Source organism: Pimephales promelas, chromosome 20 (genome assembly GCF_988280905.1).
Source record: "Pimephales promelas chromosome 20, fPimPro1.hap1.1, whole genome shotgun sequence".
In the NCBI taxonomy this organism is placed as follows: domain Eukaryota; kingdom Metazoa; phylum Chordata; class Actinopteri; order Cypriniformes; family Leuciscidae; genus Pimephales; species Pimephales promelas.
Window position 1 is genome coordinate 16,342,976 of NC_142788.1, and position 144,179 is coordinate 16,487,154.

The window sequence follows — 144,179 nt, forward strand, 5'->3', positions numbered from 1 at the left end:
ACTGGAAATTACTATTATTAGATTAGAAATATAATTACAAATATATATTTTTTAAATCATGAAATCATGTATTATAAATATTATAAAAATAAAATAATTTATATAATATAAAATAATAACATAACAATAATTATATATTACATAAAAAAATAATAAATATACTATTTATAGTAAAAAAATTATTATCAAGAAATTAATAAAATATGTCTTACCTATTTTATTGTTTCTTTCCATGTATCCGTTCCTTTCTTGTGCCCCTTTAGGTGGATAGAGGAACACATAACACTGTGCATGCAGGTGTTCTGCCTCTCTGAGGAGAATTCACTCTTTTTTTCCCTTATTTTGTCTCTGAAATATCTCTTTTTACAGAAAAAAACATCCAGCATATTTTCGCTGAGAAACTAGTGGAAAGGAGACAAAATAAATAAATACAATTCACAAAGAATTCAGTATCTTCACAACTCTTCTCCTCTCAATGCCTCTTTTCGCAGAAGCCCGGCAGACCCCTGTCAAGAAACTGAGGGGAAAGAGGACAAAAAACAAAAAAAAAAAAAACGAAACGAGATTACATAAGAATTCAGTAGTACATCTTCAGAACTCCTTTCCCTCTGACAGGGAAAGGCAGAAGTGAGAGGGGAGGAGTGGAGGAATGGGAAGGCTGTCTCCATTCTCCTCTGCATCCCTCTGCTATATTCTCACAGCTCTCCTTGTAACACACACACATGCTGCACAGCCCCCACCTCTCTCCCCCATTCTTCTGCTCTGTCAAATAGACACACAAGCTTAGTTCATTACTATTCACCGGGTCTTCCTAAGACATGCAATGCTACCCTACTAAGAGAGGAAGAGAGCGAGAGGGGGAAAAAAAAACTGGCTTGTTGAATATATTCTGAAATGGATTGTCTAAAAGCTTCGTCCATTCTGAAACATCAAAAACGTCCTTCCACATCCCCTTGTCCAAAAAACTGTGACGCAATAAGCAGCAATGTAATATATTCCTTTGTCTGTCGTTTTTGTTGCTCATGATACAGTTATGTGCTGAATTTGCCTCGAATCTTATTTCAAAGTTCCTCTCCCACCATTTTAAAACGCCGTCTAATCCCATTCACCGAATCCCTTGTGTTACCCCCGATCTTTGTGTCTCTACCATTTTCCCTCTACTAGCGTTTGCTGGGGAGTGATCTGTCTCGCTTGGCTAGAGAGCTGGCAGCAGGGCTGAGGTGAGGAGAGAGAGAAAGTACACTGAGGTTAGCCATGTGAGTCCTCCAGCACACTCAACTTCACCAGCCGCTTCCCCTGAGGAGCCGCGTGCTTTGGGCTCTGCTCTCACTTTCATCAAGTTAAAGAACTTTTTTTTGCAAAAAGAAAAAGGTTTTTGATGGAATTTTAAAGATAGAGTGTAATGCATGGGGGACGCAACTTCATAGAGTGTCATTAGATGATGCTTCTGTCAGATTGCGGTTCCTGTGTATAGATGCATTTGTATTGGCAAATTCTTGGAGGCATTTCTTTGTTCGTGCGTGCCAAATTCCTGGCAAGGACGGCACTCTTTGCGAATTACCTTTCCTGCAGTTTTTCCTCCTTTCCCGCCCGCCCTGCCTTGTGTTGTTGACTGAAGAGTGAAATGAGAGAGAAAATCCCTTTACACATGATCTGGTCCGTTAGGCTTGGTTAGTGGCGGCTGTCTGCTGTATTTTTGTACTTGGTTGCTTGTCATTTTTGGTTTATGTTAAACTTTTTACAGTAAACTAATTGAAAAATCTCTGGACAGACTTGCTTGTTTGGGGTTGAATGGCTTTTTAAACTTGCATCTGTTTGTATGAGTGGCCTAAAAAGTCCAAACGTCTGAAGAAAATGGAAATTTACCAAACTTTATCTATGCAAAAAATTTGTTCTTGGAATTTTAATCAAAATATAATTACTGGATCTTCCAGTGAAACATCGAAACATCAGACCTCTGTGATGATGCTGGACTTCTCCAATCATTTAGTCCACTTAAACCCTTCCACTTTCGTACAATCAACTGCTAGCTCGCATTCAGATCTGCCTGACGCGAACCAAATACCCACCCTACATTTTATCCTTTTTCGATAATCTGAGCGGTCATAATACAGAAATGTCATTATTTAATCACTCTCTCATGTCAGTCATATTTCCCTCTATGGAACCAAAAAAATGAATTTTGTAAAATGTCATGACCACTCTTTTTAATACAATACAAGCAAATAAGACAAAAACAGCACCATAAAATCGTTCATTTGATTTATTTCAACTCGTATAAAATAATTGTGTAAGAAAAAGATGGAAATTTAAGTCATTATTCACTGAAAATCTTGGCAATATCGGATAAAGTCATTCTTTTCTACTCAAAAGACAAAAGAAAATCATATGAGTTTGAAACAAATGGGTAAGTCATGACATTTATCGCAATGACAGTCATCTTTGGTGGTAATTTAATAAAAACTGAGGATACTTGAGGATACTTACTACTTTTAAAATGCCCATAATATCCATTTAACGTCTAATTTAAAGTTCTAATAACTTAATAATCAACACAAGAAATATGCATTCCATCAGTTGTTTAAAGAGCTGTGAGTATAAACAGTGACAAAAGCTTTAAATGTTGAAGAGCACTGCTTTATATGTTGATGTTTTTTCCTGTTGAAACTGGAAGTCTATCTGCCCATATCAATGGGCTCATCCCATTTTTAAAGTCAATAGCCTTTACTTTTCATCACAGTCATGGCACAAGCTGCATCTACGATCACACACAGTAGTACATTTGATTTGAAACTATGTTTGCGAACATTAAATAAAGTCTTGACACCATTCACCCACCTTGAATTCTATACTATACTGTATATGAATTCGGATGTAGTACTTGTCTCACATACTGTTTTTTTTTTTTGCCTTATATATAGTAAGGAAGTTGGCATATTCGGACGCAGAGATTAACTATTATTTGTAGGATTATTAATTTAAGAATCTGTTTAAGATCTGCTGAGAACTACAAAACTAAGAACTACACTGTATTGTGCATAGCTATATTCGAAAGTGGTTGGGCTTGTCCCGCTGATTTTCGGATGCAGGTCTCTTCAGCCGGAACATGCTGGAGCTCCCCAATAAATCCATCAGCCTAGGGTACAAGCAAGAGAAGGCACACCTTGAACTGGAGCTAAAGGACTCACTTATAAGGAGTGTCCACATAGGCCGCAAATGGAAGGCGCAAGCTGAAGTAGAGCATGCTAGCTCCAGTCTCCAACATCGAGAGGTGATGGGGTTAGTCTAGACCAGTCGGGCTGGACTAGGCTAGGGAGTGCCTCAGCAACTCTGGTCTAAAGCCACCAAGAGCCAGCAGAAGACCATGGTGGTGGATGAAGTTACCAGGTTGGAGCAGGAGCACTTTCACGTAAAGGTAATATCCTAGAGCAGTCAAGGAGCCTGGACGCGAGCCTGGACCTAACTGTGAATAGGCGCATCACCTGGGCAGACACCTGGAGGACGCTACAATCCAGGCTCAGCTTCCTGTTAAGGGTAACCAGACACCGTCACATGCTCCCTAAACCTCACCCAGTGGTTTGGAGATAAGGTAGGCAGTCCCCTGTGTGGGAACAGCAAAGTAATTCTCCAGCATATCTTATTAGGGGGGAAAATGGCGCGAACCCAGGGACGCTTCAAGTGGCGCCTTGATCAAGTCCTGGCCAAGCTGGCGGAGGTCCTGGAGAGCTGTAGGGTCGCAGCAAATCGAACAACAGCAAATTTCCCGGCAGGGTTTGTCAAGTCTGGTAGCATGCTCCAACTTCCTGCTCAGAAGAGGAACACCTTACTCACACCCTGCAAAGAGTGGCAGATGTTGGCAGACCTCAGGAAGCAGTTGGTTTTTCCAAGAGAGATTACGACAACTGCCCTCTGGCCAGACATTATCATGAGGTCCACGGTGGAGAAAATGGTCCTCCTCATTTAACTTACCATTCTCTGGGAACAGGGCATGACAGCAGCCCATGAAAGAAAGCATCTCAAGTACTCAAGTAGCAGCGGAGTGCCAAGAGGCAGGCTGGAAAGCCAGGGTCTACTCAGTGGAGGTCGGGTGCCAGGCTATGTGGGCAGAACAGCAGTCCAACTGCTCCATGGCACAGGAGTGGCGGGGTCAAACTTGCGGAAAGCTATAAAGGAGCTGGGAGAGCTGGTTAAGAAAGTGAGCTACTGGCTGTGGCTCCAGAGGAAACACAACGGTTGGGGGCCAACATCCCAGTAAAGGCAGCTGCAGGGGGTGGCGGGGAGACTGCCAGTGAGGGGCTTCCTACTGAGAGTCAAACTATGCGTGAATGTTTACATAGTCTTAGTTCTCGTGACCAGGGGCTCGTTCTTCGTACGTTGCTTAAAACATCCGAGATCAAATGAGACATCTAAGATGATATCATCGTGCTAATCATGATCCGGCTAATTGGGTTCTTCGAACACACCTGTTGTTTATGATTAGTATCGCTGGATTGAGTTATCTGAGATAACTGCGCGTTCTCGCGTTGGTTTAAAAGGGGACATGTATCGATAGCAGAACCAGTGATCAGCAACGCTGCTATTGGCTGTTCAGCATGGCCAAAGAACACGCCCAGTTTTTCTCCCAAGCAGAGCAAGCGCTTTTAATGCAAGGTTATGCCGAATTTCAGTCTTTAATTAAAACGCCAGGGAACACCTCAAAGTGTGCAAAAGCCAGGAGAGAGTGCTGGCAAAACTAGAAGACAAATTAAATGCGTTTGTGGTGGCCATGTTAGATGTTTTAATAACTTATTATTATTTTATTTTTATTTTCATAATTTCATAATTACTTTGTTCATTGTAATGTCGAGTCACCACACTATAACAATGGACATGGTGAAAATGAAGTACAAAAATATTCTACTTAATGGTAATTTTAGGCCTTATAGGCCTACTAGTCTCTTTTAAAAAGGCACTGTTAAATAAATGATTGTCTGTTTATAAAAGCAAACAGGAAAAATGCTGAGAAAAAAAATAATAATGATGCTCCTGACCCTGGCAGAAGAGCTGACCCTTGGGTTGAATGTGAATTGGCCTGTTGTGAAGGGTTTTTAGACATTGAAATCTTCCCTTTAGTTGGCCAAAGCTCATGTCATTGTGTGCCCTTGTCCTAGAGCTGCATTGTAACTGGTCTGGGGTTTGGGTCAGGGAATGGGGTCATAAAACACCTGTCTCCATGCAGGATCCTGTTGTAATCACCTGTTTAATGGAAAAATGCAGTTCTCAGCATAAGTGTATGTAATACCGTGAGTTTGATATTTATAATTTTCCTTACCATGTTCAAATAATGTTCATAAATGTGAATCTCTTAAAATTCTTGAGTCATGCACAGATCCTGGCCATTTTGCTTTCACACTGATTTGTGATATAGAACATGGTCACACACCATCTAAAAGATTTTACTCAGTCAAATGCCTTTTAAAAAAGTGATATAATATTCCAAATCTGGAATATTAAAAATTGTAATAGTAATTTGGCTGCACTGTATAAGCCCCCTTTCTGCTCACAAAATCCCTTCATTGAGGCCTTGATGGGAACATGTGTGTAGTCTACAGTGTATGGCACCAATCACGTAAGTTAAGCCTGAGGGACTGTAAGTCATAATCGGCATGGTCATCATGATTGCATTATCTTCATTAAAAATTATAATATACCCTAAGTTGGCAAAAAAAAAACAACCTAAGAGCACTACTTTGTGAATGGCACGACAGAAAGCTTACCAAGTTCTCCGCATCTCCAATAGTGTAAAGGAAGCCACTCGCAAATAATTTTAGGGCAATGCAAACATTTTGTGCTGTTGTTTAAGCCCGACATCGAATCGAACATTAATGTGCATTTCCAACAAAATAATAATGTATTTAAACGACACCCTCACGACGATCGTTTCACGAGAAAACAAAAATAAATCTCAGAAATTAAGCTACACTATCGCGCTGCGCTGAAGGACTTCCCGTATCAGCCGCGATCTAATCCTGTTTACATGAAATAAGCCTGCTCGCGAGCAGGTTCAAGCTGACGGACCTGTTGCTATGACAGCAAGTCCAGGATGAGCGTCGAAGAACCAAACGATCCAAGATCATGGCAAGTACTGCTTGTAAACAGAACGTTTTGCGCCTCCGGCTATATCAGTACGTCATCTTATACGGTAGGGGGCGGTAAAACTCCTAAGCGGTGAGCAGCCGGTAACAAAAAGTAGTCGAAGAAGAACGGTCTCGTTTCAGTTCTTTGCGCATGCGCCCATAAGGAAGTAATGGAAAGTCGAATAAAGTCGTTATTTACGTTTTTTTTTTTCGCACAAAAAGTAGTCTCGTCGCTTGATAAAGTTATAGTTGAGCCACTGTAGGCACATGGAATATTTAAACCTTTTATTTTAATGACTTTCTGGGCCGTCAAGAGGCAGTCCCTCAGGCTGTCTATGGAAAAGTGATCCAGCCCTCAGATTCAATCAAAAATATCTTTATTTGTGTTCCGAAGATGAACGAAGGTCTTACGGGGTTGGTACAGCATGGGGGTGAGTAATTAATGACTTAATTTTCATTTTTGGGTGAACTAACCCTTTAAGTATTGGATGTGTAATGATTTGTGCAGTTATCAAGTGGGAGTTTCGTTTCTCTTCTCTCCTGCTCTCCCTATTCCTCAGCTGTCAGTCTGGTCAGGTCCAGTCTGTTTGTAGCTCTATTTTAAGCGAGGACACAGCCGGGGGGAGGGGAGGAGGAGCAGGAGCAGGGAAGGCTGAAGGCTCCAGGGGCGAGAGGGTGTCGTAATGAAAGACTTATCAGCAGGCCAGAACACCCGTCCAGACAGTCTATGAGATCAAGCAGCATGTAGATATTCATATCCGTCCATTGACACTCACCTCACATATCAAAACAGTCAGTAATTAACCAGGCCTGAAGCTATAATTATTCATTATCCAGCAGAGGTGCTTGTAATCTGGTCATGGCTTTATGATAGACTCGCTGCTCAAGGTTATTTGAAAATGATGATCATTAAAGTGACCCTGCTTGCATATAAAAAGTGTGCCGCATTATGGAAGTACATTTCTGAATGCTTTAGATCCGTTACAAATGGCTTGATAGATTATGAGCAAATCTGGTTTTGAGGGGAATTTGGCAGCCACAGTGAGGCTGTTTTTCATGTGGTCTTAAAAGGCAAGGCTAAAAACAAATTGTGGCTGTTTTGGACGGCCAAAAACAAGAGCTGTCTCATCAGAATTATAGCCATCTTATCTTCTCTCAGCCAGACGACTGTGTGTGAGGACTGTCCAAACCTCTCAGAAACCTTCATAGAATCTTCCTCTTAATCTGCATATTCAGATGGTATTCGGCATTGTGATCATCACACAGGCCTGCTCTTGTGGGCAGGGAAGCCTTTATTTTTTCCCCCCAGCATGCCTTTAAATATCAAATACAAACTGACATACTCTCACGCAATCTGTCTCTCTAAAGACAACTACATTCACACACTAAAACAATATGAGTTTACCAAAGTGAGACCTCAACTTCTGCTCTTCAATGACATCCAACTGCTAAATCAATGAGTATAAAGCATAATACAGTAAGTAATAGTGCATACAAAACCATGTTACAGCAATTAAATATTAAAGTGTAATGTAGCATTTTTTTATACTAAAGCACGTTAGTGCTTGTATATTAAGCATGATATTATGCTAATACTTTATGTAGCCTATGAAAGCATGATACAAATGCTAATAGCCAACACATTCTCATCCCAAGGCGTCATATGACGCTTTTGCCAAAGCTTAGACATCCGACGCACATGGCACCCTTTAGCGTCAATATAACACACAGAGTATGGGTAAGTTTAGGTCTGGGGTAGGGTTAGGGTTAGACCACTAGGAGGCGCCTTCTACCCCATATATATCTGCATCTCATATTGACAATAAAGGGTGCCATGTGCGTTGGATGTCTACACTTTGGCGCCTTGGGATGAGAACGGGCTGTAATAGCTTGTATTGTTTTGAGAAGTGAGAAACTTTGAGAAACTATTAGCATAATATAATGCTAATAGTTTGCATTCTAAAGCATGATACTGTCAGGTGTGATGGTGAAAGGAGTGAGGACTCAGGTGCAGAGATGATTGGTTCTTTAATGATAATAACAAAACAAAAATACAAACAAAACTACCCTGAGGGGAAAAACAAGACAGACTTGGAAAACAAAAGACTGGACTGGACTTGGCAACAGGACACAAGAGGTACATTCGACAGCAAAATAGCACAGGACTGCAAACACAGGAAGACTAAATAAGGAGACCAAACAAAGGAAGAAACAAGGGAGGATAGGTGGGGCAAATGAATTGGGTATGACAGGTGGGGCAAACAAATCAATAATCAGGTAACAAGATGGGAGGGGCTAAATCAACAGTAGAGCCACATGGCACAAGGAAAAATACACGACAAGCCATGTGCTCACACCAAACATGACTTGAACACAACCACATGGCCAGTAAAACCAATCACCAGCCATGTGCTCACCCAAAACGAGACATGAACATGCAGCAAATGAAAACACACATACTGTAGGCCACGTGTTCACACAAAACATGGCAACATGAAAGCACATAGCTAGTGTAAAACACAAGCTGTGTGCAACACAGCACAATACAAAACATGAAAGCACATGAAACAACGCACACAAGTCAGAAAACTAAAGCATTATGTTATGCGAATAGTAGCATGCAAACTGAAGCATGCATTACTAATAGTTTATACATAAGCATGATACTGTATGCATATTAAAGAGACAGAGCCTAACTGTATAATACAGTGACAGTGCTAATAGTTTGTATACTAAATCATGATACATGATGCATATACTGAGCCAAAACGGTGCATACTAAAACATGATAGAGCAATAATAGGACGCATACTAAAAGATGCATCAGAAAGAGTGCATTCTGTTCCAGGACTCATTCAATCTCAGTCAGATGCACAGAGCACTGTAGTCTATAGAGCTCTAATTATGACAGAACAGTCTGCCTGTAACCAACCTGCAAACAGCCCCATCTCATGCCTCTCATTTATCTTGTTTGGAGGAGGGGAATTGGGTTTCAGATAAAGCATAGGATATGCTCTTGCTCCTGCCTCAAGGCAGTGGGATAGATAGTCTACCTTGGTGTGACAAGGTGGAATAGATTGATTTGTTGTGGTTGAGGTCTTTGCAATGGATGTTGGAAAATCTCGTTTCGATTTTATTGCCTTTAAAACCTTGGGAAGGCTTTTTTTGTGGCTTGTATTGTACACTGGAGAGCATTTGGTGAAGATAACTTCTGTACAGTGCTACTTTTCACCAATAGGCATTAATTCTCGTTTTCCTGATTGTTTCTTCTTTCATTTTCTATTTAAATGACTCAAACCAACACTGTTGCCCATGAGATATTGTTTGATTTGCACCTCAGATTTGGATGTTTCACTCTTTACTTTGGTCTTTGGTTGGAGTAGAGCACAGATAATATCATGGTCGTGCCAACGTGCAGCGCAGTGAGCCCTTTGAGCAGTTTGTGTCAGCCCGTCCTTTGGGAAATCCCCAAGACTGGGATAATGTCAGGTCCATGCTTCTCCTGCTGTAACTGTGCAGCTTTAATTACAACCTGCAGAGTATTTCTCTCTGTGTGTGTGTGTGTGTGTGTGTGTGTGAAGACTTTTAAAGATTTACTGTGTGAGATAATTTAAAAATTCACTGTGGAAGCGTCAAAAAATTATTCTGTATACAGATTTCTAATTATCCCCAGTTTATGTGTGTGTACACAGTGCATTTGCTGGGAGTGAAAGTGTTGTTAAATGTCATGCAGGGGAGGAGGGTCATGCCAGCTGCACGACACTGACGCGCCACCCATACCAAATATCAGCAGACGACAAGAGTCTGTGTGTTTGTGTGTGTCCGCACGTGTATAAATAACAATATAATATAAATTTATTGAAATGTATATCATTATATATATATATATATATATATATATATATATATATATATATATATATATATATAATTATAAATAATAATGAAATAAAAATAAAAACATTTCAATATAATTTTTAAATGTAGTTATCCTAACTGTTCATTTTTTTAAATCTACATATATGTATTTAACATAAATGTAATGTTATGAAAATAAATATGAATATATATAAAACTGAATTAAACATTTACAATATATAATGTATATTTGTAATAATTAACATTGAAAATAGTATCAAATATAAATATTTGACTTATTCTGTTATAACTTTGATATAATATTATCATAACAATTAAAAATTAAAATTAATCTGAATTATTTGTATCTATCTGTCTGTCTGTCTACATGTCTGTCTGTCTAATACATAGCCTAAATCATTGGTATGATATTAAATATAAATAGCAGACAGTATAAATAAGTATATATAGTATATAATTTCACAAATAACAAAAGTGAAAAAAGGCTGCTGAAGGTTCGGTTACATAAAATCATTTCTGTTCCCTTTATTGTTTCACACAACTTCAGTGAGACATCATTATGACATCTAGTGGAGATTGTAAGAAATAACAATTATTTTTACCAATAATTATTTGTGATTCAGAACACCATTTAACTAAAATTAAGTTGACACACTTTTGTGTCACATAATAAGTCTCTCTCATCTCAATTTGCAAAATTTCAACATTCTGACCTTGTGCAGCCTAACATCACAATGCAACAATGGTTAACCAGTGCTCACCAGTGCTTTTGCATTTTCATAACAGATTCAGTTCATATGTGACCAAAAAAATATTAACCTGAATGTTGCAGTGTTGCTTTGACAAAATAAGTTAAACAAGTGTGTCAGTTACATCTTCTTTTGCTCAAGAGTTATCAAAGCCATAATCTGTTAATCTGTGGATAAATACTGAAAAGCTTTCAAACTATTTTCCACCACTAAATGTGTATGGATTAATTGCCCCTTTGTGTGTTTTAGTACAGCAGTTGATGCCAAAATTGCAAGGCAAACGCAGAATGAAATATCTGATTACAACAGGGCGATGCATTAATAATAATTATGGATTTGACAAATTGCAGCCTCTGTTAGACAATCATTTTGCAATCAATTTTATTTGGCCCCTGAATGCTTTAGGAGGCGTCAGATATCGTGCTGATGAGATGAATGAGGCCTCGTACTTTTACGCAACTGAGGCGGCTAAATACCGAAAGGCACCTCAGATCTCCATAATCACAAAGTACATCCTGCAATTCAGTGTTGAAAATTAACATGTCTTCATTCAGAATGTCAAACGTGTTTGAGGTCTTAGTCTACAATTACCTTCTAATAAGTCACGTTTTGGGTTAGGTTTACTTAAAAAAGGAAGTGAGAAAACACTTAAATGTGTTAATCAATGTCCATTATAAAAACACACACCTGCCATCAGCTTCCTGTCCTCTAAGATCTAAGACAGACATTTCGTGTGCTCCCCCAATCATGTCTCTCTCTGTTTGGTCACATAGCATTACATTCTATTGTTATCTAAATCAATCAGATTTGTTAAAGAAGAAATCCGCATATGTATGTGTGAACATGACTCGTGATGAACGTTTGAAAATAGTTGCATGGATCGGATGTTGACAGCCACTGAAATGTTTTTGTTGCAAGGAAAATGTGCAAACTCCCAAAATGGGTGCCCGAAAGGTTAGACAGCCCTTATGTGGCTTTTATGCTTAATATGCTCTTTTTCTCACTGTAAAAATCCCAATGTAAACTTTACAGGTTCCCACAATAGCTTTAGCTCTATTTTTTGCTCAAAACAAGTTCAAATCTCAGATCAGTTAGTTTCTTGTTCGCATCAGATTGAAATTTCTTATTAATTAAAGAGCCCCTATCATAGCATTTGAAATGTTCCTATTTTTGTTTTGGGTGTTCCCAAAAACAGTTTAACGTGCATGCAAGGATAAAAAAACACTTTATTTGTCTTATAATATCCATTTATTTTTACCTGATTTGCTCAACGACTCCCAAATGATTCGTTCGATGAACACCTCCTTTGAGTGACGCGAATTTGCGGCGATTGGTCAAATGACCCAGTCAGTTGTTATTGGTAAACCGTAGGCATAGACTGTCAGCAACGGAACGTCCATAACCAGGATTATAGTTTGTCAAGTGTTGAAAATTGTATATAGTGTTTGAACAAACATGTCAGAAAAAGTGCACTTTCCACAAGGTCCCTTACTCGCGTCTCCGTCAAGAGCAAGCTTTCCCAGCGAAACTCACATTGCGGCGGCTTTTGAGGGACCGTGCTTATTATATAGAGTGAAGTCATATTTGACTAAGTCGTTTAGGAGGTAATTGCCAATTTTCAGTGAATGTCTGGTGAATATCAAAAACAAAACTAACTTTACCCCGCTTAGAAGCAGCGCAGAGTGTACAAAACGCACACAACACAATATAACTATAGTGTGCATGCTACAGAAAACATAACAAACATTATTAATAAAGATTGTGATTCGGAGGAGGACGAACCTGATCCATATACACTGGATACTGAGCCCTCCTTCAGGAACAACCGGCTTGCGAATCTACATTTGAATTAATTTATGTTTTTGCATGATTCGTCATTAAAATGATGAGAACACAAGGTTCGGGCTATACTGTTGTGGTATCGTTGCAAATATGAACTCTAACCACTGATTCTTCACATGCTCGTCCCTGGACAATGAAAACAAGTGGCTGAACAGTCTTTGCAATGTAGAACACAGCGTCTTCTCGACATGATGTGATTCAGCTGAAGTATTTGAATATGTTCTAGTTTACACTTCCGTCTGCGCGCGCAGTTGTTGGGAGCGGCCAATGAGGTAATGTTTCGTATCTACGTCACGATGTAACAGTTAATGACTCGTTTCAAAAAGAATTCATTTCATAGACTCAGAATCGACTCTCACTTTTGAAAGACAACTTTATATACGGTGCACTTTCAGATATAAATCTTTGCAGGATGTTTTCATTCCCTTAGAGCTATAGTCCACACTACATGAACAGACATTTTCAAAAATCCATGATAGGCGCTCTTTAACAGTTCCCAAATTAGCGATTTTTATAGATTATCATAATAGAGTATGCTAATCAAAGACTTGAAGAGTAAACTCCACATCAGCAGCATTCATCAACTAACCATGATTCAGAAACATCCTGTTGTTTCCATGTTGTCACTTGTACTAGAGTCTCTCCATCATTGTACGACTCCGGTTTGAACATAATAGGCAGAACAGTTTCTGACATTTTAGTGCTTGTCTGCGTGAGGTAATCGGCAGTGTTGTAGTCGAGACCACCTCACACACACACACTCTGGGGACAGAAAGTTATTTCACATATTGTAAAAAGGAGCATTATAGCATTAGGTCCATATAACCTTGTGAGTCCTTGAATGTACTTGAAGGTGTCTGTAATATTTATACTATGTAAAATATGTACAGTAAATTGTACAGTCTTTAAAACTATACAAAAATAATTATAATATGGTTTAAAAATATATTTATATTATACATTTCTATTTTTAATGTGGTTAATCTGTTATATGACTATATTCGAGTTTAAAAATACAAAATGTTATTTTATATACATGAAACAAAATATGAAAAAAGATTCATATACATAATTAAACAGGACTAAATGTGTATCTATAACATAACCTTATATAAATTAACCATTAACATAAAGTAATATATCTTCTTATGTGCTTTGCAGAAGATAGAAGGCCAAAAAGTTTTGGGACGAGTATGATGAGGGTTTTTGAGGGTGAGTAAATGATGACAGAATTTTCATTATTCATTCATTCAGGCACATATTAAGGCCTTCACAGGACCTGTATGCAGAAGTTTTGACATTTCACAAAACGTCTTAGGATGAGTTCATAGGCCATTGTTTAACAAGTACTATATGAGTAACACTTTGTGAATGTACAAAGCTAATAATTGCCATTGTCTTTTCGGATAATTTTGTTGAATAAAATCGAATCAGTGACAGCCTTGTAGCATGCATTGATTCTAAATTGAAGAGCCATAATAAAGCATTTAAAGGAGTAGTTCACTTTAAAAAAAAAAAAAAAAAAATGCTGATAATTTACTCACCCCCATGTCATCCAAGATGTCCATGTCTGTCTTTCTTCAGTAGAAAAGAAATGATTTTTTTTTTATGAAAACATTCCAGGATAATTTACTCTACTGGTTATATGGAGAAAAATCCTGGAATGTTTTCATAAAAAAAATAATTAATTTCTTTTCGAAATAATTATGTGAACTACTCCTTTAAAACCAACCTTTAGAAATGCTCTTTTAGGAGTTCTTTGCTGGTGAATGTTTAGATGATGCTGATTAAATACGAGTGGTCCAGGCAGTTGAATGCTCGAATCTGATTGGTTGATGAGACAAGCACGGCTAATGTAGTTCCAGCTGGTCTTGACCGCATTACAGTTCCATATCACTTCGCCAAATGATTTTATTTCAAAGGATTTTTCCAGCCGACAACAGCAAAAAACAACAACAACAACAACAAAAAAGATCAATTTGGCACAAAATTACGTTTTATTGTGTAGGCTACGGACAGGAGATTCTTTTCCCCCCTCTCTCTTTCCCATTTAAACCCCACCCGTGGGGTAAAACGACACTGTTTGAGCAGATAAACGTACTGTCTCTCTCTGTAGCCTAATAACTGCATCATTGTCCGTTCAGTAGGCTACTCCGTTACTCTAAAATGATTTTTTTTTGGAATTTAGCAACGGAGAAATGAATTATATTCGTCCTACAAACAAGCTTTTTAAGCAAAAAATAAACTGACAAGTGTCTTAATGCATAATCTGAACAATATTCAGGTGTGGTAACCGTAGCCTAAGTGGAATAATTGATTCCAGCCTAATTTTTCAACTGACCGTCGTCAATCCAAGCCGTATCACATTCTTACCCACGACACTGTGAGGACCAAAATCATTTACAGTTTAACTGAAAATCATTGACCGTTTCGAGTAGCTCTGTTGAAAGGTGATTTTTAGACATTAACTTCAGAATCATCAGGTTCATGAAATGGGAGGAGTGAACGAATATAAATGTGGGGAATGATCTTCTACTCTGACATCTTTCTATAAGAAAAATAGATGGTTTGAATCCCACCGACAGGAACATCCACACACCAGTACAGCTGTCAGAGGAATAGATTGGTGATTTTCACGCTATGTTAATTGAGGAGCGTATATTAACACTTTTCCGTAGGAACTGTCAACATACACTGACATACTGGAGTGTGTTCTTTAGCTTTGGACTGAGCATCGCCTTCCTGGGGCCTACGATCATAGATCTGAAATGCCAGACAGGCTCCACGTTACAGGAGATCACCTGGGTGTTCTTCTCCCAGCAGATCTGCCTGCTCATCGGCAGCTCGGCTGGAGGACTTTTCACAAAAACGTGAGTAGAGAAGCGAGTGTGTCTCTGCTGGTAAATGTCCGACAGTAAATGGCTGTCAGATTCCGAGTCTATTTGCCTGGGGAGTTTATGCACTTTTTTTCTGGTAATTTTCTACCTTTTCAAAGTGCTTGCTCCTTCCCATGTGAATCTCAGATGTTGGTTAGCCTTTTAGAATTGCCATTTGTTGTTTGACACAGATGTATTGCAACTTGTATATTGTATACATTTTACAGATTTCAAAATATATTTATATGTTTTAAATATGGTTAATCTGTTAATATATGTTAAACAAAAAAGATTTGATATATAAAAAATATGAAACAAATGTCAACAAAAATCATGTTAAATATTGTATAGCTTTAAAGACAAATCTATTTATTTTATGGACGTACTTCAATATTTCAGATTAAAAACTGTGACGATAATTGTGATTATATATTAATATAGCTATGAAATAACAATACTTATTACTTAATAAAAATATAAAAACGAGTAAAAGATTATTTCAATAATCTAAGTAAAAAATATTATTTTATTCTAAAAAATGATAATGCCAAAATGTGTGGATGTCTTAATATATTTAAAACGTTATTTTGATGAAAAAAGCAGGGAGCCCATGCTTAAAGCTTCTCTTTTGTTCATAATGCTCATTACAATTACAAGTTTGTGAAAATGGCTGGCACATCCCGAACGCTTGTTATTTACATTTATTCATTTAGCTGACACTTCACTTACAATGCTATATATGTCAGAGGTCGCACACCTCTGGAGTAACTAGGGGTTAAGTGTCTTCCTCAGGGTCACATTGGTGTCTCACAGTGGATTCGAACCCGGGTCGCTCACACCAAAGGCATGTGTCACATCCACTGCGCCATCACCACCACCAGCAAATGCAGAGATGTACTCGATAGTTCATGTGGAGCAGCATTTACTGCAAAACGAGCCGCTTTGAGATAATAAATAATAAAATTGATATTAAAAAATAATAAAAGAGCACAGTGCCATGTGTCACTCTGAAACTTGTAGAGCTTTTTTTCCCAATTGATCGTGCAACTTACTGTCAGACACATGAAAGCACATAAAACATACAATTTAAGACTGCCCTTGAAGTTCTAAGAAACATCATGTTTTGGAACATCAATTTGTGAGGTCACTTGATAGCTATTACACATCTTAACCATTAGCATTTGTAATTGGAAGAATTAAAAATATATACATAAAGTGGGAAAATGTACAAATAATCAAGCAACCAAGCTGTTTTCCTTGTCTTCTCAGGTTGTTCGGTGCTCTCATCGCTCTGTTTTTCTCCTCCCTCATCATCTCTGTGGTTTTTGCTATCATCCCACTTTGCTATAATGTGCTGTTGCTGGCGGTTGCTATGGCAGTGTCAGGCCTGGCTATGGGCATCATCGACACTATAGCAAACTTCAGACTGGTGTCTATGTATAAGAAAGACTCTGCTATCTTTCTGCAGGTGAGTGAAGACATTTTATATACTGTATATATCACTCAGGGTCAGAGAGGTGTTGACCTACTCTATACATACATTTATGTACAGTAGTGTTTATTTCAAATAATCATATCCGTGTTTTATTTGAATCAGTTGTTGGTCAGATGGAAAAAAATGTAAGTCAATAGGAACTACATCGGCTTAAAATAACATTTGGTTTCTTATTTTTACTTTTGTATTTTTTGGGGGGTGGATCTGACCTGGACATTTTGTGAGATTCACTCTAGTATTCATTCTGTGCTGGCTGCTTTAGCTAAGTGTGGTTTGGATAGGGACATAAATAAATGAAGGATTTATTGATGTATAATCTGTTGTACTCTAAATTGTGTTTCCCATCAGTGTCTTCACTCTCTTTCCAGGCACTGCACTTCTTCATTGGGCTCGGCGCTCTGGTGAGCCCCCTGATTGCAGAGCCTTTCATATCAGAGCACTGCATGGGCAGTAATAGCACAGAAAATGCCACAGAGACACTTCGCCACTTCAGATCCAGCGACAGGTCACCTGCAATCCTTGACGAGCATTCCCTGCACTCTGAGCTAGTCGAGGAGAAGGCCAGTGTGTCATACGCCTTCTGGATCATGGCTGTCATAAATGTAAGCTGATGATCAGCAGCTCTGTGTGCAGGAGAGCCTGGATCTCTGTGACATCTCAGTCTTTTTCTCTCCTAGTTGCCTGTGCCGATTGCAGTTTTTGTGTTGATGTACAAAGAGAAGCTGCTTCGCTGTTGTACGAGCAGCCCTCCACGACTGCTGGACAAAGACGAGTTAGCCATGGAGACTAAAGCACCAGAAATCACAGAAATGCCTGAACCATACGACGCAGGTACAAGTGATCTTTGAACTACACTAACATTCAGAACTTTACGCACGGTAGTATTTTTTGTAAGAACTATTTTTTGCTCAAGGTTGCATTTATTTAATAAAAAAATAGTCAAATTTAAATTATTCCTGCGATCAAAGCTGAATTTTCAGCATCATTACTCCTGTCCTCAGTCACACAGTCCTTCAGAAATAATTCTGATATGCAGATTTGCATAAAACATTTTAAAACATTTTCTTCAAGATTGATTAATAGAAATTTCAAAAGAACGGCATTTATTTGAAATAGATTATAAATGATATAGATTATAAAATATATTTTAAAAATAATAATAGATAATAGATTATAAAATATATTTTTTGCTCAAGGTTGCATTTATTTAATAAAAATATAGTCAAATTTAATTTATTCCTGCGATCAAAGCTGAATTTCCTGCATCATTACTCCTGTCCTCAGTCACACAGTCCTTCAGAAATCATTCTGATATGCAGATTTGCATAAAACATTTTAAAACATTTTCTTCAAGATTAATTGATTAATAGAAATTTCAAAAGAATGGCATTTATTTGAAATAGATTATAAATGATATAGATTATAAAATAATAATAGATAATAGATTATAAAATATATTTTTTGCTCAAGGTTGCATTTATTTAAAAAAAAAATAGTCAAATTTAATTTATTCCTGCGATCAAAGCTGAATTTTCAGCATCATTACTCCTGTCCTCAGTCACACAGTCCTTAAGAAATCATTCTGAAATGCAGATTTGCATAAAACATTTTCTTCAAGATTAATTGATTAATAGAAATTTCAAAAGAACGGCATTTTTTAAAAATAGATTATAAATGTCTTTTTTTTAAATCAAGTTAATGCATTTTTGCTTAATAAAAGTAAAAAATTATTTTTGTTTTTCAATGTTTCACTTTTTTCTTCTTATTCTGGTGTCCTTAGATTTCCATCATTCAGGACATGGGAACATTTTCAGCTGCTGCATGAATGGTAACCTGCGTGGGTTACCGGTCACTTTTTTTGTTATCCATATCTTGGGTGGAATGGTGCTGTTTATGACAGAGGGCATTATGGTGAGAAAGCTCAATGAGGCTAATTATTTTATGAACATTTTTTTTTTGAACTGCAAGTTATTTCACACTTGACCCTTTAACCTCACCTTTAGGGGGTCTATGCCGGCTTTGTTTACACGTATGCTGTTTCATCTCCCATTTCACTGCACGCTAAAATGGCAGGATACCTGAACAGTATCTTCTGGGCGGCCGTCACAGCTGGACGACTGGTGTCTGTCCCGCTATCGTACCACTTCAGGCCGGTGCATCTGCTCATCGTGAACCTGGTAATCTATAATTAACATACATGGAGCTGATTTTCACCGTTTACATAATATATACCACCCAAACTACCTATAAATTGTTTCCTTCATGCTCCATTCAAGCTGTTGCTATCAGTTGTTAGAAATATTGAGTGTGTGATGAATCATAGATTGTGATTGTTAAATTTGGATCCTCTCTGCTCTGCTCTCTCTCTCGTTAAGGCTGGTGTGAATGTAACATTGCTGCTGTTACTGATCCTTTACACAAATAGAGTGTTTCTGTTTGTTGGGACGACCTTGCTCGGGCTTTTCATCAGCAGTGTTTTCCCCTGCATAGTGGCCTACACTGAGGACATCCTAAACTACCGTGGTAAACTGCACACAGCATACGTTTCATATCACAGCCACTTCAATTGTTCTCATGTTCTATATTCCATAATAATAATTATATAAATTCTAAGTAATTCTGATCATCTAAATATTAAATACTAATTATATGGGGACTTTAAGAATATTTTAAGATATCCCTAAAATAATAGACAAACAAGGCCACAAAAACAAAAAAAGTCATTTTTTCTCTTTTCTTCAGGATGTGCAACAACACTTTTAGTGACAACTTCCGGAATGGGTGAGATGACGTTGCAAGTGTTGGTTGGATCAGTAAGTTCTTTCACTCATGTTTTAAATCCTGGGAAGGATTTTCTAAAAAAGTAAATAACCCTGAACAAATTTCTTCCAGCTTATTCAGAAACAAGGCAGCTACAGTTTTTTGGTGTGTGGTATGGTCGTTGGATGCCTTGGTTTCATCTTCCTCTTTAGCGTGATCGTGTGCAACAGTATCCACAGAAATCTCACAGGTAAAAACAACGTACATTGTGATAAACAGTATTTATATCAGCAGTTACGCATGTAACTTAAAGGGATACTCCACTTTTTTTGGAGATAGGCTCATTTTACAACTCCCCCAGAGTTAAACAGTCGAGTTTTACCGTTTTCGAATCCATTCAGCCGATTTTTTTTTTATATTTAGAAGAATATCAGTAACCAGACAGTTTCTGGTCTCATTGACTTCCATAGTATATTTTTGTCCTACTATGGAAGTCAATGAGACCAGAAACTGTCTGGTTACTGATATTCTTCTAAATATCAGAAAATCGGCTGAATGGATTCGAAAATGGTAAAACTCAACTGTTTAACTCTGGGGGAGTTGTAAAATGAGCCTATTTCCAAAAAAAGTGGAGTAACCCTTATGTAAACTGAGCAACATTATATGACTCAATGTCTTCACCATCCAGGAGCATCTAAAAAAGCAGCACCCGCTCCACCTGCTTCAGAGAAAGTTGCTCCAGAACAGAAAGTTGCTGTTATACAGCCTGAATCAATTAAATGTGACTCTGGATGAAACCATTGACAGGTCGCAACCTGCTAGAAAAAATACTTGACAACTGTAAACAGTGAATGTGCTTTTATCATATTTCTGATATTTGTGTAAAAAACAACAGAAAACCCTACAGTGATGCAATATGTTTTTATGTACAAGTTTGGTATTATATATATATATATAGTTTATTTGTTTAGATTCTTGCAAATAATCTTGATTGAACAGAAAGAGAAGTGAGATGTGAGATGTATGATTACAGGAGGGGAACTAAGTCATTTATGGCTCATTAAAATGGATAAATATAAAGTTTTGAGCTTTACCTAAGACTGAAAATTATTAACACCAAATTAAATGAATAATTCACCAATCCAAGAATTCCAAGAACTTCCTTATTTCTTCAAAACTATTTTTATCTTGTTAAAAATGGTCTTAGGCTGGAAGGTCATGGCCAGAATATTGTACTGGTTATTCACTTTGGTGTTTATTTGAAAAATTCACGACTAACGCAAAAAGATATTTGCAGTAATATTGCAATAAATTATTGTTTACCGTGTCAAGAGACGAACACAAACTTTGTGTTCTGCCAAAATAAATGTGCAGAAGATGTCTTTATTTTGTTGTGTTATTTAGTTAAAATATTCTTTAAAATACCCTTTTATGTTAATGACATGAGGCAAGGGTGAGTAAATGATGACTGAATTAGCACTTTTGGGTGAAAAATCCTAAAATTGCTGCCATCATAAAGTTGCAATCAAGTTTTTCAAAATATCACTGGTGAAAAGGTCCGTTTAGCTAAAGTATTGGTTATAAAAGACAGCATGGAGTATCAATGTACTGTACCAACGTGAGAGATTAATCTTCAAACCATACAAACTCAGGTTTAATCTGAAGGGGGGCAAGTAAATTAGTATATGATGTCATTTCCATTACAGTCTATCAAACCAAGAAGATGCGCTGTAAAAGTGAAAAACAGGCCAACTACTGGATTTCTTTAAAGATACATTTTATTTTTCCTTGTAAAACAAATTTTTACAAAAATCAGAATAGCGTAATTAAAACAAACATTTATTTGGGATAAATTATGATATAGACTGAAAGGCTACAGGTTAGGATGGAGATACACGCGATAAAAATAGTCTTATGAAGCTGAGAAAGCTATGAATGGTGTGCACTGAATTCAGCTCGTTTTTACCATTCTAATGGCTCGACGGACTGCATTTAAAAAGGCATCTATAAGCATCAAAATATTCTTAAAAAATGCACACATGAAGCATCACAGAGGTCAATAATAAGGTTTTCACTAGCTCACTTCTGACATCACTCACCCCGAGCCCGAGACTCCGCCCACCGACGTACATGAAAGCATGCCAACCATGAAAGAGGTTCAATACAACCATAGAAAAATTCATCTTAGTTCAAATGCTCAGACGGGAATAAGCTGATTTACTAGACTGAATCAAGAAACAACTGCACGGAAAGTGGGAGAAAGTAGCGTACTAGAGCTATGTAACGTACAGTTGATGTAGCAAGGAAAATCACGTGACTGAACTGCAGCCACAACAATCCAGTGCAGTTCATGACGACAAGCGTATATGTTCATTATAAGCCTGTTTTCAACGGTCAATGCCGCTGGGATGAGATCGTGTACAGTAAAAGTCACAAAAATGTGTTTGTTTAGGAGTAAACGAGCAGTTACGTTTCTTCTTCAAATGCGTTTTTTTTTTTTTTTTAAATGAAGGTGCCCATAAAGTGAAGTACAGAGCCTACAGTATAATCTGTATTTTTTGGACACGTCATTTTCATCCTTTGTTATAACAAAACGGTTTCGGCAAATACGTTGCAAAGCTATAATTGAAACATTGATTAGTGATTACTATGAAAGACCGCATTTTGGGATAAGGCCAAACCGTACAGTTTTAGAATAGCTCTGATGATACTTTACAGATTTCGTTCGGAGATATGGTATTTACAAGCTGAGAGACATAACAAACATCCAAAACACTCTTTGAGTATCGTGGGAAATAAATTCTACTGCTCCTCATTAAGAAAAACAGATAACAGACACGTTCACCAGCAGGCGAAAGAGCTCAGTCTTCACCTGATGGAGCTTCCTCCTCAGAAACATCGTCTTTTTCCTCTTTCTCTTTCTCATTCTCTTTCTCCTCCTCCTCCTCTTCCTCCTTTTCTCCGTTGTCATTGTTTTCCTCCCCTTCTGCGCCACTTTCGTCATCCTGCGTCTTCTTCGGGGCGGGCGACTCTTTCCCGTCTTCCTTTTTTGCCTCGTCCTCTTCCTCCTCCTCCTTGTTGCTCTCGATATCTTCATCTTTGGCTTTAGGCGAGGCCTTTTTCACAACTCTCTTAACCTTCGTCTGACGTTTTCCTCTCCTCTTCTTGGGCCCTCGGGTCACTGGGAGAAGATAATTGACTTAATTACTGTAACTGTGACAGGTGAAGGTGTCTAGAGGTAGTTTGTAATTAATTATCAAGTGATTAGTGATTAATTACCAAGGTATTACAGTAGACGTTTTGTTTTTTTTGCAGACATAATCTGATAGTAGGATTATGGGTGGCTTTACCTGAAGCCCTTAGCTTGGGTTTAGGCGATTTCTTGTCTTTGCTTCTCCTGGTCACTTTTGAGATCTTCCGTTTGGGTCGGCCATAATCACTGTCGTCATCATCGTCCTCAACCATAAAGTCCTCATCGCTGCCTGAGTCCTCTATGAGCAGATGAGGGAAGTAAAAAACATCAGGTATCTCACGGTTAGCTAACGTGCCAATGGCAATTTTCTTGAAATAGTTTGACTCTGACATAATACTGTTTGTACCGCCAGTGTAAACGTCACTGTCATCTTCTTCCTCCTCTTCCCCTCCTTCCTCATCCTCACTTCCTCCGTCCCCAAGAAGAATCTCCCTCTGTTTGGACGCAGCTTTAGTGGCAGCCTGACGCACCTGCCGACCCTTCTTCTTCACAACTTTTACCTCATCGTCACTGTCATCTGTGTGTCAAAAGAGCAGGTACATGGTTAATTAACACAAGGTTTGTTAAAATGCATAAACACTAAATCACAACACGGGCATGAAAAAAAAATCGACTGCGTTTTTTCTTAAGTGAATAGGAGCAAGTTGATTAGCAGATGAGAGCAGATTCACATAGTAAAAAGGAACAAAAGAATACAATTCATTAATAGCAGAAAAGAACATGAAGAAGAACACAAAACTGAAAGACTATTATACACATGTTTATATGTTGTTTATATATTATATATTGTAGAAATTAAACTGGAATCCCAATTTGAGTTAGTGTGCACTGTGAGGCACTAAAAAAGCATTAAAGCACTGCGAAACATCTAACATCTTCCCAAACTACATTATCATAAATATAGTTTATTATTATGAAAATACCCGAGATGCCTTGAAGAACTCGAATACACCATATATTGCGGCAGTCGTGTGTTTATTTTCTTTGTGTTTAATAAGTAAGTGTTTCTAACTTCTTCTTTTTATTCAACTATAATAGCTTGATGCATTTGTCCACATTAGGGATTTCATGAAACATAAGTTATATTATTTCTGTAAGGCATATTTGGAGTTTCCTTCCAGCTTCCAGTATGAATTAGCACTCACACGCTCAGCAATGCTCAGTCCACCAGATTCTTTTTAGGCTTTTTCACATATAAACATTGATCAGTGAACATACTATGGAGCACTCAAATATGATGCCATGAGTAATTGACTAAACTCTTATACACTACCAGTAAAATGTTTGACCACACTTCACTGAAAATATATCCCATGATTTTGGATGTCAAAATATTTAATATATTACATTATGAATTGCCAACATATGCCATTGTTGTTATACATATTGTGCATTTATTTTTTTAAAAGGTAAAATGCCAAACATGCACAGAAAGTAGTTGTCAGACGTAACTGAATGACTATGTAATGAAGTGTTTATACTGGTAATACCTGCAGCCCTTTTCCGTTTAGCTGTTGCTTGTCTCCCCTTGCTGGCCTCTTTAGCATCAAAATCACTGTCACCACCATCATCATCCTCTTCCTCATCCTCCCCATAGTCATTGTCATTGTCATCATCACTTAAATCCTCTGGAATATTGGGATAGAAAAACATTTTGTCAGAATGTTTAATAACTGAATAAAAAAAGAATCAATATAAAATAATTCGAAATAAATTTAAATAGAAGCAAAAATAAGTTAAAAAAATTGACTTACTCTTGTGATCCTTGATTCGAGAATCATCACTACATAGGAAGAAATACAGCAATATATAAAATAATTCAGACAAAATACACAGCCTTCATGAATTTAAACAAATAGTGTAATGAATATGTATGGAGCTCATAAATAATTTTAGAAATGAAGGAAGCTAAAATAAACACATGAAAACTTGAGAGTGGTGTTTAAAGGGTTAGTTCACCCAAAAAAGAAAATTCTGTCATTAATTAAGGAGAGCTCTAAGATATCAAAAAATAAAAAATAAATAAAAAAATCTTCATTTGTGTTCCGAAGATTAACAAAAGTCTTACAGGTTTGGAACGACATAAAAGTGAGTAATTAATGACAGAGTTTTCATTTTGGGGTTAACCATCCCTTTAAACTCAAATATTACTTTTACAACCAGAAATGTATTAGTTTTGCTATCATTACGTTCTTAGTTACTACATATGTACTAAAAAATATAACGAATCAGAGAAACTTACCTGCGTTTTACAGATGTTTTCTCAGGTCGTTCCGATTCTTTTGCATATTCCTCATCTGTATCAAATCATTCAGGTTATTAGCTTATATATCAAATCATCAGGTTATAAAACAGCATGACTTCACAGCACACTGAATCTAATAAAGTAGTAATGCAGCACATTGACATTATCTAACCCTAGAGAAGATCTTTTTCCATTATTATTATTATTATTTATAATAACTTCCATTACTTTTCCAACCCTGGAAGAAAACACTTTCACTTTCCCCGCCTTATATTTCATGACTGTGGGAAAACCATGTTAAGTGGGACACAATAGTGAGGTGTGCAACAGGATATTTGCATTGGAGGAATTTACCTGCATCGTCAGACTCTTGGAATTGTGCATAGTCAACCACCCTTTTATTCCTGTGCACGAAGAACAGGAAAGGAAATATAAATGACCAATAATATAAATCCACAAGGACAAACATGTATGCAATATGTTTAAAAATCATGTATTACTAGTCACAACACAATGAAATAAAAATGTACTATTCTTATTTTGTTATTAATATTGCACTATTTATAGATTATAAATCATACAGCAAATTATATGCTATTATCCTCCCTCTTCTTTGATGACGAGGACGGAATCAACCTTTCACTCACATGACAACAAAACGATAGCGAACCACAACCATCCAATCAATTCCAGATGGACAAAAATCAAGTCCTGCTCTACTTTTATTCTTGTTTGAGAAGCAGTTTCACTCGTATTTGCATCACAATAGGGAAGAAAAGACAAAAGCAACTTCCGATTCATGCCGACTTTAAAACTTCGACCTATATTTGAAGAGTTCAGATGCAAAAGCCTTTAAGTGCCATTTGAAATTTTCTTCTAAAATGATCATTTTTATCAAGCTTGTATATTTAAGTTCAGTAATTTCACTTAAATGGCAATGAAGATAACCTATTAATTGTCATTTAAGTGGAATTACTGAACTTAAATATACAAGCTTGATAAAAATGGTCATTTTAGAAGAAAATTTCAAATGGCATTTAGAGGCTTTTGCATCTGAACTCTTCATTTATTAATATCTTATTGCACCATGTTAATGAATTTAGATGCTTTGATTCTTAAATTGCAAAAAAAGAAGATAAATAATATAAAATATAAAAATATATAACATTTATCAACTTAAAAAAAGACATGCAAAAAATTATCAATACAAAAAAAAAAAGAAACCTGACCTGAATGCAGCAGAACTTCTCTTTAGGCTAACAAAAACGAAATCATATAAATCTAAAAATAAATAAATGGTTGCAGATTTTCTGATTCATTCTCCATATGGCAACAGAGTTGTCACTGCTCTTATTTAAAGCAGTGAAGGGGCAGAGGAGCCAGGGGTGCCATGTTGGAGCAGGTTAATTGCCATGCCAACAGCAGCAGTGTGGGGAGGAGGGAGGGACTGTTTGTTCAGATAGGGGCATTGAACTACAGGCCCTGCAGGTCAGACAGTATTCACTGACCACAGGACCTCATCAGTCCATAAATGACACCGACGAGACCAACATTCACTGCCTGCTCCGAGAGGGTTGCATATTAAATAAAAGAACCCGGTTTACTGTTTGACAGATGATAAGCAACACGTTGCCACTGTTCACGTCACTTGGCTTGAGCTCGGGGGTTCATATCGGTTCATTTCAACGCTACGAAATCAACAAGGGCGCATTTAAATACATTTATCGCGAAACGCAAACACATTTGTTGACTTCCCACTTAGGAGCCTTAATTCCTGACTGAAACCAGATCCAAACCAAATGTGCATTAACTACAAACACAAGTTTGCAGGAGAAATGGTTCAAGTCGTGTGTGTGAGAAATAATGGCGCGCGTTCACGCTCAAACACGCTGCCGCTATAAACTAACATCAATGCTCGCGGGGCTAACTGAGGAAAATACGCTAAACTTCCTAAATACGTTACATAGTGTGTCACATTTACTATGAATTACGAAATAATCATAAAGCTATTTATTTGCTTTTTGTATGATAATGCCTAACGTTAGCTGCCTGGTTTTGAACACGAATTCCCCAGCAGTGAAAACTACTATCCCGCTTTTTTATTTAATGCTGGCCGCATGAGGTTAACATAGGCAACGTTACGTTTAGGGATGTAACGAACGACACTGTCATGTTTTTAATGAATTAATATTCGTAAAAATATAAAAAGACGAAAATCTACGTGTTTAGGTGTGATTTGTGCTGTTTAGGCGAGCTAGTATGTAAACACGCGCAGAAAATGCTGGTTAGCCAGTTAGCATTTAGCAACATGGAGAGACCCACACACCGATCACACATCATGTGCGAACCTGTGAAGCAACAGAGACTAATAAAACGCACTTACCTTGAAGGTCTCGCCATTCTGCAGACAGATTGAGAGACTTCTGTTTGTCCAAACTACAATTTTATTTGTAAACCCAGGTGCTGTCTTGCAGTGCAGGCTTTTTGCAGCTAAAATCCAGGTGTCTCTCCTGATGCTGGGAAGCGCTTTCTGTAGCACGGAGCTGTACGAAACTACCTAGATGCAATGCAAACTGCACTAAAAGACGCGCAAATGTGTGCGATCTAGAGCATCTGCTCGCACGCCGCGTTGGTCTGTGTGGGTAGAAAATGGAGAAATGTTGAAGTTGATCCACAGGCCGGATTGACCTGGTTAAGCCTGCTGTCGTATTGTAGCTAACTAATTAGCCACTGCCTGGCCTGCCAGCCAGGAATCTTTTATGAGTAGTAAAAGTGGGATGGGAGTCTGAAGAACGCAAGATGCCCGCAAACCAGGATTGGACGACCCCGCTAAGCAACAGTCCTTTACTACCCACTCTTGATACTTATCAGTTGATTAGATTATTTTATTTGAACTATTTCCAAATCTAGTTTAGTCAGATAATGTTATTAGCATGAAATAACGAAGCCATAATCAGTGTAATAAACTTAGGCCTACTAAAGTTTAAGGGCTGTTTCCAACATCACCAGAGTAAATTAATACATAATATATATACATTCATTCTGATTTATAAAGGGTTAACAAACAGATGGCTGAGAATTATTTTATGTTGCAATTGAAGACTAGGCTACAGGTGTGTAATGCTGTTTTATTTCAAGCAAATGGCTTTCTTCACATTAACCAGAGTTATTCAAATCACACAAAAGTTCATTTGTAGGGTTTTTTTTTTTCTTCCAGCTATTCATGTTTATTTGCACAGTGCTGGCAACGAGTTAAGTGCAATAAGTGCTTTCAGAGGGTTCAGGGTACAAAAAGTATATAGAAAGCCCTTTAGCCTACAGTATCATGGGCAATCTTAACCAAGACACTTTGAAACTGCGTGTCCTCATCGATAGATTCATAAATTGAACCAATGAAGGTTTATAGCAACTATTTCTGAAAATCTATCAATGGGTGTTCAGCGTTAAATTACATGGACATTTTGCAGAGATTTTATGATAAATGGTGTACATGCAAATGTATTTAAAATATACCTACATTTAATACAAAGTTTGTTAATTTGCTATAATTTCTAAACGTATGAATATCTTATATTGAAAAAAAATATTGAAAAACTGTCACTAGGTACCCTTTCAAATGGGACTAATATGTAGACTAGACTAAATAAGGTATAATAGTGAACTTCTTAGGTACCCTTTCAAATGGGACTAATATGTAGACTAGACTAAATAAGGTATAATAGTGAACTTCTTGAAAGGGTTCTGCAGTGATCAGTTAACTTTGATATTCTGTGTGGAACAATATCAATTTTAAAAGACGAGTATTAAAAAGGAGGATTGTCTGAAATAGGTATTATGATATTTTCTCAGATAAACAGATGTATGCATGAGAGACTGCGTCTTATTGTGTAAGAAATTATGTTATTTTGAGTTTCATGTTTCTGGGATCGCAGCCCTTTAAGATGAATAAAATCACTCCATCAGACAATTAAACTTACAATTAAAATCAAACATAACTTTTCATCTAACTTACAAAATAGAATATATTTATAAAACATTGTTACGTACACATTGTAAAAATGAATTATATAGTTTTAATTGTTTAATACAGCCTAGTTAGTTAGGTTAGTTAGTTCACCCAAAAATGAAAATTCTGCCATTAATTACTTCCCCACCAGGGGGCCCCAAGAGCACACGAAATGACAGCTTGATTTGTATTATTATTTTTTTTGTGATAAATTATTATGTGAATGAAAAATAATACAAAATAATAAAATAATACAAAGTAATACAAAAAATTGCATGTTAACAGCCAGCCGGATGAATTGCAACTGCAAGCACAGTCAGACTGAATGATTTGGATTATTGAAGTGGATAGAACAGAAGAGGCAGCAGCATTGCTGCAAAACTGTCAGAAATGTCAAAAAAGGCAAAAAAAAAAAAAAAAAACAGCAAGATAAAGGTATGTATATAAAATTTATGTAAACTCATCTTTGTGGGCTAGCATTAGCTGGCTAGTTAAGTAACATAGCCTAGGCTAGGTAGTATATGTCTTAGGAAAGTTCATGTTGGGATGTGCGGTATCACAATTTTTGCTCGTGGACGATTAAAATGTCTCCTCGATCTGCTTTTGAAGAAATAGTGTAGTATTGTGCTAACGTTACAAATTACAGCGAGCATTCTAATGATCCTTTGCAGTTATGCCTCAGTCCCAATATGCTACAACTCCTTGTACATTTACATCTCACGTTAACGATATGGTACGTTGCTCTATACTGTCAAATTCTCACAATGTACATAAACACAGTTCTATACCTAAAGTAAAAGTAATTAGTTGTGTGTCTGCATGATGGATGCAGGTCTTAAAGTGACAGCAGCTTAATAGTAAAAATGTTTGCCTGGTCACCCACAAATGAAAATGTTGTCATTATTTACTCAAATGTTGTTCCAAACCTGTATTCATTAATTTCTTGTGCTCAACACAAAAGAAGATATTTTGAGGATGTGGTTATTATTGTGTAACCAAACATTTTCTGGTTCCTATTGACTTCCATTGTAGGAAAAAAAAAAATATAGAAATATATTATAATATAATATAAATATAATAATTTAAAGGTAAATACGATTTAATTAAATAAAAAAGAAGAAATATAATCAAAATGAAATAAGCTTTCTGGACAAACAAAAAAAAAGTTTAGTTAAAACATAATTAAGTGGCTAAAAACCTAATTGTTTGTGTTTAAATATTGTAAAATGTTCTTTACATTTCTGTAATTTAAATGGTAATGAATGCACTAATGGTTTGTTGATGGTTATTAACACAACTAGACTGCTCAGCAGATGGAATGCACAAAATAGCGCGCTTATGACGTGATAGGTTTTCATGGCAACAGAATTCTTTGTTGGGTGTTTGTTGGCGATAGATGTGGTTTGTGGTTTTGTTGCGGTTGGCGAGTTTATACAGTTATTGGATTTATTTGTTTATTGATTTTCGGTTTTTGACTCTCTTTCGGACTTTGACTATCGGCTTTGGATTCCCTTCTGTTTTGACGCTTGTTTTCGGATTTGTTTGTTTTGGATTCCCGGTTTTGACCCTTTTCTGTTTTCGACTCACGGCTTCGGACTCGCGGATTGGTTTACAGCTCGTCGACTGTCGACGCCCACCATTTCATTGAAATGGGGGTGAACGGAGTTGTATCAGTGTGTGTAAGTATGCGATATGCACACAGCACACTATGCTAACAATTGGACAAAGGTTGACTTCCAGTAAAGAACTTGATAAATTTGTGTTAGAATCAGCTTTCTTATTTTTCAGTCTTGTTCTAAATGTCAAGTATTGAAATTAACAATAAATTGGTGTAAGTGAACCCACATGAAGAAATGCTATTATGCGTTGCATTATAGCCTACGCTATTATGTAAATGCAGGGCTCCAGACTGCGACCAAATGGTCGCATTTTGCGACCAAAAATTGAGAGTGTGCGACTGAATCCAGTCGCACATGTGCGACCAGTAAATTTAACACGTTAAACGCATGGTAAAGCGTGGAAGAGGCGCGTCAATGAATCTGTGACAAGAATAGCGCGCGTAAACGTTTGTGGGAAGGAGACGGAAACAAATATCACAAACTGATGTGCGTCTGAGCAATCAGCGATCTATTGACTCTTTAGTCGTTACCTAGCAACGAATGCAAACAAAATGAAAGTGGAACGAAAATACGCCACTCATGTATGATTAGGACCGTGGAGCTGCAGCAGCGATCCGAACCATTGACAAAATAAAGCCCCGAACTTGCCAGTCGCGGGCCGATCTCGCTCACGCAACACTGTTACTAGAGCCAGTGAAGAAATCCATTGAATTCGCCTCAGAATTAATAACATTAACACCACGAGATCCAGTGAACACTCCGATTCGGCGCAGAGTTCTGTTATAAACCATATCAAACAGCGCTGACGTGGAAACCAGGAGAAACACTTATAGAAGGCTTTCAGTCCACAAATCAGCCTAACAGAACCATGAATTTAGGCAAGTTAACTCTTATAATATGATAATGTGTAAGTAGCCTACTACACATCCTTTCCCAGCACTTCAATAATATCATATAAATGTTTTATTTTTTTGTATTTTTTATGTGATTACCATACCAACACATTTTTTGTTCATCCTTTAAAGATTGTCCTTAAACGAACAATTTTAAGATGTTGGAAAACTCTTATTTAAACACTTAAAATAATAATAATAATACCATTGTAAACAGTAGGATGTTTATTGGCTATTTTCACTCCATATACATATTTTCACTACTTTTATTAATTAATATTAAGACATTATAAATGATAAAAACTAAAGTTAATTTCATCTACACCCTAAATTAAGCTTAGTGATTTATTGTTAGCCCCAGTGCTACCAGATTTTTTTATTTTTATTTTTTTATAGAACTGTGAGTTCTCATTTGAGGTGATGCTGCCCTTAACTTTGGGTCTGGAGCCCTGTGAAGTTAAAATAAAACAGCATATCATAATGTTAAGTCTATTTATAATTAAAGAATTTGTCAGTATTACAGTTATTTTGTGGGAAATTTGAATAATTGCATTGCAAGCTTATTGAAGGTGTGCCCCTAATTTTTTTGCTTGCGCTCCTAAAATTTTCAGTCAGGGGCAACAGCGCTCCTAGTAAAAAAAGTTAGTCTGGAGCCCTGAAATGTGATATTTCCTGACTCTACATCCTTTAAGAAGCTGTCTAAAAAGTGTGCTTTTTAAAGTTATTTTCTCCTGCACTTTTCCCTGTCCAGTAGCCTACATTTCCTTGTAACTCCCTGTTTTTCTGAACTTGTGTTCAGGTGGAAACACAGAAGACTGTGTTTGGTGTGCCTCTGATCGGCCTGAGGAAGAGTGGACAGATGAGGCAGGGTCTTCCTCTAGTGCTCATGCACATAGTGGAGTTTGTGGAGAAGCATGGTGAGTGTTTTTGCCAGTGTTTCTCAGTGTCCATGTATGCTGAGATTGTGTGTTTTTGTTAAATGTGTGTTTGTGTTTAGGTCTCTGTGAGAGTGGCCTGTTCCGGGTTGGCGGGGAAGTGAAGCTCTGCCACGAATTGAGGAAAAGTTTTGACCAAGGAAGCTTTCCTGATCTTGACAGTGAGAATATTCCCACTACTGCCTCCTTGTTCAAACTTTTCCTCAGAGAGTTGCCTGGTGGACTTATTCCAGATTCACACAGGACACGACTGCTGAAGGTGTTCAAGGGTAGGTGGTGAGGAGTGAACATTTTGGGTACTTGCTCCACAAAAAGATTGACTCATCAAATCTGATTGAATCTTCTTCATTGTATCTTACAGATTCAAAAGAGGAAGAAATGGATCAGGCTTTGAGGATGATCCTGAACCATCTTCCAGAGGAACATTTTAACGTCCTCTCCTATCTTCTGCACTTCCTGTCCCGTGTGGCTGCTGAGAGTCATTTAAATCAGATGACATCCAAAAACGTATCAATAGTTTTTGGACCCACCATCTTTCAGTAAGCGTTTATGTGTGTGTGTTCAGCTGATATAGTCTGTACTCCAAAGCACATCATGTAACTCAGGACTGAGGTTTCTAGAATTACATGTACAAGTTTTCAGGATCTTATGAGACACAGAGACCAGTCTGATGGAGCTGTCAATCATAAAAGGAAGATGGGTGTTTGGTGTATAGTGATGTGACACGTTTGTTATCTGTGTGTGCAGCGTTCCTCTCGGCCCCACCGTGATTCAGGAACAGGGGCTGTGTAACGATTTGACGGAGCACCTCCTGAACAACCTGCAACATTTGCTGCCGAACATGTACCCTCATGCATCCACCGGCATCACAGCAGTGAGTTTATTCTGTGTTATAAGTTTATGTTTTAAATGATGGTGGCATCTGATTGGGTTTAGGAATTTAATCTCTCATTGTATAAATAATTCAATTAAATTATTAGTCATTGCTAGTGTTTAAGAGTGAAAATGATAATACAGAGGCTAATTCTTTAGTTTTGTATTTGTATGAGAGATTGAAAATGCTTAGACCTGTGTTTGTATATTAGAGGAGGCAGGGGACTGCATTGACGAAGAGTGTGTCAACCAGCTGTCATTCACAGAAATGAGGTACATATGCTGAACACACAGTCACACGCACATGCACACCTGAATTGTTGGCAAACGGTTGATGATCAAATGCATGCACAATCACATACACCCACAAACATGCACACGTACAGTAGGATTCTGGTCATTATGGGTTTATTTAGAACCATTTATTGTAGAGTGCTTGTCAGTCCATCTTCACGCTTGTTCTGTGTATTTTCCAGATCAAAGCTCCCTAAAACTGGACGGCTTGGGCGAGTGAGAAAAAGATTACGCAGTTTTGGGAGAAAGTTTTTCTCATGCTTTGGCAGATTTTTATCTTTTTATCTTTAAGATTGATCTGTTTGTTGCCCTGCATGTGCCTATATGAAGTTTAGAAATGAAGTTTTACTGTGTTAGATGTGAATAAGTTAAGATTAGATTAGATTTAGTCATACAGGTAATGAATGTGTAGAGTGGACAAACGTGACCTGTTTTCTTACTTTTTCATTACTTCACCACACAGTAACAAAATCAAGCCTGAAGATGCAGCAATGGAGACCTAGACTAGAAGAGAATGGGGCCGGTGACCCAAGATGACCCGGTGACTGCAAGATACTAGACTCGGAGAGGGTCAGTGGAAGACAAAGAGGCCAGTGAGGATCACCAGAAGACAATGGGGCTGGTGACCCTCAATGAAAGATACTGGGGCCGACACTGTAAGGCAGGGGTTTTCAACCTTTTAGGATGTTTTAGGACCCCCCCCAATTTCAATTTCTATTTCATTCGTGCCCCTCACCGTCCCAAAGTGCATGCAAACGAATCATTGCTATACAAGTTGTGAAGAGGTTCAATGTTTGGAAGGAAGAAAGGTGGCTGCGTGACTGGGACTCGCACGTTTTATTTACAAAAGTCAAATCAACAAACAAAAGTCACGCCAACAGCCCATTCACCGTAGCCTTGCTACATACAAAACAATCTCACAATAATTGTACTATAATTGTACTCTCCTGTATTATGTGCTGCATATAGCGTGCATAAAAATAGTTACTATATTGAAACAGTACATATTTAGCTTACCTAATGTGATGGCTGAGCCTGTTTCTGAGAGCACAACATACCAATCCTATCCATAAATTATCGTCCACGGTCAATAAGCGTGAGCGATACTTGCTTTTGATGTAAGTTAATATAGAAAATGTTGCTTCGCTGGGCCAAGTTGAGGCAAAAGGCAAAAGTATATCAATTGCAAGTCTCTCAAGTTCAGCGTACTCTGTCTCCACTGACAGCCAGAATTCCGGCAGTGTGTTCGAGTCAAATGTCTTCAAAGTTCGGTCACTTGAAAGGCCCAGAAGGGCATCCTGCTGATTTGATGACAGACTCACTGCACTTTCGATGAAGGGGTTACGAACCCAGTCGTACTGGTTACAATGCTGCTCAGGAAAATACTTATTGAAAGTGCAGACAGGGCTTGTAGATGGATAGTTTTTTCTTTTTTTGGATCATCCCAATTAAGCTATTTTTCCATGAGAAATTCATCCAAGGTTGGGAACATGTCTACATTTCCCCCATCAACCTCCATCGCTCCGATTTCCTCACAAACCCCACAATTTTATTAGACATTGTTAGTTGGCTTGAATTAGGCCCCTGAAGAGTTGAATTAAGGCTATTGAGTCTATCAAAAATGTCAGACAAGTATGCATCTGTGAGCCACTTTGAGTCAGTAAAGATATTTGCAAAGCAAGATGCACAATCGAGCAGAAAAAGTCTTAGTTCGTCACGCAATGCAAATATGCTCTGCAAAATTTTACCTCTGGACAATCACCGTACCTCCGTGTGCAAAAGTAACGATTCATATTCTGACCCCATTTCTTTGCATAATAGGCCAAACAGTCTTGTTTTTATGGGGCGAGTCTTGATGAAATTGATCATTTGTGTTGCTGTTTTAAGCACTGCGTTCAATTCGTCAGGAAGAGTTTTTGCTGCAAGGGCCTCCCTGTGGATCATACAGTGAGTGAAACGCACATGCGGAGCTACTTCACGAACCAAAGTAACGTTTTTTTTTTTTTTTTCCCTAATATGGCTCCCGCTCCGTCTGTACACACACCGACACATTTGTCCCAACAAAGACCAAGTTCATCCAATTTACCATTGAGTTTTTCAAAAATATCTCTTCCGGTGCATGTTTTTGCCATTGCTGAGCAAAATAACAGATCTTCAAGCAATTTTCTCTAATGACGGTAGCGAACAAATACAAGTAGTTGCGAGGAGGAGCTTGAGATGTTGGTCGAATCGTTTAATTGTAAAAAAAAAAAGAAATTCCGTCACGTATTCTCTCAATTTGTTGACATTTGATGTCAGTTGCCATTTCAGTAATATGGCGGCTCATAGTGTTGTCTGATTTGTTCAATGTCACTGGCAAACTTATCTCCGAACATATTTCTACAGATGGCCATTGCTGCTGGACGAATGAGGCTCTCAGCAATTGTATGAGGCTTTTTGTCCTTGGCAACTAAATATGCCACCTCATATGATGCTGTAAGCGCTTTGACTGCCTCAGTGGTTTGGCTGGTCATAGTTTGTTTTTGATTTTTTAATCCTGATTCTTTCCGGCAAAAAAAGTCGACCGGTTTATCTTTTAACGTTGGGTGTTCAGTTTGTAAGTGACGTATTAGTTTCACAGGTTTCAAACTGTCATTTGCAAGCACCTCAGAACATACAACACACTGTGAACGTGGTTCGTGATTAAGCGTGATGCACATGAATGGGATGGGGGGGGGGGGGGGGGGGCACAGGTTGAAAACCCCTGCTGTAAGGCACTGTGGCAGGTGACCCTCACTGCGAGACACTGAGGCTGGTAAACTTCACCCTCAGACACTAGGGCTGGTGTTGGTCACCGTAAAACATTGGGGCCAATGAAGGTCACCAGATGACACTGGGGTCGGTGAGGATCATCACACAGCACTGGGATATAGGTTCCTTAAAGACTTTAGGGACGGTGAGGGTCACCAGAAGACTCTGGGGTCGGTGAAGGTCACTGCACAGCACTGGAGCCAGTGAAGTTTACCGCAAGACACTAGGGCTGGTGAGGGTCACCTCAAGACATTGGGTCTGGTGTGGATCACTGCACAGCACTGGAGCCGGTAAAGGTTACCTCAAGACACTAAGGCTGGTGAGGGTCACCTCAAGACATTGGGTGTTGTGTGGGTCACTGCACAGCACTGGGGCCGGTAAAGGTTACCTGAAGACACTAAGGCTGGTGAGGGTCACTGGAAGGCACTGAATTTGGTGATGGACGACATGTGATTTATAAAGATACAGACAAGACAGATGGTGTTGTTGACTCTGAAGTGTTGACTCTGAAGCTGATTCAATTAAAACTTGTCATCTTCATTCAATTAGTAGTGACTCTTTTTTCTTTATTAGGTCTGTGCAGTCTTTTGTTTGTAGTTGATCATGCAAAAAAATATTTTCAAGATTTGTTATCACAACATAGTTTCTTTTGTCAAATCAACTTTATAATAATTTATTTAGTTGAGATAACTTATTATTTTGACTTTCTGATGATTAAATTAATCTCCTTCATTGTATTAACCCACTTTTTCCAGTTCAATCAACTTAAAATTTTAAAGCAACCCAGGTTAGTTACTTTTTTTAAGTTAAGCCAACAATATTTTTTACAGTGTAGGAATCACAACATTTTTTTCTTTTGTCAAATCAACTTAAATAATTTATTTAGTTCAGATAACATATAATTTTGAGTTTCTGATGATTAAATCATTCTTTCAAAATCATTCAATCAAAATCATTCAATCAAAATTTAGAAAAAGCCCAAATTCCAAGTTCACTAGTTCAGCTAAATAAATACATTTATTTACATCAAAATAAAACAAAACACCTAATTTTAAAATACTTTTGAACCCTTTTATTGGCTTTTTATTGAAAGTTTCATTTTTTTATTGGTGCTGTATCAATAAACATGAATGTAAATGATAAAATGGAAAAAAGTATATCTTCCAGGAAGATATATTATACGAGCTATTAAATAAAGATCCTTGTTACTAACACGAGTAATCGCCTTTAGAGTAGTAATAGAAAGGATCTGAATGTGAACAGATGGTCTCTTGATTAAGTTTGATACTGATGCGGGGAGCGTCTTCCTGAGGACTTTCATAAACCAGCACTGAACGAGTAGGCTACATGAATCGGGTGGACATTGTTTTCCTGAGGAAATGCAGGTAGGCATTTCAACTATTTTTTTCATTCGTTTACAAAATGATGGTCAAACATTTTAATTTGTATGTGTCCGTGAAAATTACGAGTAGCCTAAAGTTAACGCCGCGTGGCTCCATTTTGTAGGCTACGTCCGCGCATAGAATACTGTGATGAAAAAAGTTATCGATGTAGCTTACTTAGCTAATTGCACACACGTATCGATTTACATTATTATTAGTTTTAATCCCGTCTCCATATACTATCCATAACAGATAGAACAGAAATAGCAATATGACGCAATGAGATTCACAAATCAGCCAGTCATTATTCAAGTAATATAGTGTAGGCTGTTGCATTGTTTTTCAGTACTATGAATTCGTTTATAATGGTCTTTCTCGCTTATAACCTGGTTTGTTTTTTCTTTAACTTTCGATAAAAAATATCTTTAACCATTTTTTTTAATCTTTTTCAAATAAAAAATATGTCAGTTGCATATAATAAGCTCATAAGTGACAGATTTGCAGTTTATTGTGAAGTTGCTGAGCTTTAAAAATGTGAGAAAATCCTGAATATGAATGTTATCCTGACTAAATTTTTTTGTGTGTGTGTGGTTCTATTGCCACCAGCCTGGAGACCTAAAAAATCACCAGGGAGCAGTTTTCCATAGTCAGGTACTATGAGCACTTGTGTTGAAAGACACTTTGGCAGAGTTGCAGATCGGGAGATGGAAGATCAGATTAACCCAGGGACTTGACAGTAATACCAGCAACAGTAAATTATTTCCCTTACAATTTGTTTCTTTCTAAGCGTTGCTGAAGATGATGGTGATGCTTAACCTCAGTACATTAAATGAAGGATAGTCGTACTATCCTAAGATTTTGCTATTTGACTTTTGAGGCAGAGCAACGAAAATGGTTAATAAGTCGCACAAAGTGTCATAACATTTAAATTTCTTGTTATTTTACCTGTGATTTTGCTTTAAACTTTGGTCACATTATGTTGTTTTTAAATGTGCGATAGAAATGCATGCACAGAAATAAATATTTATTGAAAGAATGATCAAGACAAAATACACTCCTTTTTTATCATAGGAAAATGCAAGCATGTCCTGCAAAATGGAAATCTATGTGAAGCTTATCTACAGGAATACAGTAAGGCAGAAACCAAGGGCTCTTCTGCTTGTGTGTGTGTGGCTCCTGTGCTCACAGTCAGTGTCCAGCAGCAACCAAAGCTCTCGAGGCCAAACCGGTAAGCTAAGCCAACTAGTGCAACATCTCTTTTTTTGTCCCCCTTAGGTCTCATTACTCACACTGGACACACACTTATATAGCCCCACTGGGAGCACAATCAGACCACTGCTAATAACAGCTAAACACTATTTGCCACCTAGTTATAACTCATTCAGTCATGAACATAGTGAATCTAAAATGTCATGAGGTGGCTGGTATAGCTTTAAGTATATATTTGCATCCATAAAGTCAAATAATATGATCAAATATAATATAAATAATATAATGTTTGACATGCATATATGCATATCAAACTGTTATTTTATAGATTTATAATTTTATTTACATTAAAAAAAAGCTTTTGAGTTTTTATTGATTTTATATTGATTAACTGATTTTTAAAATGAATAATATATTGTGCTTGAATTTATTTTTATTTAAAGTTGCCTTCATTTAGTTTATTTATTAGCTTTTTATTTAGTTAGCTTTCATTTTTTATTTATTTCCAGTTAATAAGTTTAGTGCTTCAACTTAAATTTGTTTCGGTTTATTGCTAAGGCAACATTTTTTTTCAACCAAGATTTATGTTTGATTTCAGCTTTATTTCAATCAACATAAATGTTTTTAATAGTTTTAGTTTAAGTTAATGATATATACCGTGTGGCAAGATAAAAACACACACACACACACACACACACATTTTAATAATAATTTCAGTGCTGCTTTTAATAGTCACTGGATCAGAGCTCAGAGCAACTGTAGTGTTGTTTATGTCCACGTGAGGGCGCCAGGGCATTAGAAATAAAGTTATCTGTGCCTCTGTTTTCACAAAATTTGAAGCTGTGTGTACACTGTACGCACATATGACAAATATGTCTAACTGTCTTTCTATCAATTTATGGTCGGTCTGAAGTAAAGCCAGGTACCTGTGAAGTGGTGGCGGCTCATCGGTGCTGTAATAAGAATAAAATCGAGGAAAGGTCTCAGACGGTTAAGTGCTCCTGTCTCGCTGGACAGGTTGCTGGAACTACCCACACCCAACCTTCATGTGTAGATGGTATGTCTGTATCTCATTAACCTCAAATTACTGTAAGAAAAAATGAATCATGGCTAACTGCATCAGTGACAGCTCTCTATTATCATGTGTGATGCTGCATCTGCACCGATAGGTGTCAGTACAGCCCATTACTGTCGTATTGGTCAAAACAAACTAAAAATGACTTGGTATGACAGCATAAGACGCAGTGATAGTTTGCAAACTCCTGTTGCATTTAGTTTCAAGAACCGGTTGGACTTCAGGGCTGCTTTTGATTTAAAACTCCAGCAACATTGGCTTTCTCAAGCTGTCACTCTCCTTAGATTTAGGCTTTGAGCTGTGAATCTAATCCTGCTCTCCCAGTTTGTTGACTCTTCAATCAGCAGATGTTTTGGAGGGATTTACTGCCGCCCGCACCAAGTTTATTGCTGCAGGTATCTCTGTTTTAAGTTTTCTGCTGGAAAACTTTATTTGTTTATTTATTTATTTTAGGCATGCGCCAATATTGAAATTCTGCCTGATACAATAAACTAATAATTAATTTTCTAACCAGTAAATGGCTGATATTAATTGTCTATAGTGTTTTGTCTAAATAAATGAAATGTGTACACATCTGTTTAATTTTTTTCCCCTCAGCAGGGCAGTTTTGTCAGCATGGAGCATTAATCAGCCATATTTGTGTCTTTCTGTGTAGTTTCAGCATGCAGGTTTGTCTCTGTGTGGGTTTGAGTGGGTTTATGTGCATCTGAGAGGTGGGCAGTGAGCTTACGTGGGTGTGTTATCATCATGGTCATTTTTACGCCTCTGAGAAGATTTAACAGACCTCGATATTTCACAATTTGCTATCAATTCATTTCAGTTATTTGTGATTTTTATACATTCTTACTACACTGATCTCTGAAATACTTGATTCTGTCTGTTGTGGAAAACATTTTGATCATTGACCGCTGTCTCTGGCAAAAAAAAAATATATATATTGAATTTTATGTCTCTCTTATCACTCTGCAGTCTCTTGATTCTCACATAATGAAGTAATTTCAACTCAAAGTAGTCTTTTATGTCCTTGTTATATTTATTTACTTGGAAAGTAGGCATTTAATAAGCAGGATAATGAAGTCAGCTTGTAATTATCACAAAATAAACCCCTCCAGTACTTACACTGCTGTTCAGTAAGCTTTTTTTCTTCTTCTTTCTGCAGTAAATTGTTCAATTGTTCTGCATTCAATTAATCAAAGAATCCTGAGTTTCCACAAAAATAAGCAGCACAACTCTTTTCAATATTGATAATAATCAGAATGTTTTCTTGAGCATCAAATCATCATGTTAGGATGATTTCCGAAAGATCATAAGACATTTAAAGGAGCTGTATGCAAGAAACTTATTTCAATTAATCATAAATTAATCATGACATTAATCATGTTCATTTCAAATACTTATATCACTGACAAAAGTCGTCCGGCCAGGATATTGTCATTTAAAAAGTGAACTTGCAGCCCTTGACTGATGTTGTGTTTTGGTCTTATGCTCCACCCTCCACCGATCTACCAATCACGGAGTCAGTAGTGTTGCGGCATTCGGGTTGCCAGCTCTTCTCTAGTTACCACAGCTGCAGCTACTAATGTGTCAGAATCGGATAAAAAAAATTCTAAAGTTGCGAAACCCCAAAAAACTCGATATGAATCCGAAATACTTTTACAAAGTCCGAAATAAATAATTAACAGAAAAAAAACTCACCATGTAGGACTCGTCACTTGCCATTGGAAGCTTTTTGTAGCAGCCTACATTCCTGCTGGATCCTGCAGCATATCTGGCAACCTCGAGTCATGGGGGAAGGCGGGGATAACTAATTTGAAATTGATTGCAGTACCAGTTTTGGCCACAATCTTGCATACGGCTCCTTTAAGACTGAATCAATGGTGAAAAATCAGCTTTACCATCACAGCATGGTAATTTCACTCACTTTTTATTTTAATCCCCTCTCAGCATCAATCGTGCGGATGAAGTGGTGGTGTCAAATGGAGCCATGCTTAAATGGTGAAGAGTGTAAAGTATTGCCTGACCTCACCGGCTGGTCCTGCAGCTCCGGGAACAAAATCAAAACTACCAAGGTGAGTGTAAGGCCTGGTTTTTGGATAGAGTCCACTGTTATCTAGAAGTGTAGTCAGCAGTTTGACTACCACCACATACACGTCAGAGCTTCATCATCAGATCTTTTAGGTTGCTTATTTGGACTGTACATGCGTCAGTTTTTTAGTTATTCATTGGTAATTCTACCATGAAATATCTTCTAAAGTGCTTCTTGGCCCTTCTTGCCTTTTAGGTCACACGGTAAAGCAACACTTCTGTGGACATGTGATGACAACTCATAATTTCACAGGAATGTATTTTAAAATCAGATCTGCAAATGTCAACAGAAACACTCGAGCAGAAACATGCAAACTGTGAACTATGACTGTGAGAAAAGTTCAGATGATGCAAGACATTAAATTATCTTTTGAACTTAATCAAAGATTTATGAAAAAATTATATTTTACCCACAAAAATATTGATCAGTTATGTTTCTTGAGCAGCAAATCACCATATTAGAATGATTTCTGAAGGATCATGTGACACCGAAGACTGGAGTAATGATGCCGGAAATTCAGCTTCGCCATCACAGGAATAATTACATTTTGAAATATAGCTGTGAAAAGCAATTATCAGGGTTCAAGCACTTTGAGGCATTTAAGCACATGCGTAAAAAGATATTATGTTTTATTTACCAAGCATGTAACCACTTAAATCATAGAAGGAAAAGACCATTTACAACCAATACAGGCAATTTACCTTAGGAAATATATGGGTTTAAAGCTTTTTAACAGTTACAGTGTCACATATGGGACGATCTCTATAAAAGTCTTTTTTAGAATCACTAATTTCGTGAAGTTTTGAGTTTTCGGTTAGGATTTCTTGACTTTTGAGGATATTTTGCCACGCCCATTTTCCAAATGACCCTGTAGCCACTCAAAAGGTAAAATTATATTTTTTAAATAATTATAAACAATGGCTGAATCCAAATCCAGTCCAGTAATAGTGTTCACTTGAAGGAGTGAAAGAAAACGAGTGAGTGAATTCGGACACCCGTTGAACATACACTGGTTGTACACACGTTATTGCAGTGCAATGTGGGATTGAATGAGTGCACTCAATAACGTCCACTATGGTTTTGGACACCACTGCAAATGGCTGTCCCCTCAAGTAACACCCTATTTGAGGTTATTGGGGGTGATTTCAGATTCAGCCCTAGAATAGATGAGTGAAACACCACGTGATTACTGAGGCGTAAAACTCGTTTGCTCCATCTAGTGGCCGACTTCTTTCAAAATTCTTACAGACCTCGAGTCGAGGGGCCATGAGTCGAACATGCTCAATGAGTTTTATTCCGATCAGCCTCCATAATCCTGGTCTAATTAGTGCTAATTAGGGCCATGTTTTTTGAGATACACCAATGTCCTTATAGACAATTATGGCACCAAAGACACTGAATGCCAATTTTCCAGTCAATCGGACTAACGGTTGGGTGGTTCTAGACATTTTCATGTTTTTTTCATGTTTAGCGTGACCAAGTGACTACTCACTTGATTGGTGAAAATATCTACTTTCTTTTAGGAGGCATTTTTGTAAAAGTGGCATTAAATGTTTTGCTGAGAAATTGAAATTAAAACTTTTTTCAAAATTATTGACGATCAGAGTAGCGGCCCCGTCAGGCCTATCATGGCGAGCCTTGGTGATGTTGTAGACGGTGTAAGTACTACCACCAGCCTTCAAGGTTTAAAGTCCCTACAACTTACTGCTGATCCTTGGATATTTGAACAATTACAATTGGGTTTCAGCACTATGTGCATGAACCCCAAAATATATTAAAATAGAAAACAGTTATTTTAAAATGTGATGTTAGCCTAATGTATTTTACTGTGTTTTTGATCAAATAAATGCAGCCTGGGTGAGCAACTGAGCATAAGAGACTTCTTAAACGCTATTTCCCAATGTACTTTTTTTTTGTTATTCACAAAAAAAAGTAATACAGTAGATGTGGATGAGGGTGATAAATTGTTGACAAAATTATCATTTTTTTTGCTGTACTATCCCTTTAAGTGTTTATTGGTACATGTGTTTTTTTCTCTCTCCATCTTGATTAATCCATGTTCTCCGAGTTGTAACCAAGTTAACTCTGATGTTGTTTTTGCACAGCAAAACTTCTGAATATTAAGATAAAGCCCCTACCTGCGCACATGTACACAAACACACTGCTCGTCTCTTCATTTTCATCTGCTGACTTAACACACCACCTGCAAGTGGAGGCAAGTAAACATGCAAGTTTGGAGCAAAACAAGCCCTGTTTGATATGGAAATAGAACAGAGGAGTGTGAGAGTGTGTGTGTGTTTATCTGGATGTATGAGAAAGACAGATGGAGAACCAGACTAGGCTGGAGCCCATGTGCTCCTGAGTTGTAGGTTATATTATCATATTAAGCTTTTATTAAAATGTGGGGTTGTGGAAGTAGAGTGGTTCGCTTCTAATTATGACTGTAACAATGGTGAAATTATGTATTAGTTTCCTTACACAAACACATGTAGGGATTCACTGCAGGTTCCAGTCTGTTATTAATTCACACCAGGGTCACCTTGACTGTTCTGAATGATTTGTCATAAGGCTCATTAAGACTGATGACAATTCACTGAATTAATTTGGTGCTTCCCAATGTAAAACTCAAACTTTTTTCAAACTTTTTTAATGTTAATGAATAAATATTCATTATTGAGGTGCCTCTCTGTTGAAGAATGTTGGTATTTTTTCCCCTTTTTGCTCTGCAGTAACCATAAAATTATTCCTGACAGTTTAAGTGGCAAGAGGCAAGATGAATTTGAATGTATTTACGATAAACACATTTCAGGTTTAATGACACAGAACTCTCCTGGAAAGAGTAATTGTTGTGTGTGAAGATCCAGAAAACAGGGTATTACTTATGCATGCCGTGCCTGGCATCAGTCCCCTGGGGAGGGCCAGTGCGCTCCTGTAGTGCTTTAGACTAGAGGAACTGAGGACAGTGGATGTTAGTATACCTGCTTGAATTTAAATGATGTTGGCATCCATAATGAACTTAATGACGGGGGGCTTGAGTTTCACATTCTCACTCTTCTGTTTGCATTGCATTGTTGTTAAAAAGAGTGCTGGCGAATAACTCGATATGCCATTGTTCGCATACTTTAAAGGAAATGAGAAACCCATGCCAACACGGTATGCCAGCATCTTATTATATCCAGCAGTGAGCGGAGGAAGGCTCTGTGGGAAATAAAAAATTCAAATTATGAACTATTTTCGACCAGCAATCTACCATTACCAGGCTCAGGCGGATCCATCTTTTTAGAGGAGAAAATGACCAGGAATGGTTTTGGGGGCAGTCCTTTAGATACAGTATCTTATCCAAAATGTGTTTATTGGTCAGATAATTACCCAAACCCCCCTACATCTCACAGTGGGCCAGAGAATGTAAGGGGGCTTAATAAAGAAAAATTAAGGGGGCGCTTACATAACAACGACGTTTTCAACAAAAAACAAGAACAGCATGAGTTTTGACTGTTCATTTACACAACAACTGCGTTTTAAGGGCCTGAAAACGCTTTCAAAGGTTTCAAAGTGAAGGTTCTTGAAAACGTTAGCATCGTCTTTGAGTGATTCTGTGGAAACCGTGACATCTTGTGCATGCATATTTATCATTAGAATGTCTTCTTTCTGACCCTAGAAGAGGAGAATCATCAGGACTTGACTGGGGCTCAAATTCAGCCATTCCGGCCCAAACGTTTCCCCATTTATGTTTTGCTAAGTCCTTTAAATTGGAATGAACAAATAAATTAATGAATAAAGGACTGAATATACTGCAAATGTGTTTAACAATATTGCACGACTCTTAATTGTTGAATTAATATTTTAAAGTTTATTAGAACTGAACATACTACACAGAATTTTTTTTTTATAGCTTTTTCCTTAATTCATCCAGGCTATAAAGCTCTTAAATTCTCCTTTGTTGCCTAATGAGAAGTTACTGTTATTGCTTGAAATCCAGAATTTAACTGCAAGATCAAGACACAGGCAAAACAGAAAAGCTCCTCATTACCATGGTTTTAAGGTTGTAATATCACAACAACAACAATAATAATCATAATGCTAATAATAAACTATATTTGTAATGAAAAACATCTGTAAAACAATTTCTATAAAACTAGTATTTTTGCACTTCCGGTTCCATTGTCCTGAAGTCAGTGGGGTTTTTTAATATGTTTTTGTTTAAATGACTGAAATAAGGTCTGCGGTTAACAAAAGCTCAATACTTTCATGTTTTATTCTACGGCATAAATAATTGTGTCTTGAAAAAGGTGGTGGCTAAATGGGACTACAGAGACTGACTAACCAACGCATTCTCATTCTAGGGCGCTTAGCCTATTACAAATGCGTATACATCCAACGCACATGGCACCCTTTAGCGTCAGTATAACACGCTTATGTGTTATGTGTAGTTTAGGTGTGGGGTGGGGTTAGGGTTATACCACTAGGAGGCGCCTTCTGGCCCATATATATTTCCATCTCATATTGACGCTAAAGTGTGCCATGTGCGTTGGATGTATATGCATTGTCAAAAGTGTCATTATATGACGCCTTGGGATGAGAACGGGCTGGACTAACAGGTATAGGCAGTTCGCTTTTACAGCCTCGTTATGCTTTTGATTGTGCTCTTATGAACTGTTCTAACTCAAACTTTCTGGGAAAATGTTTTAGATAAAAACTGAAAGATTTGCTGGAAGCTGATGGTAATGTTGTTGAATTTGTGGGACCGTGGTGAAGTTCATTTATTTAGCTTTTTACTTCTTGCAAAACTTGTAAGAATCATATACTTTTGTTGATCACAGAGCTTGTTTTTTTTGCAATAATCCAAAATTCTTTGGAAAAATGGGGAAAATCCTGGGTTTCATCACTTGGCTTTTGATCTTTGTTTCCTATAGGTGCTTCACTGAAAAACAGCATGTAATATGCTGGGGCATGATGGGGTATTGGTGATCAACCAATTTGAAAAAATATAGGTGCTCCTGATGGCCAGTCAATCTACTCCACAGCCAATCACGGGCCTCCTCCTATAGCTAGGGCCCTGGTGCTTCAGCCCCATCTTGCCCTATTGTTAATGCGGGGCACATTAGTCGTTTTCGTGGATTTGTGTGAAAAGAGATCGTTTTGATAATGACTTTTTAGTACATTTTTGTCCTGTAAGCTAAACATACCATTAGATTCTATCACCGTTCATCCTTATTTAGTTCCTTCCAAACTTATTTGACTTTCTTTCTTCCATAAAACCGAAAAGAAGATGCTCTTAACTTAAGCTGCTCTTTTCCATCAATTGAAAGTGCTCTCAGACTCACCTGAGCAAATGATGGCATATTTTTGGGTGGACTATCCCTTTTAAATTATCCTTTTCATTGTGAAAAAGTAATGTTTAATGTCATTTCCATTGAAACTTGACGTAATTTTGTAGATTTAGAATATATGAACTTGAAATGTAATATCAAATGATACACTGCAGTTTAAATTATAATGAAGTTTGCATGTGCTTATGTATGTTAGTGAATACATCAAATAATTTCTTTTTTAAAGCACAAAAATATTATTCAAATAATGATTTCAAAATATTTTAAAGTAAAACGTTTCATTTGATGCAATTACAAAGTGCACTTTTTTAAAAATGTAAAAAAAAAAAGCAAACTATATATATAGCCTATACTTTTTAAGATTTGTAAACTATAAGTGGACATTCAGTACAATAAGTGCACTTCTTTTTCAAAAGTGTTTTTGGTTTAGAGACATGCTGTTCTTGGTTGAAAATTGTGCAATCAGTAAATGGCAGTGTTATCATAACTGTACAGGTACTTAGCATAAGTAGTGTAAGTGAGCAATGATGTGCACCATTTGTTTTGGGACTTGTCTCGCTGTGAATTAGAAAGATGTATGAACTTCCGTACCTCCAGGGATCACATCGATGCCCAGAAATGCATACTAGTATATTTTTGCTCGCACATTAATCTTGCATGGTATTGAGTAACACAGGCAAACCTGATTGGTGGATTGTTATCATCAAACTGTCTTTTGTATAATTGGGAAAACTTCACATCTGCTGCATTCAAGATGTTGTACAGTATACTTGACTAATCTGAGCCATGAAAAGGACTCGAGAACGCCTCGAAATGTACCACATTTATTAATAAATGAATGATGACCAAATAAAAACTACAACTACAGATCATGCATGAAATTTTAATTAAAATATACTTAATTAAGGAGACATAAAGGTGATTTTTGTTCTATCTGTGAAAGGCTTGGGGGTGTACTCATCATATTTTGCATGCTTTAACTAGTCTCATAAAAAACTACTCAGACTCTATATAATAAGCTGTCAAGGACGCCTTTGGATGACTTCCCTTTTTTGTCAGCTTGTCGTGATCAAGTGTTATGGTGTAGTTTAGAGATACCTGTCTTGTTTGTGTATCAGGGTGTGAGAGGAGGCTGTGAATTAAGTGACTCGAGAAGGTGAAAATGAAAGGTGAAAGCGAGTCTTGAGTCTATCACCACAGCCTGTACATTTTTGATTTTCAGGTGCACTGGTTTAAAAAGGAGTAATTATGTGGCTGGCTTTTGTGAGATTCGAATGGGTTGGTTTTGCTTTCTTGCAGGTTTTGTTCCTTAAACGTGTTTCAGATTTGGAAACAGTGCTTACCTCATGCTTTTCTTTGAATTATTCAGCACCGTTACAGCTAATAAGACTATGAGGTAGTGGTACTACTGGAGAGGTGTTAGTGCTTTATTGCATGCACATTGCCAAACAGCACACATGTTGACAGCTCCCTGACTCTGTGCTGGTCATTAATAATTGTGATTGAGAGCAGGGTTGTGTAAGAAGCTCTTGATGTCAGGTTAAATTAGAGTCAAAAAGAAGTGCTTCACCAAGCAAACAACAAGGGAGCTCATGTGACCAGTGCTCATGCTGAAGTTAAACGGAACAAGTGGGCAGCCATTGTTATTTTGTTGACTTTTTTTAATCTAAGATCGAAACTTAATTTTTATACATCCGTATTTCATTTGAATCTGTCTGAGAGCAGCGAGTTGTTTTCAAAGGAATCCAATTTGCAATATCATTCGCCGTCCTTTTAAAATGTTGTATAAATTACTTTTTGTAATGACATTGGGAGGTTTTCAGTGCAGACACAGAGCCTCACAGGAGCATTTTCCGACTTCCCAGACCTAGAATTGTCTCTCTGAGCAAATATCGGCGGAGTCAACGCCGTTTCAGTGATGAGGACATCGCTGCTTTTATCCTTCAAAGCTCCAGTGGCTTCATTGTATCAGAAACTGCTTTGAATCATTAATAGCCTCATTTACTGAACCTTAGAGAGCTTAACAAGCAACCATCAGCATGTGTGATATATTTTTACAACACTTTTGCTGAAGAATTAAATTTGAATTTGAAAACCTTTTACACTTCCGACCTCCAGTGTTATTTGGAAGGGCAAAAGAACATGATTGAAAACTTGGAAAATGTGTGTATTAGTGGACATGAAACACTGTATAAGTAGTGATATAAATCTGTATATTTTTTTATTTTTAGGTGTTTTCTCAGGGGCAGAAGTGTTGCAACATCCATATGAGGCCACAGTTGTAGATATTGCCTTTATACTGTAAAGCAAACAAGAAAAATGGTATTATTGTATTATTACAGTACAGTATTATTGAATGAATCAATTGAGTAAATGATTCAGTGACTCAGTATGTGAAAAGAGTATGTTCATAACACAGTAGGCAAAAACTACCCAGTTGACCTATTACTATTAATGTGCTATGATGCCTTGGGAGAGGAGGTCACATGACAACATGACGCGTAATACATCCGGATTACATTCGTGCAACGCATATTTATACTATATTGAACATACTGAAAAAGAAGTACCATGCTATGAGAGAATTTAATTTCAGACACAGCCACTCACTTGTTTCATTTCTCAATGAATCTGTGTTTTTGAATCAATTGATTAAGTAAAATGATTCAATCACTCACTCAAAGAGGCAGGAACTTGTTTAGTTTCTAATTTAATCTTCAACTGAATTTGTTGAAATAATTATCCAATCATTCACTCATAAAAACAGACACTTGTTTTGTCCCTGAATGAATCAGTTTTTTTTGAAAAATGTAATGAATCATTCAGTGACTCACCCATCTCTAGCAAAGATGTACACTGTGGAAAGAAACACTGTAAAAAAAAACCCCACCACTAATGCAGTGAGTGACAGTTTGTCCAGAGCGCACAAACACAAGCAGCTCGATACAAACACATGGCCACTTACACACTGCACAAATTTGGTTCTCAGTTAATCTTTAAGTGCTTCATCTGTTCAGTAGGCTACAAACACAGTTCAGTAATGTACGGGAGTGACAACTACATTCTCCAACTGAATTAGCTATGTATGCCACATCATTGTGTCCACCAGCCATCTTGGAACTGCTAGTGCAAAACAGCAGAGATTTGAATTCCATAAGAATGTGATAACTTTTCACAGATGAGAATGTGATTGTTTGTGTTTTTGTATTAACTCATTATTACAGGTTTTTTTATACCATGGTTTATAATTGATAACATTTTAATTTCATGTCAGCTGATGCCTTCATCTTGTTGTTTTGTGTTCGTTTAGCAAAATCATCTGCTGAAGTCTATTGCAGGTATATTCATATGAGTTCTATGATTACAGAGGGACATTGTTAATGACGTATTTAAATGCGCATCAGAGATGTAGCCTTCTATATGTGTGTGTGGTGCAAGAAAACCACAGGGCAAGTGGTGAGCGTTGACTGTTTCGTTTTGCTAGATCTTGCTAGAAAAAAAAACAGCAAACAAGATCAAGCCCATAGTAAACCCAGATAAATCCAAATGGTTAATATTGAAAACATGACCAAAATATTGCGACCTACCCACATCTGCCTACTTTATTAAACTAGATCACTTTATCGCCCTGTTTACACCTGGTATTAAGATGTGTTTTGATGGATCAGACCCAAGTTTGGTTTAAAGACGAAAAACACACCAAACACAATGTTTTCTCATTCCTGATTCCAAACCCATACATTTAGCCACCCATAGACTCATACACACGAAACGATACGTTAGTGGATTCAGCTCCCGTAATTAAATGCGCTTGTCACCCCTGAAACTTTGTGGACGTGACCACAGCACCAGCCAATCAAATTTTAGAACTAAAACTATTGTATAATGATATTTGTAGATTAGCTCATTTCCTTCCATTTATGTATCTTAATGGTAATACACTGCAAAAAAAATATTTTCATGATTTGTAATCACAACCTTTTTTCTTTTGTCAAATCAACTTTATGTAGTTCAGAATCAGATAACATAATATTTTGATTTTCTGGTGATTAAATCAATCTCCTTCATTGTATTAAATCATTTTTTCCATTTCAATGAACTTAACATTTTAAGGCAACCAGGTTACTTTTTTTTTTTAAGTTAAACCGACAATATTTTTTTATGATTCCTGTTTATATTGTAAATCTTTTCCACAACACAAAGGAACTTTTTTCATTTAGCAAAAAAACATTTGAAGACCGCTCAGACAAAAGCTCAGCCTGCAAGAGAAAATGCTGGTATTTGCTTATAAGATATCCGTGCAGCCTATTCATTTTTCCTCTCTGATACTCTGGAGTCAACTGTTTGAAATTCCACCAAAGCTCCACTGAAGGTGAGGGCTAAAGTTCATCCTCTGCTGTCCCATGTGGAGGACTGTAAATGTAGTGATCTGTATTCACTCAGCCTGTAGTTAGAGCCTCGTTTCTGAATGCCGACAGCAACACTGAGGCTCTTATGTTCCCAGCTCCCTGCTTAAAATGCTAGAGCTACATATTCAGAGTGAGTGCGTGCTCTGGCCCTCAGCTGCTCCGAGCGGAGAGGACTATTTCTGAATGTAAACGACAGGTAAATGTCCCAGCGGGTGTCAGAATTTTCAGTGTCCTTCAGTGCAGACTGCCTGCCTACACATTCAAAGACCCTTCAGTCCATTCAAATGACCAGAACCCTTAATATACAGAAGGGTCTTAGTAGGTCTTGTGCCATTTAATGAAGGTATATTTGAACAATGGGAAATGAATTTGCTTCAGAATATTTGAATGTCACGGTATTTTATGTGCATGCACCAGCATATTTCAATCAGGCTTCATTAACTTCAGTAATAAATCCACAGCTTTTATATATTGCTGTAGCCAAAGTGAAGGTCTATTAGTTTTTCATTAAACATGTACATTTTGAGAACACTTCAGTTAAGCCTTGATGACTCAATTTGTCAAAATATTACTGAAGCCCAAAAATAAAAAAATAGCACCTTTTACCAATCAATAGAACAATGAACAAGAACACGTAAACGGCTGTTCATTTGCTCCTTCTCACCCATTATTTTCACATTGAAACTATTGTTTATTGCAAATTAAATATAGTTGTAACATAATTATCACCATTTTTTGAATTAATTTTATTTACGAAAAAACATTTCTTTCATCTATATTTACAACCTCCCATAAAATCATGCTAAGGACTTATTTGGTTTTAGTATCACACCATAATTCGTTCAGAACTCTTAATCTGATATAATGTTCCAAGAAATGGAGGAACATCTCCGGCTGGATTGGATGGGATCAGTCATTCCATGTACACATGCTCCTCTGCATTTTATGCACAAAGTGTCTTTATTAAAGTTGCTTGAAGACGATCCCCTTCTGAATATCCACATGAACAGGAAGCCAGTTTTACTACATACAGTAGGAAAATTAACATGTTCTTCCGGAGACATAGGAACATCCAAGAATTTTACAGTTGAAGATAATTTCAGGCAAGGTGTAGCTGGTTTGAGTGCACTCCACACAAAGGGATACAAGTTTAATTATCCAGGACTCACTGAGAGGAAACAAATATTTGACAATTGTCAAACAAAACAATGAAAGAACCAGCAGTTCCACGCCCACAACGATTCTCTTAGAAAGTCTGGTGTCCGTGTTAGAGACAGATGGATTTATGAGAAAAGGGCTCCACGTCATGTCATTAGACGCCTGTTGGTTTCGAGTTGGGAAAACTTAATTCAGCTTGTCGTCTTGGATATTTCCCTGAAAAAGTAAAGTAAATGAAAGATCGATGAGTAATATGAAAACAATCTGAGAAAGAATTAATTTACCATATCCCACACCTTTGAAATCCATAATTTGTTTTCTATAGATAATTTTTAGGTCTTCACTGAATCACCACGTTGAACAGGCAAAAAGGAGGAATAAAATCAAAAACCTTTGTAAAGTTTCTCCGTTATGAGCTTTCCAGTGACTCTATATCTGCTACAAGGATGTGTATGGGTGGGTATTCTGAAAAGAAAAAGAAAATAAGGGGGAAAAAAATCATACGGAGGCTGTCCACATGTAACCCCTCACACCCGGGTCCTACTCGCCCCACTCCGAGCGGGCCTCAAACCCGGGTTTCCGGCATGAGAGTCGGACGCTCTAGCAAGGAGGCTAAAGACTGCAGCCTTTAGCGTCTGTCGCTAGAGCGTCTATTGAGATCGGGGAGTGAGGTTTACTCACACAGCAACTACTAGCTGGCCTCCGTTACACACACTTTTGCGTTTTTGTTTTAACATGGCGTTTTAAAATGAAAACGATGCTCATCCATACTGGTGTAACCGGTTCTACTCAACCGGGCGCTCAAACAAGGAGGCTAAAGACCATAGCCTCTAGTGTCAGTCACTGGAGCACCTCTTGAGATCAGGGGAGTGAGGTTTACTCGCACAGCTCTTACTGGCCTATACGACAGTTGCACTGGCATTTCCAGTGAGTTTCAGAAAAGACCTCCATCCACACTACACGACCAAAAACCCATGTCACATTACCATTAATGCGCACTGGGCATACACGTACAAGTGTAAACAGTTGCCGATTGCTCTAATATTAGCTTGCCTCTTGAGCATTTAGGCAGCAGCAGTATAATGAAATGCAGGGTTTAACTGCACAATGGCTGCTCAGAAGGACGACAAAGTCAGCAAAGCTTTCAGTCCCGTCTCCTTGTTATTGTTTGACATGGTTGTCAAAGCTGGTCTGTTACAGAGCCATACAGAAAAATAGATCTGGTCTGTTATTGTCGTGTTCCGGTAGCGTAATGGTCTTATGATAGGGACTTGACGAATCAGGAAAGGATATGCAATAATCCAGAAGACCCAGTCAGGGAGCGAATGTGGGCAACCACGCCTTCATTTTCAAAAGTCTCAGTTTTGCTCTGTGTACACTGAAAAGCAACCCCAGAGTTTTCAAACTAAAATGAGGTCATTTACAAAAGGTTTTCGAGGGTCGAAATCTTTGGAGTAGTGTGGACACCAGGCGTAGCAAAAGTTATTTTAAAATGTCTACATTAATCAGGATACATTTGAAAACAGTGTTTTCATTTGAATACGCTCCCTAGCATTTTCCCACACTATAGCATTAAATCACCTTACTGTGTATGGGTAAAAAGTACAAAAAGTTCACAAGATACACACAGAAATTAAGTTCTCATGTTCAAAGTGCTATTATTCTGCCACAATCTTTTTATTAGCAAAATATCACATCATTCAGTGTTGTGTCCAGGTGTCACTCAAAATTTGGTCTAAAACACAATTGTCATTATGTTTTGCCACCAGACTAGCCTGGAAATCCAGACCCAAATCTGACACGATAACACACGGTCCTTACATGAAAACAGTCTCGACAAGTCGAACCACGAACGCCGTTCATACAGTTCAGCTCACTTGGCACGCCGTTCGTGGTTCGACTTTTTTTTTTTTGCTCTGTGCCCTATATACTAGCTGTCACGGATCCAATCATCGATGATACCACCTCATCAATCTCAACTCAGCGCACCTGGCCCCGTTCATCATCGCCGGCATTCTAGCTCTTCCTGTACAAGCCCATTCACGAATCCTCTGGGGCTAAAGACTTTCCGGTGGCATTACGAGCCTTCAGGTATTGTGGAGTTTCTTTTCTTTGTTAAATAAAACATTGTCACTTCATGAAAATAAATCCCAGAGAACGGTGGACTAGGTACCAATGTGTTATTATAGCCAGCCCATTCTCACCCCCAAGGCGTCACTTAACTGGACATGCTTCAATATCTGACGCTTTAGGCGCCCTTTAGCGTCAGTTAGATGACGCCCTAGGATCGCGTGTACCCTACCCCCACCCCACACCTAAACCTAACCGCGTCTTCTAACTGACGCTTTCCTTTAGCGTCAGTTAGATGACGCCGTAGGATCGCGTCATGTAAGTGACGTTAAAGGGCGCCTAAAACGTCAAATATTGAAGCATGGTCAAAGGTGACGCCTTGGGGTGAGAATGCGTTGTTATACCAAAGGTTAATTTTACGCCGAGTTCTCCTTTAAAGGTCTGGCATTGAGTAATGAAAAATCACCCAACTCGAAAGGCAGCACCAAACATGCATTTGAAAATTTCACTGGACGCAATTGGATAACACTACAACCCATCACAACAATACGCCCATACGCTTAGCTACCAGCTGAGCTAACTGGTTGATTAGACTCTATCCGGTCGGCAAAACAGCAAAAACTTCCTTCTTGCAAAGGAACGATTTGAGCGCCATCATCTGTTCATCTTTTGTATAAAAAAGCCAATCTGGCTTGGATCTCGCGATGGTCACCGGTGATCGGTTCTGTGCAGATTTTGCTCATCTCAAACAAGCCTAATCATTACTCAATGCCAGAGTGACTTCAAATTGTGGTCTCGCAAGAAGTTTGGATTTCCAGGGTACCACTGGACAGCAAATTGGCTTTATGCACAGCTGCACTACTTCCTGAACTTCAGCCAGCTCCTTGTTTCCTGTCTGCCATTATTGGACAAATTGATTAATTCAGGTGTGCCTGACCTCAGTAGTCATGGGAACAATAATCAGACACACCTGAATTAATCAAGTTTTCTCAATAATGGCAGGAAACAAGGAGCTGGCTGAAGTTCAGGAAGTAGTGCAGCTGTGCATAAAGCCAATTGTGAGTAATTTTTTGTCATCTTTGAATGTGATATAAAGACTACAAATGGACATTTCTCTTTAGCAACACAAATATGGACAGACCATTTTTTTGTTGCTGGAATCTTATCGACATGTATGTTAGGACACAGTGTTATATTCCAAAAATTGTGTTCAATAGAACTTAAATAGAAATTACCATAGACCGTATAGTTATTAGCTACCTGAAGAAACCATTTGATTGTCTATGATTTTTTGGCGGCGTGTATTGAAGCCCGTTTCCACCACAGTTGAGTAAAAAAATATAATTCTGTAAGTCATAATAATGAGAAACACTCTATTCTATTTTTATAATATGTCCAGTGTCCAACACACTTGCCTGTAACCATTCAGGTGTATGTGGTTTGTTTATTTATTGTTCTGTTCTTTATTAACCAAATATTTCGGTGGAATAAGCAAAAAACAATAGCACAAGACAGACACACACTCAATCACATCATGCAATCATACACTGCACCACGAGTCATGAATTGTTCAGTGTCTTGAGTAATGTAAAGTAAGGAATGCTTTCAGGTGCTCTAAATCTCACCCTGGTGGTTTTGATCTTGTTTCCGGAGTAGCACATCCAGCCGGAGTTATCTGGTAGAGTCTTGCATTCTTCTCCCTCCAGACACGGCTCCATCTCACACCACCACTTCCCAATCACTATAGAGGCTGCAAGCAGATCATAATTGAGTTAGACTCATCTGACTTAAAACAGGGTAAGGTTCCAGTCTCCATCCTCGACTGCTCCTTGTATCAGACAAATAAAATGTACGTTTACATGTCTAAGGATGCTTTTCTAATCGCATCACTCCAAATGTTTTAGAATAGATTTTAAGACTAATTTAGACTAAGCAATTTATGCATGGTCTAAATTAAATTAAATTAACATTTCATCCAAAAATGAAAATTCTGTCATAACATGCACTCTCTTGGGTTCTTTCAAACCTGTATGATTTTCTTCTAAAGACGATATTGTCCACACATTGAAGTCAATAATGTGCAAAATTGTTTGGTTACCAACATTTTTCAACGTACGTATATAACTTTGTGTTTTGCTAAAGACAAAAAGTCATACAAGTTTGAAACAACATGAGCAAGATGACAGATATGATGATAACTAAATGATGACAGAATAAATAAAAAAATGGGTAAATTATTCCTTCAAATTAAATAACAAAAATGTGAATGAATGGATGGATAGACAGATAAATGAATGTACACTCTTAGGAAAAAAGTTAAATATTGTTCTATATAGAACCCTAGGTTCTTATAAGAACCCTTTTGGGCCATAAAGTTTTAGATAAAGAGAATGTCTTAAATGATTGCATATGTTCATGTTTATTGAGTTATAAATTTAAGGTATGTTTGAGCTGTTTAATAAATAAATAAATAAATAAATAAGAATGTACATAAGAATGAATAAAAAATACAATCAAATAATATTAAACCCATAAATTGATCCCATTTGAACCCCTAAAATGTTCTAAATGATGCACCTGACATAACCCTAATACATTTGTTTTTCATATAGATCCTTTCCAAACTAAATGTCAGAATGGGAAAAAAGCTGATTTAAGCAATTTTGAGCGTGGCATGGTTGCTGGTGCCAGACGGGCCAGTCTGAGTATTTCACAATCTGCTCAGTTACTGGGATTTTCATGCACAACCATTTCTAGGGTTTACAAAGAATGGTGTGAAAAGGGAAAAAGATCCAGTATGCGGCAGTTCTGTGGGTGAAAATAGGAGAATGGGCCGACTGATTCAAGCTGATAGAAGAGCAACTTTGACTGAAATGACAACTCGTTACAACCGAGGTGTGCAGCAAAGCATTTGTGAAGCCATCACCATCACCACCACCATCACAACACCACAATAATATGTGTTTTGTCATAAGAAAGGATGGCTTCCTCCAGCAGAGTCTGGTTCCTCTCAACAATGTTTTTTTCCATCTTAAAGATTTTATCCACTTTTTGTTCATGCCACAGACTTTGGCTTGTTCATTGGGGCTTTAATGTACAATTTTCTATAAAACTGCTGTGAAACGATATGTTGTGAAAGGCGCTATACAAATAAAATTGACTTGACTGTGCTTGAAAAGCCCAAGTGGATGTCTGCAGTCAGTAGGAGCAGAGCCTTTTCACAGAGTGGCATTTTATGAAAGGTATATTATTCTGAAATAAAATCCTATGCTGAAATTTTTTACTTAAATAACCTGTAGTCTTTGGAATTTTTCGGGGAAAAAAATGTATGGTCCATGTACATAATGGTGGTAAATCTTCTGACATTACAATGAAAAGTTTGACGTCATTTCAGTTAATTGAGAGAAAAGCATTCTTGAAAACTATCAATTTTTCCCACTTTACAAAATTGATGATAATTACCAAATGGAGACCAAGTAGGGACCATTACGAAAGCAGGTGCTGAGGAGGTAGAGAACATCTTATATTGGCATCACAATGATTATATTAAAATATGATACATTAATGCATCACTGTAATGCTGTCACCTTGCATTGAACACCAAACGTTTCAGGAGAGAGTATTACTAATTCCTGAAATGGTTTGTATAAGGACGTTTTTGTGTTATTAATATTCTGACAAATACTCAAAGTTTGGGACTTACACCATTTCCGAGATAACGGCACTGAACTTAAGACATATTCATTAATATTGCAAAACCCAAAAGCACTCAACCAATAGTTGTCTCTTTTTGCGAATAGGCCTTTAAATTTTTATTTGTCTATGCTCAACACTTTCTCCAAGGATATTTTAAAAGAGTGAATGACCATTCAAGCTTTATAGACTTTGCTCATGTACAAAAGTCACAACGCTGCATGGATGAGACAAATCTTACACTGATCTGGCTACATGCAGAGCAATAAAATCAATGGAAAACAACCTCAGGCAAGGGCTCTGTGTTTTGATTAAAATTCACTTTACTAGGTCTCTTATCCTCCATAAAGTAAACAAAACATCTCATACACAACATGCAACCTTCAATGTCATGTACTCCTTTGACAGAGAGATAGCCTTCAGCCTCATATCCTAGAATATCAATATGGATGAGAAGAGATAAAGAGAAAACAGACCAGTTTTAATGGCCACTATCTCAGTAAATGTGTCATCTCAGTTTAATGGTGGTAATCATAAAATGCAACAGAAGTATCTTACAAAATGTAAAATTTAAACCACAATCACCGCTAAAATATTCTACTTTAATAAATGTTACTGCTGCAAGACCATAATAAGATAAAATATTTAGTAAATGAATGTAAATAGACCTAAGTATAAAAAGATAAAGAAATGTGATTTCAACACATACATAAAATATTATTATTACATCAGTTCATAGTGCTGCAAGACCAAAATATATGTATATGGGATTTTCTCACAAAGTGGTGGACGCTTCCAGAATCTTTCTGTCAGGTAAAACAGCAACAACATGAAGTACTAGTAACTGAAGATGGTTTTGGACCAAACCTCTGTATTTTTCCCCAGTTGCTTTAGAAAAATAAAGTTTTTTTTTTTTTTTCAGAGTGCAGACCATCCTTGTGTATTTTGGTAAAATAACAATACACATGCACCAACACTTGAAGTAACTTCCAAACACAGGGCCTATGGACTGCCTCTGGACTTTACTAGTCCTCTACAGAATAGACAACACATTGCAGTCTGAAAACATGGAAAAGGTAACTGTCTTTGTTTCTAATGATGCTGCTGTCTTGTTGTTGTCAACTTTCATGCATTTGTCTTTCCCCACCCAGACACTATTTATTAAAAAAATATTTAATACAGAATCCTAAACTATGGTTTCAGATGAAGATTAGGCTAAATATGTTGTAAATATGTAAAACTGGGATTTTCACACACCCACCTCTAAGGTTTAAGGACTAGAGAATGGTCCAAAAAAAGAGAAAATATCCAGTTAGCAGTATTTCTCATTGCCTTGCTGATGCCAGAGGTCAGAGGAGAATGGCCAGACTGGCTCGAGCTGATAGAAAGGCAACAGTAACTCAAATGATCACTCGTTACAACCGAGGTCTGCAGAAGAGCATCTCTGAACGCACAACACAACAAACCTTGAAGCACACACAAGACTCCAGCAGCAGAAGACCACTCGGGTGTCAATCCTGTCAGCTAAGAACAGGAACCTGCAGGCCATGATTCAAACAGGCTCACCAAAATTAACAGTGGAAAATTGGAAAAATGTTGCCTGGTCTGATGAGTCTCAATTTCTGCTGCGACACTTAGATGGTAGAGTCAGAATTTGGGATAAACAACATGAAAGCATGGATCCATCCTGACTTGCACCAACGGTTCAGGCTGGTTGTGGTGTAATGGTGTGGGGGATATTTTCTTGCCACAGGTAAACACCACAGCCTACTTGAGAATTATGGCTGACCATGTCCATCCCTTTGGCTTTATGACCATAGTGTATCGTCTTCCGATGGCTACTTCCAGCAGGATAACACACGTAGCAAAGCTCAAATCAACTCAAATTGGTTTCTTGAACATGACACTGAGTTCTCTATGCTCAAATGGTCTCCACAGTCACCAGATCTCAGTCCAATAAATCACCTTTGAGATGTGGGGGAACGGGAGATTTATATCATGGATGTGGAGCTAACAATCGGTCTTTGTCCGACACGTGTGTTTGCTGTGTGTGACGTCACCGTGGCGCCATTTTTGAGGTATCGCTACTGACTGTGAGCATTGAAGAGATTACGAAAGTAGAGATTACAAGTAAATAACTCGCAAAACTGCAGAAGCAAAAGAAAACTGAGAAAATGCCGTACCGCGATAAACTCAATAAATATGGCAGGTACCGTTTTTTTGGAGAAATTGTCATCCATTCAGAACATAGATCCACATATGAGCTCAGCTGACTGCAGTAAATTGGAGTACTGATCCCGTAATACTTTCTTATCCTCATACTTGGGCATTGTCAACTATCTTGTTTATTGTATAAGTGCACATATATGTGCATATATGTACCAGACCAGATATTAGCTAGATAGACAAAGCCGAAAACACATGACTTACTGTAGTAGCTGCTAAACATGTCCTGAGATACCTAAAAGGTACAGCTGACTATGAGCTGTGTTTCAAGAAAACAGACAAGACTAATAGCATTCAGTGATTCTGACTTCTGTAGAAGATAGGCATAGCACATCAGTATACTGATTCAGCCTGACAGAACAAGGATTTCATGGAAATCTATAAGAAACAGCCAACAGTGGCACTGTCGACCTACAAAGCTGAATATATTGGTCAAGCAAACACTACTCAGGAAAGCATGTACCTAACTCAACTGCTAATGACAGTAGTTTTTACACTTGCACCACAATGTATGGTGATAATAAGGGAGAGTAGAAATCCAGTGAATAAATCTAGATCTAAACACATTGATGTGAAATATTACTTTATCTGTGATGCTGTCAGTGAAGGAAAAATAAATATTGTGTACTGCACAACAGAAGATGTGGTGGCAGACATTTTGACAAAATCTGTATCAAAAATTTAAATTCTAAAGTTCAAAAGTTTTCTGTTTGGGAACTAAATATTTGTGATGACATTGTACATGGCTTAAGATGATGAGAACAAGTGGGGGTGTTGAGTTATGTTCTCATTTATGTTATGTTATGTTGCTTTCTATCATTGTTTTTTTTTTTTTTTTAGACTATGCTACAGACTGTTGTACGCCAAAAATGTGCAAGACTTCATTGTGCGCATGTGCAAACAAATGAAAGACATCATCTTTAAGAAAAGAATAATCTAATGAGCTTTACTTAGGGAAAAGGTTGGATGCTCCTCCATGAGATGCGGTCAAAGTTAATGTTCTTTGATTATCTCGGGGTGCGTTGCGAGTGAGATGTTCTCCCAGAAGTGTTAGTTTACAGCAGCTCGTTTGTCATAAGGACAGAGCATTAATAATGAAAAGCCCTGAGGATCTGAGCTTTTCTAGGGCAGGGACACTGCAAGAGCGACCCTGAACAGAGTTTCTTCCAACATACCACACCTTAAAAAAAGCTGTACAATCTTTTGGAGCACCTTGCAGGTTTACACAGCTGCACAGAGTGTGTTTAAGTACAGCTGCACTGTGCAAGCCTGTTCAACCACTGCACAGCTGCACTAAGATGGTTTGAAACAGTCAGCATCTGTTACATTTAACATAACACATACGCACCTAAGATGAAAGGTGACTTGTGCCATGTCTCTTCACCTACCGTCAACACAGGAGGGTTTATTCCTGGTGGTTCCTGCTACTTTCCCTGGTAAACAGGAGCACTTCACGGTCTGAGATCTCTCTTCTATCTTGTTTTTGTTACAGCACCTGTGGGCCGCAATCACCTCGCATGTCCCTCCTTCTGTCGAAAGACAAAGCCATTAGTAAACAAACAAAAACTCCTGACTCGCCACGTGGATCTACATTTACAATCATTATCTCATGCATGTCATCTTTCATGGTCCCCTTAAAACTGCCACATATATGGATTTCAATTTAGACAGCACAGTCACTCCTTAGGGAGGACGAGGCACTGCTTTAGAAGCAGAGGAGAAGAGAAAGAGGGAGATGAGAGAAAAGACACATTTTTTCAGTTACATTTTAGATGTAAATTATATATTTTTCCTATATTACTTTTTATTTTTCCTGTGTCCCTTTATTTTATTATTCCTTTTGTTCCCATTTAAATTTCCCTTTTTATTATTTTTACTTGTCCCCTTTTCTATCTATCTATCTATCTATCTATCTATCTATCTATCTATCTATCTATCTATCTATCTATCTATCTATCTATCTATCTATCTATCTATCTATCTATCTATCTATCTATCTATCTGTCTGTCTGTCTGTCTGTCTGTCTGTCTGTCTGTCTGTCTGTCTGTCTGTCTGTCTGTCTGTCTGTCTGTCTGTCTGTCTATCTATCTAGTATTAACTTTATTTTATTATTGTTTTTATTTACTCATTGTCCCATTTTTTTTTACTCCCAGTCAGTTTATTTTTCATTTCATGTTCCTGTTCAAATCAAATATTGCTTTATTTACTTTTTACATTTTTTACTGTAATTTTCCATTCAATGCCTATATGGCTTGATTCACATACTGTAACATTCTCTTTATTTTTTATTACAGTAATTACTGTAATTAGGCATGCCAGAGCCAGAAAGCTTTGCTGAGACTGAGAAGAGAAATGGTTTCTGTAGGTCCAAGGGTCTTGGTGGGTGCTGAAATTTGTATACGAGTAGCCTACTTTACTGTAACAATGAGTGACCTGGAATGAACCAAAGTCTTTAAAGGATGATGACCTGTAAGTTCCTTTCCGTTACAGTAAATGAGATCATGTACCAAACAAATTCAGCCTTTAGACATAGAAATCTCTGATAAAGATAGACAATCTTCAGTTCATTGGACATTCTTCTCTGAATACTGGGCAATATTCTGTAGCCTAGTGATCTGTTAGAATAACAACATCTATTAAGATAACCTTGAATTTACAAAGATAAATACACAGTAGCAAAGTGATGACTCAGAAACAGATTTGTGTACCAGGTGAATCAAATCAATTTTTTTCTGACAAGACCCAGACCACATCAGTTCAACTATTGTTTAGGTATATATCCGTAGGCACACAACACCCACAGATAGTTCATCAAAAATGGAAAATTATGTAATTATTATTAAACTCACTTTAATTTAGTTCCAACCCCATTTGCTTTCACTCATCTATGGAAAAACGTATATTATTTCCATTATTATCCTGCTCTCTTAAATTATCTTAGATTATATCTTACTGTAAATTAAAAAAAAATAGCCTAGTGTAAATTAAAAAATTAAATTATCTCTTAAAAAATTATCTCTTAAATTATCTATTAATTTAAGTTATCAAGAAAGTAGCCTACTTCATATGACTTGTGCATCATATTCGTCTTATGAAATCAAACAATACAAATTTAGGCCTATGTGTGGACTGAAATTTACAGTAAATAACTATTCACTGAATGTGTATCTCCATGGTATCTCCCCGTATAGCCTGCATTCCTTTTACTGTCTATGCTGCATTCACGAGACAAGCAAGAAAAGTTTTCTGAATCTGAATTTTGAGTGAATCGTTCTCTTCATTGAGTCAGTTGATTCAGTTCACAAAGCCAGTCTAAATGATTCATTCACTGACTGATGCATTCGCAAATTTCACTCGTAAAGATCCGGGAGAAGAAAGTAACACAAACATCAGTCTGCACAAAGTATATCGCATGTCTTCAGATGAGGTGGAATATAGCCCAGGATTAATATAGATCACTTTTATGGTGCTATGGTTATTTTTATTGCATGGAAAACCGTGAACACGATGGAAGTTTTTTTTCCGTCGTTGGTGTTTGAAGTCACGTGACGTGGGTTGGAAACAACATTGTGATGGTAAGTTAATATTATTATTATTATTTATGTTTTGCTAGTAAAGTGAACTGATTTTTTAACTTTAGCTCTAGCAAACTAGCAAGCTGATATTTTAATGGCTAACCTTACCCAGTTGCGCATCTGCAAAATAGCACAGTCTTTCGTATTACACTACGCAATGAGAAATTGAAAATGAACCGTCTTTGCTTTAAGAAAAAGTGCTTTCCAGTCTAGTCTTCAAATGGGTCAACAATGGCATAAGTTTTACCTGACTGGCTTCTAACAAAAGTTCCAGTCATGGCCAGTTTGGCTTCAATAGGCAAATATCACTGTGGAAATCAGGAAACAATAAAGCTACACTAGAACTGTTGTGGATGGTTGAGTAGGCCTTGTTTGTGCTTCTATTATGAAAAATACTCCATTCCCCAGTGGTGCTTCAGTCAGAATTCATAGGGGTTTGTTTTCTGTAATGCCTAGTCTTAATTACAGAAGACACATCCAGTTTTCTCTTTGATCTATCAAGAGAAGAAGAAAATGCTGGAGCTCCTGACTAAAATATCTTGACTCCTCATTGAGCGTAAACAGAGCAGTGGGACTCTCGTTTGGGGATTAGAAAAGAGTGGAGGAAAGGGGAGGGGAAAAAAAGTTAAATGCACTTTCAAAAATCAATAAAAATGTAAATAGCTTCTCTGTCTCCAGCTTCTTAGGCTCTCATTACCTCTAGATTGAAGTTAGTCAAAGCATGAGGGGAAAGACAGAAAAGAAGACAGGAACAGAGAGCTGGCTGTCGACTGTTAACAGCACATCAGAATATTTTCGAGCTCTTCTGAATATTTAAGCAGGTGACAGTGGACAGCTCAGATCCATGCAGGGACGTGATTGCTTTTTGTATTCTGTCACTTCGTGCGACTCACTAGAAATTGATTGCTGAACCTCAGGGGCTTAACGTTATCTCGTATAGGCCTCCGTGTGGCTCCTTCCTGTTCAACATATGAAACAGAAGGTCAGAGGACTTTTAAAGCTCTGGTAAAGCACTGTCAATCAGCTTTCATTAAACGGACCGTGGGTGTGTGTGTGGGCGGGTCGATAAGTGTGTACATATACAGTGCACTGGGGTTCAAAAGTCTGAGACCACTTGTGAAAGGCAAATTTCCCCTTACAATTTCTTAAATACTTGGTTTATTTGTCTTTTGGATGATTTAATAAAGACTCCAAAGATGATCTTAAGCTTCAGTGGAAGATTAATTCACTGTCTGTATAAAGTCACATGTTTACTTAATTAAGATTACGCATTACTTCTAGGTCCCCAATTAAATAGGCTTTGCCTTATTCATTTTATGTCATAACGTAGGGCTGCACTATTTGACTGCAATATTACAACACTAATATTCATGTTTTTTAAATTCATTTTCAAACATTTAAAACTATAAGCAGTGCACTTCTCATTACAATTTTTAGAAGATGGTTGATGCATGTTGCATTGAGTGAAAGTGATCCAAACTCAGCATTGACTGTGAACTGAGCCACTCTGAGACGTTAAAAACACCATATCTAGCCTGGTTAAAACCAGACAATTCTCAGTTGTAACTGAGTTATGGTCTGGCTAGGCGTCATAGACAAATCATTTCCAGAGGGGCGTCACCAACGGACGTCGTGGTTAGACCTAAAACCAATCAGAGCGATGAAGGAGATGACGTTTGCAGAGCGGCGGCTGGCGGCGATACATCTCCGAGTGATGTTCTTTGCTCGGATTTTAACAAAAAGGAATCTTTCAAATCGCTTAAAAACAGACGCGATAGCTGATTCGAGCTAGTGATGTTCGACGGTGGCGTCCATCTTTGTAATGTAGGCTACAAAATCTGATTCAAAATCCCAGCGCTGTCGTCATAGTGTAAAGCCCGCCCCAACGTTTCTGATTGGTGCCGCGATTTCTGCGGACTGGAAATGGGTTTGAATGAGCTCTTTGCCAGACTACTTTCAGAGCAAATCTAAATTTGCCGGAAGTTGTCTGGGTTTTCCAGATCATGATGTCTGCGCATGTAAAACAGCACAGTGCCATTCTTCACTCTGAAAGACGCTGTGCATATATTTAATGAAATCACGGCCTTTGCGATATAATAATTGCACTAAGCCAAATCGTGATTTCAGTTTATTTTTGATTAATTGTGCAACCTAATCTCTATTTGTCCTAAAATGGTTTATTACCAGATTTGAATTAGATTCCCTTAGGCTCAAACTTTTGGACTCTACTGTATACCGTAAACCAGACTACAATACTTACAGTACCATTCTCCAATTTCATTTTTCTTTTCTAGTTTTTTTAATATCAAATTTATATCTGAAATTAGATCCGGTATCTATTTGAACGGAAGAAAAGCAGGCAAGCACTTTGCTGCTGTAATGTCCACTAACCTCTGCAGGAATGACTCAAAAACATCCCGAAAATTACATTTAAAAGTCTTGCGTATAATTCCATTAAATGTTAATGACTAAGCAAACTTAGAAAACCTACAGAGTATCACCGAATGGTGCTGAATTTCATATTTTTAAAAGACATAGCATAAGGTCACCCTGAGGGAGTGTGGGCTACCGCTGATTGATCTAGCCGATTCTAGCGGATGCACTGATAGCTGCTGTGGTAGGGAATCCTGCATCATACTGCTTACTACAAGGGCTATTTCAGGCACTTATTCAGTTTAATGGATATGAGACCCGGCCATCGGGGACCAATATAGGCTCATTTTCCTGTAGCAGTCACGGTGCGGAGAGAGAAAAATAGGCAGTGTATTACACACGGGCTATAACTTTGACTCTTCTGCTGTCTAATTAGCCAGCTGGAGTGTGTGTGTGTCGTGTCTGTCTGTCTGGAGAAGGCGTAGTGTGTGCATTCGGCCTCAATTGTTCCATTCATCCGCAACCATCTGTGTGAGAGTTTTCCCTGACAGGCAGGTTATATCACAACCCCTCAACAGCAAACAAACACACTTTCAGAGGACAAACAAACAGTGACAGATGAGCAGGCACAATGGACCTCTGCCTATGTGCACATGAGCCTGGACAGGAAACATTTCATACTGCAAAAAAGCTAGAAGGGAAACGGGTTGACGTAAGGAAGTCTGGGTGAGGACACAGAAAAGCTGCACACTGAAAGCAGATCCATTCCTTTACAAGTGTGTAATTTATAATCTATGACTGAATCATCTTTCTTACAAGAGTGTAAACACTGTGACTCTGTGGCACTATGTTTGAAAGATTCGACATGTCAACCTCTGGCTTTACCAATGGTGTGAGTTTGGGCCTGGGCTAACTGCAGTGCTGGCACTGATTACATCTAATCAGATTCCAAAAATGAAGTACTTGTAATTAGATTATATTACATATTACAAAGCAATTATTTTCTCTTGCAAGTTATCATATTATTATTATTCAGCCCATACAGCCTGATAAGACAAGTCTTAAGTTGGTCATCACATTTTTTTCTTTAAGACTCTTCATAGTCAGTTACATAACACAGATTGTCTAATTTGATACCATAAAGTAAGACTTATTGCCCCTTGACTAATCGATAGTTGGCCGTAATACACTCCAAAAAAAAAAAAAAAAAAGATGTGTTGGCTTTAATTACATTTTTTTTCGTCAACAGGTTCCACATAACTGGGTTGTTAAACAAACATAATTTGTTCATGCAACTTAATAATTTTGAGCGACCCAATTTAAGTAGTCTCAAAGTGAATTTTTAAAGGCTTCCTGACATGATTCAGGTATTTTTATATTCCTTCATCCATTTATATTTCATTTATTGTTGTGACAAATAATTAAATTAATAGACTATAGTTAGCTACTTGCTAGCAATAGCACATGTTAGCATCTGAACTGCTAAGATTTACATGCTCCTTCAACCAAAGCAGTAGAAAATAATTAAATCAGTCGACAGCCAAACTGCAGAAACCAAAATGCGCCACTCTTCTCCACAATAGTAAACCACTGTAATTTAAATGGTTCTAATAAATCCAATGTAATTTAACATTAAACAATTACACACTATCAAGTCTTCCCTTTTCTAAATTTCTCAAAAAAACATAAAATAATACTTTTAACATTTATTCTCTCTTATTTCAACCATATGCAAAGCATGCTGGGAACTAACAAGCACCGCCCAGTTTCAGTCAATGCAACACAAATCAATAATCCAACACAAACAGAACTTAAACTTTACATATATTTAAGCAGATTGAACAAAATCAAATTAAGTTCAATCAAATTAAGTTAAATCAAAATGGCAGTTGGCTCGCACTATACTGCCACCCTCTGGATGTAAGAATTTTTTACTTTACATTAATTGTTTGTGTTTAGACAACGCGTTAGAATTTTGTACTGTTAAGTTAAGACATAATTACATAGACCTTATTAGAAAAAAACATTTCAAGTCAAAAAACACAATTATTATAAGTAAGCTAAATAAAAATATATTATGTAAAGTGCATAACCTTAGTTAATTTTTTTTAGTGTTTATGCAACTGGCCCCAGGTCTGTTTAAATCAGGAAGGAAACAGCCAGGAAACAAGAATGTTTTAAAGCCCAACACCAGAAGGTTTCATTAAGGTGACCTTGTCAGAATACAGGTTTTAGCCCTACACTCTGACAGTTCTGTCAACAGCGGTTGATGAGAGAGCAGACTCATGACACGCACAAAAATCACAACCTCCACCGCTATTACACACTGGCCAGGGGTGTTTATTCCTTTGGGTGTTACATCACAGAATGTCATTCTTCTGGAAAAAGATGAAATTGGTGAGTACCGTTCACTGATGAATTGCTTCATCCTCGCAACCCTCAAAACAAGTTTGTCACTGATGGGGGAGGAAAAAACCTGTTTCTTACAACCAAGCTGCTTCCACCAAGGCAAAGAATGAACTCTGAGGCAACAAACAGAGGTTATCTATTCCAGTGCACATGAAACGCATCCCTAGCACGGCACCAGAAAAACATCTACCTATAGGGCAGAATTATAACCCCAGTAAAGGAAAACATACTGCAAAACATTTTTTAAATCAGTATTTTCACTACCGTTCAAAAGTTCTTTTTTTTAATTTTAAAGTATACTGTAAAAAGGGTAATATTGAATTTAAAATAACTGTTGTTTTAAAACTATTTTAAAATGTAATATTTTCCTGTGACGAATTTTCATTTTCCAAAGATGGATTTTCTGCTTCAGAGCTTATTGCAGCCACTGATTATATATTATTCATAGAAAGCATTACTGAAATATCTGCATTTTTTCATTTAATTTAAAAGTTATGTTCAGATCTGTTCTCTCTTACTGTTATATTCTTTAATGATATTTTTTTAAGAGAAAGAGACTATTTCAATAGAAAAAGACTATTGCAAGGTGTATTTTGTTGCACATTAATTAATTTAAAAAATGCTTTCCGCTTTTAATTTTTAGTGAAATTATTTGGTTGTGAGAGGGAGATGGGGAGGACGGGATTGACAGATTTTTTAAAGGTTAAAGGGATACTCCACCCTGAAGTTGTTGCAAACCTGTATGAGTTTCTTTCTTCTGCTAAACACAAAGGAAGACACTTTAAAAAAAAAATGACTGGAACTTTGGCATTGACTTTTTTTTTTTCTACTATGAAAGTAAATGGTGCCAAACAACGGTTTGGTTCCAATGGTTCTTCAAAATATTTTCTTTTGTGTTTAGAAGAAGAAAGAAACTCATACAGGTTTGCAACAACTTGCAAGGGTGCGTAAATTATGACAGAATTGTCATTTTTGGCTGGAGTATCCCTTTATTTATTTATTTTATTTGATAGAGACAAGTGGGAACAATCAACATGCACCACACTACAACATTTATAGCCGAGGCTAATTTGCAATGTCCGTCCCCAGATGGCCTAAAGCGGGCGTGACAAAAAACTTTTGACAACCTATACTGTCTATGACTAACAAAAGAACCATAAAATAACCGTCTGTTGTAAAATAAATCGACAGCGCATTAATTTTAATAGACAAACAGAGAACTGCAATCAAGATATTTTTGCCCTCCTTTCTAGCTACATGATTCGGCAAAAGTGTAACTTATCAGCTGGCTCCGATGGTCGCTAAGAAGATGGGACGTAATGAAAAGCCTGTGGTCGTTGTGGTTTCTCATTTGGTCGCACTCATAGAGGAGTAAGTAAAAGAAGAAACACTCGTTATTTGACTTCTAAAATAAGTAAATTCTATACGCTTTGCAAAGTATTTGACTTACTGCGTTGCTCTGATTGGTTGTAGGTCTACCGACTATCCAATTGAGTGCAGAGTTTTTTTTTCCCTGGTTCGATTAAGACACGCCTCATAATCAAAGCCCAATGAAGCAGTTTAAGACTCATATTCCGACAAGAATATGAGTATGACCAAGTCAGGCTATCTAAAACCATAAATCCAAAACAAAATTCCCTCACAAAGGCGGTTTATTCAGCGTAGTGAATCCTCCAAAAATGGCCTCTTGTCTCCTTCCCTGTGCACCGGATAGATAGCATTACACTTTTTTTTCCTACGTTGCAGGCTTGCCTTCAAGTGGATTTGATGGCTCTCACCTGCTTCTTCACAGATTGCAACATGCCGTGTTTTGGCTGATGTGCGTTTGAATGACAAAAGAGCGCCTTCAAAGTACAGTGGATCGGGAGAAGATTCCCAGCAATTAATAACTTAAATTCTGTTCTGTACATTGTGCAAAACTGTTTTAGACAGCCAGAAATGACTGGATCTGAAATCTAAAATTAATCTAGGCTATAAAATGATAAAAGGGCAATTATACAAATATCTTTGTGATATAAAAGATTTGTAATTATTTTATGTTTCGTTAGCTGTATACGTAATAATGTTTACTTTTAAAATGTCAGTACAGTACGTCCATATTGTACTATTTAGCATCTATCCAAATGTACAAAATGCGTATTTTGCACCTAAAAATTGTATATGATATTGATATTAACAATGAGACCAGGCTGCATAAGCCAGTATTTGTCTAATGTAAGTATGTGATTTTTTTGCAGCAACGATAAACTGATTTAACTGCAAAGCCATTGATCCATTCATTTATTTGAAAATTATTCAAATGTTTAAGTATGCTCCAGGACATTACACACTTTGGTTTTAAGTCACTCTGTAGACTTGTTGTAGGTTTTGTGTTTTCCTCTAGGAAGATGAATCATCTTCCACGTCCCAGATCTCCTTTCTGCACCATTAGGATTTCTCTACTTGCTTTCGATTTACTTCCCGATCCATTTTCCTTTCGCTTTTTATGGGTTTTTACAGTCCGTGCCGCAAAGAATCGTGCCCCAAGCGTGATGCTGCTTCACAGTAGGGATGCTGTGCTCGTTGTGATGTGCTTTGTTTGGTTTGTTCCACTATAGCACTTTGTATTAGGGCCTGAAAGTTGGAATCTGGTATAACTACAGAATCTTCTTCCAAATTCGGAGTCTCTCCCACACGCCTTTTGGCAAAACTCCTGATGAGATGTGATGCGTGTTTTTTTCCCTCTCAGCAAAGTTGTTTTGGTTGCCACCCATCTGCACCAGGCAAATTTCTGAACTGTGCTCTCTCGCTATTGTTGTCTGGCGTGCATGTCTCGCAGAGGACTGTAACTCTGTTAGTGTCGCTGTGTTAGTTCTTCTCTTAATGATCTCTGCTTCTGTTGCTCCTCTCACCCAGACAGACACTCTGGAGAACAGCCAGTTCTGGACAGATTCGTAGTTGTTCCTCATGTCCAAACCATTTTAATGATGACTGTCTCTCTGCTCAGAGGTACATTCAGTTCTTTAGATTGCCTTCTGTTGGCTGGTATTTTTCAAGAAACTCATCTTATAATTACTTTTAGTGTTCTCTGGCATTTCTTTAGAAATACAATATACCCGTACAACTTGAAACACACTCAAATTGATTCCTGTCAAGTGTACCTTGGCAAAGGGTAATTAATTAACTCTTATAAAAGTTTTTTTTTTTCGTTTATTTTAAAATGGCTTAATTAATAAATAGCTATGGTAGCTTGTTGTGCTTCAGGAGTTTACATTGGATATCAATTAGCAACCCAAAAGAGAGCCAAAAGTGTTTGCTCAGAAACTTAAATATTGTTAAAATTGAGTAATTGAAAAATGAGCCAGCTCCATCCATGTATTTAACATAGTTCAAGCCATATTTAATGTGCTCCACATCATATTTTCTTTAACATTGGTTTTGAGGACGAGGGAATGCATGCAAGTGCAACCTCTTTTGTAGTAACAGAGGAATTGACACTAAAAATATAATTGAGTTTTATTGTACGCTCAGCCATTATGGAATCTCATGGTTAGTTGCATTTTATTTAATTTTATTTGCATCTAGCATTGCTTTTTTCTCACTGTCTGTGACCCAATCAGAAGAGATTTGTGACCCATTTGTGGAACCACTTTAACAACCACTTTTATAGTGATATTTGTGTTTGTGTTTGAGAGCCATAATCTGAAATTCTTATGGAAGCCCCTTTTACCTAAATAATTGTGAGCTAAAGTCTAAAATAAAAATAGTCATACTGTGTGATTTAAAAAGTCACAGTTAAAATATATACATTATGAGATATAAAGTTAAGTTAATACTGTTAAAAACGTTAAATTGAAAGCTTTTAAATAAATCAATGCTTCAGGGAGAAGGATGCATCAGTTAAGACATTATGTTAGAAAAGATTTCTATTTTTAATATATGCTGTTCTTTTGAAGTTGCTATTTATCAGAGAATCCTGAAAAATTAAATGTTTCCACAAAAATGTTGCTGCACAACTCTTTTCAACATTGATAATAATAATGTTTCTTGAGCAGTAAATCATCATATTATAATGATGTGACACTGAAGACTGAAGTAATGATGCTGAAAATACAGCTTTGCATCTCAGGAATAAATTACATTTTAAAATATATTACAATAGAAAAAGTTATTTTAATGGCAGAATATTGAAGAACAAAACCCTGAAATATATCAAACATAAACACATACTCAAAACAACCTTGTACCTAATTAAAATAATAATAATAGTTAAAACTTTAAAAAAACCTAACAGGTGAAGTAAAACAGATGCACAGAGAAACCTAAAATACATCAGGCTTCATCAAAAAAACAAACAAACTGTAAAATATGTATAAAACAATTTAAGAGCACGTGGAATAAAATAAAGTTCAAGTCTTTTAGATTTACTCCAGGCCATGACAAATTCCCTACGCTGCCGTAGTAGGTAAGGTGTTGGAGACAATATATTCATTTTTTATCAAATAAATTGAGCCAATAAATTTGGTTTCACTTTATTTTGATGTTCCCTTTAAGACAAAGACAATTTTTTCATTAAACCACTGTTTTAAAAACAAACAAAAAAAAAACATTTTAGCTTTCTAAACCGAACCGAACCGAGACGTCAAAACCGTGGGAAAACCGAACCGTCAGTTTTGTGTATCGCTACACCCCTAATATTCACGTAAAAACTCACTTTAGCGTATAAATTACATGACAATACACATGCGTGCTATAAAGACGCATTTACTGTGATCGGATTGCAATGAAACTTCCTCCACCCCGGTAAAACCAATGTAATATATTTTTTGTTCAATTAAATTTTTTTCTTTTGTAATGTGAGAGGATTTGATGCTACTTATTAATATTTATGGTTAATATTTATGGTTAAAATTATTTTTAATTTGCCATTAAAAATAATATATATATATATATATATATATATATATATATATATATATATATATTTTTTTTTTTACTTTTTTTTAATATATTTTTTTTAAATATTTAAATGCCATAAGTCACCAAGTTTTTGTAACATTACGATAAACCTGTGATTTTTAGAAATTTAAAAACTGAATTTCAAATGAAATTCAGAATTTTTGTAAAAGATAATTAGTGGCTGCAGTCAAAAGGATGGCCAATAAAGACCATCAAAATAAAGTGCTACTGAAAATGTATCTGACTATAATAATAAATATAAGAAAATAAATAAAGCCACAATTGTGCTAGTGAACTTGTTTTCTTTAATAGTCTGAGGTGAAAACAGGCTTTCTTAACAAAACTGCTGTCATGTAAATCTGTATGGATAATGAATTCTTGTCACAGACTCTCGTGTAAAAACAATACACATTTCCCTAAAATGCTGGCACATTTTCTTTAGGAAAAAGACATTTAAAAGTTCAATTTCTCTGCTTCTGCTGCTGGCATGATGTCAAGTCTGACGGCGTCATGCTGTTCAGAGCTTTGAGATGAAGCTGATTCACAATGAGAGATTTCACATCAAACAGATAGAGGGCAAACAGAGAGAGACGACCCATCAGTGCATACCCCTTTAAATGCACAAGCAATGTTTTAAACAAAAATAAAAAGAAGGATGGCATTGAAAGGTGCTCTGAACAAATATTTACTCTCCAGAAAACAAATCCGAGATTCTGCTCAGGCATCTCTTCACCTCTGCTCTGAGTGAGTTCAGTGCCGAGGCAGAGCAACTGACCCCGACCACTAAAAAATCGAATATTTTCTCTGACTAGCAGCTAATGCATTTTTTCCATATCTCTGTAAGCAACTCACGTGTGATACAGTTTTTTTTACTCATTCCAGTGGCCGATGGGCATGGTTATATATCACTGCTACAATTATGCAAAAACTGTGAATGAGCACATGTTCCATTTATTATCTCTGTCGTAGATTCATTTTTCCGAAACAATGCCCTTTCAAATGGCATGGTAGTTGTTTTTTTTTAACAACACGTGTATTTTACACATGGGTGAAGCAAATATCAATAGCGGGACTGAAAGCACGAGTCACAGAAGACAAATGAAAGCTGGTGGTTTATAAAACTACACATGCCTCCGAGCACCACTATCCAAGCGCAGAGTGAAAAACAGCCTGCCAAGGGAGGCCTGTATAAAACTGCCAATGTTTTATTAAAATGCCGTGCAACTACAAAAGGGGAGAGCTGGTGTTGTTTTTAGATGAATAAGAATGACATGAAAGGGGTAAAGGGAGAAGGGACTGAAGAAGAGAGAGGGAGGAGAAGGAGAAGGGGAGAGAGAGAGAGAGAATCTATCCACATCAGTATGCGTTTCCTCAAAGGCCGTCAGCGGGCTGTCACATTCAGAGGAGGCTGGAGCTTCAGACACTGGAACTGATCTGGGGCATGAAATCATATTCTGACTCTCCTAAAGGACCTTAAGAGAAGCTGGTTGTCCAAAAGAAGAAGAAGAAAAAATAGTGGGTGCTCTGTTTGTGCTCTTGATTCAGCAGTGATGTTACACTAGCAATTTTACAGACTTAAGCATAAGAAACACATCCGAGAGTCATGGCTGTTGATAGAGGGAGAGCGAGAAAGTTACACTATATGAACAGCATACCCATTATGCACAATGTTTTTGTTTTTGTTAGGGGTAAAACTGCTGTTTTGCTTGGTACCTAACTATAGTCAAGATGAAGTTAGGATGCTTGCCTAGTTAATATCAAATATATAAATAAATATTAAAAAACACAAATATATCTTTATTTCTTTTTATCAAAATATTATGTAATCGACCCTGACTAGTTGAGGGCTATAGGTTTGTAGTTCATAGTCATATTTTTATTAATATTCATAAAAAATAATATATATTTTGAAGAATGTCTTTCATTAATTCATATTTTAATGTGTATATATTAGTATGTCAAACTGTTCAAAAGACAGCATTTATTTAAAACATGCATCTTTAAAAAAAATAACAAAATTAAATAAAAAAATATTGATCAATAATATTGATTTCTTTTTAAAAAATCCTAATGACCCCAAACTTTTGAACAGAGCACAGTTTACAGAACATAAAATTACATTTTAAAAGTTTATTTTTTATAAATCCAGCTAGTGAGCACCCTACATCTCCATTGACTAAAAAAATCATTTGAGTTTATTGTGCTGACAAAAGAGAGTGGGTGGATGAAGATGTTTTAAAGGTGCTGCGAGTCGACTGTGGATGCACGATTTGTGTCGCAGCATTTTTAGACATGCACTTTTTTTAATCTACAGTAGTTGTGCAACTTAATTATAAAAATGTGAATAATTTGTATTATTTTTAAAGTTGTTGCACCCATAATGTGTAACTCGATCCATCTGTTCTGTTAATACTATTTCTGAAGTCAAATCCATGCTCAAAACTCACTTATTTTTGAATTTCATAATTCTTAAGTTTCTTTGTATTCTGCTGGGTATTCTGCCCATCTACCTAATTTCTCATTTTCAGTACTTACACTCTCATCTACCTTGTCCATTGCCTTTATTGTCGCTTGTTTATAATGTAAAGCGTCCTTAAGCCATGGGAAGGTGCTATATTAATGAAACGTATTATTATTATTATTATTTAAAATCCACTTGCTCCAAAGCATGCAGGTTTGAAGTGCATGACACTTGTGTGCTTGTTGAAGATTTTAATTTCAAAACCATGAGCTTTAATAGAGATTCAACCCTCCCGTCCCATTCCTACTTTTACAGCATCCACTCTTCTAGGTAAGCTTCCAGTCGGGTTCTTTCACACACTGGTCTTTGTAAACCATTTCTTATGGACCTCACAATGATGAAATATATCAAGCTTCTGGGTTCTTGTAAATCTCTGTCTAGAGAGATTGCGTCTGTCTGTAATAGTTGCAGCAGAAATCGTCACGTCTATCACGTTGATCAGTGTGTGATCAGTTTGTGAGCCATTCCCTGTCCTCTTTTCAATCTCTTCCTCTCCACCGTCCTCCAGTCTTCACAACAGAGCTCATCTCGTCTCCGGAAGAGGCTGACGTGTGTGTGAAACATTCGGACCTGGCTGCTCTTCACACGGCTTTCTCATGCTCAAGCGTAATCACCAGCGCCGTAAGCATCGGCATGACAGACCTAGACAGACAGCCTTGTGGCCTGAGTAATTTTGCCGTAAATGTCGCGAAGAAGTGTTTCAGACAAACACAATTACAGGACGAGATTGTCTGCCCACATGCATGAATAACCAGGAGATGAGAGCTTGAACCGGTAGAACCAAATTAAGCCGCTCTCGGTTTTGCTGTTCTGGATGCATTCAAGCACAAAAGTATTATCTACTCTTCTTCTAAAAATACACAGCCACTGAACCCTGTTGAATACCTGTCTTCATGGAAAGAGCAATCTGTTTTCAGTACTGCCACACTGATCAAAGCAGCCCACTCGCGCCCTATAAATGCGACGGGCTCAAATTGTCCAATGGTGACAGTGGCAAACACACTCGCTCTGCTTTGCCTCCTTAAACCATGCACACCTCAAGCAACCTCTGTCTAATCCCTTCATCCTCTCAAAATGAGAGAAATGAGCTCGGGGTGCAATAATGGCCCCATAACTTCATGAAGGTGAGTGTGAGAATGTGTGGGTGCTAAAGCACATGAGGTATTGAATAAAGAACAGCGGCGCTAATCACGTACCAAGGCCCAGATTGGGTTGCTCATTATCTTGCTAATTTATGAAGCTCCCCTCCCGCTTTTGGGCTCGATTTCAAGCTCAAGATGTTAACTTTGGAAATAATAAGGTACTTAAATATATACAGTATGAAATAATGGTAATTAATTTTTTTTGCAGTGTATTCTTGAAGAAGTCTTCTTGCAAGAATGCGTATTCAGTGGAAATGCGTCTCATTGAAATTTATCTGCTGTTTCCCAGTGGACTTGAAAGGAAAATAACAGAACATAAAAGCATATCTCAAGAAAACATAATGCTTATCTCAACTGAGGTGATTATTTATGGGTATGACACTGTTTACCACACATTTTGTCTAAAAATCCCATGATATTCAGCTCTAATGAGTCCAATACCGCTGTGGGCACAAATAAAAAGGATTAAAAGAATAAAAATAAAAATGAATGAGAGTCTAAACATTTGCACTGTGAATACGGACACAGGGGTTTTTATTTGTGAGAGTGGTCGCCTGTCCGGTTTAATTACTCCACAAAAGAGATCATGCTTCTTGGCCTTAAACCATCATTTCCATGTATTATTAACAAGCTAATAATCGTGGATCAGAGAAACACCAACAGCGTTCTTCACGATGTGATTTAGGTAGTGCTAATCTCAACGTTTTGCTTGCAGGGCATACAAAATACAACTCACAGTGGGCCTTTGAAAGTCTCATTACAAATATTCACATGGCCTGGGGGAAGAACACTAAACTGATGTGTTAATTCAAATGCACAAATTTCACTACTGCTTAATTCCCATTATCTCTTGCTCTTTGCGTAGTGCACATTTAGAGGGGAATTGGCTTGAATTTTTTGGTAATTTCCTGGTGTGATGAGTTTTTCCCGTCACTGTGGAAATATGTTCCAATTCTTTGCAAATTATTCCAGTGGCGTATAGGTTTATTTTAAATGTTTACTGCTCTTGATTGCATATAACTCGATTAATATTGAATTGATCTTTTCTTGCAATGTGAGCATATTATACAGGGGAGTCCAGGGAGTCATTACAGTTATTTGAACAAAAATAAAGAAAACTGTAATATTGTGAAAATTGTAAAAAGGTATTTTGATAGTAAAGCTACATTTTGAATCACATGATCCGAGAATATTGAGAATATTGTATTCAAGTTTTAAACACATAGCACAAAAATACACTGAGCTACAGACGTTTAAATAAGATGTTACTTCACTCCCATTCTCCTAAGTGCTTGTCATAGGAATTCCAGTTTGTTATTTACATGTTGTGCTACAAAGCAGTTTGAGTCAGTTATTGATTTCATGTTGTTTATTAATGTCAGAAACATTGTGCTCTACTATTACCGCTTTGAATATATATTAAATGTTGAACAGCAACTTGTGTGACTTGTCTTTAGAATCCCTGTAGTGTTTAATGCTTCATTTATCTATGGTTGGGACAATTTACTCCCATGCGAATATTACAGTATGCAATCCTTTATTGTCACTCCACAGCTGGAACATGCTAATGGCACACGTATGTTCAGGCCATGCTGTAGAATTAATTACCTCATACTGAATTCATGAAAGTGGTGTCCAGACAGGAAAAAAAGTCCTGTCCTTGGTGAAGAGAGTCATTATGTGTGTAAATGAGTTCAGAATTGCCCTCAAATGCACAAGTACCAAAGCACTCTCTCCGGCTCTCTCTGAAGGGTCCTCAGTGTGTTCAGATGTGTGCTCTCCTCCATGCTACTACATCTCTGAAGAAGGACAGTGAAATGGTCTGAAGCTTTAAATACTTCTACAACTGCTTTTCTCTCGCACGGTCTTACGACCGTGGATGAACAAAAATAAGAAAAATACAATTTTTCAAGATTAAAGTGGTTTATAGGTTTCTTTGTCTGACACTTTTGACCATACGTCAACATCCGCCATTTTAACGTCTTTAGATGACTCTATGTAATCCTAACCCTACCCCAGACCTAAACCTACCCGCATCATCTAACTGACGTTAAAGGTAAAGCGTCAGTTGGATGATGCCCCAGGATCGTCATCTAACTGATGTTAAAGGGTACCCTAAAACGGCGGATGTTGACGTATGGTCAAAAGCGTCAGTTAGTTGACGTCTTGGGATGAGACTGTGTTATGTGTAGTGTTTGAACATTTGAATCATTTTAGTGAATCGGTTTGCCATGTTCGGTCTTCTCTCTCATATGCAGTCTGATCTCATGAAATTGCGTATGTATGACACGCCAATTCGTATTTCCATTTTTGGCATGCTAACGCCGTTGACTTAACGTTACATTATTGTATAAATACATGACCTACCCCAACCCCATCCTTAAACCTACCCGTCACTGGGGTTAATAACATTTATGAGTCTTCCCCTACCATCCTAGGAAAAAAATATCGCTCCCCAGATGTAGATCTACATTTTACTTCGTTTTGCTTGGACATTTAACGGCGTGTACATACACGCGGAATCACTCGGACATTGAACAGCGTAGACATACAATCATACACGCGGATAGCTCAAAATGCATATAGATAGTGTATGTTTATGCACAAGTCATGATTTCATGTTGTCATATGTCACATTGGAAAGCCTGATTGATTTTAGTGCATTGTTTCGTACTGAACCCTCTTCTCTCTTGTATGAAAAGTTTGATTCATTTTATTGCATCAGTAAATCCAGAGCAGTCTTCTTTCTTGTATTTAACATAGGGAAGCTTGATTTACTGAATAGCACATCAGTTTTGTCCAATCAGTGGTCTTCTTTCTCTTATATGTAACATTGAAAAGTCAGATTAATTTTAGTGCATCGTTTCCTCCTGAATTGTCCTCTCCCTCGTAGCATTCGAAAGTTTGAGTCATTTTAATGAACCATTCATTTAAACACTCTGTGTGAATGAAAAGATTCACAAAACCAATTCACCAATGTATTAAATATTGGAGCTTTTCGGGCCCTCTTTTTTTTTGTTAAATGTGTGAATAGCGTGACATTTGTCTTACTAATATAAACAATGATTGTGTTATGATTTTGCCTTCCATCAAAGTGCACTACACAGTGTTTGAACAAGCATTTTTATCTTTCAGAATAGTAGATAGTACTCATGCGATACTTTGCAAACAACTCAGACCACTGGAAACTTGAGCTGCTTTACGCTACAAGTGATGTTAAACGTCTTAAAATTCATTGTGAGGTTTTTTGCTTCCTCTCAATGTGGTTTTCATTTTCTCTGCCTGCATGACTGTTTTTGATTGATTACTTCTCGGCATGGCTGATGGCGTCAACTTTCGCATGCAAAACAGTTAAATTGCCTCGCCACCTCTGCTGCTCAAGGTAGGAGGAGGAATTGTGTGAGAGAGAGTAGGTGCAAAAGAGGAAGTGAGAAAGAGTGAACGAAAGAGACGTACAGAGTGATGGCATGTTTATCATTGCACAGGGATCCTTTTATTGGGTCTTTGTGGCTGTGAGCGGCTTGAGAGGACAAAGTGTGGTGTAATTAATTAAACTGTAGGCGACCAAAATCCATTTTTCTCAACCACCGCCTGTACACTTTCAATTACTCCTGCTGTTTAAACAATTACATACAAACACATTCTTGATACACTCTCTGAATTATTCATCACCTGCAAAAGTGATTTTTGACTGACTCAAATGGTTAACTGCTAAACGTGGAGACGCTTTTCTGTGTGTGCGATCAGTGTTAGAACGTAACTGGAAGTAGCTACTTAACTACTTAAAGGGATAGTACACCCAAAAAAGAAAATTTGCTGTTCATTTACTCACCCTCAGGCCATCAAAGATTTAGGTCTTATTTTTCCTTCAATTGAACAGTAAAGATGATTTGTTTAACTGAAACTGTAGAGCTTGGTGATTCATAAAATGCAAGTCTATGGTTATCGTCAATGAGTCAATAAAAACATACAGGCAAAACAAGATGAATACCCCTGGGTCCTGACGATGCCTTGTCTTATAAAGCGAAACGACCGGTCTGAGCAAGAAACTGTACTGTATTATAACACTGGTTATCATTACCTATAATCCACAGCCTCGTCAAACTAGACTGTAGACAGTCGTGACCGTGAGCTTTTTGTGGCATAATAAACTATGCACGGGGGAAAGATATGTGTACGTATAATAAAAAAAAATACCCTTTTCACAAATTTAGTTTTTAACGTGGAAGTAAAACTCTAATAGGGTAAAGTGGTGAATGTGACGTGTCGTCATCTCACGTGTGAGTTTGCTCCTGGACATATGACCATGTCGACCAGCTCAAGTTTCCAGTGGTCTGAGTTGTTTGCAAAGTATCGCATGAGTACTATCTACTATTCTGAAAGATAAAAATGCTTGTTCAAACAAGCATTTTTGGTCGTACCATACGACCAACTTTTACCTTTACAGGCAAAAGTTGCATATTTTCAGATTGGTTGCACAGACCAATCATTTTGCTTCATAAGAATTCAGTGTATCGTCAGGAGCCATGGGTATTCATTTTGTTTGCTGTTATATGTTTTTTGGACTCTCAAAGTGTCGGTAGCCTTTGACCTGCATTTTACGAATCCTCCTTTATTTTTCTACTTAAAGGGGTGGTTTACTGCTTTTTTTTCCTTTGCATGATTATGTTTATGGGGTGCAATATAACATGTGTTCGTGGGTTTTTTAGCCTTATTTTCATAAATTTCACCTTTATCGTAAGCCGCTTTCTCCTCTGTCATTTGAAGTGGTTGACTATGAAACCACTCACTCAGAAACAGGCAATGGGCTCAGATTTAGTTGGGCTGGTGTGAATTGGCTAAACCGTATAGTGCACGTCGTTCGAAAACTTCGCGCCCTTTACAGGCAAAAGTTGCATATTTTCCAGTCAATGTACAGTAAATAATGGTGTTGATACTGCCATATTACAAAGAGCCAGAATCAGATCCAGAAAGCGGCGATGAAGAGAATCAAGCAGAACCTCCCCAAACACGGCTATTCTATTCTATTCTATTCTATTCTACTATTTATTACAATTTCGATACGCTGTTACTTGAAAATGCTACTGCTGCTTGTTAGCTTTTGAGATATGGTTCTCCTGATTAATTATTTAAAATAACAGAATAAATTACTGAGTAATAACGTTTTTTTTAAAGTTATTGTTTTATTGATATAATGAACAACCGTTTATCTATTCAAATAATTATACATGCAAATACATTTAAAATTATTAAGTCTTACTTACAGGTTGTGGTCCAACAACTGCTGCCTCTGGTTTTAAAGTTGGAACTGCTTCATGCTTTAGTAACAGTTTCTTGTTGAATTCGTGGAGATTCTGGAAGCTGTCTTCCGTAAAATGCGCAGCACAGAGAGCTAAATTACAATTGTAATTTTCAGGAACAAAATCAAACATAAATCTTAGCCATTGTTGACAAACTACAGCGTCCGTAGGAAGCCCAAACACAGAAGACCTGACTGGGTGAAAATAACGATGGCATGGCTACAGCTCTCCACTAAAACTCTTCCTCTACGTCTACGACAAAGCCGCAGAAATATGGCCATGCCCCCTTTTTTGCACATTCCAGAGGGGGGGTTGATGTAAATTTATGGGTTAGTTACGTATAAAACCCGGGAAGTATCTTGTTGTAGTTCCATTCGAGTCATTTTTGTAGGCATTTAACTTCTTGATATTTATAAAAATGATATCTCTGCTTATGTTGAACTTTCAGCGCAGCAACTTTACAGATACTGTTCATGCACCAACAGCAACATTACAAACTATTTAAAATGAAAAAAGTGAAATCGCAATCAACTTTAAGAAAAAAAGACACCTACATCTTGGATGGCCTGAGGGTGAGTAAATTAACTGGAAATTTTCATTTTTAGGTGTGCTATCCCTTTAACTATATTTCTCTTTATATGTACCGTTTTAAAGTTTGATTTGTTCTCGTGAAATGGTTGGTCCAGAATGTTCTCCTCTCTCCTAGTACATCGGAAAGTCTGTTTTATTTTTAGGGAATTACTTCTCAGGCGCAGGAATAATTTAATTCACTCTAGTAAAAGAAGATTTTTTTTTTTTTAATTAAAAGGCAAAGTTAGTTTAGGTCAAATGGAGTAACCCCAAGATGTTATTCTTGATTTTTGAATCAAGTATGTTTGTTTAAAAACGTTGAACGTTGAACATTTTGGAAAATTATGATTAAGAGATTTATGCCAGTTGATGTAATAACACATTTTATTACGTTTAACTTAACTTTTTATTATTTTTTTGTTAAAGATTGTGTTTAGTGATCTAGTTCATAAGAACTAGATTTTTAAATTATTTCTCTTTTTCATCTCTGACATCCTTCTGAGTATATACTGTATAAATATGAACACAAATAATTCTGATGAATTCTAAATGAATTGTATTCATCCCAATATTTTACAAATATGCCCACTTACACAAAACAGCAATATTTTGTTCACATCTTCAGGCCGTGGTGGACCCGGGTATTAATTCTCATTAGCTATTCCCAGAAAATTATTCACAAAACACTGATGGCTTGTATCCATATACACACATTATGCAGAAATTTTCCTCATGCAAGTTGAATTGTAAACGAGACAGCACTACACTGTCCTCCACGCCCGAGTCTGTTTCGCTGTCTATATTTGTTCAAATTTAGGAACTGTTATTTTGCTTCACAGTAAGAATAAATATAAAACCACAACAACAACAAAAAAAAACAATACGGGCAATGTTTGGCAATGCACCTCCAGCGCAGTTTCTGTTCCTCCCTTCTGCATATCTGAACGTCAGTCTGAACTCATCTGCAATATAGATTTCCCACTTGCACCCTAGAAATTGTTTGTTTTGAAACCGATGGCACAAACAAGCCTATTAAACGTCTGCAGTGTGCGTGATATGAAATCAATTAGAGGAGATTAATGGATTGAGCAGATCAGTGTTTTACTGTGCTGTGAAGACTTTGATTACCCCAGTAAATCCCCTTTGAAACCACAAATCATCAAATGGAGTTCACCTCTTCATATCATAAGTATTTTGTAGCCATGACAACATAGGCGATATGCCACTTTACTCTTATTGCATCATGGGAGATCAGGAGAGCATTAACACATCCAACTAGAACGAGATGACAGGAATAAAGTCTTTAACACGACGGTTTCATGTTTTATTTTATTGTTTCACGGCACTGAACAGTAGACTTGATTTGACTTTTAGCTAATGATAAACAGAATACGACTTGTTTAAAGGAGAACTCCGGCGCAAAATGAACCTTTTGGTCTAGCGTATAACGCTAGTAATGGGGGCATTTACTAAGTAATAAGAAATCGCTAGTTTATACCACTAACAAGGCTCAAAATAGCCCCACACTAACACAGTAATATAATGAGGCTCCATACATAAAAAAAAAGAAGCATTGAGAACTTTGTAAGTGTACAGACCGTTTAATAAGAAGATAGTTTATAAAGACAGTTCACTTCGTGTATACAGACAGGAGCCATCTTGGAAAACAATCACGACAAGTCAAACCACAAACGTCGTCCTGAGTGTGCTGAAGTTCAGTGAACTTCTGAACTGTATGAACGGCTTTCGGGGATTGACTTATCGAGACTGTTTTCAAAGATGGCTCTTGTCTGTATACACGAAGTGAACTGTCTTTATAAAATATCTTCTTATTTAACGGTCTGTACACGTACAAAGTTCTCAATGCTTCGTTTTGCATGTATGGACAATCATTTATGTTACTGTGTTTGTGTGGGGCTATTTTGAGCCTTGTTAGTGGTATAAACTAGCGATTTCTTTTTACTTAGTAAATGCCCCCATTACTAACATTATACGCTAAACAGTTTTTAGATATAAAACTCTTTACATTCGATTATCATGAAAACAAATCTCAGAGAACGATTGACTACCGATGTTTTATTAGACCAAAGGTTCATTTTGCGCCGGAGTTCTACTTTAATATAACATGATCTCCAAGTAATGTAAAACTGAAGAAAAAAAAAATAATAATAATGATTGAATAAAATTGATTTTTTTTTTCCAAGATTGGGAGTGCTGAAAGAGATGGATCTCACTAATTACTTGACTGGAAGGGGGTGGGTTTCTTTTGCAGATGATCATTTTTGACCAATTTGTGGAAATTCTCCCTTTGACTTGTGTCATAAAAGTGTCATAAAAGCCAAAATAAACATTTTGTGGTTTACTTCTGGTAAAAAAAATCTAACACTTCCAAAGGTGTGAATAATTATTTTTTGTTCAAAATAAGTAATTAATTTTGATCAATTTGTAGAAATGTTTACGTTGACAAGACTTTTTTTTCAATGAATCAGCAAAAACCAGATTGTCAAATGATAAAACATCAGCTCTTCCAAGGGGGGTATATACCATATTGTTGATATTGAGAATCGTTATGAAGTGTCACTTATTTATATATATATTGGTTTGACAATGTAAGTTTAAAGACTTGAAATTATGAGAGTGGCAATAATGGTAACAGTTTTGTGATTTAAGAGAAAATAAAAATAAGTCTCTTTGTTCATATAGCTCAGTAGATGTCTAGTGAAACTCATAAGGCTGATGTAATAAAGTTTATATAGGACTTCCATGCTGTGGCAAGGGAAGATTTCAGAAGTAATATGTGGTTGTATGTGTCTGGTGGCTTCAGGTATTGTGAGGTTAGATTGGCATTCATAGAACCGCTGTCTGAAGCAGAGAAGAGAGATGGAGAGAGTGAGCGGAAGTGTGACAGAGAGCAGATGGAGGACAGCCCAGGGGCTGAAGCTGTACGACTCTCCCATTGTTCCTACAGGCGAGCTGGCACTGTCAGGAAGATTGGATGGAAGCGGGAGAGATGGACGGAACGTCTCTGCTAAAATAATGTGCCTTTAGGAACTGCATTATATAAGGCTATTAAACTGTCAGTGTGTGCTGGCGTACATGCAGGAAGACAACCTTTGTTTTGAAGCAGATGAAAAACACATTCCATGTTTGTTTTGGATGTAGCTACATCCGCAGCCTGCGTCCGTCGGTGCGAGTGGGGGGAATTATCACAGATGACTGTCTTCTCTCTTATGCTGCTTAGATATATTTAATACAAAGAAGGACACGCAGGATGCCGTGCCGCAGTCGAGCCCTGATTCTGTCAGAGGCACTTTGTGAGGAAGTCTTCGGGCGGCTTCGGCAGCCTAGAGCTGCAGATGGAGAACCGGCATCCAACGTCACCTCTGTTATTGAGCTTTATTAAGCCCTCCTGGAACCTTCCTCCAGAGAAACTCTACTGGAAGAGCAGAAACCAGATAACCCTTTGATACAAAGGGATCCGGGCATGTCCTTTTTATAGCCGGGGAAGGATTGGGAAAATTGCCTGATCTCCCGCGATGAACGCATTAAACTGTTGAAACAGCATGAGTTAGCGGTTGGCGTATATGTTCGTTGAAATATTTGCAAACGAAAGAGGTCTATATAACTCCTGGAGAGAGCGATTTGTTAGAGTTCCCATTCATCTCTGTGGCAATTGCTTGGCTGGCGTAGGGCCAGGGCTGGAAGAACGTGACCTGGAGGCTGCCATCTTCATGGGTGCTCAATTTTGCTGCCAGGTTGTTTTGCACCAATTAACTCAACTTAAATGGCATGTGACTAATGACTGTAGAGTCGAGAGGAAAATTATGTCATGATCCCACTGATTGGCTGATGGCATCACACTATCCCGAACCCTTCTTCCTGAGCTGGGAAGACAGCAGCAAAAATCCATTTTAAAAGCCCCTTAAAAAGAATCAGGCTCTGGTGAAGCATCTACTGTAATAATGAAATATTTGCATTGCATATTTTATTAAACACTATAACTCTGCAGATGTCTCCCATCTTCATGGTGTTTTTACTAAAATAAACCTCGTTAATATTTATATTTATTCAATTTAATTGTCCTTTTTTTTGGAATTATTTTCCATCTCAAAATCACAAACATAAGACTCCTTATGCATTTTAACAATAGAATAGTCATCCAACCATTCCTAAGATTGTTAAAAGCATGCAGTCCTTTCAAGCAAATGTGTTCTTGCTCTTATGAATGGAGATGTGGCTTGAGGTTGAGCATCTGATTGCTAATGACTATGCCCGGGTGCATGTTGATTCATATAGGCGTGTCTCATGCATTTTCACATGTCCAGCAAGAGACGCATTGATCAAGGAGCTAGCAAAGTAAAGTGAATCTGACAGACAATCTATATTTCCCAGAAACTCAGCAAGATTGATATGATATCTGCCCTCTAAAACCACAGCAAGGTGTTCATACATCACAGTTGTATTGCTGTAAAAGTAAAGAGGCAGCAGAACTGCAGTAATCGGATTAGACTGCTGTTATTTTTAACATAATACAGTTAGCCGCCAGTCTACTATTAACACTTGCACTTTAATCTCTGATCTACACTGGTCGATTCCAGTATGAATGTTTTTATAATAGCCTACATGTCCTTGGCCTTAGTGATGTTCTCCCAGGGCCCCGAGAAACTGTGTGTGTGTGTATTTGTTTGTATGGACTTTAGAGAGTTAGTTCAGGTCTCGGTTTGTTAGAGATGGGTTATTTTCTACATCTGGAGAGTTCAGACTCATAACACTAAAACATGGCAGCTATGCATGCATGGCAAACACAATTTGCTTAGTGCTGTTGCAGCTGTCAGTACTGAATAAAGACCTGGTCTCATGAATCACCCATCCTCATCTGTCTGTCTAAGCCGGAGAGCAAGAACAGCCGGCAGCACATCTGTGAAAAGCGCTACACGTTCCTCTCTCTGTCTGTCTCTCCGTCTGTCTTTCACTCTCCGTCCCTCACTTCTCACCCATCTCTACATTTAAAATACATAAAATCATCCATTTGCATCTCAGCAGCAAGTAAGTCAGGACCCTTGAGCCCACAGAGCAGCTGATGTACAGACATCACATAGTCAAATTAAAACACCATAGGCATGGTGTTTCAATGCATATAGCTACAATAATTGAGAATTGAAATTTTTTTCATCTCTATTCAGCCTTTGCATTCAATTTATCAAAGCAATAAGCCACAAGAAACTGCTTCATGGTAATTATTTGGCAACAGTCTATAGTATTATGGTTGATTGAGGTAATTAGTTAAATATAAGTATTTGGCATGAAAGACAACACAGAGACATTTAAAAAGGTCAGAAACATATTAAAGTCGATTTTGTTTATCTTTTCAAATCTTATTGCTTAAATTTAGTTCATTTTTTTCGAACTATAGACTGTTTGCAGTTGCCATGCGACATAGCATCTTGGCACATTAATATGTGCACTTTATACCGCATAATAATCAATACTGCATAAATCTATAAACCTCGACCTCCTTTTGAAATTCAAATACAAACTTAAAATTCTCAATATGGACAAAAACATCAGTTAATCAGTTTCACAAACAACACCGTTTTCCACATTTTCCTATGGAATCTTGGTCACTAGTCACATTGATGTTTTCAGCGAAAGCAAAGGTGCCGCAACAATTCATGACCCGTCAACCCTGATACTCAGGACAATCCACCAGCCTCAAAGCACTCGATACTTTGACTACTACAAATATCTCTTTCTAATACAGCACACATACACACTCCGATTCCCTCTCCAAAGCCACAATCTCGCCCTGTCTTGAAAAAGCATTACGGTTGCAGGACACAGTTGTCATTACAGCAAAATATTCACATAATCACAAGGTTTGAAAGCAGAGGTTGTCAGTTTGGCTGGCCTTTAAACAGTTTTTCTTGCGTGATTGACAGTTTGACAGAGTGTTTGCTGAGCCTGACATTTTTACAACATGCAAATGCATCTTAGGTCTACCTTCGGTGCTGGTTGTTTGTGTTTTTCATACAGGAAAATGAGAAGAGAAGCGATACAATAAAGATGGTTTTGGAAAACGGTGATATCTCAAATTCCAACCTCTGTAAACCAAGTATTGCAGAAAATATAACCATGAATTATGATATCTTGTGAAGAAATAATCATTTTGGAGCAGAATGGGGGATATTCTATACTGCTTTCATACTCCAGTCAAGAAACATCTAAATGCCTCAGAATTGTTTGTCTTTTGAGAGAACATATGGACACTTAAATGTAATCTCTGTCCATTCATTCCATCCAGCAACAAATGTGAATTTCTAGAAATGTCACCAAAGCTCATAAAAGCCCAATCTGTGCATTTTGCTGATCTGCTTTGATACTCAGATTTGGAGGTAATGGAATCCCCCCGAGTGCTCAGTGGGCCACAATAGCCCTCCATTTAGGATGAACGTGATTAAGAAATACTGTTGTTCTCTGATAAGCCTCTCGGCTGCAGCTCAATTATTTAGTCAGGAGTCAGGACTAGCTTTACGAACATTGCTCTATCTACGCTCTGAATGGCATTGAAGCTAAATCGGTCATATCTAAATAGTCAAAGCATTTATTGTCAATGGTGGCAAAACTCCTCTGATGTGCTGCTTTGAATCAAGAATAGCATGTACCTCTATAATTGTTCTAAAGTCTGTACAATAAAATCAATTCCAATTCAGGATCCAATCCCAGTAAAGTGCCTCTAGCAAGATTAGTTAAGGTAAGTGGTGTGATCTCGAATTGCTTTTTGCCCTCTCATTTGAAGGTGTGAGGTTACAAGAAGCCTTCGCGCTTTCAATTGAGGTGAACCTTTAAACCACCCCAGACCGTCAAGATATTAGATAAACAGGATTTCGTAATTGACTTACATTGTGATAAAAAATGTCTCATATCCTCTTGACCTGATCTGTGAAAGTGAGACTGATTTTTACTGTGATGGACACTTTATTATTTGTTCCTACATTCCTCAAATATGTAAATATGTTGGGGTTTTTTAGATAAAACTTCATTCGTACTCATGACTGGTTTAATAGCAACATAAATACACTATTGAGGATGCAGTGTAGGTACATTTGCAAGAATTTATTATCAACTAATATTGAAAACTACTCTGAGGTCAGAGAGAAGTAGGTCTTTACATGTCCCAATAGGGATAAAATACTAAAAAGGCAATGTCAAAAATACAAAACAAAAAATACAACTAACAGATAGCACAGTAAATGTCTTATCAACATTTTATAGGGATGAAAAAATGCTGCTGTTGTCAAAAGATGTCTCCCATAAAACTGCAGTATTTTATTGCAAATATATTTTACATTAACAGTAGGTTAAATCTAGCCAAATTAAGCAGTTTCTTGAAATGCCCCCCTTGAAAAGCATCATCAAAATAATGCAAACTTAAAAAATAATGACCCAGACTTCATTTAATACTGACCACAATGTGTTGTGTGCAGTGAATTATTGGCTATCGCAAGCTTGAAACGATCAAAACAATTCTGGTACTGTGTTGGGCTGCCAATTGATAAATGTCCAAATCTCTGTCCCGCAAACATTACGTTCAGAAGATCTGTGCTAGCAATCCATCCCCTGTGTGTCTACTTTCCGGAATCTTAGTTGCATCCAATGAGAATTAAATTAAGCACAGGATTTGCTGAAGTTGTTTTGCACCACTTAATAATACACTGCCAAACAAACCAGTGGTTAAAACCTTCACCTGCAATTCATTTTGATTGCCCACCATGGTGAATTAACCAACGCAAGTAAACAGTAGGAAAAAAAAGCTAACAATACAAATACTCTGACACAAATCTTCCATTTTTGAGTGTCGTATACATAAGGATTATATTATATTGTATTATAATAATGTTTACATTTTACTGCATAAAAAAATATTGAAATAGTGTGTACATTAAAATCGTTTAGTGCATAGGTAGTTCCAGTCAGTTTTATCAGTTAATTCTATTGCATTACATTAGGCTATTACTCAACAAGGATGTTAAAATGTCACTGTTTTTAAAGTGACATCATCGTGGACTTTCAATGAATGGACAAAAAATAGAGAATATTAATATTAAAATAGTTATATTATATGTCATATTGGAATAATATAATAATATTCAAAGTATAGATAATATTAAAAATATCTTCACTTGTTACAAAGATTAAAAAAGTCGTATTTGTTTGGAACTAAATGAGGGTGAGTAATAACAGAATTTTAATTTTTAAGTGAACTGATCATTTAACCATTTTAAAATTTAAATGTAAGTTTAAAGTACTGGAGCAGCTATATAAAGTATAAGGACAAGGCTAAACTGAAACCAAGCAGAATATTATGGAATAAATGTACCCTTGTTTATTTTTAAAGGGTTTAATGTTATGAGGGGTGGATCTAGAAAGGATGGCAAATGGGCGGCATGAGGTCTGTGAAGGGTGGCAACACCAAAGCAAGTGCCTTAGTGGACTTATGGCCTGACATACACTGTCTATTCACAAATAATAATCTATACTGTTTAAAAATTAATAACAAAATGTCAATATGTAGGGCACCAAATCAATCAAAAACACTGTATATCAAAAACATCAAAAGATTCTAAATGTATGAGCTTGTAATAACTACTACTTAAAAAGTAGTTTTATTAATAAAATGTAAATGGATAGTAAAAATCACAAGTATTGATGCAAGTTTAAGAGAAAAAAAAAGCTTTGAATTTGAATTGGCTATGCTAATATTAGAAAGAAATGGCAAAATATCAAACCACTGAGACTGGATCAGTTTTGCAAACGATGTGTTTCTGTTATTAACAGGTGGAAATGCCTTCATGTGGATGTTATGGAAGGCCAACCATATACTGTAGCAACATCCCATCAGCTGTATAGCAAGGGCATAGCAACCAACCAGAATATTCTAGCAACCACACCTAACAACACCTTTGCACCCAGAACATCTATCAGTTCTGACCCAACATCAAATTATTTGCCATTTTTTAAACAAGACTTTAAGTTGGCTTTAAAACAAGCCAGCATAAATTTTATCTTTCAAACTTTTCAGTTCAGTTAATAAAGATTAAATTCTTACCTAACCTAAACTCTGCTACCAGTTTCCGTGTTCAGGATCTTCCAATTAATTTCATTACATTTTTCCGTTAGACTGCAAAAAGGCTTATATCCACAATGAAAGTGGAGGGGGGCGGTCGGAAAATGAACTCGCCAAACAAAACGAAATCCCGGACAAAACATATCCGGATGAGATTACATTTCTCAGGAGACCTTTGAGTTAACCAAGAAGCAGTCATTTTCCGATTCACAAACAAATGGAAAAACCAAGAACTCATAAAGAACCAAGAAAGCACAATTAATGGAAAGACGTGTTTTTTTGCCATTATTTTTTAAGTGGTGCTCACTATAGAATCATGACATCCAGTTCCACCTCTGTGGGTCTAATGGGTGGAGCATGGCCTATAAATGTTAAGGGTTCGGGTTATGGGTAGGGTTATACTGTATGGTGTGGTTGGACCTTTAAGCTCCACCCATTAGCTCTGCAGTGAACAGCCTCTCTTATTTTGCGGTGCACTGTCTTTAAGGACATGGACGCACCCCTGCTGAGGTGGGTGGCAATGCTTTTTCTTAGGGTTGCAGTTGCCGTCCCGTTAGATCCTCCCCTGAGTGTGATGCATCTGAAGTAGTAGATAAAACTCAGTTTAATCCTTTATGGTGCAGCCCACCCTGATAAATGCATTCCTGAACTTTTCCCCCCACAGAGATTTAAAAAAAGAAAAGTCAGAGTGGACGATGAAGCAGGAGCTGGACAGAAGGAAGGACTCACCGAGGATCTGTATGTTGGTTCCAGGAGGGGCCAGGTGCTGCTGGATGGTCTCGTAGAAAGTGGCCTCACACATCAGCAGGACTGTCACACTGACCCACACCCACACCAGCCACGACATCCCAACACTCCTCTGAAGATAGACAGAGCGAGCGAGCGAGCGGTCAGTAACGCCTTGATTTCTTCCTCTCACTTCAATTTACTCCTACATAAGTGCAGTGAATGCCATAAGGTGCATTCAGACCTGAAATTTCAAATTCAATCTGAAAATAAATCATCTTTTATGTGTGCGTGAGAGAGTCTGACAGAACTAGAGGAAATCTTTCACAGCTCCAGTCTTCATGTAGACTGAAGTGTGTCTATTAGGCCACGTTTAGAGATGAAAGTGCTACTCGGTTTCTTTTCCTCGCTACCTGACAGCAAGCCTCAAACCTAATGTCTCCAATTGTTTATTTGTATTAATAAATAGAAGTTGTGACTAAGCAGTCACAATTTCTTCAGATAGCGTGAACTGAAATTGAATGTCATAATATAGTACTATAAAAATGTCTGGAGAACTTGTGAAAAAAGCCAGGCATTCAGTCTCACGGCATATGCTTCCTAATGAAGCTTCTAATAATCACTGAATGCGAGACCAGCTCACGGTTTTCATGCTGATCTGAATAAAAAAAAAAAACATTTTCCATGCATCAAGGTAAAAACGTTTTATATTTGTTTTTTTCTGAACAATTGCTATTGAATCAGATGCAAAGAGGAAAATAAAGCTTGTTCTACTGTACCTGTGTCATTCAGGGACAGTCGTAGGAGAACTCAATACTTTGTCCTCAATCCATCCATTGCGAGGTGTCTAGATATTCCCGGGTCCAGGTATTGTTGTCTTGTAGAAACTCTCAGTTCTTCTCACTTTGAAGCCTGAAGCTGAAATCAGGGACACTGTAGGACAAACAAAGAGCGAAAGACCGAGAGAGCGCTATGATCTAAAACACGGCAAACCCGCTCTAACACTAGAATCGCCTCTTCACTCCCCTGAGCCACAGAGATGATTTTCCGCTTCACATTTAAACACAACTGAAGGGCGGTACTCTCTCTCTCTTCCTCCCTCCCTCTCTCCTTCTCTCATGTCACTCTCCCATTTCATCTCTTTCTCCCTCACACACTTTCTCTCTGTCTCTTTCTCTTAGTCCCTCACTCAATCTTTCTCTCCCTCCTTTGCACATAATAATTTTTCCCGATACGCGAGAGCTCCTTGCTTCAAGCTATATGTGATCTCTCATCTAAAACCTGCCTTGATCTAACAGCCGCCTGAAACTGGGAAATGATGCCGGGCATTTGTGTCGTAGTATAACTTTCCAATGGGTGATGTTGAACTGACATTTATAAGAAATGTTTTTAGAGCAACACGAATCCCCCTTGAGTTGCTGAGGGTCGATATTTTTCGCTCAACATGCAAACAGATTGGTTGTGATCTCAGGAAGTCGCCGGTTTTTAAGCTCTTTTCCTCAGCTTGTAATTGAGCCCCAGACCTTGACAGACCTGGAGTCACTTGCATGTCACAGACAAATTGCTTAAGCAACACTGTTATGCACAAAAAACCTTTTACTGTGTTTTTTTCCCCACAACCGCTACAGACAATAGACTTGAGATACAATAAGAAGGTCCAAAAAATTAATGTGGAAATATAGTCTCATCAAATCAGTTGAATTTTGAGATTAGAAAAATGAGTTGTTTTTGGTTGTGGCCTCATTTATTTGAAAGACATCTCAAATTATCTTGAATAAATATATGTAAAGCATGCACGAAATTGGAAAATGGTATTTGTCCTGTAACAGTGACAAACATGACAGTGTCTGATATATTTTACGTGGTAAATCGTTTGGTTTTAATTGGTTATAACTGCAAACAGCAGTAAAACTAAAAGATTTTTTTTAGTATTAATGAGAACATGCATACATGCCTTTGTAATTATAAATATAAAATCAACTAATCACATGGCAGTTGCTTCAATGGATTTAGGGGTGTGGTCCTGGTCAAGACAATCTCCTGAACTCCAAACTGAATGTCAGAATAGGAAAGAAAGGTGATTTAAGCAATTTTGAGCGTGGCATGGTTGTTGGTGTCAGAAAGGCCGGTCTGAGTATTTCACAATCTGCTCAGTTACTGGGATTTTCACACACCGCCATTTCTAGGGTTTACAAAGAACGGTGTGAAAAGGGAAAAACATCCAGTATGCGGCAGTCTTGTGGGGGGAAATGCCTTTTTGATGTTAGAGGTCAGAGGAGAATAACCCGACTGATTCAAGCTGATAGAAGAGCAACTTTGACTGAAATAACCACTCGTTACAACCGAGGTATGCAGCAAAGGATTTGTAAAGCCACAACACGCACAACCTTGAGGCGGATGGGCTACAACAGCAGAAGACCCCACCGGGTACCACTTATCTCCACTACAAATAGGAAAAAGAGGCTACAATTTGCAAGAGCTCACCAAAATGGGGTAGTTGAAGACTGGAAAAATGGATTCCAGTCCAGTATTCCACCTTAAGCTTTACCACCTTTGGTTGCCTGTAATGGGATTTGATGCTCCTTTATTCGTTTGTAAAGCAGACCCTCAGACCATGGTTATGTGTTGTGAAATTGCTGGAAACCATCACAACCTTGGAGAAATCCCACTCAGCCTGCCTACTGACTCGCTTCCACCTGCTGGCTGCTCTGAACCTGATATCCCTCCCACTAAACAATAGTCATTGCAGTCCTTCTGTATAACAGGTATCTACAAAAAAGACAGCGCTTCTCTGAGTGGAGTTTGTCTACTCGAGAGGAACAGCTCTATATACCCTCTCACTTTAGGGAGTAGATTGCTAAACCAGGACTCCTGAAGCTGTCTGAACTCAGACCTTCAGCCTCTCTCTGCCAACTGGAGTTTTCTTCTGTCGAGTTTGAGTTCGGATTTTGGACAAGTACAAGCTTATTTTGTCTTTTGTCAACATCTTAATGTTACTCTCTCCCTTTAAAGGCCCTGTACAACTACATCCAAACCATTAATTGTGAAGTAGGTTTTAGAGCTGTCTCTTAAATAGTTAAATAGATTTTGAAAAGTAAGACATGTTCCTGGATCAACATATTTTGTTGATCCTTGATCAACATTCCTGTCCCAAAATGTAGTACTTCACCTCACCCTGGTTCTAAGCCTAAACTTGACATAAACTGTAAACTTGTCCATCAAATCTGATTGGTTAATTGAAAAGATCCAGGAACATGTGGTATTTGGTGAAATCAAGTACCCTATTTACAACCAATGAATTTCAACTCCTGTCAGAATCTGATTAAAAATGAGTTTTAGTCCTGTTCCATTCATTATTCCCTGGAACATTTAATAATTTAAAACAGCTCTAATCCACTAAACATTTAAACCAAATACATTAACGCTTGTGTACAGAATTTGCATTTAAAGGCAAGAACTTGCACCAGGATTTTTTTCTTTTCTTTTTTTTTGTGTGCACATTTAGCTAATTTCACTGTACTCACTTACACTATAAAATATGTCAAATTCAGGTGAAATTTATTGTAAATTCAGTATCTTATTGTAAAATTACATGAAATGTCCCATTCAATCAATATTAAACATTTTCACCATATAGAGTAAGGAAAGTTACCATAAAATTAATTAACAGTACCATAGCATTTTTACAGTACAGTGTAAAACAGCAAGCATGCTTTACACTGAGTTTGTAATGGTAAAACAAAGTTTTTGCAAAATGAGCTATAAAATGCATTGATATGTTGGACACATCATTCAACAGCATTTGTGATACATTTCAAAAACATTGCCATTGGCGTGCATGTGGCTTTTTATGTAGAGGTACAATGAAAAAACATAATTTTTTGAAGAGGTCAAATAGATTTGAATAAAGTATATGCTTTTGCAAGAGATGAATAGGGAATACTTTCTTACAGTGAATTTTTAAGGATCTCGTGTAGCGTAATGATTTTCATCGGTTTGACATCACACAAAAGATGTGTTTTTGGTTGAGATTTTTTTTTTTTTTTTTGGTAAATGTGATGTTTATAAGGCATTTTAGGAAAAAAAAATAGCTTTAATGCTGTGAATTTTATGAATAAATGAATGGATTAAATTCAGTTTCAAAATCTTTGATTAAAAACTAAATATAAAAAAATATATTTTTTTTTACAAAAACCTAAACCTCTGTATGTTCTAAAATCTCTGGACTTTTGAATTGCTTGTGATATTTTTTTTATCAAGCTTTATTAAGAGAGCAGCACGTCAGTGATTTTAGGAAGATAAACCTGGTGAAATAGTACAGCATCAGCATTTCTCCTGATTCCCTTGTTACCCTTAATCTATGAGGTGTGTTTAGAGAGACAAAGCACCAGGATATTGCCAAGGGAATTCAGAATCAAGATGTTATTCTTTGGGTAACACTGAAATAAAGACATTTCAGCAAAACCAGGGGACCATGTACGACAAATCCCAGAGGAAACTAGAGAACTGGTGGTATTGTAGAGAGAGAGAGAGAGAGAGAGAGAGAGAGAGAGAGAGAGAGAGAGAGAGAGAGAGAGAAACAGAAATGTGCTATAGTGCTGATAAAGCAGGCTTTTCATAATGAGCGCATTGAAACTTTGAAATATTTACACATTTTGAGGTGTGATTGATGTGGATTTTAACAAAAGGGAAATCAAAGGAAATGCGTATGTCAATACCTCCACCGCCAGTGGGAGAATTACACGTCAGTCGGATGAGAAGATTTCTGTATGCAATGGAATTAGATTGAAACTCATTATCTCATGAGCACAAATCTCTCTCCTCTGATTCTTTCTAATGGCTGACAGTTACATTTCACAGTGAACCTGCTAGATACACTATCTCACTTCTAACACAGTCTATCTCTCAGCCGGTTCTCCCATCAGTGACTTCTCCTACCTGCCCTGAAGAGATTACTAATGACAGCAGAAAAAAACACTTTGCTCTTTCCTCCACACGTCCTTGCTGTGAATATGCTCAATTAGATTACACTTTTTTTTTTTTTTTTGGTTTGCCAGGGATTTGCATTGGATCTCGTCATCCTCGTCAACGTCATCCATGTGAATCTAGTCCTCTAAATGGATTTTTAGATTCATTAGGGAAAGTCAGTGGATGACAGGTGAATTTCAAATGGTGTAAGAGTTTCTGAAACGCCAGTTACCAAAGCCAGCCAGGTGTGATGAAAAGTCTGATTAAACATCTCATATCTGCACGTCGTGTCTGACTGAGCATGTTTAGGTCAAGAGGCCACGGTTAAATAATTTAACACGTTTTAATATCTTGTCTGAGAGAAACGTGGCTTGCGTTTCTTCTGCTCCAGTCTGCTGAACTCAACGGCAAATGATAAATTGTCACTTGTCCTCAAGTCGCTCTGGTTTATTCTATACCTTCTGCGGCATAAGAATGCTGTGTTCATGAACTCGAGACCTCTGTCAAACAGCATTATGAACAACATAAAGCATCCCTGAGAAGTGCTCGCACCACGTGACGTGTGAGACAAGACTCCTGTAACTGTGGTGTAGTGTGCAGTGAGCAGGTTTTGTCGGCAGTAAGTGAGTTAACCGGATAAGTGTGGGCACCGAGGAGCTGTAGGTGAGCTGAAAAATATGATGTTCTTTTCTTATGAGCTCCAGGCATCTGGCACCTGCTCTGATCTCTCAATGGAGGGATAGATACCCCGTGGGCCTCACACACACACTTGGACACACTCATCTTACCACGTAGTACATCTCACTGACAAGTGGTGTCTGAGAAAGGATGAGAGGGACTTGATGAAAAGAGTAAGGAAGATGGAAGGAGCTGGAGGGGATGACAAAATGGTCATCCCATCCAGGGAGTGATTGTCAATGGCCATTTTAGCCAGTACTGGATATAGATAATCCTCAGTACCATTGACAGCAGCAGCAGCAGCAGCCTCCCTCAGTCCGTTCAGCACCGCTGCTGAGTGGACGGCTCCTGCGTATTCAACTGCAGAAGCCTATCAGCTCTAATTGGTTGCGGCTCAATCGAGGAGAGAGAGCAAGTGTGAGCATATGCTGTACTTTAACCAAGCATTTGCACTTTGTCCGTTGCTGTTGTTCCCACAGGCAATGGCTGTGGTTGCACATTAGAAATAGAGCAAAATGAATCCTACACAATCGGGTCAATGACATAGAAGTGTCTTTAAAAAAAGAAAAATCGAGTTATTAGAAATGACCTCCTTGTGTTCATTTTTGTTTTGTATGGTTTAAAAGATTTTCAAGACAGAATTAAATATAGAAACTGTAAAAAAAAAAAAAGTGACCATCTGAACTAACAGTTTAAACTAAAGTTATCTGGTATTCTAAGAGAATTTTTGTTGGACTTTGATTTGGTCGACAAAAGTATTTCATAGTTCGGTTAATTGTTTTAAAGAAATGATAACAATAAAGATTATTATAAACTACTTCATAACATTCTCATTTCAAGTATTTCATTTAATGAGACTATTTTTCTTAACTACTTTTCCTCCATTTTTTGCTTTATGTCAAAAAAATATACACTATGTTTCAAAAGTCAGGGCTCAGTAATTTTTTTTTTTTTCATAGAAAGTAATACGTTTATTCTGAAAGGATGCATTAAATTGATCAAAAGTGCCAGTTAAAGGGATACTCCACTTTTTTTGGAAATAGGCTCATTTTACAACTCCCCCAAAGTTAAACAGTTTCGTTTTACCGTTTTCGAATCCATTCAGCCAATTTTCTGATATATAGAAGTATAACAGAAGAATATCCCATCGAATTCCATAGTATATATTTTGTCCTACTATGGAAGTCGATGGGACCAGAAACTGTCTGGTTACTGTTATTCCTCTAAATATCAGAAAATCGGCTGAATGGATTCAAAAACGGTAAAACCCAACTGTTTAACTCTGGGGGAGTTGTAAAAAGAGCCTATTTCCAAAAAAAGTGGAGTATCCCTTTAAGACATTTATAATGTTATAAAAGTTTCCCATTTCAAATATATTCAAAAATGCTGTTCTTTCAAACTTTATTCATCAATGAATCCTAAAAAAACACTGACTCCTGTTTATTCTTGGTAATAATATATAAATTAATGTATCCGGAGGAGAAAAATTGTGCCATGTCATTGACCCAAACACAGTGCTGAGGGTGAAACTGCAGAATCTCACGTCTTCTCTTGTCCAATCATGCAATCATGTTCACACAGAACGCATTTTTCCATTCCACTGCACTACAAACACGTGCTCATGTCTTGCGTCTTTTGCAGGGTCTCGCTCATGACACGGAGTTCTAAAAACGTGACGCTCCGATTAAAATCACTTTTAAAAACAAGTCTTGAGACCTAGCATTTTTTTCCCCATTCCGCTGTTCGCGTCTCGCATTTTTCAAAGCAAAAACGTGTTTGTGAACGAGCCCTAAGAGGCAAAGTCTATCTCATCCTGTCGTGTTACAAAAAGAGTTTTACAGCTCATATCACGTCACACCACATTGCTTCATCCTTGCTTCTGTGTACCTCAATTGCTGTCACTTTTGACTGGCCCAGATAATATGCTTTAATGGACAGTCCACAATGGATGCCCTTGTTTGGAAGCATTTGGAAGTGCAGAGCGGTTGTTTGAGAATTAATGGACCTAGGTGCTCCATTTGCTGCTGAAAGACAGAAGCAGGCAGATGGAATGGAATATGACTGCAGAGGTTCACTCCAGAATGCTGATGAACATCTCCAGAGAGAGCATCTGCTCCAGCTTCTGGTCTTCACTCCACTCTAATGAACCTTAAATCACATGCCCTATTAGCCATTTTCTCATGGAATATCACCAATAGAGGGCATACTGTATGTTTATGAACAGTTCCCTGTATAATATCATTCAGGAGCAGATTACTAGAGAAGATACACTCTTAACCCGATTTTTTTGAATTTACTCTCAAATCACGTGGAAACCCGTTGCCCTATACCACTTTAGTTTTTACGCAAGCTGAAACTAAACATGACTTTTGACTGTTGACTTTTAATATAGTAATGTTAAGTGGGTGCAGTAGCCAAATTAAGTTCACATTAGTAGTCTTTACTGAAAATCATTAGTTCACATTCTAAAATTTTTAACCCAGCATACATTGCAACATGAAGCTTTTCATTTGAGTGTCACCATTGTTAAGATTCATATGCTGATTTTTCATGTCTATGTGTGACAAAATAACATGGCATTTTAACAATTTTAGCCCGATTTTGGCACGATCCGTTTGACGTAGGGTGTCATGGGGAATTGTAAACGACAACAGGCATTGGGACGCAAGATTCGATCGTATCATCTCGTGTAGTGTGCCAACCTATGTCTGCGATGCTTCACGACAAAAAGACTAGCATGTTTTATTTTTTTAACGGTCTTCCACGACAGTTCCGTCACATGTATGAGGTTGACCAATAGGAGCACAGAAGCTTTTTCCGTACACAACTTTAAAAAATGGCGAAACGAAAGAGAGACGATGGTGCTAACGTTAAAACTAAAAGTAAAAATATATAAGAAAACAATATTTTATCTCAAGTTCTCTTTCGAGGATTTGCTCTTCGGACAATCCAGGAATGTGTCCATTGTCGGGTTTTCTCTCTTTTTTTTAAACTTTTTTCTGAACACAGGACAGTGTAGCAACGTGTAGTCTGACATGTTTCTGTTGTTCACGACACGACAAGATATTATGAGTCAAAATCGCGTAATGTGGCTTTTGTTTTCCATAGTTTTGTCCTATAAGTGTGTATGTGTTAAGCATCCTGTCTGCGCTTGGGTTCATCTCTGTAAATCATAACAATAATGTTTTTACAATTGTTCAAATTATTACAATTCTGTTGAATTTCCAACAGTAAAAATCACAGGATTTTCTTATCAATCACATGGAAGGCCCAGATTATACGAGATTAAACTCTAGATGAAATGAGGTGCTAATGACTTATAATCTTTATTGATGACGCCATCAATATGCAGTCATCACTGGATCACTTTACTCTTGGCTTTTTTTTGCTATAACAATTTTGCCTTTTAATCACACAGGTAAAGCAGCCAGAGAAAAACTAATGTTCAAATGTCAAGGGCAAGAGCCAAAAAAAATAATAATAATAATTCATCAAAATCTAAACCTCTGTTAACTCTCAATACCATCTGCTGCCGAGGCCTGTGCTTTGGCCTGTGCGAGGCCAAACAACTAATGTTGTTTAGTAATGATAGCAGGTTTTTACATAAACATAAAAGAATATGTAATTATCACTCGTAAGTTTAATTAGAAACAAAATCTGGGTTTACCCACAGTGTATGGACATTTTACACGAGGAAATGTTTGAGATCAGTGTTTGTTCCACCCTTTTGTGTTTGTAGAAGTTGAGTCACAGCTTTGCCCTTTCACTCAGACTCTCATCTAAATGGGTTTTGAGAGGCCTGTGAAAGTGAAAGTCACAAAGTGATTTGAGCCTGTAAGAGGTCTAAGTGACATTTTAAGATGGTGGACAGGGACTGAACGACTCTGGACAGGGACACTCTAACACTGTTTGACTTTGATGTTTTGATGATGTCATAAGATTGGAAGTGATGCTTTCCTGAGATTGAAAAGCAATCTCAAGAGCTTCTATTCACGCAAAGGGATTTTTTTAAGCCTTTGCATGAAAGTGCATTTAGATGATCAGTAATATTAGAATTGACCTTTCACGGCCCCTACCTCAAAACAGCCATTGTCCAATCACACATCATGGCAACCGTTACTACGTCCATCAAACATTGACTCCAAGCTAGATGGTGAAGTGGTGTGCCCACAGCATTTGTAAATCGGACACTAGGTACCCCAAGAGATTGTCTAGAGGAGTTGTGTTCTTTCCGTTTCCAAAGCTTAAAACACGGATAAAAACAGTGTGGGCGGCGTCACTCCCAGTTAAATGTGTCGAACATGGTTAACTCGCGTGCAGCGTGCGTGGGACTTACACACTTAGTCAGATTAGTCAAAGAAACATGGAAAAAGCAGATCAAGAGAATCCACAAAGAAATTCTGTTTTCTAAAGGGTTGTTGTTAACATGATATGACTACAGTAGACTACAATTTAGAGGAGTGCACGTTCGCAATGGGGAAAGCATGAAGCTTACTTGACAGCATCAGTTCATACACTCACCTAAAGGATTATTAGGAGGAATACCTGTTGCAATTATCTAATCAACCAATCACATGGCAGTTGCTTCAATGGATTTAGGGGTGTGGTCCTGGTCAAGACAATCTCTTGAACTCCAAACTGAATGTCAGAATGGGAAAGAAAGGTGATTTAAGCAATTTTTTTAATGTGGCATGGTTGCTGGTGCCAGACAGGCCGGTCTGAGTTTTTCACAATCTGCTCAGTTACTGGGATTTTCACGCACAACCATTTCTAGGGTTTACAAAGAATGGTGTGAAAAGGGATAAACATCCAGTATGCGGCAGTTCGGTGGGTGAAAATGCCTTGTTGAGAATGGGTCGACTGATTCAAGCTGATAGAAGAGCAACTTTGACTGAAATAACCACTCGTTACAACCGAGGTATGCAGCAAAGCATTTGTGAAGCCACAACACACACAACCTTGAGGCGGATGGGCTACAACAGCAGAAGACCCCACCGGGTACCACTTATCTCCATTACAAATAGGAAAAAGAGGCTACAATTGACAAGAGCTCATCAAAATTGGACAGTTTTGGACAGGCGACTGGAAAAATGTTTCCTGGTCTGATGAGTCTTGATTTCTGTTGAGACATTCATATGGTAGAGTCAGAATGTGGCATAAACAGAATGAGAACATGGATCCATCATGCCTTGTTAGGTGTGTGCGGCATTTGAGCTACGTCCGTTGGTGACACCCCTTTGGAAATGATTTGTATATGAAGCTACAGTTACAACTGAGAATGGTCTGGTTTTAACCAGGCTAGTAAAGTTATGTAAACTCTGACTTGCTTTCCCCCAGCATTTAACATGAATTAATGGCCTCACCTTTTTTCCACTTTTTAACCATTTTTATTTGCACTGTAATAACTGATGTTTTTGTCAAATTTAGTGATTCGTATTCCAATACCATAATACCTTCTACTTAAAATGATTTGTTCAAGCTGCAAAAGTGAATGCCTGTCTGTGTGTGGGTGTCTTCTTTCTTAAACCTACACTACCTTTCAAAAGTTTGTGGTCGGTAAGAATTCTTTATGTTTTTAACAGAAGGCTTGTGCTCACCAAGGCAACATTTATTTTATCAAAATACTGCAATATTGTGAAATATTTACTGCTAAAGATTTTTGCGGAAACCATGATGCATTTATTTCAGAACTTGATTAATTTATATGAAACAGAAATATAAATTTCTTCAAAAGTATTAATTTCTTTTGAAAAAAAAAAAAACTACTTACATTTTGAACTGTTGTATATAGTGTATATTTTAATGTCATGTTGTCTCATAGTTCAAACAACATGCATTCGGCTCTTCACATCACTGGGCAGCTTGAATAATGTCCTAAAGTAAAACCTACCTTGCATCTTGAAATGGTGTATTTAGTTTGATTTATTACATTTTATATAATTTGAATTTGTGTGCAAAAACCTTACAGGGTAAGTTCACCCAAAAATGAAAACTCGTCGTTCCAAAACAGTAAGACTTTTGTTCATCTTCAGAACTCAAATTAAGATATTTTTTGATGAAATCTGAGAGCTTTCTGTCCCTCCATTGGGAGCTATTCAACTACCACATTCAAGGTCCAGAAGGGTTGGAAAGACATCATTCGAAGTAATCCATGTGTCTTCATTGGTTTAACCTCAGTTTTATGAAGCAACACAAGTGCTTTGTTTGTGCAAAAAAAATCTATTTACTTCTTTATTTAACTGTGGTAAATAACACTTTATATAAGAGCGGTAAATAACAGTTTTCTTGTTATTTTATTCAGTGCATGTTTAAGCTATTATTTGCATTGCTGGTGGTAAGTGCTTTATCAACAGCTTACCTTTTCAACAATGCATAAGCTCCCGGTTACCTGATTAAGTGAGATACATCTCTTTCTGTGGCAGTGAAAATGTCAAGGTCACTGTGCTTCAGTCTGTTTCTTTCACAAGACCATTTGAAATCCCTGAGTTCGTTGCTTGATGTCTGAGGCTTTCATTCCTGACTCAAAGCACCTACCTAGAGCAGACAGCACAATTATTTCTCGCATCGGCAAGATTATTTACACAAGCGTTTAATGGTTGAATTATTTTTTGTTTTTGTTCAGAGTTTTTTTTTTTGGTGGACACAGATGACATCGGGGTGTTTGCATCTGATCAAACCTGAACCGTCCCCGTTTTTCTTACCCTAAAACAGATGTATTGGTGTGATTGTGTCTTGTGGAATGAGGGACGAAGGACATTTCGTGTATCAGCAGGGAAAGGAGCAGAGGCACGCGGTGATGGACAGATCTCGCACTGGGCCTGTCAGTGGAAACATGCCTGCAGGGACACGCTGATGTAAAATGGCTCCGCTCTCTTTTAACACACGCCAATTTGCCAAACTCCATTTTGGAGGGAGAAGAGCCATTCTCCTAAGAGAAACTAGAGTGGCAAAGATTAGACCGAAGAAGATGTCTATTTTAGGAGGTCTTATTGTATCTGGAACATCGAGCCTCCCAATGGCTTCCTGCCACATAAGTCTGACCAGGCTTGACATCATGTGACGTTTGACTCAGGGTTTTTCTTTTAGATCTTTGTTTTCTTAGTCTGAAATGTCTTCGATTTAGAGCATCTCATATTTTAACCAAAAAGTTGAGTATTCACAGTCCTACGAGAGGAGATGTGTTTAGTGTGCAGTTTTTTCCCCCCACCTTGTATTATGTTTTTCAGCTTACATTCCTTCTTCCCTTATGTGAGTTACACAAAATTGGTGGATATGAGCCCTGAAATTGCATTCTCTCCCTGTGATGAAAGGAGATTGCTTGCCTAGCATGCCAGTTGAGGAAAACCAGCATGCACGACAAACGCAGTTGCCAGGGGAACATTTTTCATCCTCAACTAGGGGTGCGTGAGTCAGGTTTATTACTTTTGGGAAACAGGGTCCTGCCTTTATCTCCCTGAAAAGACTCATAATTATTGCCCTGTGAAATTTACGGCACATTGCTGCAGAAGGCAGAGCGCGGAGAGGCTGTCGTTCCCCTGCCCCGTATTGCCCTGTTGATAGATACATGCCATCATCATTCAGTTGATAAGTCTGCAATTTTTCAGAGGAACTGTACAGCAGAGGTCTTTTGAGAGACGTTTCTCTCTTTTGTTCTTGGTGTGCGAGTGTGTGTTTGGAGTAATGAGTGAGAGCAATTCAGACTTCGTTCAAAGTGAGAGCTGTTACATATAGAGGTACTCTGAAAGGTCCCATTAAACCACTAGGATGGATCATATTCATTTAGTGTTTTTTGGAAAACAATTTGAAAAAAGCTTCTTCTGCCTCCTTTTTTTTCACCAAACTCTTGTTTATTATGGCTTATTATTAATCTGGGGATAATTCGCTAAACCTTGTTTTTACCATAACAACCTATTAAACTTTGTTTTGGGGAAGATTATGTTTAGCCCTATTTCTGCATGCAGTTATTAAACTATATCTATCAGTATCAAAGACTAATGATCAAAGTCTGCTGCTACATTATGGCATATACATTTAAAAAAACTGTTAAAATAGATACAAATATTCTAAGTTTTATAAAACGTTCGTCTGAGACAACTGGGATTCACTGATAATCCGCTGTTGCTGGTGCAGAGATAGCAGGGTTACCTAGCTACTTCCTATGACAAGACCCCTGTTCCAAGATGGCGGCGGTTTTGACGCATGCTTAGAACCCCAAGGTGAGGTCTGGTGTATATGTCTATGGTTAATGTACAGCTGAACACATTGTTACACTAAAAAAATCCGTGGTAGATGCGAACTCATATAGAGAAGGCCCTTATTCATTTGCATAAAGATGGGCATCGGCCAGCTTTTTGACGCGCTGCATTTTTTCAAATGTAGCGCCGCCTGGATGCTTTGCGGAAAATACGTAACAGCGCTTGACGTCACATCCGCAGACAGCGCAGGAAAAGTCCGACCCGACAGAAAATAGGAAAAATAGGATACAGGCTTATAGGTGCACCCACTGTGAGCGGACAAGGTGTCAGTATGCTCATAAGGAGATGTTTGAGTCATAAATGGTAAAATAAAAAGGCTATTGTTATGTTTATTTTGGGAAAAAAACTGCATATAGCCTCTTTAAAATAGAAAAACATTATTTTAAATTGAATTAATATTTTACAATATCGCTGTTTTTACTAGATTTTTCTCTCAATACTGAATATTAATTTTCCCATGTAAATGTAGTATCTTGCTAAAACACACATCTACTCTGGGTCATCTACTCTGAACCAAACTCTAAAAGTATTTTTTTGCCTTGAAGGACAATCAAAAGAGCATGAAGCACATTGGAGGTGTACTTGTCTATGAACATTTATTTGACTTTCTGTTCCAGTCACAGGAAACGGCACTTTGACATGGATCGAGCGCTCCACGAGTGAAGTTAAGATGCAGCCACTTCACCGCAGGAGTTTTCAAAGAAAATTAACAACAGGTAATGACCTCTCTGAACTGTTCTTTGTTTTAAACCTTCACAATTACATTAGTGTTGAGTTGAACGATGGGAGCCCTTTATCTTTAATTATCCCTTCAAGTTGAGTGGATCATTCCACCGGCCAGATTGTTCAGGACTCGATTAGGACCTTGGCCAAGACATTAGCCACAAATATGGACCTGCTTCACCCACCAACCTGGGTTCATTATCTGATAACTGCATCCAAGTTCCTTTTTCGACACTGCTTTACAAATCAAGGGCATGTTCTTCATCATTCAGACGCCATTAAATTCACTTTTGTCCAGTTTCCAGTGAACCTGCCTTTCAAAGAGCGGGAGGACAGGCGTTCATTTCATAGTCCAGTGCTCAGTGAGCGGGGAGATGGCTCTCTGGATGCCTCTGTCTGTCTTCGTTTAGTGTTATGTATTCAGAACAGTCATGTAACATGCTCTAATGTTCTATTCATGCTCCTGAATACAGGATCACACAGCCTCATCATCTCATAGCCATTGCTAACACAACCTGAATGGCATGCGCTGTCGGTCAGGTGAGTTATTCTCCTAAAGGGAGCATCCATGAAGTCCATACATCGCATAATGAAGGTGAAAGGACACAAAATGCCATCTAAATCATTCACGTCACGCAGTACTGCGAGGAAGTTTGCCATACAAACTTTGCCCTATTTAAGGCTACCTGTGATCCCATTAGAAACAATGCAACATTGAATGATAAATGAGGTAATTTCAGATTGTGCATGATTTCCAACAAAAAGAGCCAATTTGACAAAGAAGATAGGAGAGCTAATCTCTTCCCTCTCCTCAAAATGATTCATTCACTGAAGAACACTTGAAATGTGTAACAATCATCCGGTTTCCACTGAACTGGATGTACAGTTTTGTGTAATTGACTGAATAGTTTTTGTGTAGAAGAACACCTTTTTGCAACCATGATTTGAGAGCAAAGGCATATTAAAATTTAGAGAAGATCTCTGTCGCAATTTTCCCCTGAATTATATTGTTTTGTTTTTATTGTGGTAGACAAGTTTATTGTGGCATTTATTTGCAAACTGCTTTCTGTGCATCCGAATCTTGCAGAGACTGAGAGCGTTAGATGGAGTTGTCCATGAGCTAGCAGCAGGAGCAACTTGACTCTCTATGGGCTTCTCCCTTGACTTTATGCCTCCACGTCCCCCCGATTGCCCCGAACGCAATCATTAACTATTTTGACAAAAATTGCTTCTACAGGGCCATAACGTTTATTTCTTTAGAAATAAACAATGGACAAATGGAGTCTTTAAACGCCACAGATGTAAAGTTATTCGCTATCAAAGTGACAAAAGGGTTCATTCTCTCTCCAAAATATACCCTAAACTGTTGTCAAGGCAACACTCCACGTGCGTTGTTTTGAGGGGTGGATCTCATTATCATTTAAAGGCATATGACCTGAAACGGCGTGCTGAACACAAGCTGTTTTTGACCAGGAAAAATTAGTGTTTCCTCACAATACTAATGAGAATTTTCATTTAAGTATATTACATACTTTCCATTTAGACCCTAAAGATTCAAGGATCAAGGCAGCAGGGAAGGTAATTGGGCACTATTTGCTTTTGACGCACTGCTTGCCGGTGTAGAGAGGGTGTTACTGATCATGACGCTCGGAATATGTGATGATCACAATTTGTGCGTAATCCTGTGTTTATTCTGATGGAATTATTAAGAAGCCTTAAACTCCAACAACCTTTTTTTTTGTGTAAAAAAGTGTTTTAACCACACAAGCTCAGTTTGAATGAAGCACCCATGCATGGATTACAGCTCCTTTCAAGGGTGCAAAATTAATCCCATTCAGATCCCGCCCGAGTGTAAAGCCCTACCGGGATTGGTTGTAGTGAAAACGTGCTTCGATTGGTCAGCTCAATGTGGCTGTTATCTGATTGGCTTGAGTAAACGGTGGGTGGAGTCCACTTATTTGTGGATTTGTCTGCACATTGATGCTAGAAGTGTTTCAAAAATCTACAGATGCTTGAGGGGATTTACAAATGCACAGAAAGCAGTTCACAAATAAATGCCAGGCAGACTTGTGTTTGTGACATAAAACACATTTGTAAATATTTTTTATTTACAAATCTCATTTTATTTATTTGTGAGTTTTATACATTTTTGTCAAACTCTTACATTTATTTGTGAATCTCTTTACATTTGTTTGTGAATCTCAATCTATTTATTTGGAATAATGCAACAATTCTAACCCAATACTCAGAAAGTGAGATTGTAGAGTAACACATGAAATGTTGAAGTAGAAAGACTGAAAAAGTATTTTCTTGCGCTCCTATTGGTTTCTGATTTGACGATTGTCGTAGGAGAAGTCATACTGCAGGACTGTGCCTCTAAACTTCTGACACTGACAGAATTTTGTCAGAGATCAATTTGTATCACGATGGTCATTAATCTGATGTCAGAGAACATGTGAAACTAGCGGACAAAGACTACAGATTTTAGCCTTATCTGAGGAATCGTTTAAGGATTCTCCAAATTTGTCTCAGATGGTCAAATACAGTGTGCACCGACTTAAGTTGAAATGTAACAGAATAGCGAGGGATTCAATATTGTGACGTACATCCAAATGAAATGGAAAAAGACAAAATGTAAGGCAAAGACTAAAGAATAGAGCCCGACAGATAAAGGATTTTGAAGGCCGATACCGATACAAATTTGTTGGTTTTAAAATCTGATATTCCGATATATCGGCCGATATTATTATTTTTTTTTTATTTCAGAAACGCGCAACAAAATATTAAAATATTTCCCTAACATTAGTTATTTGTAGTTAATTATGCGTTTTAACTAAAATAATATGATAATACATAACTGGTTCTCTCTGCCCGACTCTGGCTGGATCAGCAGGTTGCAGGATGTGTGGCGTGTTATACACGAGTGTTGCCAACAGGGACGGTGTAGAGTGCCCTCTGGTGGACAAACTATACAACTCCAACACTCATGACATGGTTGAAGCGTGATTCGTCCATTTTTATTTTATTTTTAAAATATTCATTTATCGGCCATTATAACTGCCGATACCGATATTTTAGAAAATGCCTAATATCGGCCGATAATATAGGCCTGCCGATATATCGGTCTGGCTCTACTAAAGAATATATTAGTAATGTATTAGTTTTGTAAGAAAGGGGCAAGTTTAAGCAATGATTGGAGATGTCCAGCATATGTCGCCAGAAACAAATCTGCCATTTTAATGGAAGATCGAATTATGACATTTTGATTAAAAATCACAAAGTCAAAAAAATCTAAAATGCATGGATGAACCTCTCACAACAAGATCATTAAGAGAGATTTTACTATGAGTAAATCAGCCAATTGTATACTGTAAATAATAACTCATTGTATTTTTCCTTCAGCAGTCTATTTCGTTGTTTCAGGACAGTCTACCTGTGGGTTCGTGTTAGTCATGCTAGCCCTAAGTATGCTTATGGCTGTTTTGAGGCTTACTGGTCCTGTATCAGATTCATCTGACTCAGACTCTTTTACATAATTGAGCTTCTGTTTGAATAGATTTCAATATATTAAAATTGATTGGACACACAAGTGTTATAAACTAGAGCAAAAGTGTTTTATATTCAGCTGCAGGTTTTTCGTGCTGGTCTCTAAGGTGATTATCAATGCCATCCGATATTATTATGAGTTTTGTTTCAGTCGAGAATGTGTGAATGCTGTTCGAGAGAAAAAGGTGTGATAGACAGACAGATGCATAGATAATTGAATTGATCTCTGAGGACAATTCAGGTGCAAAACAAGTGTCACGTTCAACATTAAGTTCACAAATATGCAGAATCCCCAGATTAATATCTGGCTTTGATATTATCATGAAAACAGGGTTGAAAAAATGCCCATGTAAACTTTCTTTCAGTTCTGATATTAGCCTATGCATAATTTACCCTGAACTTTGGAAAGGGGGGTTTTGGTATTCCAGAGAAGAGCTGGCCGTAATGCGTTTAATAGCTGCTCTTCCAGCCTGAGTTTCTTGCTCTCGAGGGGAAGTTGGAGAGAACTGCTCCCTGCTGTAGGAATGGAAAGAGGCTGAGTTTGCCTCTCATTTGGGCTCACTACATAAAACTGCTTTGCTAATGAAGTCTCGCTGACTACCTCCCAGACTATGACCATGTTTGTGTTCTGTGGTAATGATGCCTTTGAAATACTGAGCAATTGGAGTGAGACTGAATGGATAAAGACAGTTTGCGCTCCATGGCGCTCACTCACAGCTGGGGATGAGTATTTGTGAGCTCGATAATTTGGCTCAAAATGGTAGAAAACTTCACCAGTTACTGAAATTAAAAATGCATTTCATTTCACGCAAGCCAGTGATACACAGTGACATTTTATGCTGATATTATGTTCTCATTAACAAAGGATGATTTTCAGGGTTCACATCCCAGTTGAACGTGGAAATGAAATATACATGTTCATTATTTCGCAGGTAGAGACGTCCAGACTGAAAATACCACTTTTGCATTGGAGAGAACTCCAAGTTACTTTAAGCATGATGCAACGTGTCCTGTATAGCTGTGCTCATACAACATTCCCTTAGCTCAAACAGTACACTATACTGCAATATCAAGGTCGTGTGTTTGAATGCCAGGGAATATGTGAAAGGCACTTAGCATATTATAAATGCTATGCAAGTCACTTAGATAAAAGCATCTTTCAAATGACGTAATCTAGAGAAATGTTATCATAGCAAAAGTTGCATGTAGGTGTATTTATGAACACTGCTTCATAAAGCTTTGAAACCTTTGAGAATCTTTTGTTTCGAATGATTCAAAGGATTCTGCATGAGTGATTCAGAGTGCATGGACAAATCACATGATTTCAGGCTTCGTTGTGTCATGCTGTATCAAATTGTATTGTATACAACTGTATCGAATTGCATTGATGCTTCACCATAGACAGTGTTGTCTTGGTGAGCTAGTGAACTTTTTACTAGGTGAGTTTTACTAAACATGCGTGTGACTTGTGTGTAATACAAAAAGGGAGATAGTTGATTGATTGCTTGATTGGTCAGATCCTACAAACTAATAAAACAACAGAAACAAATCTCATATTTAATGGTAGTGATTTGTAGATTACATTTAATAGATTACACTTACATAAAATCATTTGCATTGGTGTGTATTAGCATTGGTTTTGTGTTCATGTTGCAATTTTGCAAAGCAATTGAGTAAATTTATTCAGGTTTGTGAGTGCTAGTTTTCAAGACATACCTTGACAAGTTAAAATCAAATTGTTAAAACGCGAAACCCAGTTTTTCCGTCCACTGCACTTGGTTGTCACTTTTTTAAACGCAACAATACACTTTATTTTTTTGCCTAGTGTAACTGAGATTTGAAAATGAATACCACAGTCTGCACAGCACCACTTGATCTTTGATGATGTGGTCTTAAACATAACCCCATTTGCTATTGGTTGAAGAGATTGTCCCGCTTCCAGCCTCATGCCATTGGCTGAGCCAATATTACCTGTTTATTTAAACAAAGCAATGGTTTGATAGCCACAATGTTTACAAACTTTGTTTTTCTCCTTTAATTTATATTCCATGACAAATCTATGCTTCTGAGTTGATGCTTCTATCTCTCGCCTCATAGAGCAGACAGACATGCCTCACAGTGTCTAATAATTATTTTTCTGTTTTCTCTGCTGTTTTTTCCCCGAATATATCTCTCTTTTCCTCATTTTCTCTCAACCCCTCCAGTGAATTGGGGCTGTAGCTGGCATCTTTCTCTCCCGGTGGACCTGTCAACAGTGTGGCTGCCTGTCCCCATTCTGAAAGTTGGCATGAAACAGAAATTAAAATGCTTTTCTTCCCTTTTTTTTGACAAATATCTGCTTGAAATTGTTTCTCGAACAAGGAAATGTGTAGGGCAGGTATTGATCTTGTCTGTTGGAATGAATTAGATGGTTGTATAGCTTTTACTCGCTAATTACTGTGGTCTTGCAGGAAGAGAGAGATTATTGTCCAGCCTCTTGATTAAAGATTGCGAGGGCTTTAAAAACCACCACTCTACAGTAATTTCAAAGTGATTGTAGTACCAGTTTTGGCCACAATCTTACATCCGGATTTGTTGGGCGGGGCTAAAACGGAGGCTCGATGATGCACTGGAGCCCCTGAACTCCTGGACACGCCCCTACTTGATGATGCACTGAGGCTGGCCCCTCCCCCTAACAATAGAGCACATTCGCATCGCATTTTGACTGTACAGTGAAAATAAACATTACAACATTCCATTTCATAGTGACTTTAATAGAGACTAGAGCATCAGATCAGATCAAATGAGAAAATAAGAAGTAAAATGAAAAGAATTAAAATACATTTTCTCCCAGTTTGAAATGGCTTTGTAATCACGGTGACCCGATAACACTGTTTCTATGATTCCCTGCACATTGCCATGACTGAAAGTAGGTTGAAAAGAAATGACTCCCACCATTGCGCCGTTCCATTTAGAGATCAATCTGCCATGTTTTGGAGACGGATACTTCAGATGCAAAGCTTTTCTAGCAGTGCCATTGTGAGGATGTCTGTATCTGACCCTCGTGAGAGGCTGTTACTGTGTTGTGATTAAATCGGATAACCTCTATCAGCTTTATGGTCATGCTACAATGAAGTGGAGGATGAGGTCAGAAGTCAGTGTGAGTTGCTAAAGAAGTGCTGGATCTTCATCATGCTCTCGAAGCTATGATTACAGGCTATTTCAAAGGCTATCCTTAAAACGATATACTCTCGGGGACACAACTGGCTCTTTATGGTGTGCTGAACACCTGATATAAAAAGTGTAAATACAAAATGAATCCCATCGCCGCCTACATATATATATAACTGTGTGGTATTAAAGTCACCGGAGGTGATTCTTTATGTGGCCCGTATACTTTTGTTATCCTGCAAGCTACAAGCATTCAAATCTACATCCAAGTTTACAAAGGGCCGTATAGAACATGCATGACATGATTCATTACAGGCATGAATAATAGCTCTATTTGAGCATACACTTGTAAAGACTGAATGTCGCGGGAATATTTCTGCCGTGGCTAGTTGGAGGCCTGCTGTGTTGATTTGTTTTCTCTAGCATCGGCAGCATTAGTGGATTCACTCTTCTGTCTCAAAGCCTCAAGTGGGCACAAATACACACACAGATACAGGATTACCGTCCCTCAGCACAAAGACTGCTACTGTAGCCTGCACTCAACAGATAAACCAGCACAATGCCTCTAATAGGTCCCAGAAAGACTCCATATCCAATGTTTCAGACAAACCTATTTGTTTTCATGAAGGATAAAACGTAAATGAGCGGTGTCAGGCTGGGTTGCGGTATTGTCGGATGTGAAAGGTATTGTAAATGTGGGATTGAGTGATAATGCTCATATTCAAACCAGCCAATGGTCCTAGACATTTGAGATCATTGGGACTCTTTAGATTTAATGACTGGGAATTATCCTTTCACTGGTTCTTCAGTGGGCACAGTCGTCCCTTGAAGATTTCCGGGGTGTTTTTCTTGAGTTTTCCAAATTTGATTAGTTTTTTGGGGGGTTTTGGAGGAGGGATGCTTTTGTCCTAAGCGTTCTCAATGCAGCTTTTGCTGGAGATTAAGGATTGAACGTCTCAGTGGGACGTCGCTGTGCTGTTTAATTACAAACGCACTATTCATAAAGCTGTTTCTGTTCTTGTGGTTTCTATGGTTTTTAATGACTCGCCAAATACAATTCTTCTATTTCTCTTTTTTTTTAATAAAAAAAATGACTCTGATCATTTTTTGATTATAAAGTATATTATAGACTATATTGACTATGTGAGACTATAGTTTGACTTAATCCATTTTCTTTTCATAACACATTATAACAGAATAGCTTTTTGGGCATCATCCTGAACATTGAATTAGCATTCGTTTTACGTGTTATTGAGCGGAAAAGAGGCTCTCGAGAGCACGTTTAAATGTCACATTTAGATTTTCCAGGCAAAAACGAGTCCTACGCATAAAAATCAGGAAGGACAACAAGTAAAGGAAGGTCGCTTTTCATTAAGTTTGGTTACAAGCTTTTCACATTAATTCGGAGCTGTTTTTGATGAATAGATGGAAAATCTTACATATAGCCCCTTTAAAAATTCTCATATATTGCATGAAAAAAGGAATCTAATTTTTAGGAGGATTTGTAAGCTCACTCTACCTCCAATTTCTCATTACCATAAAGGAAAAAGTCTCATTCTCAGTATTGTATTCTTATTAATGTGAAAAAACAATGAATTATTACACTCTAAAAAATGTGGGGTTGTTTCAAAATGGTTGGGTCAAATATAGACACACCCAAATGTTGTGTTAAAAATTTAATTTAAAATTTTAACCCAACTTCAACTTTCACTTTCAACTGTAATTTTTTCAATTACATTTTTAACCCAACGTTTGGGTTTGTCCATATTTGACCCAAATTTGGGGTGAAACAACCCAGCATTTTTTAGAGTGTAATAAAAGCTACTGATATATCGCTGCTATGTCAATTTATGTTTTAACATATTTATGTTTTAGTAAAGAAAAGAGGTCGGTCTGACTGACCCAGATAAATGACAACCAGCTCACATTCTCTCCTCCTCTTTTTGGCATCTGTCCCCATCTCCAAAAGACTTCCAGCCTATATTTCTTATATTTTCTTTGGAGGACTTCAAGGAGCAGCACACAGCAGGCTAGACACAACTTCATGGGGATCTACACTGATAAAAATCAACTTGAAGTAATGTCTTTTCTATATCTTTGGGGATTTAAAGAGACAGCTTGTTATCCAAATGATGCATGTACATGCTGTCACTGCACGTCTCTAAACACGATCAGGTCGTGTTTGTGCAGTCTGCCCCCTAGAGGCTCACAATAAAGCGGCCATGTGTTCTGATTACACCCAGGCCCTCATATTTATAGTTTGGAGGGATTGAATTGTCCCAAGCACATTAATAATGCATATCGATGAATCAGTCTAGTTAGTGTGCTCTTGAAACCTCTATGGTGATTCTGGGCAAAACCTTTGTTGCTCTGGGAACAAGCACCTCTGTCTTTAACCTTGTCTTCACACAATTTTGTGCCCGATGTTTGTCCTCTGCCGAAGGCAGCGCTCCATAGTTAACAGTGCAAGTAATTTTCCTGGCAGTGCAGAGATCTATGGGATGACAGCAAGTGTCCATCAAAGCTGTCCTAACTCATGGCCCCCTGATAGATGCACGAAATGATGGAGCAGACGCTGGGCAACACATCAGAGTGAAGTGAGACAACACAGTGACACTCAATAGCCATCACACATGATTCAAACCACTCTCTATGTATGGCGTCCCTCAATCTGATGTTTGATCTAACATCTGTTTCTTCACACACTTGAGCAAGTCTAGTGAAATGCTTGTTTGACCCATATATCATATTCATATTTGGTACAGCTCATCAAAGGAGATGTTGTTTGCATTGTGTGTTACAAAATTGCTGTATAATTCACAGACAGTTGTGAGTTTAGACTGTATTAAATATATAAATAGCTTAGTAGATAAAATGGATGAAATGATGGTATACACAATAATGTTTAATTTGTTAAAGTTGGCATGAAACCGAAGTTGCAATAGCTTTTCTTCCATATTATTCAAGTGAAACGGTAGGGTGGGACTTCATTTTGTGCTTTGTGTGTGTAAAGCAGATTTACGAACATTAATCTGGGTTTACTTTAATTATGCTCAATCTGTTCACTAAAGGATTTACCAGGACTTTTGTGCACAGCTGTCAATATTTTTCGGTTTTAGATTCTGGATGGTGATTAGTCTTACATGCTTTTTAAGTGGCTGTATATCTAAGTCACTAATTAATGTTTTACAAACAAAAAAAAATCAACAAAAAAAGCCTTTTATCTAATAAATGTTATGCAGGCTACATATATTTAGAATATATTTGCCAAACAAAAATAGCACTACAGATCTTTTATTAATGTTATTGCAATAAAGACCTTTGACCCTGCTCAGACCCTGACGTGAAGCTAAGCACTTTTCCACGTCAAAGACCATTTTAATAAATATGGACGTTGGCGTGGATTTTAGCTTTATAAATGAGATCCCCTGTCATTATATAGAAGATTATATGCAAAAGTCATTGGAGCCTCCAGTCCTGATTAAGTCAAAAAGCTCAATTCTGCCCTCTATTGGTACAGATATTCACTGTGACAGTGATTGTCATTTATTATTTTTTCATAGTGGAGGTATTGATCCATGAATGGAAATAAATAATTCTCCATTCAGAAATTGTTTATTTTACAACAAAGGTAAACAAAAGTTGTTGTATAATATGTATCATTATAGAGCAGTGGTTCTTAACCTTTTTGACTCAAAGGCCCTCTTTATTGTCCAACACAATTTTCAAAAGCCTCTAATTAGGTAAAATATTTTCTGCAGTATTTCTATGGTTAAAACAAATATGTTTTTTTAAAAAAGAAACTGGGGACACAAAGTTATTGAAGGAACAATATTTTTTATATATATCTTTATTTTATTAATTGAAGTTTAATATACGCAGATATTTAGTTATGCACATACAGACCATTACTGGACTTTTGGATTGCAGGTCAAAACATGAGTATTCTGAAAAGGTGGCGACTAAAGCTCAAGAGGAATTAGTAATTAGGAATTAGAGTTATAATACATTCATGGTAAGGACAATGGGAACTATGCAACTTTCTCTTTAATGTGTTACAAATTCAAAGGTTTCTCCTGCGTTCTACTTGTTACCTCACTATAAATGGACGGCCAAAGTTCACCGTACAAGCATCAGGGGTTATATTTTGTGGTGGATGGGTTACATACGTTCTTCCTCATGACCATGAATTTGGCATATCCATAAATGCTTAGGGCTGTTGATGAGTAAAGGATGGTATGCATGAGTATCTTCTAGACACTTTTATCTTTTACCTAAGCCTGATTACTGGGACCTTAAAAATATCTTTGTTCTTTCTTGTGTTGATCAGAGTAAAAGCATTCTGTCATTTTTTTTTTGTAAATGACTCATTATATCATATTCTTTTCCAGGGCTAGTTGAAAGCTTTTATGAAGAAAATCCAAGTGAATCAAACTGCAAATATTTATCATTTATACAAGTGCTTGCCAGGAGCCGTCAAGAGCCTGAGTGATTTCTCACAGTATAATCAGACATTTTATTTTGAAAAACCAAGGTCACTCTGACTACCCATTTCTAGCTGAGCTAACTTACCCATTCTGCATTCTCATAATCTGAAACATATGTCTTCATAGGAGATAGGTTCATTTCACTTTTATAAAGTGTTTGATTGTCCTTTCTAATTTTTGAAGCACTGTTGCACTTATCACTTAATTTTAAGATGCACTGAATCTCCTTTTAGTGAAATCTCCTAGTGAATCTCCTCACTAATTTTGTTGAGGGTTGCATTTAACAAAAAAAGAGGCTTCGTTTTAGGTTTTCCAATTTTCTCACTTTTCCTTTTATTTGGATAAATAGCAATTGAGTTAAAGGGATACTTTGGAAATAGGCTCATTTTACAACTCTCTCAGAGTTAAACTGTTGAGTTTTACCGTTTTTGAATCCATTCAGCCGATCTCCGTAGCCCCTTCCAGAGCTGAGATATCGAAACTCAAAAATTCGGCCCGAAAAAAAAAACCCCACAGTGGTACCCCTTACGTTTTTTTTTTTGGGCGAAAAATTAAGTTTCTCCAATCTTCCCAAAACTCTGGATCCTGATAGAGGGACATGAGACTTAGACCTGAGTGCAAAAATGGAGGCTCTAGCCCCTTCCAGAGCTGAGATATCGAAACTCAAAAATTCGGCCCAAAAAAAAAACGACAGTGGTACCCCTTACGGTTTTTTTTTTTGGGCGAAAAATTAAGTTTCTCCAATTTTCCCAAAACTCTGGATTCTGATAGAGGGCCATGAGACTTAGACCTGAGTGCAAAAATGGAGGCTCTAGCCCCTTCCAGAGCTGAGATATCGAAACTCAAAAATCCGGCCCGAAAAAAAAAACGACAGTGGTACCCCTTACGTTTTTTTTTTTTGGGGCGAAAAATTAAGTTTCTCCAATCTTCCCAAAACTCTGGATTCTGATAGAGGGCCATGAGACTTAGACCTGAGTGCAAAAATGGAGGCTCTAGCCCCTTCCAGAGCTGAGATATCGAAACTCAAAAATTCGGCCCGAAAAAAAAACCACAGTGGTACCCCTTACGTTTTTTTTTTTGGGGGTGAAAAATTAAGTTTCTCCAATCTTCCCAAAACTCTGGATTCTGATAGAGGGCCATGAGACTTAGACCTGAGTGCAAAAATGGAGGCTCTAGCCCCTTCCAGAGCTGAGATATCGAAACTCAAAAATTTTTGCCCGAAAAAAACCCGACAGTGGTACCCCTTACGTTTTTTTTTTTGGGCGAAAAATTAAGTTTCTCCAATCTTCCCAAAACTCTGAATTCTGATAGAGGGCCATGAGACTTAGACCTGAGTGCAAAAATGGAGGCTCTAGCCCCTTCCAGAGCTGAGATATCGAAACTCAAAAATTTGGCCCGAAAAAAAACCGACAGTGGTACCACTTACGATTTTTTTTTTGGGGCGAAAAATTAAGTTTCTCCAATCTTCCCAAAACTCTGGATTCTGATAGAGGGCCATGAGACTTAGACCTGAGTGCAAAAATGGAGGCTCTAGCCCCTTCCAGAGCTGAGATATCGAAACTCAAAATTTCGGCCCGAAAAAAAAAACGACAGTGGTACCCCTTACGTTTTTTTTTTGGGAAAAAAATTAAGTTTCTCCAATCTTCCCAAAACTCTGGATTCTGATAGAGGGCCAAGAGACTTAGACCTGAGTGCAAAAATGGAGGCTCTAGACCCTTCCAGAGCTGAGATATCGAAACTCAAAAATTCGGCCCGAAAAAAAAACGACAGTGGTACCCCTTACGTTTTTTTTTTTTGGGGAAAAAAATTAAGTTTCTCCAATCTTCCCAAAACTCTGGATTCTGATAGAGGGCCATGAGACTTAGACCTGAGTGCAAAAATGGAGGCTCTAGCCCCTTCCAGAGCTGAGATATCGAAACTCAAAAATTCGGCCCGAAAAAAAAACAACAGTGGTACCCCTTACGTTTTTTTTTTTTGGGCGAAAAATTAAGTTTCTCCAATCTTCCCAACACTCTGGATCCTGATAGGGGGACATGAGACTTAGACCTGAGTGCAAAAATGGAGGCTCTAGCCCCTTCCAGAGCTGAGATATCGAAACTCAAAAATTCGGCCCGAAAAAAAAAAACGACAGTGGTACCCCTTACGTTTTTTTTTTTGGGGCGAAAAATTAAGTTTCTCCAATCTTCCCAAAACTCTGGATTCTGATAGAGGGCCATGAGACTTAGACCTGAGTGCAAAAATGGAGGCTCTAGCCCCTTCCAGAGCTGAGATATCGAAACTCAAAAATTTTTGCCCGAAAAAAACCCGACAGTGGTACCCCTTACGTTTTTTTTTTTGGGCGAAAAATTAAGTTTCTCCAATCTTCCCAAAACTCTGGATTCTGATAGAGGGCCATGAGACTTAGACCTGAGTGCAAAAATGGAGGCTCTAGCCCCTTCCAGAGCTGAGATATCGAAACTCAAAATTTCGGCCCGAAAAAAAAAACGACAGTGGTACCCCTTACGTTTTTTTTTTTGGGAAAAAAATTAAGTTTCTCCAATCTTCCCAAAACTCTGGATTCTGATAGAGGGCCAAGAGACTTAGACCTGAGTGCAAAAATGGAGGCTCTAGACCCTTCCAGAGCTGAGATATCGAAACTCAAAAATTCGGCCCGAAAAAAAAACGACAGTGGTACCCCTTACGTTTTTTTTTTTTTGGGAAAAAAATTAAGTTTCTCCAATCTTCCCAAAACTCTGGATTCTGATAGAGGGCCATGAGACTTAGACCTGAGTGCAAAAATGGAGGCTCTAGCCCCTTCTAGAGCTGAGATATCGAAACTCAAAAATTCGGCCCGAAAAAACAACAACAGTGGTACCCCTTACGTTTTTTTTTTTTGGGCGAAAAATTAAGTTTCTCCAATCTTCCCAACACTCTGGATCCTGATAGGGGGACATGAGACTTAGACCTGAGTGCAAAAATGGAGGCTCTAGCCCCTTCCAGAGCTGAGATATCGAAACTCAAAAATTCGGCCCGAAAAAAAAAACGACAGTGGTACCCCTTACGTTTTTTTTTTTGGGGCGAAAAATTAAGTTTCTCCAATCTTCCCAAAACTCTGGATTCTGATAGAGGGACATGAGACTTAGACCTGAGTGCAAAAATGGAGGCTCTAGCCCCTTCCAGAGCTGAGATATCGAAACTCAAAAATTCGGCCCGAAAAAAAAACAACAGTGGTACCCCTTACGTTTTTTTTTTTTTGGGCGAAAAATTAAGTTTCTCCAATCTTCCCAACACTCTGGATCCTGATAGAGGGACATGAGACTTAGACCTGAGTGCAAAAATGGAGGCTCTAGCCCCTTCCAGAGCTGAGATATCGAAACTCAAAAATTCGGCCCGAAAAAAAAAACGACAGTGGTACCCCTTACGTTTTTTTTTTTTGGGGCGAAAAATTAAGTTTCTCCAATCTTCCCAAAACTCTGGATTCTGATAGAGGGACATGAGACTTAGACCTGAGTGCAAAAATGGAGGCTCTAGCCCCTTCCAGAGCTGAGATATCGAAACTCAAAAATTCGGCCCGAAAAAAAAAAGACAGTGGTACCCCTTACGTTTTTTTTTTTGGGCGAAAAATTAAGTTTCTCCAATCGTCCCAAAACTCTGGATTCATATAGAGGGCCATGAGACTTAGACCTGAGTGCAAAAATGGAGGCTCTAGCCCCTTCCAGAGCTGAGATATCGAAACTCAAAAATTCGGCCCGAAAAAAAAAACGACAGTGGTACCCCTTACGTTTTTTTTTTGGGCGAAAAATTAAGTTTCTCCAATCTTCCCAAAACTCTGGATCCTGATAGAGGGACATGAGACTTAGACCTGAGTGCAAAAATGGAGGCTCTAGCCCCTTCCAGAGCTGAGATATCGAAACTCAAAAATTCGGCCCGAAAAAAAAACGACAGTGGTACCCCTTACGTTTTTTTTTTTGGGCAAAAAATTAAGTTTCTCCAATTTTCCCAAAACTCTGGATTCTGATAGAGGGCCATGAGACTTAGACCTGAGTGCAAAAATGGAGGCTCTAGCCCCTTCCAGAGCTGAGATATCGAAACTCAAAAATTCGGCCCGAAAAAAAAAACGACAGTGGTACCCCTTACGTTTTTTTTTTTTGGGCGAAAAATTAAGTTTCTCCAATCTTCCCAAAACTCTGGATTCTGATAGAGGGCCATGAGACTTAGACCTGAGTGCAAAAATGGAGGCTCTAGCCCCTTCCAGAGCTGAGATATCGAAACTCAAAAATTCGGCCCGAAAAAAAAACGACAGTGGTACCCCTTACGTTTTTTTTTTTTGGGAAAAAAATTAAGTTTCTCCAATCTTCCCAAAACTCTGGATTCTGATAGAGGGCCATGAGACTTAGACCTGAGTGCAAAAATGGAGGCTCTAGCCCCTTCCAGAGCTGAGATATCGAAACTCAAAAATTCGGCCCGAAAAAAAAACGACAGTGGTACCCCTTACGTTTTTTTTTTTTGGGCGAAAAATTAAGTTTCTCCAATCTTCCCAAAACTCTGGATTCTGATAGAGGGCCATGAGACTTTGACCTGAGTGCAAAAATGGAGGCTCTAGCCCCTTCCAGAGCTGAGATATCGAAACTCAAAAATTCGGCCCGAAAAAAAAACGACAGTGGTACCCCTTACGTTTTTTTTTTTTTTGGGCGAAAAATTAAGTTTCTCCAATCTTCCCAAAACTCTGGATTCTGATAGAGGGCCATGAGACCTAGACCTGAGTGCAAAAATGGAGGCTCTAGCCCCTTCCAGAGCTGAGATATCGAAACTCAAAAATTCGGCCCGAAAAAAAAACGACAGTGGTACCCCTTACGTTTTTTTTTTTTGGGAAAAAAATTAAGTTTCTCCAATCTTCCCAAAACTCTGGATTCTGATAGAGGGCCATGAGACTTAGACCTGAGTGCAAAAATGGAGGCTCTAGTCCCTTCCAGAGCTGAGATATCGAAACTCAAAAATTCGGCCCGAAAAAAAAAACGACAGTGGTACCCCTTACGTTTTTTTTTTTTGGGAAAAAAATTAAGTTTCTCCAATCTTCCCAAAACTCTGGATTCTGATAGAGGGCCATGAGACTTAGACCTGAGTGCAAAAATGGAGGCTCTAGCCCCTTCCAGAGCTGAGATATCGAAACTCAAAAATTCGGCCCGAAAAAAAAAACGACAGTGGTACCCCTTACGTTTTTTTTTTGGGGGCGAAAAATTAAGTTTCTCCAATCTTCCCAAAACTCTGGATTCTGATAGAGGGACATGAGACTTAGACCTGAGTGCAAAAATGGAGGCTCTAGCCCCTTCCAGAGCTGAGATATCGAAACTCAAAAATTCGGCCCGAAAAAAAAACGACAGTGGTACCCCTTACGTTTTTTTTTTTTTGGGCGAAAAATTAAGTTTCTCCAATCTTCCCAACACTCTGGATCCTGATAGAGGGCCATGAGACTTAGACCTGAGTGCAAAAATGGAGGCTCTAGCCCCTTCCAGAGCTGAGATATCGAAACTCAAAAATTCGGCCCGAAAAAAAAACGACAGTGGTACCCCTTACGTTTTCTTTTTTGGGCGAAAAATTAAGTTTCTCCAATTTTCCCAAAACTCTGGATTCTGATAGAGGGCCATGAGACTTAGACCTGAGTGCAAAAATGGAGGCTCTAGCCCCTTCCAGAGCTGAGATATCGAAACTCAAAAATTCGGCCCGAAAAAAAAACGACAGTGGTACCCCTTACGTTTTTTTTTTTTTGGGGCGAAAAATTAAGTTTCTCCAATCTTCCCAAAACTCTGGATTCTGATAGAGGGCCATGATACTTAGACCTGAGTGCAAAAATGGAGGCTCTAGCCCCTTCCAGAGCTGAGATATCGAAACTCAAAAATTCGGCCCGAAAAAAAAACGACAGTGGTACCCCTTACGTTTTTTTTTTGGGGGTGAAAAATTAAGTTTCTCCAATCTTCCCAAAACTCTGGATTCTGATAGAGGGCCATGAGACTTAGACCTGAGTGCAAAAATGGAGGCTCTAGCCCCTTCCAGAGCTGAGATATCGAAACTCAAAAATTCGGCCCGAAAAAAAAACGACAGTGGTACCCCTTACGTTTTTTTTTTTGGGAAAAAAATTAAGTTTCTCCAATCTTCCCAAAACTCTGGATTCTGATAGAGGGCCAATGAGACTTAGACCTGAGTGCAAAAATGGAGGCTCTAGCCCCTTCCAGAGCTGAGATATCGAAACTCAAAAATTCAGCCCGAAAAAAAAAAACGACAGTGGTACCCCTTACGTTTTTTTTTTTTGGGGCGAAAAATTAAGTTTCTCCAATCTTCCCAAAACTCTGGATTCTGATAAAGGGACATGAGACTTAGACCTGAGTGCAAAAATGGAGGCTCTAGCCCCTTCCAGAGCTGAGATATCGAAACTCAAAAATTCGGCCCGAAAAAAAACGACAGTGGTAACCCTTACTTTTTTTTTTTTTTGGGCGAAAAATTAAGTTTCTCCAATCTTCCCAACACTCTGGATCCTGATAGAGGGACATGAGACTTAGACCTGAGTGCAAAAATGGAGGCTCTAGCCCCTTCCAGAGCTGAGATATCGAATCTCAAAAATTCGGCCCGAAAAAAAAACGACAGTGGTACCCCTTACGTTTTTTTTTTGGGCGAAAAATTAAGTTTCTCCAATCGTCCCAAAACTCTGGATTCTGATAGAGGGACATGAGACTTAGACCTGAGTGCAAAAATGGAGGCTCTAGCCCCTTCCAGAGCTGAGATATCGAAACTCAAAAATTCGGCCCGAAAAAAAAACAACAGTGGTACCCCTTACGTTTTTTTTTTTTTGCGGCGAAAAATTAAGTTTCTCCAATCTTCCCAAAACTCTGGATTCTGATAGAGGGCAATGAGACTTAGACCTGAGTGCAAAAATGGAGGCTCTAGCCCCTTCCAGAGCTGAGATATCGAAACTCAAAAAATTTTGCCCGAAAAAAAAAACCGACAGTGGTACCCCTTACGTTTTTTTTTTTGGGCAAAAAATTAAGTTTCTCCAATCTTCCCAAAACTCTGGATTCTGATAGAGGGCCATGAGACTTAGACCTGAGTGCAAAAATGGAGGCTCTAGCCCCTTCCAGAGCTGAGATATCGAAACTCAAAAATTCGGCCCGAAAAAAAAACGACAGTGGTACCCCTTACGTTTTTTTTTTTTGGGCGAAAAATTAAGTTTCTCCAATCTTCCCAAAACTCTGGATTCTGATAGAGGGCCATGAGACTTAGACCTGAGTGCAAAAATGGAGGCTCTAGCCCCTTCCAGAGCTGAGATATCGAAACTCAAAAATTCGGCCCGAAAAAAAAACGACAGTGGTACCCCTTACGTTTTTTTTTTTTGGGAAAAAAATTAAGTTTCTCCAATCTTCCCAAAACTCTGGATTCTGATAGAGGGCCATGAGACTTAGACCTGAGTGCAAAAATGGAGGCTCTAGCCCCTTCCAGAGCTGAGATATCGAAACTCAAAAATTCGGCCCGAAAAAAAAACGACAGTGGTACCCCTTACGTTTTTTTTTTTTGGGCGAAAAATTAAGTTTCTCCAATCTTCCCAACACTCTGGATCCTGATAGAGGGACATGAGACTTAGACCTGAGTGCAAAAATGGAGGCTCTAGCCCCTTCCAGAGCTGAGATATCGAAACTCAAAAATTCGGCCCGAAAAAAAAAACGACAGTGGTACCCCTTACGTTTTTTTTGGGGGGGCGAAAAATTAAGTTTCTCCAATCTTCCCAAAACTCTGGATTCTGATAGAGGGACATGAGACTTAGACCTGAGTGCAAAAATGGAGGCTCTAGCCCCTTCCAGAGCTGAGATATCGAATCTCAAAAATTCGGCCCGAAAAAAAAACGACAGTGGTACCCCTTACGTTTTTTTTTTGGGCGAAAAATTAAGTTTCTCCAATCGTCCCAAAACTCTGGATTCATATAGAGGGCCATGAGACTTAGACCTGAGTGCAAAAATGGAGGCTCTAGCCCCTTCCAGAGCTGAGATATCGAAACTCAAAAATTCGGCCCGAAAAAAAAACAACAGTGGTACCCCTTACGGTTTTTTTTTTTTTGGGGCGAAAAATTAAGTTTCTCCAATCTTCCCAAAACTCTGGATTCTGGTAGAGGGCCATGAGACTTAGACCTGAGTGCAAAAATGGAGGCTCTAGCCCCTTCCAGAGCTGAGATATCGAAACTCAAAAATTCGGCCCGAAAAAAAAACGACAGTGGTACCCCTTACGTTTTTTTTTTTTTTGGGCGAAAAATTAAGTTTCTCCAATCTTCCCAAAACTCTGGATTCTGATAGAGGGCCATGAGACTTAGACCTGAGTGCAAAAATGGAGGCTCTAGCCCCTTCCAGAGCTGAGATATCGAAACTCAAAAATTCGGCCCGAAAAAAAAACGACAGTGGTACCCCTTACGTTTTTTTTTTTTGGGCGAAAAATTAAGTTTCTCCAATCTTCCCAAAACTCTGGATTCTGATAGAGGGCCATGAGACTTAGACCTGAGTGCAAAAATGGAGGCTCTAGCCCCTTCCAGAGCTGAGATATCGAAACTCAAAAATTCGGCCCGAAAAAAAAAACGACAGTGGTACCCCTTACGTTTTTTTTTTTTGGGCGAAAAATTAAGTTTCTCCAATCTTCCCAAAACTCTGGATTCTGATAGAGGGCCATGAGACTTAGACCTGAGTGCAAAAATGGAGGCTCTAGCCCCTTCCAGAGCTGAGATATCGAAACTCAAAAATTCGGCCCGAAAAAAAAAAACGACAGTGGTACCCCTTACGTTTTTTTTTTTTGGGCGAAAAATTAAGTTTCTCCAATCTTCCCAAAACTCTGGATTCTGATAGAGGGCCATGAGACTTAGACCTGAGTGCAAAAATGGAGGCTCTAGCCCCTTCCAGAGCTGAGATATCGAAACTCAAAAATCCGGCCCGAAAAAAAAACGACAGTGGTACCCCTTACGTTTTTTTTTTTTGGGCGAAAAATTAAGTTTCTCCAATCTTCCCAAAACTCTGGATTCTGATAGAGGGCCATGAGACTTAGACCTGAGTGCAAAAATGGAGGCTCTAGCCCCTTCCAGAGCTGAGATATCGAAACTCAAAAATTCGGCCCGAAAAAAAAAACGACAGTGGTACCCCTTACGTTTTTTTTTTGGGGCGAAAAATTAAGTTTCTCCAATCTTCCCAAAACTCTGGATTCTGATAGAGGGCCATGAGACTTAGACCTGAGTGCAAAAATGGAGGCTCTAGCCCCTTCCAGAGCTGAGATATCGAAACTCAAAAATTCGGCCCGAAAAAAAAAAACGACAGTGGTACCCCTTACGTTTTGTTTTTTTTGGGCGAAAAATTAAGTTTCTCCAATCTTCCCAAAACTCTGGATTCTGATAGAGGGCCATGAGACTTAGACCTGAGTGCAAAAATGGAGGCTCTAGCCCCTTCCAGAGCTGAGATATCGAAACTCAAAAATTCGGCCCGAAAAAAAAAACGACAGTGGTACCCCTTACGTTTTTTTTTTTTGGGCGAAAAATTAAGTTTCTCCAATCTTCCCAAAACTCTGGATTCTGATAGAGGGCCATGAGACTTAGACCTGAGTGCAAAAATGGAGGCTCTAGCCCCTTCCAGAGCTGAGATATCGAAACTCAAAAATTCGGCCCGAAAAAAAAAAACGACAGTGGTACCCCTTACGTTTTTTTTTTTGGGGCGAAAAATTAAGTTTCTCCAATCTTCCCAAAACTCTGGATTCTGATAGAGGGCCATGAGACTTAGACCTGAGTGCAAAAATGGAGGCTCTAGCCCCTTCCAGAGCTGAGATATCGAAACTCAAAAATTCGGCCCGAAAAAAAAAAACGACAGTGGTACCCCTTACGTTTTTTTTTTTTGGGCGAAAAATTAAGTTTCTCCAATCTTCCCAAAACTCTGGATCCTGATAGAGGGACATGAGACTTAGACCTGAGTGCAAAAATGGAGGCTCTAGCCCCTTCCAGAGCTGAGATATCGAAACTCAAAAATTCGGCCCGAAAAAAAAACGACAGTGGTACCCCTTACGTTTTTTTTTTGGGCGAAAAATTAAGTTTCTCCAATCTTCCCAAAACTCTGGATTCTGATAGAGGGCCATGAGACTTAGACCTGAGTGCAAAAATGGAGGCTCTAGCCCCTTCCAGAGCTGAGATATCGAAACTCAAAAATTCGGCCCGAAAAAAAAACGACTGTGGTACCCCTTACGGTTTTTTTTTGGGGCGAAAAATTAAGTTTCTCCAATCTTCCTAAAACTCTGGATCCTGATAGAGGGACATGAGACTTAGACCTGAGTGCAAAAATGGAGGCTCTAGCCCCTTCCAGAGCTGAGATATCGAAACTCAAAAATTCGGCCCGAAAAAAAAAACGACAGTGGTACCCCTTTTGTTTTGTTTTTTTGGGCGAAAAATTAAATTTCTCCAATCTTCCCAAAACTCTGGATTCTGATAGAGGGCCATGAGACTTAGACCTGAGTGCAAAAATGGAGGCTCTAGCCCCTTCCAGAGCTGAGATATCGAAACTCAAAAATTCGGCCCGAAAAAAAAAAACGACAGTGGTACCCCTTACGTTTTTTTTTTTTTGGGGCGAAAAATTAAGTTTCTCCAATCTTCCCAAAACTCTGGATTCTGATAGAGGGACATGAGACTTAGACCTGAGTGCAAAAATGGAGGCTCTAGCCCCTTCCAGAGCTGAGATATCGAAACTCAAAAATTCGGCCCGAAAAAAAACGACAGTGGTACCCCTTACGTTTTTTTTTTTTGGGGCGAAAAATTAAGTTTCTCCAATCTTCCCAAAACTCTGGATTCTGATAGAGGGACATGAGACTTAGACCTGAGTGCAAAAATGGAGGCTCTAGCCCCTTCCAGAGCTGAGATATCGAAACTCAAAAATTCGGCCCGAAAAAAAACGACAGTGGTACCCCTTAGGTTTTTTTTTTTTTTGGGCGAAAAATTAAGTTTCTCCAATCTTCCCAACACTCTGGATCCTGATAGAGGGACATGAGACTTAGACCTGAGTGCAAAAATGGAGGCTCTAGCCCCTTCCAGAGCTGAGATATCGAAACTCAAAAATTCGGCCCGAAAAAAAAACGACAGTGGTACCCCTTACGTTTTTTTTTTGGGGCGAAAAATTAAGTTTCTCCAATCTTTCCAAAACTCTGGATTCTGATAGAGGGACATGAGACTTAGACCTGAGTGCAAAAATGGAGGCTCTAGCCCCTTCCAGAGCTGAGATATCGAAACTCAAAAATTCGGCCCGAAAAAAAAAACGACAGTGGTACCCCTTACGTTTTTTTTTTTTGGGCGAAAAATTAAGTTTCTCCAATCTTCCCAAAACTCTGGATTCTGATAGAGGGCCATGAGACTTAGACCTGAGTGCAAAAATGGAGGCTCTAGCCCCTTCCAGAGCTGAGATATCGAAACTCAAAAATCCGGCCCGAAAAAAAAACGACAGTGGTACCCCTTACGTTTTTTTTTTTTGGGCGAAAAATTAAGTTTCTCCAATCTTCCCAAAACTCTGGATTCTGATAGAGGGCCATGAGACTTAGACCTGAGTGCAAAAATGGAGGCTCTAGCCCCTTCCAGAGCTGAGATATCGAAACTCAAAAATTCGGCCCGAAAAAAAAAACGACAGTGGTACCCCTTACGTTTTTTTTTTTGGGCGAAAAATTAAGTTTCTCCAATCTTCCCAAAACTCTGGATTCTGATAGAGGGCCATGAGACTTAGACCTGAGTGCAAAAATGGAGGCTCTAGCCCCTTCCAGAGCTGAGATATCGAAACTCAAAAATTCGGCCCGAAAAAAAAAACGACAGTGGTACCCCTTACATTTTTTTTTTTGGGAAAAAAATTAAGTTTCTCCAATCTTCCCAAAACTCTGGATTCTGATAGAGGGCCACGAGACTTAGACCTGAGTGCAAAAATGGAGGCTCTAGCCCCTTCCAGAGCTGAGATATCGAAACTCAAAAATTCGGCCCGAAAAAAAAAAAACGACAGTGGTACCCCTTACGTTTTTTTTTTTGGGGCGAAAAATTAAGTTTCTCCAATCTTCCCAAAACTCTGGATTCTGATAGAGGGACATGAGACTTAGACCTGAGTGCAAAAATGGAGGCTCTAGCCCCTTCCAGAGCTGAGATATCGAAACTCAAAAATTCGGCCCGAAAAAAAACGACAGTGGTACCCCTTACGTTTTTTTTTTTTTGGGCGAAAATTTAAGTTTCTCCAATCTTCCCAACACTCTGGATCCTGATAGAGGGACATGAGACTTAGACCTGAGTGCAAAAATGGAGGCTCTAGCCCCTTCCAGAGCTGAGATATCGAAACTCAAAAATTCGGCCCGAAAAAAAAACGACAGTGGTACCCCTTACGTTTTTTTTTTTGGGGCGAAAAATTAAGTTTCTCCAATCTTCCCAAAACTCTGGATTCTGATAGAGGGACATGAGACTTAGACCTGAGTGCAAAAATGGAGGCTCTAGCCCCTTCCAGAGCTGAGATATCGAATCTCAAAAATTCGGCCCGAAAAAAAAAACGACAGTGGTACCCCTTACGTTTTTTTTTTTGGGCGAAAAATTAAGTTTCTCCAATCGTCCCAAAACTCTGGATTCATATAGAGGGCCATGAGACTTAGACCTGAGTGCAAAAATGGAGGCTCTAGCCCCTTCCAGAGCTGAGATATCGAAACTCAAAAATTCGGCCCGAAAAAAAAACGACAGTGGTACCCCTTACGTTTTTTTTTTTGGGCGAAAAATTAAGTTTCTCCAATCTTCCCAAAACTCTGGATCCTGATAGAGGGAAATGAGACTTAGACCTGAGTGCAAAAATTGAGGCTCTAGCCCCTTCCAGAGCTGAGATATCGAAACTCAAAAATTCGGCCCGAAAAAAAAACGACAGTGGTACCCCTTACGTTTTTTTTTTTTGGGGCGAAAAATTAAGTTTCTCCAATCTTCCCAAAACTCTGGATTCTGATAGAGGGCCATGAGACTTAGACCTGAGTGCAAAAATGGAGGCTCTAGCCCCTTCCAGAGCTGAGATATCGAAACTCAAAAATTTTTGCCCGAAAAAAAACCGACAGTGGTACCCCTTACGTTTTTTTTTTGGGGTAAAAAATTAAGTTTCTCCAATCTTCCCAAAACTCTGGATTCTGATAGAGGGCCATGAGACTTAGACCTGAGTGCAAAAATGGAGGCTCTAGCCCCTTCCAGAGCTGAGATATCGAAACTCAAAAATTCGGCCCGAAAAAAAAACGACAGTGGTACCCCTTACGTTTTTTTTTTTTGGGGCGAAAAATTAAGTTTCTCCAATCTTCCCAAAACTCTGGATTCTGATAGAGGGCCATGAGACTTAGACCTGAGTGCAAAAATGGAGGCTCTAGCCCCTTCCAGAGCTGAGATATCGAAACTCAAAAATTCGGCCCGAAAAAAAAACGACAGTGGTACCCCTTACGTTTTTTTTTTTTTGGGCGAAAAATTAAGTTTCTCCAATCTTCCCAAAACTCTGGATTCTGATAGAGGGCCATGAGACTTAGACCTGAGTGCAAAAATGGAGGCTCTAGCCCCTTCCAGAGCTGAGATATCGAAACTCAAAAATCCGGCCCGAAAAAAAAACGACAGTGGTACCCCTTACGTTTTTTTTTTGGGCGAAAAATTAAGTTTCTCCAATCTTCCCAAAACTCTGGATTCTGATAGAGGGCCATGAGACTTAGACCTGAGTGCAAAAATGGAGGCTCTAGCCCCTTCCAGAGCTGAGATATCGAAACTCAAAAATTCGGCCCGAAAAAAAAAACGACAGTGGTACCCCTTACATTTTTTTTTTTGGGAAAAAAATTAAGTTTCTCCAATCTTCCCAAAACTCTGGATTCTGATAGAGGGCCATGAGACTTAGACCTGAGTGCAAAAATGGAGGCTCTAGCCCCTTCCAGAGCTGAGATATCGAAACTCAAAAATTCGGCCCGAAAAAAAAAAACGACAGTGGTACCCCTTACGTTTTTTTTTTTTTGGGGCGAAAAATTAAGTTTCTCCAATCTTCCCAAAACTCTGGATTCTGATAGAGGGACATGAGACTTAGACCTGAGTGCAAAAATGGAGGCTCTAGCCCCTTCCAGAGCTGAGATATCGAAACTCAAAAATTCGGCCCGAAAAAAAACGACAGTGGTACCCCTTAGGTTTTTTTTTTTTTTGGGCGAAAAATTAAGTTTCTCCAATCTTCCCAACACTCTGGATCCTGATAGAGGGACATGAGACTTAGACCTGAGTGCAAAAATGGAGGCTCTAGCCCCTTCCAGAGCTGAGATATCGAAACTCAAAAATTCGGCCCGAAAAAAAAACGACAGTGGTACCCCTTACGTTTTTTTTTTGGGGCGAAAAATTAAGTTTCTCCAATCTTTCCAAAACTCTGGATTCTGATAGAGGGACATGAGACTTAGACCTGAGTGCAAAAATGGAGGCTCTAGCCCCTTCCAGAGCTGAGATATCGAAACTCAAAAATTCGGCCCGAAAAAAAAAACGACAGTGGTACCCCTTACGTTTTTTTTTTTTGGGCGAAAAATTAAGTTTCTCCAATCTTCCCAAAACTCTGGATTCTGATAGAGGGCCATGAGACTTAGACCTGAGTGCAAAAATGGAGGCTCTAGCCCCTTCCAGAGCTGAGATATCGAAACTCAAAAATCCGGCCCGAAAAAAAAACGACAGTGGTACCCCTTACGTTTTTTTTTTTTGGGCGAAAAATTAAGTTTCTCCAATCTTCCCAAAACTCTGGATTCTGATAGAGGGCCATGAGACTTAGACCTGAGTGCAAAAATGGAGGCTCTAGCCCCTTCCAGAGCTGAGATATCGAAACTCAAAAATTCGGCCCGAAAAAAAAAACGACAGTGGTACCCCTTACGTTTTTTTTTTTGGGCGAAAAATTAAGTTTCTCCAATCTTCCCAAAACTCTGGATTCTGATAGAGGGCCATGAGACTTAGACCTGAGTGCAAAAATGGAGGCTCTAGCCCCTTCCAGAGCTGAGATATCGAAACTCAAAAATTCGGCCCGAAAAAAAAAACGACAGTGGTACCCCTTACATTTTTTTTTTTGGGAAAAAAATTAAGTTTCTCCAATCTTCCCAAAACTCTGGATTCTGATAGAGGGCCACGAGACTTAGACCTGAGTGCAAAAATGGAGGCTCTAGCCCCTTCCAGAGCTGAGATATCGAAACTCAAAAATTCGGCCCGAAAAAAAAAAAACGACAGTGGTACCCCTTACGTTTTTTTTTTTGGGGCGAAAAATTAAGTTTCTCCAATCTTCCCAAAACTCTGGATTCTGATAGAGGGACATGAGACTTAGACCTGAGTGCAAAAATGGAGGCTCTAGCCCCTTCCAGAGCTGAGATATCGAAACTCAAAAATTCGGCCCGAAAAAAAACGACAGTGGTACCCCTTACGTTTTTTTTTTTTTGGGCGAAAATTTAAGTTTCTCCAATCTTCCCAACACTCTGGATCCTGATAGAGGGACATGAGACTTAGACCTGAGTGCAAAAATGGAGGCTCTAGCCCCTTCCAGAGCTGAGATATCGAAACTCAAAAATTCGGCCCGAAAAAAAAACGACAGTGGTACCCCTTACGTTTTTTTTTTTGGGGCGAAAAATTAAGTTTCTCCAATCTTCCCAAAACTCTGGATTCTGATAGAGGGACATGAGACTTAGACCTGAGTGCAAAAATGGAGGCTCTAGCCCCTTCCAGAGCTGAGATATCGAATCTCAAAAATTCGGCCCGAAAAAAAAAACGACAGTGGTACCCCTTACGTTTTTTTTTTTGGGCGAAAAATTAAGTTTCTCCAATCGTCCCAAAACTCTGGATTCATATAGAGGGCCATGAGACTTAGACCTGAGTGCAAAAATGGAGGCTCTAGCCCCTTCCAGAGCTGAGATATCGAAACTCAAAAATTCGGCCCGAAAAAAAAACGACAGTGGTACCCCTTACGTTTTTTTTTTTGGGCGAAAAATTAAGTTTCTCCAATCTTCCCAAAACTCTGGATCCTGATAGAGGGAAATGAGACTTAGACCTGAGTGCAAAAATTGAGGCTCTAGCCCCTTCCAGAGCTGAGATATCGAAACTCAAAAATTCGGCCCGAAAAAAAAACGACAGTGGTACCCCTTACGTTTTTTTTTTTTGGGGCGAAAAATTAAGTTTCTCCAATCTTCCCAAAACTCTGGATTCTGATAGAGGGCCATGAGACTTAGACCTGAGTGCAAAAATGGAGGCTCTAGCCCCTTCCAGAGCTGAGATATCGAAACTCAAAAAATTTTGCCCGAAAAAAAACCGACAGTGGTACCCCTTACGTTTTTTTTTTGGGGTAAAAAATTAAGTTTCTCCAATCTTCCCAAAACTCTGGATTCTGATAGAGGGCCATGAGACTTAGACCTGAGTGCAAAAATGGAGGCTCTAGCCCCTTCCAGAGCTGAGATATCGAAACTCAAAAATTCGGCCCGAAAAAAAAACGACAGTGGTACCCCTTACGTTTTTTTTTTTTGGGCGAAAAATTAAGTTTCTCCAATCTTCCCAAAACTCTGGATTCTGATAGAGGGCCATGAGACTTAGACCTGAGTGCAAAAATGGAGGCTCTAGCCCCTTCCAGAGCTGAGATATCGAAACTCAAAAAACCGGCCCGAAAAAAAAACGACAGTGGTACCCCTTACGTTTTTTTTTTGGGCGAAAAATTAAGTTTCTCCAATCTTCCCAAAACTCTGGATTCTGATAGAGGGCCATGAGACTTAGAAGACCTGAGTGCAAAAATGGAGGCTCTAGCCCCTTCCAGAGCTGAGATATCGAAACTCAAAAATTCGGCCCGAAAAAAAAAACGACAGTGGTACCCCTTTTGTTTTGTTTTTTGGGCGAAAAATTAAGTTTCTCCAATCTTCCCAAAACTCTGGATCCTGATAGAGGGACATGAGACTTAGACCTGAGTGCAAAAATGGAGGCTCTAGCCCCTTCCAGAGCTGAGATATCGAAACTCAAAAATTCGGCCCGAAAAAAAAACGACAGTGGTACCCCTTACGTTTTTTTTTTTGGGTGAAAAATTAAGTTTCTCCAATCTTCCCAAAACTCTGGATTCTGATAGAGGGCCATGAGACTTAGACCTGAGTGCAAAAATGGAGGCTCTAGCCCCTTCCAGAGCTGAGATATCGAAACTCAAAAATTCGGCCCGAAAAAAAAAACGACAGTGGTACTCCTTACGTTTTTTTTTTTTGGGCGAAAAATTAAGTTTCTCCAATCTTCCCAAAACTCTGGATTCTGATAGAGGGCCATGAGACTTAGACCTGAGTGCAAAAATGGAGGCTCTAGCCCCTTCCAGAGCTGAGATATCGAAACTCAAAAATCCGGCCCGAAAAAAAAACGACAGTGGTACCCCTTACGTTTTTTTTTTTTTGGGCGAAAAATTAAGTTTCTCCAATCTTCCCAAAACTCTGGATTCTGATAGAGGGCCATGAGACTTAGACCTGAGTGCAAAAATGGAGGCTCTAGCCCCTTCCAGAGCTGAGATATCGAAACTCAAAAATTCGGCCCGAAAAAAAAAACGACAGTGGTACCCCTTACGTTTTTTTTTTGGGGCGAAAAATTAAGTTTCTCCAATCTTCCCAAAACTCTGGATTCTGATAGAGGGCCATGAGACTTAGACCTGAGTGCAAAAATGGAGGCTCTAGCCCCTTCCAGAGCTGAGATATCGAAACTCAAAAATTCGGCCCGAAAAAAAAAACGACAGTGGTACCCCTTTTGTTTTGTTTTTTTGGGCGAAAAATTAAATTTCTCCAATCTTCCCAAAACTCTGGATTCTGATAGAGGGCCATGAGACTTAGACCTGAGTGCAAAAATGGAGGCTCTAGCCCCTTCCAGAGCTGAGATATCGAAACTCAAAAATTCGGCCCGAAAAAAAAAAACGACAGTGGTACCCCTTACGTTTTTTTTTTTTTTGGGGCGAAAAATTAAGTTTCTCCAATCTTCCCAAAACTCTGGATTCTGATAGAGGGACATGAGACTTAGACCTGAGTGCAAAAATGGAGGCTCTAGCCCCTTCCAGAGCTGAGATATCGAAACTCAAAAATTCGGCCCGAAAAAAAACGACAGTGGTACCCCTTACGTTTTTTTTTTTTGGGGCGAAAAATTAAGTTTCTCCAATCTTCCCAAAACTCTGGATTCTGATAGAGGGACATGAGACTTAGACCTGAGTGCAAAAATGGAGGCTCTAGCCCCTTCCAGAGCTGAGATATCGAAACTCAAAAATTCGGCCCGAAAAAAAACGACAGTGGTACCCCTTAGGTTTTTTTTTTTTTTGGGCGAAAAATTAAGTTTCTCCAATCTTCCCAACACTCTGGATCCTGATAGAGGGACATGAGACTTAGACCTGAGTGCAAAAATGGAGGCTCTAGCCCCTTCCAGAGCTGAGATATCGAAACTCAAAAATTCGGCCCGAAAAAAAAACGACAGTGGTACCCCTTACGTTTTTTTTTTGGGGCGAAAAATTAAGTTTCTCCAATCTTTCCAAAACTCTGGATTCTGATAGAGGGACATGAGACTTAGACCTGAGTGCAAAAATGGAGGCTCTAGCCCCTTCCAGAGCTGAGATATCGAAACTCAAAAATTCGGCCCGAAAAAAAAAACGACAGTGGTACCCCTTACGTTTTTTTTTTTTGGGCGAAAAATTAAGTTTCTCCAATCTTCCCAAAACTCTGGATTCTGATAGAGGGCCATGAGACTTAGACCTGAGTGCAAAAATGGAGGCTCTAGCCCCTTCCAGAGCTGAGATATCGAAACTCAAAAATCCGGCCCGAAAAAAAAACGACAGTGGTACCCCTTACGTTTTTTTTTTTTGGGCGAAAAATTAAGTTTCTCCAATCTTCCCAAAACTCTGGATTCTGATAGAGGGCCATGAGACTTAGACCTGAGTGCAAAAATGGAGGCTCTAGCCCCTTCCAGAGCTGAGATATCGAAACTCAAAAATTCGGCCCGAAAAAAAAAACGACAGTGGTACCCCTTACGTTTTTTTTTTTGGGCGAAAAATTAAGTTTCTCCAATCTTCCCAAAACTCTGGATTCTGATAGAGGGCCATGAGACTTAGACCTGAGTGCAAAAATGGAGGCTCTAGCCCCTTCCAGAGCTGAGATATCGAAACTCAAAAATTCGGCCCGAAAAAAAAAACGACAGTGGTACCCCTTACATTTTTTTTTTTGGGAAAAAAATTAAGTTTCTCCAATCTTCCCAAAACTCTGGATTCTGATAGAGGGCCACGAGACTTAGACCTGAGTGCAAAAATGGAGGCTCTAGCCCCTTCCAGAGCTGAGATATCGAAACTCAAAAATTCGGCCCGAAAAAAAAAAAACGACAGTGGTACCCCTTACGTTTTTTTTTTTGGGGCGAAAAATTAAGTTTCTCCAATCTTCCCAAAACTCTGGATTCTGATAGAGGGACATGAGACTTAGACCTGAGTGCAAAAATGGAGGCTCTAGCCCCTTCCAGAGCTGAGATATCGAAACTCAAAAATTCGGCCCGAAAAAAAACGACAGTGGTACCCCTTACGTTTTTTTTTTTTTGGGCGAAAATTTAAGTTTCTCCAATCTTCCCAACACTCTGGATCCTGATAGAGGGACATGAGACTTAGACCTGAGTGCAAAAATGGAGGCTCTAGCCCCTTCCAGAGCTGAGATATCGAAACTCAAAAATTCGGCCCGAAAAAAAAACGACAGTGGTACCCCTTACGTTTTTTTTTTTGGGGCGAAAAATTAAGTTTCTCCAATCTTCCCAAAACTCTGGATTCTGATAGAGGGACATGAGACTTAGACCTGAGTGCAAAAATGGAGGCTCTAGCCCCTTCCAGAGCTGAGATATCGAATCTCAAAAATTCGGCCCGAAAAAAAAAAACGACAGTGGTACCCCTTACGTTTTTTTTTTTGGGCGAAAAATTAAGTTTCTCCAATCGTCCCAAAACTCTGGATTCATATAGAGGGCCATGAGACTTAGACCTGAGTGCAAAAATGGAGGCTCTAGCCCCTTCCAGAGCTGAGATATCGAAACTCAAAAATTCGGCCCGAAAAAAAAACGACAGTGGTACCCCTTACGTTTTTTTTTTTGGGCGAAAAATTAAGTTTCTCCAATCTTCCCAAAACTCTGGATCCTGATAGAGGGAAATGAGACTTAGACCTGAGTGCAAAAATTGAGGCTCTAGCCCCTTCCAGAGCTGAGATATCGAAACTCAAAAATTCGGCCCGAAAAAAAAACGACAGTGGTACCCCTTACGTTTTTTTTTTTTGGGGCGAAAAATTAAGTTTCTCCAATCTTCCCAAAACTCTGGATTCTGATAGAGGGCCATGAGACTTAGACCTGAGTGCAAAAATGGAGGCTCTAGCCCCTTCCAGAGCTGAGATATCGAAACTCAAAAATTTTTGCCCGAAAAAAAACCGACAGTGGTACCCCTTACGTTTTTTTTTTGGGGTAAAAAATTAAGTTTCTCCAATCTTCCCAAAACTCTGGATTCTGATAGAGGGCCATGAGACTTAGACCTGAGTGCAAAAATGGAGGCTCTAGCCCCTTCCAGAGCTGAGATATCGAAACTCAAAAATTCGGCCCGAAAAAAAAACGACAGTGGTACCCCTTACGTTTTTTTTTTTTGGGGCGAAAAATTAAGTTTCTCCAATCTTCCCAAAACTCTGGATTCTGATAGAGGGCCATGAGACTTAGACCTGAGTGCAAAAATGGAGGCTCTAGCCCCTTCCAGAGCTGAGATATCGAAACTCAAAAATTCGGCCCGAAAAAAAAACGACAGTGGTACCCCTTACGTTTTTTTTTTTTTGGGCGAAAAATTAAGTTTCTCCAATCTTCCCAAAACTCTGGATTCTGATAGAGGGCCATGAGACTTAGACCTGAGTGCAAAAATGGAGGCTCTAGCCCCTTCCAGAGCTGAGATATCGAAACTCAAAAATCCGGCCCGAAAAAAAAACGACAGTGGTACCCCTTACGTTTTTTTTTTGGGCGAAAAATTAAGTTTCTCCAATCTTCCCAAAACTCTGGATTCTGATAGAGGGCCATGAGACTTAGACCTGAGTGCAAAAATGGAGGCTCTAGCCCCTTCCAGAGCTGAGATATCGAAACTCAAAAATTCGGCCCGAAAAAAAAAACGACAGTGGTACCCCTTACATTTTTTTTTTTGGGAAAAAAATTAAGTTTCTCCAATCTTCCCAAAACTCTGGATTCTGATAGAGGGCCATGAGACTTAGACCTGAGTGCAAAAATGGAGGCTCTAGCCCCTTCCAGAGCTGAGATATCGAAACTCAAAAATTCGGCCCGAAAAAAAAAAACGACAGTGGTACCCCTTACGTTTTTTTTTTTTTGGGGCGAAAAATTAAGTTTCTCCAATCTTCCCAAAACTCTGGATTCTGATAGAGGGACATGAGACTTAGACCTGAGTGCAAAAATGGAGGCTCTAGCCCCTTCCAGAGCTGAGATATCGAAACTCAAAAATTCGGCCCGAAAAAAAACGACAGTGGTACCCCTTAGGTTTTTTTTTTTTTTGGGCGAAAAATTAAGTTTCTCCAATCTTCCCAACACTCTGGATCCTGATAGAGGGACATGAGACTTAGACCTGAGTGCAAAAATGGAGGCTCTAGCCCCTTCCAGAGCTGAGATATCGAAACTCAAAAATTCGGCCCGAAAAAAAAACGACAGTGGTACCCCTTACGTTTTTTTTTTGGGGCGAAAAATTAAGTTTCTCCAATCTTTCCAAAACTCTGGATTCTGATAGAGGGACATGAGACTTAGACCTGAGTGCAAAAATGGAGGCTCTAGCCCCTTCCAGAGCTGAGATATCGAAACTCAAAAATTCGGCCCGAAAAAAAAAACGACAGTGGTACCCCTTACGTTTTTTTTTTTTGGGCGAAAAATTAAGTTTCTCCAATCTTCCCAAAACTCTGGATTCTGATAGAGGGCCATGAGACTTAGACCTGAGTGCAAAAATGGAGGCTCTAGCCCCTTCCAGAGCTGAGATATCGAAACTCAAAAATCCGGCCCGAAAAAAAAACGACAGTGGTACCCCTTACGTTTTTTTTTTTTGGGCGAAAAATTAAGTTTCTCCAATCTTCCCAAAACTCTGGATTCTGATAGAGGGCCATGAGACTTAGACCTGAGTGCAAAAATGGAGGCTCTAGCCCCTTCCAGAGCTGAGATATCGAAACTCAAAAATTCGGCCCGAAAAAAAAAACGACAGTGGTACCCCTTACGTTTTTTTTTTTGGGCGAAAAATTAAGTTTCTCCAATCTTCCCAAAACTCTGGATTCTGATAGAGGGCCATGAGACTTAGACCTGAGTGCAAAAATGGAGGCTCTAGCCCCTTCCAGAGCTGAGATATCGAAACTCAAAAATTCGGCCCGAAAAAAAAAACGACAGTGGTACCCCTTACATTTTTTTTTTTGGGAAAAAAATTAAGTTTCTCCAATCTTCCCAAAACTCTGGATTCTGATAGAGGGCCACGAGACTTAGACCTGAGTGCAAAAATGGAGGCTCTAGCCCCTTCCAGAGCTGAGATATCGAAACTCAAAAATTCGGCCCGAAAAAAAAAAAACGACAGTGGTACCCCTTACGTTTTTTTTTTTGGGGCGAAAAATTAAGTTTCTCCAATCTTCCCAAAACTCTGGATTCTGATAGAGGGACATGAGACTTAGACCTGAGTGCAAAAATGGAGGCTCTAGCCCCTTCCAGAGCTGAGATATCGAAACTCAAAAATTCGGCCCGAAAAAAAACGACAGTGGTACCCCTTACGTTTTTTTTTTTTTGGGCGAAAATTTAAGTTTCTCCAATCTTCCCAACACTCTGGATCCTGATAGAGGGACATGAGACTTAGACCTGAGTGCAAAAATGGAGGCTCTAGCCCCTTCCAGAGCTGAGATATCGAAACTCAAAAATTCGGCCCGAAAAAAAAACGACAGTGGTACCCCTTACGTTTTTTTTTTTGGGGCGAAAAATTAAGTTTCTCCAATCTTCCCAAAACTCTGGATTCTGATAGAGGGACATGAGACTTAGACCTGAGTGCAAAAATGGAGGCTCTAGCCCCTTCCAGAGCTGAGATATCGAATCTCAAAAATTCGGCCCGAAAAAAAAAACGACAGTGGTACCCCTTACGTTTTTTTTTTTGGGCGAAAAATTAAGTTTCTCCAATCGTCCCAAAACTCTGGATTCATATAGAGGGCCATGAGACTTAGACCTGAGTGCAAAAATGGAGGCTCTAGCCCCTTCCAGAGCTGAGATATCGAAACTCAAAAATTCGGCCCGAAAAAAAAACGACAGTGGTACCCCTTACGTTTTTTTTTTTGGGCGAAAAATTAAGTTTCTCCAATCTTCCCAAAACTCTGGATCCTGATAGAGGGAAATGAGACTTAGACCTGAGTGCAAAAATTGAGGCTCTAGCCCCTTCCAGAGCTGAGATATCGAAACTCAAAAATTCGGCCCGAAAAAAAAACGACAGTGGTACCCCTTACGTTTTTTTTTTTTGGGGCGAAAAATTAAGTTTCTCCAATCTTCCCAAAACTCTGGATTCTGATAGAGGGCCATGAGACTTAGACCTGAGTGCAAAAATGGAGGCTCTAGCCCCTTCCAGAGCTGAGATATCGAAACTCAAAAAATTTTGCCCGAAAAAAAACCGACAGTGGTACCCCTTACGTTTTTTTTTTGGGGTAAAAAATTAAGTTTCTCCAATCTTCCCAAAACTCTGGATTCTGATAGAGGGCCATGAGACTTAGACCTGAGTGCAAAAATGGAGGCTCTAGCCCCTTCCAGAGCTGAGATATCGAAACTCAAAAATTCGGCCCGAAAAAAAAAACGACAGTGGTACCCCTTACGTTTTTTTTTTTTGGGGCGAAAAATTAAGTTTCTCCAATCTTCCCAAAACTCTGGATTCTGATAGAGGGCCATGAGACTTAGACCTGAGTGCAAAAATGGAGGCTCTAGCCCCTTCCAGAGCTGAGATATCGAAACTCAAAAATTCGGCCCGAAAAAAAAACGACAGTGGTACCCCTTACGTTTTTTTTTTTTTGGGCGAAAAATTAAGTTTCTCCAATCTTCCCAAAACTCTGGATTCTGATAGAGGGCCATGAGACTTAGACCTGAGTGCAAAAATGGAGGCTCTAGCCCCTTCCAGAGCTGAGATATCGAAACTCAAAAAACCGGCCCGAAAAAAAAACGACAGTGGTACCCCTTACGTTTTTTTTTTGGGCGAAAAATTAAGTTTCTCCAATCTTCCCAAAACTCTGGATTCTGATAGAGGGCCATGAGACTTAGAAGACCTGAGTGCAAAAATGGAGGCTCTAGCCCCTTCCAGAGCTGAGATATCGAAACTCAAAAATTCGGCCCGAAAAAAAAAACGACAGTGGTACCCCTTTTGTTTTGTTTTTTGGGCGAAAA

At 38.3% G+C, this 144,179-nt stretch overlaps 5 protein-coding genes across 7 annotated transcripts; 3 read left to right on the plus strand and 2 right to left on the minus strand.

The window, feature by feature from the left end:
• Positions 1–14,925: 14,925 nt before the first annotated feature.
• slc60a1b (solute carrier family 60 member 1b) lies at positions 14,926–21,103 on the plus strand. The gene is made up of 10 exons (XM_039652507.2): positions 14,926–15,456; positions 16,732–16,930; positions 17,326–17,559; positions 17,635–17,788; positions 18,738–18,868; positions 18,961–19,134; positions 19,333–19,480; positions 19,700–19,770; positions 19,850–19,967; positions 20,406–21,103. The coding sequence occupies exons 1-10, from the start codon at positions 15,227–15,229 to the stop codon at positions 20,510–20,512; spliced, it is 1,566 nt and encodes a 521-aa protein (XP_039508441.2). The 5' UTR covers positions 14,926–15,226; the 3' UTR covers positions 20,513–21,103.
• Positions 21,104–21,477: 374 nt separating this feature from the next.
• Positions 21,478–27,980, minus strand: nucks1b (nuclear casein kinase and cyclin-dependent kinase substrate 1b). The gene is made up of 8 exons (XM_039652635.2): positions 27,599–27,980; positions 25,570–25,619; positions 25,213–25,267; positions 24,725–24,753; positions 24,461–24,598; positions 23,317–23,487; positions 23,068–23,208; positions 21,478–22,898 (listed from the first exon to the last, which is right to left on the minus strand). The coding sequence occupies exons 1-8, from the start codon at positions 27,613–27,615 to the stop codon at positions 22,579–22,581; spliced, it is 921 nt and encodes a 306-aa protein (XP_039508569.1). The 5' UTR covers positions 27,616–27,980; the 3' UTR covers positions 21,478–22,578.
• Positions 27,981–30,385: 2,405 nt separating this feature from the next.
• On the plus strand, positions 30,386–37,146 carry LOC120463607 (protein FAM13A). The gene is made up of 7 exons (XM_089124116.1): positions 30,386–30,900; positions 32,533–32,650; positions 32,731–32,937; positions 33,030–33,207; positions 33,416–33,542; positions 33,759–33,814; positions 34,018–37,146. The coding sequence occupies exons 1-7, from the start codon at positions 30,871–30,873 to the stop codon at positions 34,124–34,126; spliced, it is 825 nt and encodes a 274-aa protein (XP_088980242.1). The 5' UTR covers positions 30,386–30,870; the 3' UTR covers positions 34,127–37,146.
• A 1,938-nt stretch (positions 37,147–39,084) lies between these two features.
• LOC120463608 (chemokine-like protein TAFA-4) lies at positions 39,085–44,897 on the plus strand. Its single transcript, XM_089124117.1, has 4 exons — positions 39,085–39,233; positions 40,116–40,273; positions 42,236–42,360; positions 42,573–44,897. Exons 1-4 carry the CDS (start codon positions 39,091–39,093, stop codon positions 42,582–42,584), a joined length of 438 nt encoding a protein of 145 aa, XP_088980243.1. The 5' UTR covers positions 39,085–39,090; the 3' UTR covers positions 42,585–44,897.
• Positions 44,898–49,961: 5,064 nt separating this feature from the next.
• On the minus strand, positions 49,962–95,169 carry tafa1a (TAFA chemokine like family member 1a). Of its 3 annotated transcripts, XM_039652854.2 has the most exons (6): positions 94,722–95,169; positions 93,946–94,075; positions 62,652–62,792; positions 56,970–57,094; positions 53,666–53,739; positions 49,962–53,490 (listed from the first exon to the last, which is right to left on the minus strand). In XM_039652854.2, exons 1-5 carry the CDS (start codon positions 94,728–94,730, stop codon positions 53,713–53,715), a joined length of 432 nt encoding a protein of 143 aa, XP_039508788.1. In that variant the 5' UTR covers positions 94,731–95,169; the 3' UTR covers positions 49,962–53,490; positions 53,666–53,712. The 3 variants fall into 3 exon arrangements, with proteins under 3 accessions (XP_039508788.1, XP_039508787.1, XP_039508784.1); XM_039652853.2 differs by lacking the exon at positions 53,666–53,739 and having other exon boundaries at positions 49,965–53,490; positions 62,652–62,789; positions 94,722–95,164; XM_039652850.2 differs by lacking the exon at positions 53,666–53,739 and having other exon boundaries at positions 49,965–53,490; positions 94,722–95,162.
• Between the last annotated feature and the right edge of the window lie 49,010 nt (positions 95,170–144,179).

What these genes read in the sequence shown, in the direction of transcription:
- slc60a1b (XM_039652507.2), top strand. Translation starts at nt 15,227, where the DNA reads ATGTTAATTGAGGAGCGTATATTAACACTTTTCCGTAGGAACTGTCAA. An exon ending in GGAGGACTTTTCACAAAAAC is followed by an intron (nt 15,457 to 16,731) that starts GTGAGTAGAGAA and finishes TTGTCTTCTCAG; the next exon opens with GTTGTTCGGTGCTCTCATCG. An exon ending in TATCCACAGAAATCTCACAG is followed by an intron (nt 19,968 to 20,405) that starts GTAAAAACAACG and finishes TTCACCATCCAG; the next exon opens with GAGCATCTAAAAAAGCAGCA.
- nucks1b (XM_039652635.2), bottom strand. An exon ending in TAAACGGAAAAGGGCTGCAG is followed by an intron (nt 23,488 to 24,460) that starts GTATTACCAGTA and finishes TTTGACACACAG; the next exon opens with ATGACAGTGACGATGAGGTA. An exon ending in ACCCAAGCTAAGGGCTTCAG is followed by an intron (nt 22,899 to 23,067) that starts GTAAAGCCACCC and finishes ATCTTCTCCCAG; the next exon opens with TGACCCGAGGGCCCAAGAAG.
- tafa1a (XM_039652850.2), bottom strand. An exon ending in TAAACCCTCCTGTGTTGACG is followed by an intron (nt 57,095 to 62,651) that starts GTAGGTGAAGAG and finishes ATCTGCTTGCAG; the next exon opens with CCTCTATAGTGATTGGGAAG. An exon ending in ACAAGATCAAAACCACCAGG is followed by an intron (nt 53,491 to 56,969) that starts GTGAGATTTAGA and finishes TTACTTTTTCAG; the next exon opens with GGAAATATCCAAGACGACAA.
- LOC120463608 (XM_089124117.1), top strand. Translation starts at nt 39,091, where the DNA reads ATGTCCTGCAAAATGGAAATCTATGTGAAGCTTATCTACAGGAATACA. An exon ending in CAAAGCTCTCGAGGCCAAAC is followed by an intron (nt 39,234 to 40,115) that starts CGGTAAGCTAAG and finishes TCTATCAATTTA; the next exon opens with TGGTCGGTCTGAAGTAAAGC. An exon ending in CCAACCTTCATGTGTAGATG is followed by an intron (nt 40,274 to 42,235) that starts GTATGTCTGTAT and finishes ATCCCCTCTCAG; the next exon opens with CATCAATCGTGCGGATGAAG.
- LOC120463607 (XM_089124116.1), top strand. Translation starts at nt 30,871, where the DNA reads ATGGGGGTGAACGGAGTTGTATCAGTGTGT. An exon ending in TTTGGACCCACCATCTTTCA is followed by an intron (nt 33,208 to 33,415) that starts GTAAGCGTTTAT and finishes CTGTGTGTGCAG; the next exon opens with CGTTCCTCTCGGCCCCACCG. An exon ending in CTGTCATTCACAGAAATGAG is followed by an intron (nt 33,815 to 34,017) that starts GTACATATGCTG and finishes TGTATTTTCCAG; the next exon opens with ATCAAAGCTCCCTAAAACTG.